A 144179-nucleotide genomic window follows, 5' to 3' on the forward strand; every position below is an offset into this window, starting at 1 on the left:
GTCTGTGGTAATGCTGATGAAAACAAACCTACTATGCTGCTGTTTTTATAAAAGTATAGCACATACAATTATGTATAGTACATTATACTGAATAATACACAACTATGTTACTGATTTATGTACTTATTATGCTGTACTTTTTATTATTTTAGAATGTACTCCTTCTACTCATTTTTTTTAAGTTAAGTGTAAAATGCCTCAGGCAAGTCTTTCAAGAAATATTCCAGAAGAAGAGGTTGTTACAGGAGATAACAGTTCCATGTGTGTTACTGTTCCTGAAGACCTTCCCTCGAGACAAGATGTGGAGACTGAAGAGAGTGATACTGATGATTCTGATTCTGTTGTAGGCCTAGGCTAACGTGTGTATTTGTGTCTTTGTTTTCTAAACTTTTAACAACAACAACAATAAAAAAGTTTAAAAAGTAAAAACAATTTTAAAAATAGAAAAAAGCTTATAAAAGAATATTTAAAAAGAATATTTTTTAAAAGATGTACAATGTGTGATTTAAGTCAAGTGCTATTACAAGAGTCAAAAAGTTTTTCAAAGTTAAAAATTTTAATATAAAAGAAATAATATGCTAAGAATAATTTATTATTGAAGAAAAAAATTTTTTTAGAAATTTAGTGAGCCTAAATCTGTAGTGTTTATAAAGTCTATAGTCATATGTAGTCATATCCTAGGCATTTATATTCACTTACCCAGTGAATGTAAACTGACTCATCCAGAGCAACCTCCAATCCTGCAAGCTCCATTCATGGGAAGTGCCCCTATACCCTACTTTAATCTTTTATATCATATTTCTATGATATACCTTTTCTGTGTTTAGGTATGTTTAGATACACAAATACCATTGCGTTACAATTGCCTACAGTATTCAGTGCAGTAATATGCTGTACAGCCCTCACACACACACAGGCTGGACAAGCGGCCACTTCTCGGTGCAACCGTGAGGGGCGGGAAGATGGCGGAGGTGGTTGTGGGCAAAGAAAAGCACCAGCAGCAGCGGCTCCTCTGGCTGCTCCTGTCCCGCATCCGGGTTATCATGAAGAGCTTCCGCAGGTGCCCTGAAGCCGCTCCACTGCAGCCCCTTTAGTGTCTTCACTTCTTCACAGACTTCCAGTGCCTGGTATTCTTTCCAGGACAAGATTGAGGTCCTCATCCACCTGTGCCACAAACAGCCAGAGGGAAAGTGGCCCAAACAGCAGCTCCGCTTTGACAGGCCCGCTCTGCAGCTCAGGCACCAAGAAAGCAGAGGATACCGGCAGCCATTGCGCTGATCTGCTGTGGCTACAAACTGCAGGGACAATTTTTTCTTTCCTTTCCTTCCCTTTCCTTCCCTTCCCTTCCCTTCCCTTCCCCTTCCCTTCCCCTCCCCTTCCCCTCCCCTCCCCTTCCTTTCCCTTCCCTTCCCTTCCCTTCCCCTCCCTTTCCTTTTCCTTTTCCTTTTCTTTTCTCCCTCCCCTCCCTTCCCCTCCCCTCCTCTCTTCTCTTTTCTTTTTTTGAGATGGAGTCTTGCCCTGTCGCCCAGGCTGGAGTGCAGTGGCACCATCTTGGCTCACTGCAACCTCCGCCTCCTGGGTTCAAGCAATTCTCCCGTCCCTCTAATTTTCGTATTTTTAGTAGAGAAGGGGTGTTACCATGTTTGCCAGGCTATTCTCGAAATCCTGACCTGGTGGCCTCCCAAAGTGCTGGGATTACAGGCGTGGGCCACTGTGTCAGGCCACAAGGGCAATTTTAACTTTTAAATGTACAATAGATTTTGAAGAGCTTGTACAGACCAGTTATGTACATTCATATATGTATATTTTGGAATCAGTTCTTATAAACAGCTTGATTCAATTTTAGCTAAATAGTTTATAAGTAGTATGTTACATTTGAACTTTTGTCTTTTAAGAAAAGTTAACTGTTCAATATTATTTTTCTACTGTAAAGAAATATACTTTTAAAAATCTGTACACACTTTTATGGTAAGATGCTTTATAGAACTAGTTTTAGAGCCTTCTATGGCTCTTAAGACCTTGCTTACTGCCTGCAAATTTTGTGAAATTAAAAAATAAACATTCTAACACTTTTAAATAATTCCTACAGAAAAATTGCAAGTCAAATTATCAAATCAAATGCAAAAATAAGTCTTACCTCTGCTATAAGCATATTGTTCTAAAACAAAAAACAACAACAAAAAAAAAAACACATTTTGAAACATTTCTTTATTGAAGATCTCTCTCTTAACTGTTCTTTGCTTTAAATCCCTGGTACTTGTTTTTACTGTCTGTAAGAGAAAAACGGACAGGCGCTGTGGCTCATGTCCATAATCCCAGCACCCAGGGAGTCCGAGGTGGGTGGATAACCTGAGGTCAGGAGTTCGAGACCAGCCTGACCAACAAGGTGAAACCCCATCTCTACTAAAAATACAAAAAATTAACCAGTCATGGTGGCAGATGACTGCAATCCCAGCTACTCAGGAGGCTGAGGCAGGAGAATCACTTGAATCTGGAAGGCGGAGGTAGCAATGAGTCAAGATCACACCAATGCACTCCACCTGGGGCAACAACAGCAGAAACTTCTTCTCAACAAAAAAGAGAAAACCTATCATAAGACTTTTTTCCCCCACATAGGCCAAATGTTTGGCTCCTCTCTCACTCTTTTTTCTTTTTTAAGAAAAGGTTTATAATTTACATTCAGTAAAATCATCCTTTTTAGTGTCTAGTCTGTGAATTTTGACAAATGCATAGTTTCGTAACCAGTCAATAGGCAGGACAGATCCATCACCCACAACATTCCCCTCTGCCCCCTTGTATTCAGTCTTTTCTGCCCCCTGGCAATCACTGATGTTTTCTGTTCCTCTTGTTTATTAACATTTATTTTAAAATAAAATATTTTAAAATCAAAAATTGGATATACCGTACAGATTTCGTAGACTGACAGCCAGAAACTATACCACATGGCCTAAGTGTGTAGTAGGCTATAACATCTAGGTTCATGTAAGTACACTCCAGGATGTTTGCACAATGAGGACATCACCATTAATGACACGCTTCTCAGAATGTAGCTTCATTGTTAAGTGACATGTGACTATAATACTTGGATAAAATTATGCTAATGCCTGTGATATTTGGTCAAATGAAATTCCCTCATATACTGAATTTTTATTTGTATTGGTCTGTTGCATTTTCATTGATTCCACAAATATTTATTGATTACTTATGTGCTGCAAAGAGATAAATTAATGTTGATATGATAGTTTGCCTTCCCAGAGTTCATTTTCTAGTGAGAGAGATAGACAATTGCATTGAAGGGCTGTGTATAAAGTTACTTCTGTTCTAAAGAGAAGAGGCATGATTCAAATAACACAGAAAACGAATTCCACTTTCCACTGAGACTTATGGAAGAGCAAAATAAGGAAGATGTCAATCGCAGAGCCTTCACCAGGTTTGAGCTACTGAAGGACAGCACTCACCTTGGCTAACCTGTTGTTTAATAGAGCATTTTAAGGAGTCCTTAGAAGTACAAAGGTGGATCTATAGCTAAAAAGAGGCAGAAAGAGCTAAGTTGTACTTACTGTTTTTTTAATAAAAGGAGGAGACTGGAATTTGGAGAAGACACCCAGTACAAGTGGCCTAGAAAACAGAAGCAAAGAAACACCGCATAGTAGGAAGCTAGATCTCACAGAGAAGGTTGTCAGAAATTCACAGGAAGGAGGACATAAACTACTTATTTTAAAAATAGAGTCTGATATTCGAAGTTGTATTGCTAGGACATAGCCCCCATCCTTGTCTAAACCTTCAGTGCAACTTTGCTTTGTAGGTTGAGTTCCACTTCTGCAAGAGTCGAAAGCAGTTACTACTGTGCTCGTTTTGACAGCACACATACTAAAATTGGAAAGACACAGAGAAGATTAGCAGAGACCCTGTGCAAGGGTGACATGCAAATTCATGAACCATTCCATATTTTTGTGAGAATTTAACAATGAGATCACTTGGTCACAAGGCGGGGAATATCACACACCGGGGCCTGTTGTGGGGTGGGGGACTGGGGGAGGGATAGCATTAGGAGAAATACTTAATGTAAATGATGAGTTGATGGGTGCAGCAAACCAACATGGCACATGTATACCTATGTATCAAACCTGCACGTTGTGCACATGTACCCTAGAACTTGAAGTATAATTAAAAATAAATAAATAATATAAATAAAGCACTTCCTACATTTTGGATACTCAGGGCAATGCCTACAACCTGTCACACATTTTAGCAAATCTGTTTTCAAAGGGGAAAATAAATAATGGTATAACTATTGGAGACTGAAGCCTGAGGAAAAATTCAGTCATTTTTATAATGGCAATACAGAAGTCTTTATACTTGGATAAGGCAGGAAGGAATAAATGTTTCCTTTCCTAAAAAGGATAATTTGGTTGCTAAGTCTGTGAAGTTTTATGCAAATAGCAAGAGAAATTGCAGCTCCAATTGCCTTAACAATAACATAAATGTGTTAACTGATATAACTAGAATTCCAGAGTTATAGCAGAATTTGACTGATCCAATTCACCCCGATCACTCTGATTTTTTAAAATAAGTTTTAGTCTAAGGTTAACATTAATTTCTCTTACGGTTGTAGCAACTGGTGTTTACACCAGTTGGAGAGAAAGCACTCTGGCTACAGTATTCCAACTACATGTCCTAAGGTATATCTAGCTGGCTTGCATAGTTTACATGGCTAGTCCTAACCCAATACTTACAATAGGGCAAAAGAAGTGCAGTGATTATATGTGGAACCTACCACTACAGCTAGGAGTTAGTGAAATGTGTCAGTATTGTTTCAAAATGAGGAGGAAGAAGAAAGGGATGCTAAACAGAAAAACAAGTACGTCCATTAGAGTAGATAAAAAAAGGGGGTGGGGATAAGGCTAAATCTAATAAGGAAGAAATTCTATGACTTCATACAGCAACACCTTTTCTCTAGACTGAGAAGACTTTAAGTGGACTTGATCACTTATTATCGTTTGCTATGAATATAGCATTCATAAACTATTTACTTTTAAAATGGAGGTCTGATATTCAAGGTTGTATTACTAGGACATAAACCTCTCCCTTATCCAAACCTTCAGCGTAACTTTGCTATGTAGATTGAATATAGCATTCATAGGAAATTATATCGAGTGATCCAATTCATTGAAAGGCTTCTCAGTCACATTTCAAAGGTGTTACACATTGTATAAACTCTGTGAACTCACATGGGATAGCATCCTCTGCTACCACACAGACAACCTGGGAAAATTTCAAGGTCATAAAAGTAGTTTCAGGTCCAAATAAACCCTGAACTATACAGAATGTCTTCTTTTGCCAGCAGTTTTATAACATCATAAATATTTTTGTGTCTGATACTGCTAATGAGTTCCATAAAAGAATTTTATCCCACAAACATCATTGTTCAGCATTCTCCTTTTGGCAACAGTAATTAGGTTTTTTTATGCAACTATGCTAAAATATATCATGGTTAGATAGCCATTTTTTAAAAAATCAGACTGAGCAAAATTTGATTATGTTATCACAAAATGACCACAAAGTTTGTTTTTCTTGTCCTGTTGTTTTTTGTTTGCCTACTTTTTTCGGAACTTAAATAGCAGTGTACTGACTGGTATGCTACCAATAAAACATTGTTGCACTTTATATCATGTATGAAGAATGTGTTAAAGTTGCAACCAAAAGATATTTTTCAGATGGTAACATGAAAGCAAAACTTCTAGTTAGAGCACATTGTACTGCATGCAAGGATCAAAGCTACTTACAGAAATAAAGAAAGGAAACCTGAAATAAGTCTCACAAATTACCCAAGGTTTTAAAAATTTATCATAAATGTATACAATCTTACAACTCATTGTTAATTTTAGAACAATACCCCTGTCTGATATTACACACAAGTGTAAATCAGGTGCACGATAAACACTGCTCTCCACTGGAATGCGTTACAGAACATATTTTTAGTGGCGAGAAGTCCTGGTACCATTAGCGCTTAGATCATTTATAGATTCAAATAGTATGTTTTGATCCTGCTCTTATAAATAATTTTAAAGAATGAGAACTATTTTCCTTCTCACATTGAACCCTTTTGAAATGTTTTGCTGGGCTTTGAGTCCTAGAGGCAGAAGGATTCCCTTTTTCTAGGATCAGATATAAGAGGCTTTAAATTAAATTGTCGTAAATGAAACAGTGTGGTTCTGAAGTTAACAGAATGTTAAAGCTAAAAGAGCTTCAACTTCTGGAAAATTTCTTTGAGGTGAAGAATAGAGATGGGTGTTTTCTTTACTTTGGTTTTGATTTTTTCTTTTTCCTTCAGAGTAGTGGGGGATGTGGTTCTTCATAACACATGGAGAAATATGGACTTGACAGCCACTGGGACCTAAGATGGGGTGGCACGTGGATGTTTGGAGAGATGGAGAATGCCAGCAACCATGGTATGGTTAGGATTCTGCTCACGTGTCTCATGGAAGGACTGAGCTGTTCACATCTGAATAACCACATGGCTCAGAAAATGAGCATCTTGTCAAGAACTTGATGCTCTGCAGAATGTAGTTCTTCCTGTATTCTAGGCATTACACAGTTCTCTAGTTTGTCATGTGACCCTAAGAAGGAGAATGATTCCTCAAAATATGACCAAATTGAATTTCTCTCCACCCTGGGAAAGTGAGGGCATAGAGTCAGATTGAATTTCATTTAGCAAAATGAGGGTACCGTGACCTTCCTTACAACTGAGGGTGGAAATCATATTCTCTATTTGTTATTATACCTTCAATCAATATTACAATCCAACTGACACCAATAATTAAAATTCCCCCTCAGTTGGCATATTTCAAAATACTAAAATAATGTCCTTCTTTAAATTCCAAATAGTAAAGACAGAGAACAAAACATTACTTAGCCAAAATGCTCTGTAAAAACACGAAAGCCTTCTTTAATGTAGAAACAAATAAGAGGAAAAAAATAAATGTTATTATATTAGGATGAAAACAATCCTGGCCTCAAGCAAAGGCAACCTTTAAGAACACCTGGCTTTTGTCCAGGTGCAGTGGTTCACACCTATAATCCAAGAACTTTGAGAGGCCCAGGTGGGTGGATCATCTGAGGCCAGGAGTTTGAGACCAGCCTGGCCAACATGGTGAAAACCCGTTTCCACTAAAACTGCAAAAATTAGCCGGGCTGGAACCTGGGAGGCAGAGGTTGCAGTGAGCCGAGATCATGCCACTGCTCTCCAGCCTGAGTGACAGAGCCAGACTCTGTCTCAAAAACAAACAACAAACAAACAAAAAACAAAACAAACAATCAAAAAGAAAACACTTGGCTTTTAAGCAATCTTTAGAGTTAATGAAAAAGCAAATAGATAGGGAATTAATGAAAGGCCAAAAAGGTAGGGGTATTACTAAAAAGTCCAAACTTCTCAAACAGCATTTTCTGCAAATGCAGACATAGTTTAAAAAACAGTTATACTACCTATTTTCCAATCATGATCCAGGCAAGGCGTGAAGAGAAGGCCAAGATTAGCTGGAATAACATTTATGCAGCTCAGTTTCTCCATAGATTAGCAAAATAATTTGGTTTTGAAGGAGCTACTCACATCACAGGACATCCCACCTCTGGCATTCTTTAAATGGTATTTTCCATTTATCATCTATTTACGTTTGACCATTAAAATTTTAAAGCAGCTTTTCAAATTCAGTATGTTTTAAAATTATTGTACAGGAAAGGAGTCTAAGGAATATGAACAGCAAGTCTTGATCATCACCCTTGAAATTGTCTAGGAGAATGGTGGACAAGAAGATATCCAATTTTAATGTCTCATATTAGAGCCAAAATTTCATTCTTCATGTAAGTTATGTGTTCCCATAAGTGAGTATAATCGTGTTATATATGGGAGTAATAATACTTTGCTCCATTTATCCTCATAATATATAAAGGAAAACATATTGCATTTTGAAAGTTCTGGAATACTGTCTCTGCTAAATACCTACTATGTTCCAGACGCTAGATGTTTTAAAAATTCACCTCATTTTATCTTCATGGCAACTCTCTTAGGCATAACATTGTTTTATAGATTAACAAACTTGAGTCCTGATATTTTAAGCAACTCTGAATTAGTAGGTGATAGACGAGGATATAAAAGTAAATTGCATCTAACTCCTAAAACCATATGTGATCCACTGTTCTAGAATATAAATGCATAATAAAATCATAGTAATGAGAAAGAAGATGTGATCCTCAATTTCTGACTCACATGTACCATCTACCTCACAGATCGTCCCTCATACAGGCCTCTTTCTATTCTTTGATTCATTGTTAAATTGTTCATCACATATTTATTGAATTCCTCCTATTAGCAAGGCAAGGGACTGCTGGAGATACAGTGTTAAACAAGTCAGACTATGGTCCTTGTTCTTATGAAACTATTATTTAATATATTTTACCTTATAACTAGAGACACCAATAATAAGTTAATTTATAACCTAACAAAATAGTTACAAACTATGATAAGAAACAAGAACAACTAAACAGAGACATGATGACAAAAAAGACATGATGACATGTCCTTTAAAGAATTGTTGTCAGAGAAATCAATTTGAAGCTGTTACTGTTTCTGGGAACAGAAGGAAAAAAATCCACATCTTTTAATACACTTACTTTCAGACTTGAGGGAGAGACACGCTTCAAGTAAACCCACGACTATTCCAAGATAACTCCAATATGATCCGTACAACAAAATATTATGCTCTTAGTCTCTGACTACATGGCTGGAGCATTCCTTTAAAACTCATTACTGGTGAATAAAATGTCGGTGTATACTCACTTATAAGTAAGAATATGGCATAGATTTAATCTGATTTATACATGAAATTCTCTACATCACTAAGAGTGGGAGACTGAGTGATTAAAAGTGCTATTACTATTTGTTGTTATTGTTTTTATATTGAGGTTTAGAAGTTAAAACATTTAAGGATGATCTGTAACTTTTTGGAGAACATTGTAGAGCACTCTGAAGCCATGTGTGAGCTCAGCAGGAACAGTGCCAGCATATGTGCAATGCACCTAATAAGGGGCAGCAGTGGGAGTGGGGGAAGCCTGATAGCGAAATGTCACCTATTTGCCATTTTTCTTCTAAGACATAAATGTTACTCAGAAAGATAACAGCAGTTGGAGATTACTAACCAAGTATCTTAAGCCAGACTCTCCTACAAGCAGAACCTGAGCCAAAGATTCAAATGCAAATGATTTATAAAGTACCCCTGGCAGAAACCAGTTAAGGAGTGACAGAAGCTGGCTACAGAAGGGGAGTGAGCCAAGGAAGGGTGTTACTTCAGGGGAAGTACCAGATTCAACCTGATCCCTGTGGAGCACAAGCTGAAGCTTCCCTGCTCAAAACAGTTAGACTTACTGGGGACCAGGTTGGTCCTCTGTTAAGTCCCAAGGTTGAAAATGGGAGTATACGGAGACTCTTAGTGAAGGAAAACAAGGTATGGATGAAACTACAAACTGGAAATTGAGGCTGGACAGATTCTTCTTTGGCCTCCTTGTCTTTAACTACATGCATAACTGGATCAGATATTATGTGTGAATGAGTAAAAGGTATGTTTTTCACAAGGAGTATAAACTAAGCCTACCGTCGGCCCAATTTAAATTGGCCACAGTAAATGGGAACTTTGGAGAGCCTGAGCTCTCCCCAGTAGAAAACGTTAAGCAATATAAAAATCCAGAAGGGTGATGAGATATCACTGTTCTGATTAAGGAAATGAGAGAAGTGATTCCCACTAACTCGTCTTTTATTGATCCTGTCTAGATAGTATATTAGGCAGATAGTTCCTGAAGGTTAACAGTAGACAATTTAGAATTACATATAGTGAACCCTTTGATTCATTCAGTATACCTGATATGCCAAGGCTATGCAGGAAGTACAACAGGAAAAGGGAGGTTCGTATGCTCCCATGTACCTGGCCAGAACCTAATTTTCCAATCTCAATTTTGAAGTCCAGCCAGAATAGTTTGCATTCTCCTGGGACAGAGTATACACTTTCAGTTTTGCTATAGGAATATTTTAATTTACCAGCAAAATACAATTGTGTAATGAAGAATCTGAAAACCTTCACAAATAAGTTAAACTACTAAACTAAACTCCTAAACTATAGTTGTTTCCTCAGATGGGAAATCAAGGGCTAAACAAATAGAGGCTGGCTGATGAATTCAGATTTAGCCTGGTCTGTGGAATTTTTGGGGATTTCTGAAACCAAAAGAAATCCATTATTAATTCTCACAGATCTTGCCAATAAACAAGAAGCTCAGTAATTAGCAGGACTATTTGGGTTTTAGCAAAATCAACCTCATCTAATAATTCTGTGGGCTCCTACTCACAAAATCACCAGAAAGAAATCTAAATGGGAATTGACCTCTGAGCAGAAACAACGATTAAAAGAGTTACAGAGAGTGGTGTGACAAGCGGCCCTACTGAGCTCTGAAGACCTAACTGCTCAAATTACACTAGAAATGTCTGTAACCAGAATACACACAGACTGAACAAGTTAGAAAATTTGAATACATCTACCCAACAAAAGTTTCTTAGGTTCTGGATCTGAGAGCAGCCTAAGACAGCTGTTGATTCTAGTCTACTTGAAAGACAATTGTTGGCTTGTTATTGGATGTTAATCAAAATGTCACTCACCACAAAAGGGGTCAGATAACGCTAAGGCCAGAAATACCAATTAGGACTTAGGTGATGTCACAGAAGTATTCCAACAGAGAAAGAGCTATACAGCAAAGATTACTCCTAAAATGGAAGTGATATATTTAAGAACAGCAAGAAGACAAGGAATGGGTGAGAGAGTTCAATGGAGTATATCACATGTACATGAATAGATTGCTTCACTGCACATAGACCTTGTGACCTCAGAGGAACTCCTTGCTTCCAATGCTATGTAGGCAGAACCTCATACTCTCCCAGCTGAGGAAAAGTGGGCTTTCTGGTCACTTGGTGGGAGTTCCCAATTTTAGAGCCATGTTGCTATTTGGAAAGCAGCCACAATATGCCCAGTGGGTGGTAAAACTTTGATGAAAGAAAGGAAGGGCAAGTTCACAAGGGAAAATTGCTGAGAGCAGTTAATTAAAAGTGGAAGAGGAATTAGGCTGAGACCCTCTAAAGGGTGTTTGCATATTTATAGACTTGAGCTGTAGCCAAAGGGCTTGCTATACAATCAGGCAAATGGGCTGTAGATGACTGCATGATAAAAAAAAAAAAAGTGCTATGTATACAGCATTCGGATATGGAATTCTCTACAGGAATTTAGAGGAAGAATTAAACTGGTTCATATAGATGCCCACTAATAAAATACTGTTGTCAGATAAGAGAGGGATTGGAAAATAAAGGTAGATGCCTAGTTAGCTCATGAGTTCATAAATAAGTGGACATGCGTGTGTTCAGGACATGTACTCACGGCCTGAGAGAGGTCATGTGCCTCTCTTCTAGGACCTGATGAAATGGCTATTGAGATAAAAACTGCCTACTGTCGATAGGAATGGAATCAACACCTCCAAAGCTGATTACACTGGACTTCAACCAATGGCCCCAAGAGCATAAACAGGTTTAACTGGGATTGACACAGATTTCATTCTAGGCTTTTCTTATTCTACACGAAAAACAACCTTAGAGAAAACAACTAAAATTTTAGAACAGCAAATTTTCTACCATTTCAGGCCACCAGGATATATTTCTTTTGAAAAAAATTATGTACTTTCCTGCTGCCGATAACCAAAAAATGGGAAAGAAACATAATAGTACATGGACCTACAACATTTTAAAATTTTCTTTGGAATAGGCAATATGAATATTTGTTATTCAATATAGGCAATGGGGACATCTTGAACAAATGGCTTGGATGTTTAAATGATTTGGTCCTCACAGTGTCTGTGAAAAGAAGTAAGGCAAGAACTCTACTGGAGAGACTTCTTGGATCAAGAGATGGGAGTGTGTGAGGTGGTGAAGAATTAGGGCTAGCTATGAATGTACTATCATTACCAAATGGCAGCAACAATGCCATCATCCTTTATATGTCGTTTTCTGCAAGATCTGCTTACAGATAGGGTAAATGGGGAAATTAGCAAGGCTGCTACTATGTCCAGCCCTATAGGTGAATAGCACATTTGGGTCAGAAAGTCCACCAGGAGGCACAATAAATGAAAACAAGGAGAAATAATAGTAAGTGGAATAGGAACTCATAAATGATTCACAATCCCAGAAAGGAGCGCAATCATAATATTTCCAAAAGAGTAACTAAAAGCAAGAGAATAATATCTTACCAAATGCTCTCATATCTGGCACTGACAAATGGCTGATTTTGTGGACAATGGGGTAAGACTCTGAACTTACCTTCCCTGGAGAAGTAGAATTGAATGCTTGTCAATACATGAGCTCTGCTTAACAACTCCACCAGTACGATATGGGAAAAGGAGCATCCTGACTACTCAAAATACCTGTAGGTTGCTCCAACTATTATTCAGTTTATTGTGTTTAGATTATAATAGCATGAATAATTGAATAATTACTCTAATGAAACTCCGTACCTCTCAACAATGATGACAAAGAACTGATACCATCACCCAGGAAAGACTTTTAATTACAATGGAATTTGATGTATTTAAAGTTTAGTTCTAGAAGAAGTGATTGAGGGCTAGGGTAAATTATGCTGAGATGTTACAGGACTGTTGGCCCTTATTGTTCTCTAATGGTCCAGTTCTGTGAATAAAAAAGGATATTGGCATTGCTATGATGCAGTTAGTTAGGATTGAAGAGAGAAATAAACAATACAATACACTATGAACCGTGGCATCAGGCTCTGTGAAAATCTGTACTGTAATATGTGAACATGGTTATGTCCACAGACCAGATAGAATCCACAATTTACTGAATAAAGGCCTCTAAATACCACCCCAGTTGCTCTGAGTGTATGCGCTATATAAAACATGGTTTCTGTTAGGAATGGATGGAAACTGATACCATCATTTTACTGATGGCTAGTGTGCCATATATCCTTTTTATTTATCTGCAGCAGCACTACAGGTAATACAGTATGTGTAGGTCTATAGGTAGAATTAAGTACATAATGATGATCTCCAGGATGAGAGAAACATTTGAGAGGCAAATTCAAAAGCCCAAGTGATATAAAAACTTTTATAACAGGTTTTCTAGAAAAATAATTGTAAGTTTACCCCTAAAACATTTGAAATGCCTTCACCAACACGTGCTTTTAAAAAAGTTTAAATAACTCCTGATGCTGGAGTTAAAAGAGTGAGTTAGAAAAAAAAATCAAAGAACCGTGAAAGGATATGGTTACAGTTAGCATGCTTTATAGAGCAAATTCCTTCTACACACTAAATTGTTCAAATGCTGGTTGTTAAGGGGCTTAGGAGCTTTATTTTTTATATAAAATAGTCCATAAAATTAAAAAAGAAAAATTATAAAGAGTTCCTGATAAGTATGCATCAAAGAGATGTCAAATGAGGTCAGAAGGTGGATTGGTAAGGAAAATGTTAGTAGCAAGCCTACAGTAGATTACATCCCTTTATGGTGAATGTGCAGGAAAAAAAAAAGGAGATAAAATCTTCTGGTAAACATGCTAGTGGAAGACTTCCTGGCAAACACTTTGGCAGCAAGTGTCCTTATCTTTAGAATGTTGTTAGGAGGATATACCTAGTCTGTCTAGAATTAATCATCATAAACAAACATCAAGTATATGAATTTCATGACTCCCTGGAAAATGTAATGCAAGCCATGCAACTGTTATAATATAAAAGGAAAATGTTTCATGACCAGGTAAGCTTCTGTCTGGTAAATTATAAGATCATGTACTTCAGTTAGAGGTCTGATGTGTAAAAGTGAGTCCACTGTACACCCTAATGCATCAAGAAAGGAATACTGTTGGCAGTTCTGAACCTCTGCTTCTGTGTGCTTTGTTATTATTGGTATCATAGAAATTATTACTAAAGATTGATACTGGGTAATTTTTAAAGTGAAGAGATTAAGAGGATTGTAGGAGTTTCAGAAAGAGAGGATAGATAAAATGATGGTGAAGTTATAATTTAAAAGACAATAACTAAAAATGTTCCCCTATCTAAGAAAAACAAAATCCTTCAGATTTAAAAATCTACAGAGGGTTGACATGGACTGACTAAAATAAATCTATCTAATCAAAGTTTAGCCTATCATGTAAAAAGATTTTCCTTAAAACTACTGAGAGAAAGGACAGATTGCCTACACACAAAAAAAGACCTAGACTGATATCATACATTTCATCTGAAACAAGAAGGAAAATAACTTTAAATTTAAAATACTATGCTCAGTTAAACAGTCATTTAAGAGAGAAACAGACATTTCCAGATGTGCATGAACTCATAAAATTTACCCCAGTACATAGTGCCCTACTGAACAAAACAACTTCTAAGCTGGAGAAATAAGTCAAGAGAAAGAAATAAAAGGCATCCAAACTGGAAAGGAAGAAGTTAAATTGTCCCTGTTTGTAGATGACATCTGTAATATAGAAAACCCTAAAGACGCCACCAAAAAGTGTTAAAACTAAAAACTTTACTGAATTTGCAGGATACACAATTGACATACAAGTATCAATAGTATTTCTATACACTAACAAGCAGTGATCTAAAAAAGAAATCAATAAAACATCCCATTAATTCTAGCTATCAAAATATAAAAATAAAATAAAATATGTAGAAATATATTCGGTCAAGGAGGTGGAAGACTTGTACATTGAAAATGATAAAACATTGATGAAAGAAATTGAAGAAGACACAAATAAATGAAAAAAATATTCTGTGTTCATGAATTAGATGAATTAATATTGTTACAATGTCCATACCAGCCAAAACTATTTACAGGTTCAATACAATCCTTATCAAAATTCCAATGACATTTTTCACAGAAATAGAAAAGAGAATTCTAAATGGAACTACAAAAGACCCTGAATAACCAAAGCAATCTTGAGCAAAATACACCACCAAACTATCAATCAAAACATCATGGTACTACATAAAAACAGACACAGACACCAAAGGGAAACAACAGAGATCCCAGAAATAAACCCATACATTATGGCAAATTGACTTCTTACAGGAATGCCAAGGTCACACATGATAAAGGACAGTCTCTTCAATAAGTGGTGTTGGGAAAACTGGGTATCTACATGCAGAAGAATAAAATTAAACCCCTATTTCATATCATATTAAAAAAATGGAAAATTCATTCAAAACTTAAATGTAAGAACTGAAACTGTAAAACTACTAGAAGAAAACATAGGAGAAAAACTCTAGTACAGTGAATTGGGAAATAATTTTGTGGTTATTACATCCAAAACACAAGGAACAAAAGCAAAAACAGACAAATGGGAGTATATCAAACGAAAAATCTCTGCACAGCAAAATAAAACATCAACAGGACTAGGAAAAGGTTAGTAGCACATCTACCGTAAATTATTTCCCTTTATGGCGAATGTGCAGGAAAAAAAGGAGATCAAATAAGATCAAAGGAGACAGCTGCAGAAATAGAAAACATATTTACAATATATCTGATAAGTGATTAAGATCCAAAATATAAGAAACTCAATAGAAAGAAAAAAAAAAAACCCAATTTAAAAATGGGTCCGAATAGACATTTCTCAAAAGAAAATATACAAATGGCCAAAGGTATGCAACAAGTGCTCAACATCACTAATCAGAGAAATACAAACTAAAACCTCAATCAGATATCATCTAATGTCTGTTAGAATAGTTATTATCACAAAGATTAAATATAACAAGTGCTGGTGAAGATGTGGAAGAAAGAGAACCTTTTGTTCACTGTTGGTGGGAATATAAATTAATATAGTCATTGTGTATAGCAGTCTCGTTACAATGTGTAATGGCAAAGTTCTTTTTGTTTTGTGTTTTCTTCAGGATCTCCTAGGCTCCTGTATCTGAAAGTCTATATCTCTTGCTTGACTTGAAAAAGTTTCGGCCAAGCATGGTGGCTCATGCCTGTAATCCCAGCACTTTGGGAGGCTGAGGAGGGCAGATCACCTGAGGTCAGGAGTTTGAGACCAGCTGGCCAACATGGTGAAACCCCATCTCTACTAAAAATACAAAAATTAGCCAGGTGTGGTGGTAAATGCCTGTAGTCCCGGTTACTAGGAGGCTGAGGCAGGAGAATCACTTGAACCAGGGGGGCGGAGGTTGCAGTGAGCCAATACTGTACCACTGAACTCCAGACTGAGTGACAGAGCAAGACTCTGTCTCAAAAAGACGGTGGTGGGGAGGACTTCATGTATTATTTCATTAAATACATTTTCTAAACCTTTTGTTCTCACTTCACCTTCTGGGACATCAGTAATTTGAACATTTGGTTGCATTTTTGTGTCCTCTATATCAAAGAGGCTTTGCTTATTCTCTTTTTGTTATTTTTTTCTTTATTTTTGTCTGTCTGTATTACTTCAAAAGATCTGTCTTCAAGATCTGATTTTCTGTCTTCTCCTTGATCTAGTCAATTGCTGAAACATTCAAATATATTTTATATTTCATTCCATAAATTCTTTAGTTCCAGAATTTCTCTTTGATAAATTGTTCATTTCTATCCTGAATTGTTTTCCTCATTGGTTTTTGTTTTTGTTTTCAAAATTCTCTTATATCTCACTAAGCTTCTTTAGTATCAACATTTAGAATTTTTTCTTTTTTAGGATTTCATGAATTTCTTTTTGATTGGGATCTATTGCCAAGAAATTGTTGTGTTTCTTTGGAGGTGTCATATTGTCTTCCTTTTTCGTGTTTCTTGTGTCCTTACATTGATATTGACGCATCTAGTATAAATGCTGCTTCTTCCAATATTTCGAATTTGCTTTTGGAAGGAGGGACATTTTTCTGAAGATGTTCCTATGGTGTTGGTTGAGCAGGGCACTTTGGATAGTGTCATCTTTGACTATAAACAGCGTCAGTTGTGTCTGTGTGTGTGTGGTTTTTTTTTTTTTTTTTGGTGGCTTACAGTGCAGTTGTTAGTGGAGGCTGTGGTGAAGTTTTATTGGGGACTGAGAGGCTGGATGGGCCTGTCTTCAGTCCTCAGTGATGGTAGTAGTGGACTGAAGGTGCCTGTTCTTGTGCCCTGGGGTGGTATATGCTGGCACCAGTGTTAGCATGTCCAAGCAGGCTAAGTCTTGAACCTTCTGATGGCTTGCACAGGTACTGGGAACATTAGCAGTGGCCACATCAAAGGAAACAACCAACAGAGTGAAGAGACAAACTACAGAATGGGAAAAAATATTACAAACACTGTATCTGATAAGTGGTAAATATCCAAAATATATAAGAAACGTCATAACAAGAAAACAAACAACCCAATTTAAAATATGGGCACAGGACCTGAATAGATATTTTTCAAAACAAGGTGTAGAAATAGCCAAATATATGCAAATACCACTAGCTGTGGTATGCAGGGACCAAGCTGCTGGTGGAAGGCTCAGGTGCAGATGGCAGCAGCTGCAATGTAACAATGTTACTGGGAAGGGTGGGTTTGCTTTCTTTAGGATCAACCTTAGGTAGGCAGTGGGAGAAGGTGGGACATGGGCTTCACCTGCACCTTAGCCCACAGGATTCTGCAGCTCTGGCAGTTGCAGGCAGTGAAATTGGTTCTCAGGATGCATGAAAATTCAAGATCACCTCTCTTCATGGAGGACTGGGTTTGCTACCTGTGGCTGTCCCCTCAGCCTTGGTTGCAGAGTCGGATGCAGTCCACTGTGGTCTGGGCTTTTAAAATAGTGTCATGCTACTGTTGTTTAGGATTTGGGGTTTGTGAAATCCAATGTGAGCTCTAGCTCTGGAGCAATGCCTTTAGGCAGTTTCTGGGAAGCTCTCTACGTTAGACTCAAGGCCCCATGATTGTCCAAGGTCAAGGAGCTCTCCTGTGGCTAGGATTGTAGAAATCCAAGGCAAGGCGAGAATGTAGACCTCTGAGAGTCTCTCACTCACCCTTTCCCTGTACTGGGGAGCCTCTCCTGGCTGCCAGTCAGTCCTGGCCTATGAGGCTGCCTGGCTTCCCTCTTCTTCCTTGCTTTGGGGTTTCCTGACACCTCTCTGTTGAATTCCAGTGTTCTTTCTTGGATGATCTATTTGAAGTGTGACTATCGACTCACTATTTTGGTTCTTCTTAGTGGAGGAGGCAAGTAGAAAATACTTCTACACAGCCATCTCGAAGCCCTTCCCAGGTCCTTTTTTCTTAAACTTTTTAAAAATTGCTGATGTGTGTGCCTTTTGATAGATTCTACTTCTAGTTACTACACAAAATCACTCAGACATAAATACTGGGAGATAGACACAAAGCTGTTTATTGAAGCTTTGTTTAAAATAATGAAAAATGTTTGAACAGGTAAAGATTCTTAAATAAAATGATACATGCATATGAGAGAATAGAGTACGTATTTACACGATTAGTTGTAAGAACACTGTGAGTACTACATATAGTTTATCATTTATGTAAATTTAAAAATGCTAATATTTGTATATATTTTTTCTTTCAAATATTTTAATTTTTTTAAAATACAAGCAAACTAATCATGGATGACTCTAGGTGTGATTGCAGAGGACCAAGATAAATGATTGCAGGTGATCACAGCCTCAGATATACCTGAGACAACGTATATATTTTCAATTGCTTATTGAAAAAAATAAGCAAAGTTTAAATTAAATATAACAAAAAGTTAAAGTGATTTGATTCTCATTGTTTAAATATGGGTAATTCTTATCTTTACAATTTTTCTTATTTCCCTCTCATCTCTTCCTAGCTCTCTTTTTTTCTCTTTCATACACACAGGTACTTACACAGAATGTTTCAAAGTATAATAAAAAGGTAGATCAATCATCAAAAGAAAGGAGTTTGCCTAAGCAGAGAAATAACCTGGGAACATTATTAGGTAGCAGGAAAAATGTGAATTTAAGACCCATATCCCACATATGGTGAGAGAAAATAAGCAGGGACTGCTTGAAATAGACACAGTTTCATATCTATTTCACAGTTTGATATCTATCTTGAACAATTCTTTGGAGAGTTCTGATTAAGTACAGACCAGGCAAAGGAAAGAATGGAATACATAAAGCTTAGGGATGGGAAGCTTTATACTGACATAGGCATTCCAGAGGAAAACATACAGATAGACGGGAACTAGAGAAGAAGTGGGCCACAAACGTGGAAAAAGAGTTGTGATTTGGACTGTAATCAAAAGTGGCAACTCATGAATATTTGCCAGGACAGGACATCCTAACAAGACGGGATATTCTGCATGTCCCCAAGCCTCCCGGAGAACAGGAGTAATGTGGCCTATGCGGAAGGAGTTAGACTTTAGCCCGAATTTTGTATAAATCTAAAAGAACCAGACTAGGTGAGTAGGGAGGCAACAGGCTATGCTTCCTTCCAGAACCATTTGGCACATAGCAAACAGGAATTGTTCTCGATCTATGAAATGAAGGGGAATGTGGGGGAGGGTGTAGGTCATTTTATGAGGTGGAGAAGAATGAGCCTGGGATATATACAAGAATGAGAGTGTTTTTAAATGCATAAACACACAAATAAATAAATGGAACAATCTGTTGAGACTAAGATTTTTTCTGCGTGGGCCATCTGGTTCATATCAATTAGCACACTCTTATTTTATTTGATCTTTAACTAGGCATTCTCTCAAAGAGCTCCTAATGTAACCTTAATGTGAAACTGTTCCATATATACATTAAATAGATACCCTGCAAGACTTCAAAAAGGGCAAAAACATAGTATGCCTTAGTTGCAAATAGAATACCAATCAATGATGTTGTACTATGTGTATATATACATCTATATAATATACAAATATATACACACATGAACATATATGTTCACTTACACCACTCTAATCTAATTTGTTATTCTGTAGGTAGAATACACACCAAAGCAGGCAAATAAATGTATTCTAATTATATGTTAAAAAAATACTCACTGACTTCTCCCTAAAATTTAAGAGGTTAACATACTTTAGGTCAAATTTCAATGACATTTTCTATAGCACAGGTAAAATGATCTGTCTTGGTTAATTTTTGATGCTCTTTACATAAAGTAATTAAATTACACCTAACAAATGTGTGTATGTGTATGTGTGTGTTTCTGTGACAGGGTTTTGCTCCCCCTCCCAGCCTCAAATGATCCTCCTCCCTCAGCCTCCTGAGTGACTGGGACCACAGGTGTGCACCACCACACTCAGCTAACTTTTGAAATTTTTTGTAAAGATGGGGGTCTCCCTATGTTGCCCAGGATGGTCTCAAACTCCTAGGCTCAAGCTCTCCTGCAGCCTCCCAAAGTGTAGCAAATATGTTTTTAATGAAATCCTTCATTAACAATTCTTCCATATCTTTTGGGGCTTGTCTCAGTTTTGATTAATTGTCTTATACAGGACATACAAACCTTCCCTTTCCCTTTGATTAAAAAAATGAAGTTTCCCTTTAATTAAAAAAAAAAAAATCAGTGGCTTCAGAAGGCCTTGTAAAGACCCTAAATATTCTAGTAATGAGACAAAGTTTTGCAGTATTTTCAAGCTACTCATTCCTCTTCTTTTCTAGAAGTTATGATACCCTCTTCCCATGTCTCCTCTATCAAAATGTATCTGTAGTTGAAACTTCCTAATTTAGTAGTTTAATTTTACTTTAGTGTCTATTTAGCATTATACTTGTAAAGTGTTTAACAACTGTTTCGTCAATAAATAGATAAATATTGTGGCTATAATATAAAATATATTGCTTTAAGGAGAATTTAACAGGATTCTATCAGTTAGAATTTAACCTCATTCATTTTAAGTATGAGTTCAGAATGTAACACATTATCGTTTATACTAAGTGGTGTTAATTGGATAGTTTGATTAATTGGGAATGCCATTAAGTTTAGTAGTTAGATTATCAAACTTCAAAGAATTAGAATACAATAAAGTATATTAACACCTCAATTCTGTTTAATATAACAAAATATTCCCACTATGTTTTAGAAAAAAAATCAGAATCATGGAGTTTTTAGGCTAATTATTATGAGCATTAATTATTTTTATTAGTGTCATACATGCATTAATTAATGAGATTAAGCTCCATTTTTACTGCATGGTTAACATATCCAGGAAATTTTTATTTTTATTCTTTCTTTCAAAAGTTCAGAAATATTCTCATTAATTTTTATTTTTCTAACATGTAAAATATGACCCTTGAATATGTGGAGTCTGAATTTCTAGATTATTATATTGCATTACCCACATTGCATTACTAACATTTAATTGTAGACTCTAAGTAAATATTTCAATGGCTCCTTTACTCAACCAAGAATATCGTCATATGTATTTTCTAGTTCCTTCTACTGTACCCATCCTTAAGTTATTTTATATTCTGAATTGATATCAATGATTATGCATGCTAAAATGCCTTATGAGTAGAGGTAATATGTATCTGTTGTCAAAATGTCAGTGTGTTTTATAGCCTAACACTCATTATTTTAATAAATAAATTTTAGAAAAAAAAAGAAGTATCATTAGTAGCAGATTTGGTGCTAGAAATTATAGTAGCAGTAAGAGGGAAAACTAGATAATAACCATACTAGGAACTCTGTTGTACACTTTACATATGATAATACATTACATTTTCACAATCATGTGATCAGGTAGTCATCATTACATATTTTCATAAGTGAGAAAACTGAGGCTCACAGATCTTAAATAATTTGCCACGGTTTATAAAACTAGTGAAGACTTTAGCCTAGGCTGTTTCTAAGTCCTTGCTTTAATCACTATAAAAGACTCACACATTGTAATCCATTATTTTTATATTACATTAATAATATATTATTATCAATAATTGTTTATATCATTCCCTTTTAAAAAATAGGATAACTGAAGATAAGAAATATTCTTTGACAAAGTTTGCAAGGAGGTTTAAATGGCAAACCCCAAACTGTAGCTCCGGTACTATCACTTCCAATCCAAGAGTCTTTCTACTGCCTTCTCCTGCCTCCTTACCTGTTTACGTGTAATACTGGCTTTGGGCTTAGCTTAGATTTGTAGTTTATTTTGCAATGGTGCATGCTTCACAAATATTTCTTAGAAAAATTTACATAAATATTTGGATATTTAAATTAATTCATCTAAAAATTTGAAAGCTTCTAAGATGCCAGTGGACAGAGTGGAGCCTAGTTATTTTTGAAAGAAAGAGCTTTTGAGCCTACAAATGAATGAACCAGAAAACTGCAGCTGTGTTTAGAAAGAGGTTTTATAATGGTCCAAGGCAGAATTTATTAGGTATTCCCTCTTAATGAGTTCCATATAATATTCTCTCAGTTAATAAATTAAAGAGCATCTTTGTAGCTGACGAGCCTGCAGATTCTAACTTAGACTTACAAAAAAATGCTGGAGATTGTTACTAAAGCAATCAGACATGATGCTGCCATTGTATGCCAAATTCATGTTCCTTAGAACATTAATTTCCAGGAGTTGTACAATTTGAGGTTGTAGTCTTCAAATAGAAACAGATAAGTATTTACTATTGTTAAATGCCATTTTCCTTCTGCCACATTTACATCTCTAACACTTAAAACAACATCCCATGGGAATATCCAATAAACTGAGTTGAGCTTTTCAAGGACTAAAATCTTTTGCTTCTTTATCTTGTTTACCATTTCACAAAAAGGGGTTTCTGTTACGTGTCATCAGTGGGATAGGGTGAGGCAATGCTAATTGACTAATAAAATCTCTATTCAGTGAGGTAATTGTTAAAGGACCTGTAGTTTGAATGCAATTCTTGCTAACCCATGGGGGTTCTACCCTCCTTTTGGCCACATCACTGTCAATGATATTAATTGAACTGCAATTGCTGCAGGCTGCAAATTGGGATTTACTGAAAATTGTTTCAAGTTATAGGATTACAATCAGATGTTAGTTTTAGTTAAGAAACAAACATTAGCTAAAGTACATTACCTCATCAGCTAAGGAAAACTTGCTTTGCTGCTCATTATTTTCTCAACAATGTTAACTAGGAAATAAAATTCAAATAACACTTTAAGATTTTTCATTTGCAATGTTTCTGCATTTCACAGTCCATATTTTTATTTACTTTTAGTAAATTTCTAGCTTCAAAATCCTATGATGGATTGTAAAATTGCCTTTAGACATATTACAATATTTTTATTCTTTTTTTAAAACAGGTTTTGTTCTTTTAGACAAACAGCTTTGTTTCTTCTTATGTTTTTAAAATAATATGTATTATATTCTGATTTGCATTATAGCGATTTGTATATTTACTGTATCTTTCTTCTCACATGATTCACTATATATCATTTAAAAGCAGAAGCTAGGTTCTATTCATCTTTTCAGTTTTTAGCTAACACACACCTTTAACATATGAAGTAGCCAATAAATATTAACTAATTTACAATTTTCTTGTTTTGTATTCTCTTAGACGATTTAGAAATAACTGCTTTGGGTATGAGTTGAGACATTTGGAGTGACATTTTTAGAATACAGAAAATCCAACAAATAGAATTCATAAGCTTTCTCATTGTTCTTGTTAATTAAGGATGCATTAAAATGATGTAAATGCATATATAATACATATCTGTATGCATACGTAGAAAGAATGCAAAGTGTATCAATGTATAAAAGATCAAGTTTATGCATATAAGGTACATACACAGAGTATAACCCATTTTAATTATGGCATCTATATTTTCCATTAATGTTAATCACATGAAAGTCTTCAAGCATTACTCCAGTGATGTGGCTGATGCTTTGAAAGAACTTGACCCTAACCTCTTAAATGGCTAAGATTAGCTTCACTAAAAATTGGGAGTGAATGCTAAATTATTAATGTATTGCACAAACATATGGAATTATTTAAAAAATAATTTGAATAAATCTGCTATTCTAAAGCAAGGTAATAATAGTCTATCGAGTAAGCATTGAGTAAAGGCTATAAAGTACTTCAAATTATTTCTCATTTTAGGCTTTATATTTTAAAATTTTATACTTATTTATAGAAATGGAAATTTTCAGTAGTATAAATAATAACTGAGGTGTTTTTAAAGAAGCTTAATTTGAAGACTGCATATGTAATGGAAAATATTTTCACTTCATTTTTCACTAGAGATGAAACCATAAGATTAAAAAAATTACATATTTTCACTCATATGTTGGAGCCAAAATGGTGGATGTCATGAAGATAGAGAGTAGGTTGCTAGTTACCAGAAGCCAGGAAGCGTAGCAGGGAGGAGTGGGTGCAGAAAGGTTAATTAATGGGAACAAACATACAGTTAGAAGAAATAAGACTTGGTATTCAATAGATCAATAGGGTGTCTAGAGTTAACATTAATCTATTTTACATTTCAAAATAGCTGAAAGAGAACAATTCTAATGTTCTTAGCATAAAGAAAAGATAAATATTTAAGGTGATGAATATCCTAATTACCCTGAATTGATTTTATGAAAATGTATCAAATTATCACGTGTCCTTAAAATATGCACATCTATTATATGTCAATAAAAAAGTAAAAATACCGAATGTTGAATAAATACATGTTAGTTAAAATAATTATCTGAAGACCCTTAACAGTCAAACTTGGTTCACTTGAAAGAAATTGTGAAATGTAAAATTAACCACTTACTTCAAAGATAAGGAAGTGGCTCAACTTAGTACTCCAATCACTACTACTAAATGTGATATAAAACAGTCAAAATCAGTTTGAGTAGAGTTTAGGATATGAGAAGAGTAGTAGTGTCAGAAACATCTGCAAAGGTAAGCTAAACATTTAATAGGGATAATTTCATACGAGAGAGGATATTTTACTTAGTTCGTGTGACAAAAGACACTAAAGACATTTGAGCAGAAAGCCACGATCACAGCTGTATTTTACAGAAATTAATATCAGATAATTAAACATGATCTTGTAATGAATCCTGAACAACAGCCAAAAACAGTGGAACAATTGGGAAATTCGAATTAATTCTCTAGATTCTAGCATTTTATCAATGTTAACTTCCTGATATTGATATCTTGTTCTACAATGGTTATGAAAGAAAATGCCCTTATATTTTGGGGAACACTAATACGTGTAGAGGTAAAGAAACATCATATCTGCAATTTTAAACATTTCAGAATAAAATATCTCATGCACACAGAGTAGAGGGAGAAAATAAAGCAAGTATGAGAAAGTATTTACATTTGGGAAATTTAGGTGAAGAGTACACAGAAATTCTTTACAAGATTTTTTTCCAATATTTTTGAAAGTCTGAAACAATGTCAAAAAAGATTTTTTTAAAAAAGAAAAGTAATGTATCCACAACTTTAGACTAAGAGATTACTACTCTGAGAATTTGGGCATATCATGGTGAAAAGCTACATTAGCAGCTTTTTACAGAGAAAATGACAGAGTTTATCAGAATTTAATAGTTATTTATCTTTCAATTTAGCAACTCCTCTTTCGGCATCAGCCTCATGGAAATATACGTATTTGTGCACAAAGATATTTATTGCAACTCTGTTTTGTGTTTAGAGGAAAAACGAACTAAATTTTTACTTAAAAAGAAATTAAATTAAGACACATTCATCCTATTGAATAATAGCAGAAGCTTGATTTATGAATACCTAATATGTCCCATGTAAGGACCTGGAAAAAACTCTAGGACATATTAAATTTTAAAAATTGCAAAACCCTACATAAAGTAAAATCCCATTTAGGTAGTATCTTATTATGTTACATTATCTTTTATATTTAAAAATTAGATAGATGTTGAAAATGCCTAGAATGAGTTCTGAATAGATACAAAACAACGATGACTTCTGGGTAAGAGACAGAATAGTTTGAAGGAAAAAGGCTATGGACGGCAACTTTACGTACTGACTCTAAATACATGTTTGTTTTATAATACTCAACATATTCAGGTATTACCTACGCAGCTAAAAAGTAAAAGTTACAAAGTTAGTTTAAAAATAGAGTTATACTAGAGTGAGACTGTAGACTGCTGAAAGAGTCTGATTACATAGAATGAGAAACTGAATTAGGATGGTGTCAGCCAGAATGGAGAGGAGGTGAAAGGTATAAGAGGGAGAATTTATAGGACTTGATACTTAAGGGGACAGACCGTGTGAGAAAGGAAGATGAATTTAACAAGGGCAACTGGAATAGCAATAGCTTTAACAGAAATAAAAAATGAGAGAGCCTACTGATTTTTGAAAAGATGATAATTTTGACTTTAAAGACATTGAATTTGAGGTATCAGCAGATGCTCCAGGTAGATATTCTGCAAATCTCCCAGAAATATATAATACTGAAAGTACACAGATCAGAACTACTCTGGAGTTCCGTGACTAAATCTTTCAGAAGAATTATAAAACAACTGTCAGCAAACACTCATTGTATTTCTTTGTCATGATCTTTTTCTAGTGTTCCATTTGTAGTTACACATACACACTTAATCCTGGGATAGCTATTCATATATACTTGGGCATTAAAATTGGTCTTAAGAGGCTACAATATTATATTACAGAAAAGTAATTCATTTATACCATTTTCCACAAATAAATTTCTATATAATGAGATCTGTCTTCAATATGGTACATCTTCCACTTAAAACTCTATATCTAGATCACATTCCCTAATATGAATGAAACTTGCCAAAATAAAGGAAACAGATTATAAGCAAATATAATTACAGGTAAATATTTTAAGTGATTTAAATCATACTCATTTTTTTTTCTTACCACAGTTCCATTAAAATGCTCTTGCCCTGGGTCTTAGAAGATATTAAGTCCATCAACAGGGTTACCTGTAGCACTGTAAAATTATTCGGATGTCACCTTTACAACTAGAGGGTGCTGAAGGACTACAAAGGATTCGATTATATCCCATTAAAAATAATGTCATCAGTGAGAATCTTTTAAAAATTCAAAGCTTCAATAAATTGAATAGCACTGAATTACATATGGCAATTTGCATAAATAATACTTTATTATTGAATTTGCCACACAAACTCATAGCTGCAACAAAACTCTTCAGATAATGTAAATATACTTCTTTAGTCTTATGTTTATCTATGTGAATTAACGGTAGTTCTATTTCAGATATAGCAGAAAGACAAAGGTGCACTGGATGTGATATTAAGAAATGGTGGTCTCATAAAATGAGACTTAGTGCTTGCTTTTGGGTTGGAACAAGTTCAAAGTAAGTAAATCTCAGTTGTCTAGACTTTTAACAAGAAAGAAAATACAAGTAGAAGTGAAGTCTAATACAAACAAAGCTATTATTTACTTAATCTCTAAATATTTTGTGACTAATCCCAAAATATTCAAATAAAAAAATAAATTCAGAAAACATTTTTAATTTTACTTAAAATATGCAAACATTTTAATAAAATAAAAAAGTTAAAATCTTATAAGAATTATGGATTTCTTTTTCAACTTATTACTTCCCTTGGTTTCTCAAAAATGATGTAAAATCATGTATCTATTACTGCATTCCAATGTAAAATATGTACGACTCATTTTAAGGCACAATGTTTTATGTAATACGTACCAACAAATGAAATCCATGAAAATACATTTAGGTTTTCAGGTGGATTAAATAGAATTTTGTTTATGCTAAATATTTCATCAATAAGGTATCTTTAATTTTTTATTTTGTCAGAATTCATTATACAGTTACATAAATATAGGTTTCCCTTTGTTTAAAAATGCTTACTGTGTATTACTATCTGATATTTTGACAACACAAGCACACTTTAAAATGAGCTGATTTTACAAATTAGTATTTTGTGAACTTTATTTCTCCATAGAGCCCGCATAATTATAATTGATACATTTCTACTTACAAAGTTTAAACAATATGTAATACAACCTTTTAAAATCTGTTATAATACCATCTAAAATTTTACAAGAATAAGATGGCTTTCTTTGAAAGTTACAAGGAAGGAAATTTGAAATACTACGTAGGGTAGAATGGTAAACATAGCAGGATTCAGCGTGCGTATTATTTTATTATCAGAATTATCTGTAGTATTTGCAGTTTACACTAACTGAAGAGAATTGTTTGGGTTATATTATGTAGTATGCTTGTCCTTCATTTATTACTAAGCAATATGTTCACTATACATATATACATCGTTATTAGAGCACAGACATTACATGATCATGCTGCCATTCAAAATTAAGGTGCCACATTTTTATTACAATCAAATGGCATCCAAAATGCAAAGTTGCTATGAAAATTCAAAAGTTCTCACAGATTGGCATTTATGAATGGAGTAGGTCACAATTAAATTGAATTTTATTTTATACAAATGGAAAAGATTTATCATAAATATATAGACCAATATATAACATTGAAGAACAAGAAGCAGAAAGGAAACAATGCTCTTGCATAAAGATCAATTCGCTTTGCTGCTGTTGGAATAACAGGTTTTGCAGGGGGAGGCTTCTTGTTGTTCTTAGCCTGAGATTTCCCAAGTCCATTGTTAACTTCAATGGGTTTTCCATAGCAGTCATAATTGGATAATTCAAAATCTCTTGGTAAGCTTCCAACAATGCTGAAGTCATTAGATCTCAGATCAGACTTAGAAGTACAAACTTTTTTGCATCTGGTCTCACCAACCTAAGAATAAATATTGAAGACAATGTATTTAGAATCTTTCTACTTATGAAATACATCACTTCAAAGGATATTTTTAAAATTGCTAGTTTCCACAAGAGGTATTTGCTTATGTCACAAAGAACTAACAGAGAGAATGGTTATCTGATTAAACAATCAGATAGCCTGAGCATTTAGGGCTCTAAAATGTTGCCTAAATAATAAGGCTTATGTCATGGAATGAACTTTTGATTGGTTATTTTATGCTAAGGAATCAAAGCTCAGATTGATTTTAGGTGCTACCAGGCTTGTGAAAGTTATCAATTGTAAGACTAATAAATAAAAATCCATCCTTGCTCCAATATTTAACCATGAAAGAGACAATATTCTACAATGTATGGATTATAAAAATGCTCTGGTATTACTAGCTTTTGACTTCCCTATAGATCTTGTTTCCAAGTAGAGTGGCTTATAAATGCTAAGGAATTTATCTCTCCAATGAGATAGACTCTAAGTCACATTCACAAACAAGAACTGAAAAATGGTCACAATTACCATGAACCAAATATTTACTAGTGATAGACATTCCCAAATTGTTGGCTGAACTTAACCAAACATGCTCAGACAATACAGAGGAATGATGTGTTCTTAAGATAGACCATATGCTACAGAGATTATTATTTAGTCACTAATTTCTGAATTATGAAATTTGAATAAATTCCCTATAATATACAAAATAATTACTGTTACAACATGGGTTTGAACTGCAAGGGTCCACTTATACATGGGCTTTTTTTTCAATAAATACAGTTGCCCCTTCGTATCTGCAGGTTCTGAATCTACATCCAAATGCAGATCAAAAATATAGTGTTCACAAAATCCGTGGATATAGAGGGTCAACTTTTTGTATCCACAGGTTCCACAGGGCAGACTGCGGGGACTTGAGTATGCATAGATTTTGATATCTGCAGGGGATACTGGAACCAATCCCCCGCAGATACAAAAGGACAATTATATTTTATGCTGAACTCTCTCTAGTAATCAAAATGCTCTTAGATTAGAGGAAAAGGCTAACACCAATGTTTGAGAATAGCACTGATATATCACAAAAGTCCACAAAAAGGTAAGTTCTTGGCTAAATTGCTTCATTTTCTCACTATTCTTACCACTGTGTTTTGCTATTCACCCTTAGAATCTTCACTCTTGACATTTACTCAATTTTTATTGAACATGGAAATCATTTAATTGTATATTATTAGTATATCACAGTTACTCTAGTTATTGCTTTTTAAATACAATTAATATTTTGACTAGTTCTATAGACTATTTACATTTACTAAATTATAGCTGGGTTAAAAACTCTATACCTCATATAATAAGTAAAACAAATATTTCCTCAACAGTACTTTAGGTACCAGGAGACTATCTTTTACCTGAATAAACATATATTTATATATATATAGTTACTAGACAAGAGCCAGATGGCAGTGTTCAAAGGTGGATAGCAAAAATGCCCAAGATAAACTGACTAACAAAGCAAGTTAAATGTATTTATACATCCTTGTGTGATTATACATTTAAGTTATTTCCATTTCTCCTCCAATTATGAGCATATATTGATGTTATATTTTTTAAGTTAGCTTACAAATGTTGGCTTTGTTATTATATACTTTATGCCATATGTATATTTGTAAAATGCCAGTGGGTAAGAAACTTTAAGAAAAAATATTTATGTAAATATGTTTGCAGAAAAATACACAAAAAATGTTGATAAGGAGGAATGGGGATTGAGGAACTAGAAGTTCACCTTTCTGTACATTTGATATTTGAAAAAAAAAAAGATGTAAACCACCAATATATTGACTTATTTAGAAATTGTTCATTATAAAATAGCGCAAACGGAAACACAGTCCCATCGTGGTTCAGTAGGACTTTAATTGAGGTAGTTTTTAATAGCATCATCTTTTATTCTAGACAGTTTCATTATCACACTACCTCATTTTTGTCACCAGTAATTTTCAGAAATGAGAGAAGTTTATATGACAAAAGCAAATAAGACATATATTCATAAGGAACAATTGAGAAATTATTAATTGTCAGTTAATATAGCCAAATTCGCTTTTAAGAATACGTGTCAAGAAGTAGGCCACTGTGAAAAAAGAGGATTCTTGTCCCCACCCCCACTCCACTTTTTTAATGTGTAGTTACAATTTACCAATCGTGAGAGCTCAACTGTGCGTGAAAGAGCAGTGCCTACATCTGCACGGCATCAAGAAGTATGGACAGGCTTTAGTCCCTATCAATTTAGACTCTATGTCTAGCAAAATGTCTGATTAAAAAAAAAAAAAAATGATGAAATGTGACTCCCAGTGTTGGTGGTGGGGCCTAGCGTGAGGTGTTTGGGTCACGGGGCCGGATCCCTCATGACTGGCTTGGTGTCCTCCCTGTGGTAATGAATGAGTTGTCTCTCTATTAGTTCAAGTGAAATCTGACTGTTAGAAAGGGCCTAGCACCTGCCTTCCCTCTCACTGCCCCTCTTGCCATCTGACATGCCGGCTCCCCTGCACCTTCCACCATAATTGTAAGCTTCCCGAGGCCCTCACTGGAAGTAGATTCTGATGCCATGCTTCTAGTACAGCTTGCAGAACCATGAACCAAATACACCTATTTTCTTATAAATTATACAGCCTCAGGTATTTCCTTTATAGTAGCACAAAATGGACTATACACTAGTCGAAAGAGTGAAAGAGAGAAAAAGCAGCAACTAAAATCTAAACTCTTTAAATATGACTTCAGGAAATGCACACACACACATAAACATATACAAATACACATCTATTTTTTGCCCCATTTATCTAAATTGAATTTTTAAAAGACTACTTCCATCAATTTGACCACCACCCAACCTCCAATAGTACGTGTACAGGCAGGAATGGGTGTGCACACACGCATGGACTTGCACACTCACATCTGCCCTATTATTGTTCCAGACAGAACATCAGACAGAAGACCACATTTAATCTTCAGTTTTCCAATGCAGTTAGAGGAATGTGTGAGTCTCCGCATATATCAGTGACCTTTTGTAAAGAGTAACTCACTATCTTGATCGGAATAGAAGTGGAGAACAGACTCTACATATCAAATCTTTGCATTACTCTAAGACTTTCGAGCAATCTTTAAAATCAAGGACTCTGTGGGTATCACAGTTGCTCTTTCTCCCTTTAGAATTCCCCATTCCAAAGGCTTTAGGTGTACTCATTAGGCTTTTGAAGCTACTTATCATAGCAAAGGAGTACTCCAGACTCTGCCTATAGACTTAACAGCTTAACACCAAGTATATGTAGAATATACTATAGAAATGCATTTGCTATAAATCATATTTTTATATCATTTTAGGTGTGATTGTAGTATCTGTAAATAACTAAACAAATGGCCAAATTTATATAATATTATAACCTAGGCCACAAATAAATATTTCCAATTTTCTAATCTATTTTATTTATATAACCATATAAATTCTGCCAGCAATTTATATAATATTAGGATTTGATCCATACAGTTTATTCAAACTATAGATATAGAATATTATGCTTATTCACAGAGATTACTTAAATATAGTAAACATGTCAGTAAGAGAATAATTTTTTCAGAGTTGAAGCTGTAACATTACAAAGCATTCCAAAAAAGCTGCACATTGGTTATATTAAGTTTCTAGCAATTTAATTCCTTAAAAAGTCTCTCGGAGACATATTTGAAGATTCTTGTATTCAAGAATAAGTAGAGGTGCACGTGTGGGGTGGACAGAACCTTACTACAGATGTAATTTTTAATGATAATGACATAACTGAATAAAGAACAAGATTAGGTTCCCTAATAAGAAGTACTCAGAGCTTCTTAAATAGGTCATGATTCATAAAGTAGTTGGCTAGTCTCCTTGCCCCATTCATCACAGATTTTACACGAAGAAAATTTTTTTTCAGTTAATACTCCCTACACCTTATTATCATATCAAATATATACATGAAAGTACAAAAGAATTTACAGTATAAATACTATTTTAAACAGTTATGACATCACATGAAAAGAGATGAAATAAATTGCTTATAAATAAGGCATTAACCCTACTTAACACATATTCTTAAAAGCGAATTTGGCTTTATTAACCTACAATTAATAATTTCTCAATTGCTCCTTATTACGAATATGTGTCTCATCTACTTTCATCATACAAACTTCTGTCACTTCTGAAAATTACTGGTAACAAAAATGAGGTAGTGTGATAATGAAACTGTCAAGAATAAAAAACGATGCTATTAAAAACTTTCTAATGCTTCCAACTTTAGCCTCTAAGATTTTATTTGTGGTTCTTTCAAGTTTCATTCCACACAAATTTAAAAGCAAATAACTTTATGCAGTATTTCTTGACCAGAATACTTAGGCATGATTTCATGTTAATAATGGTATCCTCTACAGACAATAAAATATGTTCAGAGGGAACAATTTGTATATATTTTGCTAAATTTAAATCCATTAAATCATTATCATTAAAAGTCTCCTTTAACTATAAACAGCAGCTTTTATTTTTTAATTTATATAAACTTGCAGACATAGGTACTATTTTCTTTGTCTTTTATTCATAAAACCTTTGTGTATGGCACATACTATGCATTAGAAATAGGGTGACATTAGCAACAGTAGGTTCTTAACTGTTTTGTTGAATAAAAATAGTAATACGTGAATGAACAAACAAAAGTAACCAAGATATTGGAATGACTGAAAAAGCACTATTTTTACTGGGAAAAAAAATGCTCCAGATAATTATATAAGCATGGTAACATATTTTTGTATATAGAACACAAATTATAAAAAATCTTATAGTAAAAACTACAAATTATCATTTTATTCTACTTTTTAAATCTTTCATTTCCTTAGGAAGCACAATATTATTTTATACATCAGCTTCAAACATTTCCTACAATCCAAATTATATTATGCTTCCATTAATTATTATTGTTATTTTGCTGAATAATAATATTGAAATCATTTGGCAAGTTTGCATTTAGAAAAGCAAAGTACATTAGAACAAATGCATTTTGAAACTAAAAGTTTAATTACATTTTTCACTCCAAAACCATTGAATTAAAAGGATAACAATTTATACATTTCTACTTTTATATCTTCTTTCATATGTCAATATGCAACAATCTTATGACTCATCAAGTTACACACTTCATATAAGTTATTTTTAGACTCATGTTATCATTTCGAAGCCTGTCTCAGGAAACAAATATTCCATAGGTACAAAGTTTAGTCTAGAAAGTGCATTTTTGTCCTGTAAAGAATAAGAGTAATTTACATTTATTTCTAAAGATTAAAATTTCTGGTCAATTCTTAACTCTCTATGCATCTCTCCTTGCCTTTTGAAGTAAAATGTCATAGCAGTTTCAGAATTCAAACAAGTGTGTTTCTATGAGCAGCTAAAAACATAGAGAATTAAAATATAAAAGTTCTTAAATGTGTTGAATTTTTATTTATTGGGTAATTATTTTAATTACTATTTTTAATTTTACTGCTTTAAAGATAAACTTAAAATAACATAACTGGGTTTACTACTTCATGGATCCTCTCATCCTTCCTACCCATGTTCATAAATAATCTGAATATATTCTACAATGCTCTAGAAAGCTGGCTCTAGTTAGCCTCCTTCCATCAGTACCCCTACCTGATGGAATATATTAAGGTATCAGGATCGTTGCACATTAGTATTCTGTTACTACATTTAATTTAATGTAGTAGCATAATTTAATTGAATTGCACATGAGTATTCTGTTACTACATTTAATTTCTGTGCTTATTGAGGACCTATAATAAACCAGCCAATGGAGCAGATCATAGGGATTACTAGGAATCAGGTACCTGTTCTACAGAGCATCCTTGCTTTCTCTATCCAAGTCTCTTAACCAGTGGTCAAGTTAGAGGGGTTGGTGGGCTGGAAATGGGAGGAAGTGGTAAAAGATAGGGAGATGTAAATCAAGGAGTACATGGCAAGTGTCAAAAAATCAGGTAGAGAACACTTCCACATAACATAAGGTTCTCAGGTATTCTTCCTTTCATTTTTGACTTGGAGAAATAAGTATATGCATTAGAAAGGGAAGCTCAGTTTCTCACAAACAGTATGCTTCCAGTACCATTTCTCTGTCGTGCCAAAGCCTGCCCTTAAGCAATCCCTTAGTTCTTCTAGATATTACGTTACTTCTTACATGGGTGGTAACAGAGAAAAAAATAAAATATTGGTAAAGGGAATAAAAATTACTCCAAATGTTTGTTTTCCTGGTGTAGGATTGCAGTAAGTCTGAAACGACCCAGACCCAGTAGACAGAACAGCAACAACAATGAAAGTGTTAAGAGTAGCCCACTGACAAACCTATTTAATTATTAGAGTGTGGTAAGCAGGGTCCAGGTATGATGAGGATGCTGAGGGCCTTGAAAAGCATAGAGGACTTCTACATCCAGGAAGATAGAGTAGACATACCTTTCCTATTCCTCCTGCTAAGTTCAATAAAAAATCCTGGACATTACATTAAAACACACACATACACGCACCCACAGAGACAGACAGACAGAGAGAGAGAGAGAGACTGTGAAAGGGAGAGAAGAGGAAGCAGATCAACCCGGGGACTCAGGACCCAAGGAACCATGCAATGGTGAGTTCCTGCATTCCCTTTCGGTCTCATATAATCCCAGATTTGGGGCTAACGAAGCCAGCAAGTGGAAATGCCAACAGGTGAAGACAAAAAAAGCCCCAACGGCCTGCTCTGTTTAGCCAAAGAACAAAGAAAGGGGCAGCCCAGCAACACAGAACACTTCTAGATATTAACCTCTCTATTCTTGGCAAATAGTACAGAAGAAAATGTGCTCCCACCCCACCGCAAAAGACATGCCAGCAACATCCAAGAGGTGAGGGGGCCGAGGCTTGGACTTTAAAAAGGCTGTGATGAGGCAGTTGATCTCCACTGAAGTAGTGTCAAGTGGTGATCCAGGGCTTCCATCACCGTAGACCAGGAGCAAGGCCCTGATCCCTGCCACAGTGTCTATGGAAACTATGTAGGGAGTATGGACTTACACCCACACCCAGCAGTAACTAGATGCTCCTCCTCTTCCACACTGAGGTGATGTCACAGGAGGCCATGGAGGGTCAGGTCTTCCACCATCACCAATTGGTCATGAAGGCAACCCCTGCTGCTGTGTTGGTAGAGACGGCATGGGGAACTGGTGACCCCCGATCCCACCCAGCAGTAACAAGGAGCTCTACCCTGACCAAGTGGGACACCTGGACTTGTACCTTTGCTTGGAAGTAATGAGGCAGCACCCATCTTTCCCCTGACAGAACAGAGTCAGAGAAAGCCAGTTAAAAGATAAGGCTTAAACACGATTCAGAGTCTCATAATATAATATCAAAATGTCCAAGTTTTAATACAAAATCACTCATCATACAAAAAACTGGAAAAGATCTCAAACTGTACAACAAAAGACAAAAAAAATTCTGAGAAATCTGAGAAAGATATTACAACATTCACGATAAAAATAATTCAGTGACCAATCATGACCATAGTTGGAACAAATGAAAAAATACATACATACCAAATGGAAACTATAAAGCTCATAGATTAGATCAACAGGAAAATATAAAGGGCAGAGAAAAAAAATCAGTGTACTGGGAGATTACAGAAGACATTATCAAAGAAGTTCCAGCCAGGCCAACCAGGTAAGAGAAAGAAATAAAGGGCATCCATATTAGAAAAGAGGAAGTCAGACTATTGCGGTTCAACAATTATGTGACTGTGCACTTAGAAAACCCTAGAGACTCCTCCAAAAGACTCCTAGATTTGATAAACAAAATCAGTAAAGTCTCTAGTTACAAAATCAATGTACACAAATCAATAGTATTGCTATACACCAACAATAACCAAGCTGAGAATCAAAATAAGAACTCAATTTCTCTTCCAATGTAGCAAAAAATAAAAATAAAAATAAAATGAAAATAACCTTGCACAAACAAATGGAAACACATCCCATACTCATGGATTGGAATAATCAATATCGTGAAAATGACCATACTGCCCAAAGCAATCTATAGATTCAGTGTAATTCTTATCAAAATACCAATATCATTTTTCACAGAATTAGAGAAAACAATCCTAAAACTTATATGGAACTAAAAAAAGAGCCTGAGTAGCCAAAGCAATCCTAAGCAAAAATAATAAATGTCCAAGTTTCACATTTTATACAACGGACTTGAGCATTTGCAGACCTTGGTATCTGAGAAGAGTCCTAAAACCAGTTCCCTACAGTACCCAGGGACAATTGTATCACAAATCTAGCATTTGTGTTATCGGAGTCTTGAAAAGAGAAGAGAGAGGGCAAGTCAGAAAAAGTACACAAAGAAATAATAGCTGAAAACTTTCCAAATTTGGCAAGAAACATACACCTACATTTTCAACAAGCTAAAAAAATCCCAAACAAGATCAACTCAAAGAAATCCACACAGAGACATGTCATAATTAAACTTCTGATCACTACTCGACCAAAAGACCGAACAATTTTTTTGAAAGCATCCAGAGATAAGTGACACTTTACCTACAGGTGAAAAACAATCAGAACAACTAGTTTTCATCAGAAGCCATGGAGGCCAGAAGAATACTTTTCAGGTGCTAAAAGAAATGCATATAGAATTGTAACCTCACAATCCTACACCTAGAGAAAATATCCTTCAACAATGAAGGAGAAATCAAGACATTCTCAGATAAAGGGAAAGTAAACAAATGTGTCACCCACAGACCTATCCACAAATGGGTAAAGGAAATTCCTGAAAAGGCGTGGTGGCTCATGCCTATAATCCCAGCATTTTTGGGAGCCTGAGGCAGGCGGATCACTTGAGGCCAGGAATCTGAGACTAGTCTGGCCAACGTGAGGAAACCCTGTCTCTACCAAAATATAAAACTTAGCCAGGTGTGGTGTGGCACATACCTCTGGTCCCAACTACATGGGAGGCTTAGGTGGGAGGATTGCTTGAACCTAGGAGGCGGAGGTTGCATTAACTGAGATCACGCCACTGCACCCCCCAGCCTGGGCAACAGAGTAAAACTCTGTCTCAAAAAAACAAAACAAAACAAAACAAAAACAAAAACAAAAACAAAACAAAACAGGAAATGCTCTAAACAGAAAATAATAAAAGAGATATAACCTTGGAATATATGAAGATGAAAGAAAAACACAGTGAGCGAAAATATACAATAAGATTTTCTTCTCCTCGAGTTTTCTAAATTAGATTTGAAGGTGATGCAAAAACTATAATGTGATTCTAAATGTATGCAGAAGTATTTAAGACAACTGTAAACATCAGCTTAAGGGAGAAAAGAGGTAACGTTTTCAAACATCACAAAAACTAGCAAAATAATGACACCAATAGATTGTGATGTTATGCATGCATATCTTATCCAGACCAACCACTAAAGAAGTTAAACAAAGAGATACACTTAAAAACAACACAGAAAGCTCAAAATGAAATTAAAAAAAATGTTCAAGTAACCTACATTGAAAAGGGTAAAAGAGGGCCAGGCGCGGGGGCTCATGCCTGTAATCTCAGCACTTTGGGAGGCCGAGGTGGGTGGATCAGTTGAGGTCAGGAGTTCAAGACCAGCCTGACCAACATGGAGAAACACTGTATCTACTGAAAACACAAAATTAGCCAGATGTGGTGGTGGGTGCCTGTAATCCCAGCTACTCAGGAGGCTGAGGCAAGAGAATCGCTTGAACCTAGGAGGTAGAGGTTGTTGTGAGCCAAGATTACACCATTGCACTCCAGCCTGGGCAACAAGAGTAAAATTCCGCCTCAAAAAATAAATAAAAAAAAAAAAAAAAAAAAAAGAAGAAGAGAAAAAATGAAAAAGAAAATAGAGAAACAAAAACCAAAATAAACAAAACAAAGAAAAACGAAACACAGAGTAAAGCCTTGTTGTATCAATAATTACGTTCTGGAAATGATCTAAACATACCAATTCAAACATAAGAGAACGGCAGAGCAGTTTAAATACCAAATGCCAACTATATGTTCTCTGCAAGAAACTCATTTCAAATATAATGAAATAGAAATACTGGAGGTAGAAGTATGAAAAAGATATATTAAGGACATCTTTAAGGCCAAGATAGCATTAGACTAATGTGAATTTTCTCCTTATTCTTCATGAAAGGCATAAAGGAGTTATAAGGCCTCAAGAAGCCTCCCTGAAGGTTTCAGCTAAGTATTTGCAGAGGGTCTTGGCTTTAGGCTCAGAAAATGAGTATAAATGACTTAAACAGTTTTTTAAAGGCCACAGGCAGCACCATAAAAGCATGGTTCCTTTGCTTCTGCACCTAAAAGCCACATGTGGTATACTCGTCTAGCATTCTAGGTAAGGTGAGTAGTGGTGATTAACAAACTGATAGAGTAATTGTCAGACCAGAGGAAAAGCATGGAAGGTAAGATTTTCAAGGCTGTAGGATGGAATGGACCTATTGGTCTTCTGTGGAGTTTACTGGTCTTAGCTCAATGGAAATGGTCTTCTGGTTGACTGGTCCACCCATCCAGAGGGCATCTATGAAGGGCACACTGGGGTAAATGGACAGCTAACCTCAATCCTTTACACAGCCTAGTTATCATTGTCCACTATTCTTAGACCCATAATCAATTGACAAGACAGCGTTATGGGGTAAAATCTTAAATATTCCTTCTCCTGCCACTCACTGCTGGGCAGAACAGATTCCTAAGTGAGGGCATCGTTTCCCTGAGACAGACATCCAATAACAAGTAGCCTTCCTGACATGCTCCAAGTGAAGTTCTGTAACTTAATGGGGAATGGTGGGTGATTTAATCATGAGCATGGGATTCTCCAAGCCTTTTTATGTAAGGCAGATGATCAGTGATGCCCCATAGTCCTCTGGCCTTTCACTAAGATATATTGAATGAGAAACAATAGGAAGCTCTGTGCTCCAGCAAGGTCTCCATATTCAATGGTGACCATCAAAGCAGAGTTGAATCCTTAAACTCAGTGCAAAGTTCTCAAAAAATTTAATAAGGCATTAATTTTTTTCTTAAGTGGTATTTGACCTAAATGTTCTGAATGTTTTCTAAAAAGCATGTTTCCCAAAAAGTGTGTTGTGCTCAGTTTCTTTTCAGCTGCGAGAGAAAAACAAGCAAATGCCAATTTCATCGAAACTTGTCACATACACAAAAGTATCTCTCTCAACACTATGAAGAGGTTGGGGGAAATGATTTCATGGGATAATTTTATCCTTACCTGCAAAGTGCTAATATGAACAGGAGTCCCTGTTCCATTCACAGTATTCTTTTTAGCCGTATTTCCACCTTTTCCATCTGCTTGCTCAGCCTTAGCAATTCTGGCTTTTTCTGCTTCAACCCTTTTGGGGTTGTTCAGCATCACCTGGACAACCGCATACTCCACCAGGGAAGCAAACCCAAAGAGAAGGCAAGCAATGAGCCAAACATCAAGAGCCTTCACATAGGAAACTTTGGGAAGTTCAGCAGCAAGGGTTGTACACTCAGAGGCCAAGCTGAGGACTGAGAAGATACCTACAGAAACAGAAAGAGGAATGAAAGTTGCTTTTTATCCCTATGAGGTGTTCTGCGGTCATTACTCTTTGACGAAATCCACCTCCAGCACCTTCCAATGAACCATGAACAATTCGTCAGGTCCCCTTAAAGCTCAAAGACTAGGAGAAATAATAGGTACATGCCTTTTATGTAAGGATTATTGACTATGGTTGAGGATTTTGTAAATACTTAGGATTTTAAAAAATAAATAGAAATTTAAATCAGAGTATAAAAATATAATTTGGACCTGTTTTCAATATTAAAGATGTCTAAAACTACTGTATAGTATGTCTGAGGAAGACACAGAGATCTCTTATTAGACAGATTATGTATGTTATTTTTCAGCTTTGTTTGAGAAAGATTTCAGTTATGGAGCTGAGTTATGTCCCCATGAGCAACTAAATCAGAGCAAGAATAGAACATACAAAGTAATTTTTTGATAAGGTTCATAATAAGAAAAATTAATAGAAAAGACACAATAGGAAATACTTCTGTTTAGGGAGAACATATGGTTCCAGATTTCCAAAGAAAGGAATAAAGGTCTGCTCCATGTAATGGTAACCTTTCAATGAAAGCTAACACATTATATTTTAATTTAAGTAAAGTAATTGTCAGACTCCAAAGAAGAATTGCAATAATTTATTGCTCTTTCTCTTCCCAATTGCCACCCTCTCTCCCATTCCGCTCTCTTTTTCTTTTCCTTCGTATTTTCAAGAGAGGAGATGATGAAATGTATTTTGTAGTTATAACCTGTTGGCATGGGCTATCAGGAACATGCTGAGTCAGAAAAGAAAACTCAGTCAATGTCAAGGGAGATTCACTTTACTTGAAGGAGAAAACAGATCTGACTTGACTCTGTGAGTCCATCTCACACACTGGGTTGAGCATAATTTTTTCTTCTTAGATTTGGCCACTTATGAGAATTAATGTATATATCACCATAATAATTAAATGTCTGCTTGACTCTCTTTTCCCTTTCCATGAAATTATAAGCACTATATTAGTATTAATAATCAGTAAAACATCGAAAAATATACCAATTGCATCATTTCAGAAGCTTCTAAAAAGTGTATTTTGCATTCAAGAACCTAAGATACTCTCTATTAGAAAGAAACATGTTAAGCAAATATAATTTCTGTGGATGAAAACAATATTCAATATACAACAACTTGATAAGCTCCTAGTTTACTTTTACTATAATTATCCTTGGCCCTGAGGAAAACTAAGAACTAATTAATAGAACTGTATTTTAAAAGTTAATGTAGGTCTTAATGTTTTCTAGCCTGGAAGTGGAAAGCAACATAAAAATCCAATACTTTATCAATTACTGTCCTAAACTACAGTTGATTACAGCCATGGGAATTAACTTCTTGGCAACCTATCATTCTAAGTTAATTTTTTTATTCTTTGTCAAATTCTGTGAGTCAAATCACCATTCAAAAACAAGCCTAACTTATTTCCTTGAGATAAACTATTTTGACACTATCTTCTGTGTTTCCATAGCATTTCATGCTGATCAATAACCTAGAAGATATTAAATTTTAGTAAGCTAAGTTGTATACCTGAATATTTATCCTGATAGATTAGAAACTTTATGATGAAATAGAGAATAATTTCAGATTATAGAAGACCTTTAGAGTTCTGTAATGGCTTTTTATACCATGTTTGGTAGAGAATATTCAGAAATTTGAAATTAAGGAAAGAGAAATGACATTATCAAAAGAATGTTTAAGTAGCATTACTTTGGTGTGGATATACAAAAGAGACTGAGAAAGAAAAATAGTAGTTGGGGAAATAAAGTATCAGGAAATGAAGACCTAGGTTATGGGACAGATGTGAAAGAATTTTAGAGAAAACATTTGAAAAGAGTTACTGATTCAAGGAAGAAGAAAAAAATTGAGACAAAGTTATGAACAAAATGACTGGAAGAGTTTCCATATAAAGATGGGAAGGGCCTATAGAAAAGAAGATGACTTTGTCAGGAAAACATTGAAAGATTAGATAAAGGTCAAGAAACAAGAACCGATGATCATGACACAGCACAGTGCACCTGGGAATCTGAAAGAACTTTTTGAAAAGATTAGCCAATATCATTCAGATAGATGTCTGAAAAGAGAGAGGACTTTGTGAGGTAAAGATGCTTTGGTGTCAGAAAAGGGGGATTGACTGAAGAAACAGATGAAAGGGTTGTCTTTAAAAGGAGTGACAGAATATTTATAGATTTTGGAGGGAAAAGGAGAGTATTCATAATTCCACAAATTCAGTTAGAAACAATGGTAGTGAATCCAAGACTTTTATCATATCAGATTTAAGAAGGAAAATTGAAGAAGAAGAAGGTGAACATACACTATGTGCCTTATCCTGGGAAAATCATATTATAATAGAAACCACCTATTAGCATTTTCAATCCAAAAATAAGAAATCTGAGAAAATAATGCTACCTTGTGAAAATATTTTAGCATTATCATAATATAGCCTTCAAATGGGATTACTTCATTGTTAAATGGTACATAGTGAAATTATCTAAATCTTAATAAATTATAAACAGAAATAAATGTAAAGCCATTACCCATAAAAGTGTGGAATTTGGTCAGGTGCAGTGGCTCATGCTTGTAATCCTAGCACTCTGGCAGACCGAGGTGGGTGGATCACCTTAGGTCAGGAGTTCGAGGCCAGCCTAACCAATATAGTGAAATCCAGTCTCTACTAAAAATACAAAAAACAAATCAGCTGGGTGGTGTGGTGGCACATGCCTGTAATCTCAGCTACACTGGAGGCTGAGGCAGGAGAATCACTTGAACCTGGGAGACGAAGTTTGCAGTGAGTTGAGATTGCGTCACTGTACTGCAGTATGGGCAATAGAGCGAGACTTCATCTCAAAAAAAAAAAAAAAAGATTTTTATAGTGTTAATATTATGTTCTTAATAAATTATTGTGATGTTCCTCTTTAATAAATTCTAGGACTCTTTGGTAAAATATTTCTAAAACATGTTTAAACTATATAGACCTTATTTGTCACATTGTTTCCTCCAAAATCAAATCTAGATTTCAAATCTGGGAAAATGTCATGAAATTGATACTAACTCTTAGAAATAGATGTAGAGTCTTCATCTATGAAAAGTTAAAGCCAACAAATGATATAAACTAAATTATTAATCAATAAGCTATATAAGGAGGTTGAATTGAACAAAATCTTCCATAAACAAGTCAGGGTTTGAAGTTATTTAGCTCATCAAAATGGAGACAGAATTGCATAATGATAAAATCATCTCAATTTTTCAAGATGTATACAGTAACCTCTATGACTGTCTATGGAATGTCCACAGATTTCTTGTCCAGCCAATCACAGAGGAAGAATCTGAAAAATAATTCCCTAACAGCATATATACTAGGAATGTATTGGTGCAAAGAGAAAAATTGAAAACTAGAAAAAGAAAAGAGAAGAAAAAATAAGGAAAGAAAAGAGAGGAAGAAACAAAGGAAAAGAGACTTTAAAAAAGGAAAAGAAAAGAAATGGAAAGCAGATACAGTATGGCATTTGCTATTCATAACCAATGCCATGAATCAACAGAGCAGGTCAAGGAGCAATTGCAATTGCACACATGCCAACTCCCATCTAAGCTCCAAATAATTTATCTCATACTGTGATAATCACCAAATTTGTACATTTGAAATTGCTGTTAATAAAATGAAAATGCATGTAAAAGTACTACTATTAATACATTATATTAGCATATTATCATTTCATAATTTTTAGTTAAAGAATACTAAAAGGAAAGGAAACTTTGACCCAAATTATTAATCTTTTTGTATTTATAATTGAAAGTTATTTGTTAAAAAAATGTATTCCCTTTAGCAGCAACTAAAGTATTTTATGTAACAGGAAAAAATATAGTATAGTTTACTTAGTTAAGAGTATTACAAAACATTACTTCAATAGTTCCATGCATAGTTACTTCCATACTTGGAGAAATAGCTTAAGACAAAAGTCATTACCTAAAATTCACTAGGGAATCTTTGATGTTTGTTAACAATGGGGAAAGTTAATCACAAAAAGGCTGGGTGAAAAATAAAAGTAGAACACAAAACTGATTTTTAAAAAAAGCAAAATGAATCTAGGTCAATTTAAAGTATTACTTTATTCTCTAGGTTGTCTGCTAACTTCCAGAAAATAAAAACTATAGGCCATAACAAAAGAGACTGGTAAACTTATTTATTTAATCCTTTGGGAGAATGTAGGGGGGAAATAGTAGAGTAAGGAAAGATATGCAGAATCAAAACAGCTATATTAACTGGATATCCTGAAATTTAGTCTGAGTCAGTATTACTTCCTTTTCTTTTTAGATAAAATTATAATTTGGGGTCTAATAACAGACCTTCCAAATACCTACAGCATAATTCCATAATTATAATTGGAGATCTTAACATCTCTCACCAATAACAATAACTACGCAAAAGAGATAAAAGATTTCAACAGAGTTACTAACCAACTTGACTGTAATGATACTTACAGAACACAACAGCAAACAATGACTAATACATTGCACGTGCACGTGGTGTTTATCAGGAGGCATAGGCTAGAATGGGCTGCTTAAAAAAAGTCTCAATACACATAAAAGAATTGACGTCAGTGAGTATATTCTCTGACAAAAACGGAATTAAGTTAGAAAGCAATCATATTCAGGTACCCAGAGAAACTCTAAATACCTTTCTAAAGAATTCATGGGCCAAAGAAGAAATCACAAGATAAGTTATGAAATATTTCAACTGAAAGATGAAAATATAATATACCAAAATTTGTGCACTGAAGTTAAAGCAATGCTTACAGGGAAATTTACAACTGTAAATGTTCATGTTAGAAAAGAAGAAAGTTCCAAAACCAAATATCTGAGTCCTACTTTCAGCAATTACAGAGAGATCAAATCAAATGCAAAGTAAGTAGAAAGGAAATAATAAACACAGCTAAAAATCAATAAAAAGGAAATAAACATACAGAGAAAATTAATGAGATAAAAGTGGTGTTTTGAAAATATCAATAAAATAGAAAAGCCTTTAGCTTGAGTGATCAAGAAAATAAACAGAAAATTCACGATGTAATAATAACAGGAATGAAAGATGCAATATTACTACTACAGCCTGACATTAAAAGGAAAAGGGAGTACTATGAATACTTTTTGTTCTAGTAATTCACAACTCATCTAACATTTAGAAATCAATTGGTATAATTCACCAAACAAGAGGAGGTAGCCCACACAACTGTTTAAATATCTACCCATCTACTTCCCTTTGTGTCCATATACTCTGCTTTCTCTTCTGATACTATGAACCACGGATCAGTAAACTATGACCTGTAGGCCAATCTGACCCATCTATTTTACAAATAAAGTTTTGTTAGAACACATCCATACTTGTTCAGTTATATATTGTCTGTGGCTGCTTTACATAGAACACATAAGAGCAGAGTTGAATGGAGTGACGGAAACTATATGGCCCACAAACCTCAAATGTCTACTCTCTGGCCTCTTACAGGAGTTTGCTTACCTTTGGGACAAACGCATTTTGCTCCTAGCAAAGGGCAATAGCTCCATTTCCTGGATCTAATCCCCTCTTCCTTTCTCAAGGTCACTGCTCCTGCACTTTGTCCATCTCTCAATGTTTCCTTCACTACTGGTCGTCCTTCATCAAAAATAAACTAAACATACTATGAATTCATCTACCTTTAAAAAATGAAAAACCCTCTCTTGACTTCTATTCTTACCCTAGCTATTTTCTTATTCTTTTTCTTTTTACGGCTAACAACCTCCAGTGAGTTATTTATACTAAATATCTCCAATCCCCCCTTCATCTTCTTTCCTGAAGCCAGTCCAATCAGGCTTTCTTCTCACTTCAAAGAAACTGTCCACGGACACCAGTGACCTCTCCAGCTTCTTTAACCTAATGGTAACCTTTAGCTCTAAACGTCATTGATCCATGAACTGTTGGTTGATCACTTTCTTGACCTAGAAATACTTTCTCCAATTGACTTTTAGGAAACCCCATCATACTGGTTGTTCTTCATTTTCTCAGTCCCTCTTAGAAGTAGACAGCTCCACCTACACCCACTCCACTGTGGTTCCAACCAGAGATTGAAAACCATCTATATTTTGACAAAGTTTACATTCCTACTCCAGTTCTGAAATGTCCAATTAAACCGAGACTTGCATATCCAACTGCCTATCTGATATCTCCACCTAACTGACACTGGAACCTTAACAGGCCTAAAGCAAAGCTCCTGGCCTGCCCATCTTCTCAAACCCACTGTGTTTACTTGCACCTTTGCCCATCTCGGCTAATGTCAATTTCATCATTCTAGTTTTTCATCCAAAATAATCTTGAAGTCAACCCTAATTCTACTTTCTTTAATCTCACATTCAACATACCTACAAATACCTCTTGTCTCAACCTTCACTACCATCCATCATCTAATTTTTTTTGGGGGGGGGGGTGGGGGATGGAGTCTCACTCTGTTGCCCAGGCTGGAGTGCAGTGGTGCAATCTCAGCTCACTGCAACTTCTGCGTCCCAGGTTGAAGCAATTCTCAGAGCTCAGACTCCCGAGTAGCTGGGGTTATAGGCGTCCACTACTACGCCAGGCTGATTTTTTGTGTTTTTGGTAGAGACGGGGTTTCGTCATGTTGGCCAGACTGGCCTCCAACTCCTGACCTCAGGTGATTCGCCCACCTCTGCCTCCCAAAGTGCTGGGATTACAGGGGTGAGCCACTGCTCTGGTTCCCATCATCAAATATTTATCAGTACCTGCACTACTACTCACTAGCCCAAACCATGATTATTTACCTGAATTATTCCAATTGTTTCCTAACTGCTTTCCTTGCTTCTGCCCTTGCCCCAGGTCATTCTGTTCTCAACAAAGTAGGCAAAGATATCTGGTTAAAATTTAAGACAGATCGTGTGTAAAAGCCTTTAGCGACTTTGTATTTCACGCTGAATAAAAACTAAAATCAGTGTGGTGGCTCATGACACCAGTGCAGAGTGAGCCGAGATTGCACCATTGCGCTCCAGCTTGGGAAACAGAGCCAGACTCCGTCAAAAAACAAAAACAGAAACAAAAAACAAAAAGCTCAAAATCATCAGGATGTCTTAGCAGATGCTACGTAGTCCACCCCTCATCGCTGTTATCTTTCTGACCTTTCACACTACTCTCCCTTTGACTTGCTCTGCTCCAGCCACACTGGCCTCCTTGTCTCTGCAATGCCCAAGCATGCTCCTGCTTCAGGAATGCGACCCAAATGATCCCTGTCTGGCCCACTTTGTCCTAGAAATGACTCATTTCTTCACCTCCTTCATGTCTCTATCCGGTATCACCCTCTCACTGAGGCCTTTCTAACAAGCAGTTTGCTACCTCCAAACTTGCTATCTTACATCACTATCTTACACATGATCTATTATATTTATTTGTTGTCTGTTTCTTCCCAATAACATATATACTCATTGAAGCTAAGACGTGTTTTAATGCATTTCATTAACTATTTATTAGCTATCTATTTTGTTAACAACACCCCCATCTTCTTGAATAGTACCTAGCACATAGCACAAAACAAATATTTGCTGAAGGAATCAAAATATGTAGAAGTGCTTTGCAAACTGTAAAGCAATATAAAAATGTAGCTCATTATTAACTCCTGAATGTTAATATAGGCTTTCACTCATTTTCTTAATACTCTCTGGAGCTTCTTGGGTATTTTTATCATCCCCGCTGATATTTCAGCAGTTATTTTTAAAGAAGTTAAATCTGTTGTCCAGCCTGTCACAGCTAATAAATTCAGAACTGGCTTTCAAACCCAGGTTAACTCTAGAGATGGACTTTCAGCCACTGAACACTTCTCCACATAATATGTCTCCTGGATATTAAGTCACAGCTCAGGGACCTGGTATCGGAAGTCCCGCAATGAATGCAGATGAAAAATTCTTACAGGATATGTCAGAAATTGGGATGTCTCCAAAGTGCTCTTGAAAGCCTGACATTTATATCACTGCATGAACATAAGAAACTCTAATAACAACAACAAAAATTATTTGAGAGAAATATATATTTTTGACAAGTCTAAGAATTTAAATTCAGGTTTTTTGGTTATTTTCCCAGTAAATATAATAAATATAATACATAGTTTTTATCCATGATGAAATTTCCCACATTTTTGGTTATAGATTTGGTCTGTGTGATCTCTGTTAGGTGTAAAAATACAAATTTTTCTTCAGATTACATTACCATTTTCATGGTTTCTTTCCTAGTTTCCTACTCTTTAAAATCTGTATTTCATTTAATTCCTCCGATAAGTCAGGAGAGAGATTTGCATAAGGCCTTTTCGATGGAAGAAAATTTAAATGAAGCAACTACGTACTCACTGAGGAGGTCAGACATATCACAGTCTTACCTGTGTGAGTTCCAGCTGATATTCAGAAAAACACATAGACACACAGTAATAAAGAATTTTGAAACACTCCAATCAATCAAAATTTGTTGACACAATGTACATATTTTGAAGTTTATTCAGTTTATCCATAGGAAGAGCTCTTGCTTATTTCCTTAAGCAAAGGCTTTCTAGCCATTATATAGACACGATTTTCAAAAGACTGGCTGGTGGCATTTCTATGTCACAAAGCATTAAAAATAAGCTGGAGAGCAATGGCCTTCAAGGGACAGCCAACCAGCCCTGATATAGCACAAAGTAACCAATGGTTGGGAAAATGATGGCTATATAATTTTTCATAATTTTTTTAAAAAACAAAATATATTACTATTTCCTGACTAAGAGTATGTGATAATACACACTATTTTTCAGGAAGGTTTCCTTCAAAATAGTTATTCATTTTTAAGTTTGGCACTACTGAAAGTTTTAGACATAGTTATCTGTGAAAATCACTTCTAAATAATTATTTCATGACAGAAAAATAGATTAACTGCTTATAATACTCCAAGGACATGAAAAGAGAAACTTAGCTTAATTATAGAGTGCATAAACATTGAGAAAATCTAGTTCAGTATCAAGTTTTCAAGAAAGTCTTTAAACAGTGAAATTGGTTGCTAACAATTATAAAACTCATTGTTTCAAAGTATTTGATTATATGGTAAGTTAGATAAAGATATAATCTGTTCCTAATGTGACAAAAAAGCATGGAACACCTTACCCAGGGGCACTCTGGCAGCACTTGCATCCGGGTTGATCCAGAAGGAAAGCCAGGAGAGAACCACGATGAGCAGGGTTGGGGCATAGACCCCCATCATGTAAAAGCCGACCTGCCTCCTCAGAGTGAAGATGACTTCCACACATGTGTAGTAGCCTTTCAGAAGTAAACACATTCAAGGCATGAGGTTTTCACCCACACAGAATCGCAAACATCAATGACAGACCTGGAAATGGTAAGTCACTTCTATTTGAGGCAATTTCATAGAGTAAACGCCTCAAAAAAAAGTTTTTCTTTGCAGATGTATAATTTATGTGATCTAAAAGGGTGACATTATGTAACTAGTTTCAGCTGACCTTTCGCAACTTCATTATGACATTGAGAAATAGATCCCACATGTTGCTCCACTGTGTCAGTGTCTAGCCTTTTAGGTCATTGTTCAGAGAACTGGCAATAGAGTTGAACTTTTCCTTACCCGTGGGTCCTCTCAGGGCAATGATCTAAAGGAGTCACACAGGCAGTAGTAAATCAAAGCAGAAAAAGTCTTAAAGAAAAAAAAACAAAACAAAAAAAAAACACTCCGGGACTACACATTATCTGTATAATTTTTCAGCCACATGTACCACTTCTTATGTAGGGTGGATGGCAGTCTACACTGACTCTCATGTATAGATAAACCTTAAAAATTAAGAAAGTATTGGAAGTAAACATTAGCAAGTATAAGAAATCGGTGTTTTCAATCCATATACATGAAAGATGTATATGCTGCAAACATTGGATATGCCTCTCACAACTTTGCCCACCTCTGCTTCAGGCTCTCAAAGGGACTCCAATTGAAGGAAAGAACTTTCATTTTCAAATGCCCAGGCAAACTGCAGAAATTGTTTTACAACCTAACTCTAGAGTGGCCATGACATCAACTAGTCTCCCAAATTAATCACCAATTATAGGCAGCCTCACAATAGCCTTTGCTGCCTTGAGAAAGAAAATAGTAACACGAATATGCTCACAGTACTGCATTCAAATAGAAAAGGTATTTCCAGATGTTCGAGATTATTTCTTAAATGTTTGGTCTTTTCAGTTAGCTATTTAAATATAATATGTAGCGCCAAAAGTGCTTAATTTAGATAAGAATGTCATTTGCCATTTTACAAATATAAGATTATGCATAAATAGCAAAATAAAATATCTATAATCATTTTCTGTTTAAACTATATAATTTTTTTAAATGGTGAGACAAACTAATGAACAATAAATAGATGAAACAATTATGGGGGAAAGAATAATGTTACTTTTTCCTATTTTATAGTTTAAAAATAATATTTACCTGGTCTTCCTAATTGGGAAGAATATACATATATCTGACACAAGAATAATCTACATATTTATTCATTAATAGCACCTACAGCAGTACTTGCACAGAATAGGACCTTAACAAACATGGACTAAAAGAATGGTTATTTATATCCTCAACAAATAGATTAGAAATCTTTTCTTTTCCCAGTGTGATTTAGAATCATTGCCACCTCTGAGAGGTTACACAGACGGTACAGTTAATATGTAACAAAAATTGCTGCTTTTGACTGAAGTAAATTCTATTTATGCCAAATGCTTCCATATTACATTAAAGACAAGAAATGCAAGTATTTCTTTTTTACAGTTGAATTTCATTAAAATTAGGCAATATATCAAGTTATTCACAGATTTTAAAAGGATGTAAAAAACATAACAGTGAAAAATCTCTCTTTCTTTTCTTTTCCCACCATTCACCTTAACTCCCTGCCTGGACAAATAAGAACATATGTTTCTAACTAACAACCATGTGCAGTATTTAAAAAATAGAATCTTTCATAAGTACAATTGCTACAATTAAGAAGGCTCAAAGTACTTCCTAAAACTGATTCTAAAGTACATCACTTTGTAATAGCATCACGAAGTCAAATTAGTTTTCTGTTCACCTAGTGCCATGAAATGTTTCTCAACAAATTATATATTTTTAGGTAGTCTCAGTTGTCACAAATATTGTAACGATTTACTACAAAGTAGCACAGCTTAAAATAAAATTTTCCATTCCATCCCATTATGTTTAAATGATAGCCCATTAACATGAGTCCTGCGATTTGAAGCAAGTTTCCATCATGTCCCTTTTATGAAGGTACCCACTAGGGGAGCTTCATAAGACTTGGATGCATTTAGCAGTAAAATACATGCTTGGATATTATAATGATTTGCTCATAAAACTTTATGAGAAACATTTCTTGATCTTTTTTTGATCTTTTCCTAGTATTGTTACATTTATGACAGGCAGGTGGGCAGCTAATTGATATAAATGTTCACTGGGCAAATTCAATTTACTTTCTATTTCCTGTGAAGTTTTATTCCATTATTCACTCAGGCTTCCAATTTGAGTGCTTTTGTATACTTGCTTTCCCACATATTTCTCCACTTTTGTTATTTTTATAATCATAAAAAGCATAATTTTAATAAAGTTGAAGCTGCATTATTATTTCCATACAAATTAAACACTGGCCATCATTTTTAAGTAATGCTCATATATATATTTATACTTTCTCATTTTTCTACACTGTTAACTATTGCATGTATTTTCAATGTCTATTTTTCTAAATAGATTTCTAATTATCCAAACGTTAACATATATTTTACTTATATTCATATGATAATTCATAAAAGTACTGATCAAGTCCCTGAAACATACTAAGTGCCAAAAAATACTGTTAGGCATAAGTTGTTTTGTTGTTGTTTTCTGTGGCTAATTAGATTTCAGTGAATTATTTATGACTCAAAAAATTCCACAAAAAAACTTATAACTCTTGAGTAAGCCCCTAAATTCTGTCTACCACAGCAAACCTTCTAATTTTATTCTAAGAACTAAAATGAATTATATTTTACTTTGTTTACTTGTTTACCACATTGAAATATGGCTCTCTAAAGGGCAGGGACCTTTCTTTCATTCACTACTGAGTCCCCAAATGGAGACTTTTTTAAAAGTACAGCTTAAAAATGAAAAAAAGGAACACTCCTAGGACTTTCAACGCTATTATATAATCATATGCTATTGCACAAAATTACAAATAAAATCGCTAGTGTCATTTTCATCTCTAAGCAATTTAAAACTCTGATAGGCTCTCCTTCAAATTTCTCAAAACAATTTAGACACTACGCTTTTTGAAATGTCAAGCATATAATCTGGATGTGGGTAACAATTTTCAAAGTATAATAGGACTCCACAGGTATTAATCATATAACAGTATCAGACTCCCTCTCCCACAGAATCACTGTAACTGTATGACCTTGGGCAAGTGTCTGCTTCATTAGCCTAATGTGTACAATGAGGATAATAAAAGTACTGAATTCATAGAATTATTGGGATGATCAAGTTAAATAATTACCGCAATGAACTAAAAACAATGCCTAGTATATAGCAAGAGATCAAAAACCTATCCACTAAGCACGTGTTCTTATACGACAGTCTCAAAAATCTCTAACAATTATAGTCTTCTTAATTTGAAGTACAAATGGGAGATGGAATACTACTCTTGGTCCCATGGCTGACAGTAATTTGCCTGGTGACATTTGATAAGTAATAAGCCACCAGCAATAACTAATTTAATAAGTAGTTTATTCACTCTGCTCTTCAGTTATTTTATGTGCTGGTTAAAAGAGCTGGTTCAGAATTATCAATTAGATCACTTCCATATCTAACTATCTATGACTTCTTCATTGAATACTTTGATGGTCAAATTTTTAATAGCTCTCCATTTTTTACTTTTAAAAACCTCAATAATTATTTAGCAATATATTTGACTATTATCTCTGTTTTCCTGATGTACTATAGGCTCTAAGAAGAAGGAATGCTTACATATTAAAGTTATATCATTTGCTAACATATCTTGAAGTCAACAACAGATGTTTAACTGTATCCTCAAACGGCCTAGTATTGTCTTTATCACAACACTGCAAATATGTAAATGTTGTCTCCATCTTTTAATGTCAACAGGAATATTTGAAATTATATGTTGCCTTGATGATGTCATGAGAACAGCATTCTAGCTCATTCTATCAGCACTCTAGAAACATCTGATCTCTCTCAGTTTTACACAATTATACTATATACATTTTATTACTTCAAGTCAACATGCATTTTACAATAAAGCTTTAATTATATCTATTTCTGAATATTTTTGTTATGATTTACTTCCAAAAGCAGAATTAGAATTGTGCAATAATTTACATGTTGAACTGATTATTATTACTAATGTAATAATCAAAATTGAATAATCTTCTTCATGTTGCTAAGTGAAATAACACTATATTCAATATCTAAAACCCTCACTAACTTAGAACTACCAGCAGATAATAAAAGGTTGAACACTAATCATATTATGACAGTATTGAGTAGTGAGTACTGCACTTTCTGCAAAAACTCATGTAATTTAAAGAATGAGATTAATTTGTTTTCCTTTTCATAAGGCTGTTCTGTGACCTAGCTCAAGAAGACTGTACAGGGAATATTTACTGATATCCAATTATTTCACACTCTTATTGCTTCCTGCATAGCATAAGGATAAATGGTTTTTAAAATTAAGAATATGGGTCAACCACCATCTAAAAACTACCCAAAAACAATGGGTGAACATAAATAGATTATATTGTTTATATCTAAAATGTTCAGCCCCAAATGGAATCCTGCCAGAAGTAGAATTTCTTGACAACATCTGAAAACTACTACCTGAAAGAGTTTTCATTACTAACATAAACAATTAAAAATCTCTCGCTATGAAAATTACATAAAGAAAAATCAAGCATGTCTATCTAATAATTAAAAGTTCAAAAAACTTTAGTGAATAAAATTCTGTGAAAGACTTAAACATATGAATGTAAAGATAAACTACTTGCTAATTTAATTTTAAGTTTTGGTCAATTCTTTTCCACTCTCCCCTTGGCTATGTATTAATTAAAATGTATCTTTGAAATAGAACTTAGTTTTATTTAAAGAATATTACTTACCAGTGCCTTTATAGTATTTTGTACAGTTACCATATTCAATATCTTCCTTTTTGATATCAAATTGAGGCAAGGCAATTTTTTCTAATTGCACAGGATCTCCTGACTGCCAGATAAATCTTAAATCATCAGTTGTGTAACCAACTATAAACAAAAGTAAATAAATATGTTAGTTTAAAATATAATGAACTATGCTTTTTAAATATTTTAATAATTCAAATCTTAAATATACCAAAGGAAAGAAAATAAGACCTTCTTATATGAAATTGTAGTTTAAAATGTAAAGAGGTAAAATCCATGGCACTAATGGAAATAACAGTACAAGAGTTAAAGATATTCATCTTAAAGAAATAACAAGTTTAAATAATAAGCATATTGCACAGAGTTAAAATCCTAGAACATCACATACAATAACTTATTTCTCTATGTCAGAATTATTTTTTAATGGTCATCAATAAAAAGGTAATAAATAAGTGATGCAAGCTTTCTGAACGTATGCATTTACAGTCATGTAATACGTTCCCTGGATTTTTTTTTTTTTTTTTTTTTTTTTTTTTGAGACGGAGTCTCGCTCTGTCACCCAGACTGGAGTGCAGTGGTGCCATCTTGGTTCACTGCAAGCTCCGCCTCCCCGGTTCACGCCATTCTCCTGCCTCAGCCTCCCGAGTAGCTGGGTCTACAGGCGCCAGCCACCACGCCCAGCTAATTTTTTGTATTTTTAGTAGAGACGGGGTTTCACTGTGTTAGCCAGGAGAGTCTCGATCTTCTGACCTCGTGATCCGCCCACCTTGGCCTCCCAAAGTGCTGGGATTACCGGCGTGAGCCACGGCGCCTGGGCCCGCTCTCTGGAATTTTTAAAAGAAATGTAATCATGGAAACATCTAAATTTTTTTTAAAAATCGGCCGGGCGCAGAGGCTCACACCTGTAATCCCAGCACCTTGGGAGGCCGAGGCAGGTGGACCACGAGGTCGGGAGTTTGAGACTAGCCTGAGCAAGATGGTGAAACCCCATCTCTACTAAAAATACACACACACACACACACACACACACAAAATTAACCAGGCGCGGTGGTGGGCACATGTAATCCCAGTTACTCGGGAGGCTGAGGCAGGAGAATCACTTGAACCCACGACGTGGGTGTTGCAGTGAGCCGAGATCGCACCACTGCACTCTAACCTGGGTGACAGAGCAAGACTCTGTCTCAAAAAATAATCATAATGATAATAATAATAATAATCACTGCAAAATTCCCTAAAGGAGTTGCATCACCATAGAAGGCTAATACAATAATCCCTCAAAGGGCCATAATTACAGCATCATTTCAGCATCCTGAAGCACACACATTTTGGGCTTAGGTATGTGGCTACAATTTAAAGAATTTTACAGCATACACTAGTCTACTATCGAACTCTAAAGGGCATGTATTTTTAGAAGTAATACTTCAGTGCATCCAGTAATGGTATCAAAATGTAAATGCACTGTTGGAAGTTTTATACAAGTACATCCTGACATGCAGGTACTCATATACAATACATACATAAACATAGACATGTGCAAACATACAAACACATACACTTATATGTGCAAAATCTCATTTTATAGTTAGAAAAAGTACTGCTCAAATTTAGGATCCATTTCAATACATTATTCAAAAAACAACCACAAAGTAACTTTAGACATATAACCTAGAACATATATGCAACATATTTTGCCCGGTAATTATTCTTTACTCTGAAGAAATAGACGACCTTATTATAAGATGATCCATATATTCATGCTAAACATTCCTTGCATTTGTGTTAATTTTTCAAGGCTTATGTCTTACTTTTATTTTCAAAAGATAAGCATCATGAGAAATTAATTAGTACATTGCATAAATAATAATTTAAATTAATATACCTAGTGTACCTTTTAATAACTGAAAAAATATATGATCAAATAAACATAAAAAATACAATTTTGTAAAAAAAATTTTACATTTCTTTACGTTCATAGAAAATGAATGCTTAGTTGGATTTACAGAATATTTTTCAATGTTTTCCAAATTTTCTGCTAAGAAAATCTGGTTTTAACATCAGAAATGCTATTGAAAATAGGACGTCATTTTCTCTTTTACATTGCCTATATTACTAACTCAAATAACAATGGCAATTGGAATGTTAGAAATATATACCTACATCAGTGAACTGAAATAAGACTAGTACAAAAATGATTTATCTTAATACAACTTAATATAGTATTAATAAAAGAGTAACTATAATTTCCCTAAATATTTTAATGACTATTTATAATCAAAGCACTAGTTTTACCACTGTTATTTAAGATGTCAGTAGGATGTATTAAGCAGACATTTTAAACACTTTATTTTCATAATCAATTATGTTCTCAATTACATACAGCTCTCCAGTTGCATCTTGCAACGTTGTGTATCCATGGGAAACAAGGTCAAGTCCAAAGGGCATGAAAGAGTAATAGATAACCTGAAAGCAGAAATGGGTCTTAGAAATAATTTAATATACTTCTCTGTCATCTATTGATTTTAGAAGGAAAATATAAATGCACAAATATTAAATATGAAAGAGTACCTCATGCTGACAAGGACATCTCCATCACGAAAAATAAAGAGGAGGATATTTTCCTGGGTTACATCATGAAAATTGGCACTTTTTTCATTTGCAAAAAATAAATCAGGTTTCCATAAACACTTGTACATCGTTGGATCCACTGTCAGTGCATCTGAACCCCTAAAATCACTGGGGAGCTTCAGCCTGGGGTCATTCCATTTTTGTCTCAGGAAGATGTTAACTCTATAGTCCTGAAGAAAAAGTACATGCGTGCACATGTATATGTTTATTGCTTTTTTTAAAGAACTTATTCAGTCCCAATACAAAAGGAGTTACAATGATTAGTGGCACAAATATTTTTGTTCTTCCACCATCAACCAGGATCACAACTGCATCACTAAAGGAGAGCTCCATTAGCAGTATAAAGACACTTGTCTCTATGTAATTCCTCTCTGCAGACGTTCTGTAGCACTTGCTAGCTCAAACATCAGAATATAACCTTATCGATAATTCCTTTACCTCTATACAAACACAAATTATTACAGTTGATTAGAAGGTAGTACCATAAAAGCATGATAATCACTAAATATTACTATCATTCTTCCCCAAAATTTTTTGTCCAAGTATACACATATCTTAAAATTAAAATGCATAATGAAATTTAGATTATTACTTAATATCTGATGATCTTTGTGACACCTACAAAAATTAATTCAATAATGTCCAAGACTAAAACCTTCACTCATGGAGTGAAGGCTTTCAACAGATACAATGTGGCAAAAGTTTTTATCCATTGCAGGAAGACATGCATGGCCCTCCACTTTAGAGGGAACACACACTAGTTTCAAGCATTTTCTAATAAAATATGAATTATACTACCTTAGCCAAAGCATGTGGCTGATAGCCACTTAACATCATTTTGAACACCCAATAGAATTCATTTCAAATTATTTGCTAAAAAACTTCCTTGAAATATACATACTGAAAATTATTCTATTACATTCTGTATTAGTCTGTTCTTATGCTACCAATAAAGACATACCTAAGACTGGGTAATTAATAAAGGAAAGGGGCTTAATTGACTCACAGTTCACATGGCATGTGAGGCCTCACAGTCATGGCGGAAGGTGAAGGAGGAGCAAAGGCATGATTTACATGGTGGCAGGCAAGACAGCATGTACAGGGGACCTCTCCTTTGTAAAACCATGAGATCTCATTAGGCTTATTCATTATCACAAGAACAAAAGGGAAAAGACCTGCCCTCATGATTCAATTATCTCCCACCAGGTCCCTCCCACAACATGTGAGAATTGTGGGAGCTACAATTCAAGATGCCATTTGGGTGGGGACATGGCCTAAACATAGCACCGCCTTTAGGTGCTGTGTTTTATCAAGGTAAATCACCAAAACCCTATAACTTTGAATTGCTATATTTAAAATATGTATTCATAATATGATAAAATATTATGTCCTTAATGTGATATTAAGGTTCAGTGTAAGAAATAACCAGATGAAGCTGTGTATGTACATTTTACATACTTGTTGTTAAAGCTGTGATCCTTTATTGTGATCAATGACCCTGATATGAAAGTACACAGGATGAATTCCTTATTTAATTTTTAAGTTGTTAGAAATATATCACTATCATACCATTATACAGGTATTTACCATGTGCTAAGTATGCCTAATGTTAAGTGCTTTACAAAAATCACATTTAATCCTCAGAGTTTACACTATCAAAATGCTCTCCTGATGCTTTTATATGCTTCATATGACTGGAAAATAAGATTTAATTGTGTTTTTCTTTTAGTCTTGTAGCTGGTAAGCTGAACATTAACTCTACTACCAATTGCATTAACAATTTCTCTCTCATATCCTGATTCAATTATCATTGTATGTCTCTTACACATTTAGTTCTTTCTCAATTACTTCATTGTATTTTTTGTTATCATATACCTCAACTATTTCTGAAATAGGGATGGATAGAAAAATAAATAAAATAACAGTTGAGATATTGCCTTATTCTTGACAAGAGTATTTCAGTATTATTTGGATATAGCTGCCAAGAAACATTGCCAATGTGGCTTCCAGAGTTAGAATGCTTTATTTCAGTCTAATATTAGTTTATCTCCTTTTAATATAATATTATATATATGTATAGGGATATAAGAGTATTAAAACTTTATAGGTATTCTTTATTTATTTACTTTAGTTTTTTATTTTTAGTTTTTGAGACAGGGTCTTGCTCTGTTGCCCAGGTTGAAGTGCAGTGAAACTATCACAGCTCACTGTAGTCTCAACCTCCGGGGCTCATGCGATCCTCCTCCCTCAGGCTTGGGTAATTTAAAAAAAAAAATTATATAGAGATGATATCACATTATGTTGGCCAGGCTGGTCTCGAAAACCTGGGCTCAAGCAAACTTCCCTCCTTGGTCTCACAAAGTGCTAGGATTATAGACATGAGCCACCATACTTGGCCACTCATTGGTATTCTTTATCCAGAGCAAAACAAATATCTTTTGGAATGTATGCTGGTTGGCCTCTCAGTAATTAATTTCTAAAGATTTTATAGCAGTATTTTATAATAATATTCATGATATTATCTGACAGAAATTAAAGAAATGCTAGTATTGAACTTCAGCATATTTTGCATAACTAAAAAAGAAGTCATTCTATATTCTTGGGGTGAAAGTTCATAAATTAAGCCTATATTATACAATATTCCCCTTAAAATGTCCATTCATGCACACATGTTTTGGAAGCATAATTCCATGTTCTACCTATTTTCAAAATGGTATGGTTAACTAATCTAAAATTACATAGCAAAATAAGCTTTGTTTTAAAATTTCTATAGGAATTTTAATAGTGTTTCTCCATGTGAAGTTTACTATTCTAAATCCTTCTTGAAATCTTATGAATGTTTCTACACAACTCAACAATACATTTGTATTTTTTATCAGTATATTAAGTCCAAGCATTTTAATCAGCAGAAAGCCGTGCAGGAGAGAGAAAAGCCCTACATAGCCTTGCCAAAATAAAAATCATCTATGGGAAAATTAGAAATGATGTAAGAACACTTTATTTATAGTCAACCCCCATGTTTAGTGTTTATACGATCATAAATAACTTTTTTAAAAATTATAATAACCTAATTTATAAAGGCTTGTATAATGGAGACAGCATGGGCTTAGAAATATAAGAGGCCTGATTAAGAGCGCTCCTCTAAGTCTTAAAAGCTTTGGCCCTAAGCAAGTTTCTTAACCATTCTAAACTAAGTTTCTTAATATAGTATATACCTACACATATATATCCTAATGTGAGGATTAAATAAATACTCAGTGTAAAGTATTAACATAGAACTTGCTATATAACTAAGCAAGTTTCCTTCATTTTCTTCCCATTTTGCATCCTTGGGAATCCAGCCACAGATTAGATCATAGACTTTCAGAAAACATTTATTTAAATTCCATCTAAATCCCTAGGCAATTGACTGGTTGGTTCATTCATTCAAAATTACTTATTAATGATATATTCATTTTCATGATCTGGTTAGCAAGGATACAGCTGTGAGCTCTCCTTGCTTTTGAAAAAACAACTATAAGGGATATTGAACATCAGTCAAACATAACTTGAAAAAGGCTATGTAAAAATAAAACAAAAATCAGTTCACAATGGGACATCTAATTTTGACTCTGAAGATGAATTTAAGCTAACTAATGAATTGACACCTATACTGAGACCTGTAGTTAGAGAAATCTAGGTCTAACTTCTGTGCTAAATAATTTGCTGTATGGGTTTAAGTCAAGTTATTTCACTTCTCTGAGCCTCAAATTCTTTGTCAGTAAAATTAGTCCACAGTTATTCTTAAGAATTAAAGGAGATACTCTATCTAAAGCGTGAAACCTGGCCTCAAGTGAGTACTCTCAAAAGTTAATTAATTTTATTATATGTATTATTAACATTATTATCATTATGTCTATTATCACCATTTTGAATATGCAGGCATTACTATTGATGGCATTCCTTTTCTATTGTTGTAAAGATGATACCTAGAAGTTTTAGTTGGTTCCTAAACATTATTAAAGCTAACATTTTACTAATTCTTCAAAAGCTTTTAGAAGGCATTTTTTGTATGTACTAAAACTCAAGCACTACATTCGGTGCTAGCCATATGGAGATCAACACAAAATGGTACCAGAAAACAAATCTGAGATTTTCAGACTATTATTCAGATTTCACTGACTAGAGATACATGAAGTAACCTGTCAAACTTCTTGTGTGGACTACTTGTTGTTATGTTCCAGACTAAATTCAGTGATTAAAGAGGCTCATTTAAAAACTGGTTTTGCCGGACTATGTTAAACAATCATTCCTTCCTTCGTTTGTTCATGAATTCAACAGTTATTTATTAATAAGGACTTCCCCGTTTCAAAGGTCTGAGCTATCAGTCTGAGAGGGATAAGAACATAGGGTCCATATCCTCAGGAAGTGATGATTCAACAAGTCATGAAACAATTGGTAAAGACCCTAAGGGATGTAAGAACAAAGTAATACTTGTTGAGAGAATAAATGATCACATCAGACACCAGGGATCAGGAAAGGCTGTAGAACATAAATCTGGTGAGGTTCCCAAAGAGTAAAACTTTGATAGGTGTTGGGTGACATGTGGGAAAAGCAGAATAAAGACAGAGGCAAAAAGATACCACTTCATAATCAGTTTCATCAACAATACAAAAGAATGATTAAATATCAAGATAGAGAAAATGGCCCAAACAATTCAAGATCATCACTAAACAGGGACCAAGCAAGAGACAGTGGAAAGGTAGAAGTTAAAACCAAGCCCAAGAAATATACAAAGAACTCTTGAAACTCAACCATCAGAAAACAAACAACTCAATTTAAAAATGCCCAAAAGATCTGAACAGATACTACCCAAAGAATATAAACAGATGGCAAATAAGCATATGAAAAGATGTTCAACATCCTATGACATCAGAGAAATGCAAATTAAAACAACAATCAGATACCACTACACGTCTTTTTGAATGGCCAAAATCCAGAACGGTGACAATAACAAACGCTGGCAAGGATGTGGAGAAAGTGGAAAAAACTCATTCACTGTTGATAAAAATGAAAAACTGTTCAGCCACTTTGGAGACAGTTAGTGAGTTAGTGGTTTCTTTTCTTTTTTTTTTTTTTTTTTTTTTTTTTTTTTTTTTTGAGAAGGAGTCTCGCTCTGTCACCCAGGCTGGAGTGCAGTGAGCTGAGGCCGCCACCATGCCTGGCTAGGTTTTTGTATTTTTTTTAGTAGAGACGGGGTTTCACCGTGTTAGCCAGGATGGTCTCGATCTCCTGACCTCGTGATCCGCCCGTCTCGGCCTCCCAAAGTGCTGGGATTACAGGTTTGAGCCACCGCGCCCGGCCAGTTAGTGGTTTCTTACAAAACGAAATATGATCCAGCACTTTTACCATATGATCCAGCAATCACACACTTGGTATTCGCCCAAAGGAGCTGAAAACATGTCAGCACAAAACCCTTCACTTGGATGTTTACTGTAGCTTTATTCATAATTGATGAAAATGTCATTCGGTAGATAAATGGGTAAGTAAACTGTGGTACATTCAGACAATGGAATATTATTTAGTGCTAAAAAGAACTGAACTATCAAGCATGAAAAGATACTGTGAAACATTAAATGCATATCACTGAGTGAAAGAAGCCAATCTGAAAAGGCTACATAATGTACGATTCCAATTATCTGACATTCTGGAAAAGGCAAAACTATGGAGACAGTAAAAAGATTAGTGATGCCAGAATTTAGAGAGGAGAAAGGGATCAACAGGCAAAGCACAGATGATTTTTAGGGCAGTGAAACTCTTCTGCATGATACTATAATGGTGAATCTTTATCATTATACATTTGGCAAAATCCACAGAATGTTCTAAACTAGGGATGAAACCTAATATCAAAGATAAACTTTGGAGGATAATGTCTAATTATGTTTTATAACAAATGTAGCAATTTGGTGTGTTTATCCATTCATTTACTAAATGACATTTTTGTCAATTACCAATAAAGCTACAATAAAGTCTACAGTGAGTCTACTTTTAAAAAGTGAATGAAAAAAATACCATAAACAAAATCAAAGTCAAGAAATACAAGATTAAGAAAAAAAATCCAAAATTTTAAGATGAGGCAAAAATATTGTTTGTTCTTTCAATATCACACTAAAACAATGTCTAACAAGCCCACCTTAATGCATGTGATTCTCCAGGACAATGTAACTTTGAATTGCTACTTTCTATTGATTAGGGTTATGACTGTAAAATTAGATAACTTCTTAAAAATTGATGTTACTAATGATTTCTGTCTTGTAGAAAAAAATTCCCCACGACTATGCCTATACGTCTCTTTCAGCATTATTTCTTTCACAGCAGTCTCTTGAATTCTTCCTTGAATCAGCTTCACATGCTGTTGGTTCCTTTATCAGTGTATCATATAAATCACTGATATGTCTTCACTATAAGTCTGTCTTAAACTTTTAAAAATTACTTTCCTCAAAGAGCTAAACACAGAATTTCTGTGATTCAGCAATTCCAATCCTAGGTATATACTCCCAAAAATTGAAAGCAGACACTCCAAAGAATACATTTGTACACTCATGTTCATAGCAACATTATTTACAGTAGCCAAAAGGTGAAAATAACCCATTTCCATTAACAGATATGTACATGCACACACAACAGAATATTATTTGGCCACAAAAAAGGAATGAAATTCCGATACATGTTACAACATGCATGAACCTTCAAAACATTACCAAAAAATATCAAGACTAAGAATAGGTTTGTTCAAAATTATTAGTTAGAGCAGGAATACACAACAAAAACAAAAACAAGAAACACAAAAATACCTGGGAGGGTAAGCACTTAAAGGACTGGCTAGAAGACCAAAAAAGAAAAAAAAATCCTAAGAATGTGATTTCGCAAAACCAAAAGAACAAAAGCTTTGTGATGGTCAACAGCAGTAAGTACCACTGAAGGTCAAGTACCAAAACAAACAACCAACCAAAAAAAAAAAAAAAACACTGACTACTTTCAGCAAATGAGGAAGCCACTGAAGATTGTAGCAAAAACATTTTTGGTACAGTGGTATATCAAAAACAAAATTGCAGGGGATTAAGGAGTGAATGGAAGACAAACTTCTCTTCTATATAAGATGGGGATAAAAATCATACACTCACAACATAGAGTTTTAGGAAGAATTCAGTGAGATGCTGTATGCAGAGTACATGAACTGCACCTGGAGATACTAGGTGCTAAAAAACTTTTTCATTTTGTTAGGAAATATCCTTTATGTTGTTGTTATTCCTTTGTAATGCTTGTAGAGTGCTTAATATGCTTTTTTTGCTTCAAAAAATTCTGCATATAGTGTAACATATTTGGATTTCTCTATACTGAGATGATCTACCTACAATTAATATGAACAGTCATTCACCTCTAGATCTCAAATCTCAACACAGTGCTAACATACATTTTTTAGCATCCCCTAAACTCTTCTTCTTGCTTTAAGCTGCACCATTGTAACCTCAATACACCACAAAAAAAAGCTCAAATGGGTCTCTACTTACTCCAATTATTATTTTTTTTAAATAGAATTGCATCAGAGTCGTATTCCAATGAGCATCACCAAAACTGGAAATTGCCTATTTCATTGGTTCATTCAATGTATCGTCCTGATTATTATGTCTTATTTCATTTTGAAGCTGCTTCAAAGATGCTTTTCTATTCGTTATGAGGTCATATAATATTATGATTCAACACAAGTTCCAACAAGGTTATGTATCTTTAAGAATATTTCAAATCTTTACAATTTAATAGTTTGGGTTGAGTATTCATTAAAAGATAAAAGCTCATTAGTTATATGCTTTGGTTAGTGTTTTATGAGTATTTTCAAATAATTACTAGTTATTGGCATTTCAAATGCTTTATATTAAGATAACCATCTTTGAAAACTATTTTCATTTTCAATTATTCAATCACAGTAATTATAGCTCTATCATTTATTTTGCAAGAAACAAATTCCCATCAGAAACAGACTTCTTTTATGAGTGGGAAATTACTTAATTGCTTTTAAAGTACTTGGTGACAAATGCTATTCTTTGTTCATTCCAAATAGCACACTATTAATCATTATCTGGAAAAATGGATGGTCTCCAAAAACTTTTAGAACCAATTAACACCCAAATTAAACTATTTCTTCAAGTCAATACAACATTTCACAACAAGACGCTATAATCAGTTAAGTTTCATAAATGATATTTTAATATTAAGAACTGTTTATATTTTGTAATGTTGTTAGAATAGTTCACATATGGAATCTTTAATTCATTTGTTTTATTTTCATTACGGCAAAAATTAGCATTCAAATAAATAAAAGAGATCAGCTCTTATAGCATCTGGCAGCATTATAATTAAAGTTCTGTCAATAGGACTATTAAAAGACTGGTTTGAAAAGGATTTAAAATTTAGCCTCTAGTCAGGTTAAAATTTCATATAAGAATTGCAAGTTAAGAGAATGCCTGTAAAAGCTCTTAGGTTATATATTAGAGATTTTTCTCAATATATCATTTTCCAAGGTTTTTAGTTAAAGATTCTTCAGTAACACCTTATGGATAATTAATTTTTCTAGATCTATACCCATGGTTCATTTCTATTAGGAGTGCCTGCTAGGTGGTGGCATGGTGCCACACTACACAGGAAACCCCGTAAAGAATAGCAATCTGCTGAGTCTGGGTATAAGAAGCATCCAATACACTTCTATTAAATACAGGAATGATGAAATGCCTTCTGTATCATGTTGACAGTTCAGTTCAGCAAGTTTTCTAGCATTCTTCATACCATTAGTTTAATTTTTTTCATATCCATTAATAAAAATAACCAAATTACTGGAAAGAGAAAACAAAACTTGGACATTTTTCATCTTTCCTTAATGCCTAATACAGTACTCTTACTTGTGAAATTTAATCGCCAATGCTTCCAAATAATATAGCTTGAAGAAAAAAGGTAATGTTGAAAGTATTCATAATAAATTGTTTGGTTTCATGTACATACACTAAAAAGGGGTAACTTTGACATAGAGAAAGGAATAAAGTATATTTTAACTACTAAAAACATATATATATATATTTAAAAAGTACATCCTTAATAGAATTAACCTTAATGAGTGAGAGGTTTAAGTAATTACTCAATAAAATACAACTGATTAGTATGGCATTTTCATATATGGAAAAAGTTATGTTATAATCAGATAATCCTTCAGCTGGACTTGGGAGGAAGTTATATACAATCAGATAAATCTCTAGAAGAATTCAGAAGAAAAAAAATACTAAAAAATACTCATCAGCATATGTACTAGCTTCCAATTGCCACTGTCACGAAATTAACAAAAACAGTGGCTTAAAGCACCACAAATTTAGTATCTTACAGTTCTGTAGCTTAGAAGACCAAAATCATGTTCACTGAGCTGAAGTCAAGTGTTCCGTCTGAAGGGCTGGTTCCTTTGAAGCGTCTGAGGAAAGAACCTGTTTCCTCAGCTTCTTCAGCTTCTGGAGGTCACCTGCATTCCTTGAGTCATGGCCCCTTCCTTGCATGACTACCGCTTCATGCTTCCTGTGTCACAGCTACTACCACTGACCCTAATCTTGCTGTCTCTGTCTTACAAGAATGCTAGCAATTACACTGGCTCAACTTGAAGAAACTGGGATACTTGCCCCCGATCTCCAAATATTTAATTTAATCACATCTGAAATGTCCCTTTTATCATATAAAACAGCATATCCACAGATTTGAAAAGGATATAAAATTTAGCCTCTAGTGAGATTAGAAATTTCATATAAGGATTGTGATTACCGGTGATTAGGACATCTTTAGGGGCTTATTATTCAGCCAACAACATTCAGCTATTATTCATCCTGAAGATGAATAACATGAGAAAAATAAATATGAAATCAGTTTAATCTTTATGATTTTACATCTAAGATGTAAAATCTACTAAGATGTGAAACAAAAAATGGGATAAATATGTCTAATATTATTCTACAACAAATTCCATTATTCTATAATACATGCTTTAGAACAACAAAAACAAAATATAAAGAATAGTAAACTAAGGCAAGTTTTAAGGAAAGCATTTTAAATCTAAATATAGAAATATATAAAATAAAATTGTTTTAAAACAACAAAGATGAGTAATTACCAAGAACTAGAATCAAGCATTTTTAGTGGATCCCAAATATGATTTTTTTTTTCTTGACAGTCACAGCTGTGTTTCCCAAAAGGAGTTGCAATCTATTATTAAAATAAACAAAAAGTCATGGAACAAAAAGGCATAGAAAGTCTGGCAGGATCATGAATTATAGTGCAATAATAATTCAATATAATTACAAAGCATGCCTAAACTAAAGAAAGAAAATGGATTGTATAAACAGGCTTTCATTTCCATGAAAGAGCTCTTATGTATTTCTGATAAGACAAAGTGTCAGTGTATAGATTATGACAATACACCATCCCAGTTTTCCCCATATAAGTTCAATAGTTCACATTTTCAATTATGAAAATCTTGCTGATTAAAGTCAAAGTTAGGAACTGAATGGAAACTCAACAAATATTGTAAGGATAACTGTAGAACAGATGTCACCTAGCCCCTGACAAATCATTCTTCTCACTGTTTTGAATGCTCTTATTTCAGCTGTTACAAGCAGTAGTACATAAACTGATGGAACTAGAACTGACTGTTCCAGGAACTTCAAATTGGGATGATAACATTTATTTGACGATTTTGGTGACGCTAGTGTTTATGTTGGTAAATACCACTTATAGTATTGATAAGTATACCTTACAAAAATGTAAGGTAGCAAAATACAAATGAGCACACAGACATAAGAAATAGGAACTATAAAGCTTCCCAATGAGGCCATAAAACAGGCTGAAGAAGCATACAACCACAGAGATATGGAAGAGCTTAAGGTTTATTAATATGGCTGTAATTTTTCCTCCACCACACAGTTATAGTTTATTAATAATGTGAGATGACTTCTAGTTTAGCCAGCAACATTCAGCATCTAAATTTAGAGAAAACAAAAAGCAGAAAGAATTTTTTTTCGAGTAGAATTGGTTAAACTTTCCTGACAATAACATTAATGCCAATAACCTTGCTTGTTTCTTTCTTTGATAATCAACATTATCCACTGATGAAATGGGCTGCCCCTCTTCCTTTAAAAGTTGCCCTCCATCTTTCTGACACCTGACTTGTGGCTATTCATGTTATATCTACTCCCAGGCTCTGTGTTTTGCATTGTGCTTTCTTTAATAAGCACTACCGGCTGAAGCAGAATGGTTTGAACTTCAGAGGAAAGTACAGGGCAATACTGAAGCTTTTTAAATGTTAAGACTTCCTTTGGCACGATCTCAGCTCACTGCAACCTCCACCTCCTGGATTCAAGTGATTCTCCAGCCTCAGCCTCCCAAGTTGGCACGATCTCAGCTCACTGCAACCTCCACTTCCTGGATTCAAGTGATTCTCCAGCCTCAGCCTCTCAAGTAGCTGGGATTACTGGTGCACATCACCATGCCTGGCTAATTTTTTTTGTTTGTTTTTTGTATTTTTAGTACAGACGGGGTTCACAGTGTTGGCTAGGCTGGTCTTGCACTCCTGACCTCAAGTGATCCACCTGCCTAGGCTTCCCAAGTTGCTGGGATTACAGGCATGAGCCACTGTGCCCAGCCAAGACTTCCTTTATTTTTGTTAGTTTTGAAGGAGTATCCTCTCATGATATAACTCCTGTCCAGACATGAATACCCTTTTGGGTTACACTTTTGAGTCATCACTATTATTTTCTGATCACTGTTTATAACAAATTATGAAAAATAAGTGTTGCCTATTTCTTTTTCCTTTGGAAGATATTTTAATGTTACTCATATAATAACTTATGCTTTCCTAACTATTAAGCAACAAGGTAATAGAGCATTTGCCTTGAGAAGACTGAGCAAATATATAAAATACGACCGTAAAATGATGTATGTGTACAATTCTACTTTATAAGGGTATATAAAATAAATATTGCTGGAAGCAAAAAAGAATAATTATGAAAAAATGGAATATTTACATCTATTTAATTAGTATAGTTCTGATCTTAAACGTTTAGGCTATGTCTGGTCAATATAAAGTGAAGGGCAGACTGGTTTTTATCCAGGCTATATGATCAAAGAAATAATAAATATAAATAATTTGACTCTTTTAGATAAAGGTTTCCAAAGTTTTCAAAATTACACTCTGTAGTAATGACATTATTCAGTCTGTTATTAAGACATCTAAATGCTCAACATTAGTCTACTGTTTAAATTTGTTCCACCAACCATTTTACTTAACTAAGCAAATAGCAAATTTATTTGTTCATTTATTCATTCACTATTAGCTAATATAAAAAATATTTATTTATGTGTTTATTATTTATTGAGTGACTAATGTCTTCTGTATTTTATGGAAAATGAAGAAGTAGAATACATTATTGCTAACTTTATGAGTTTTATAGTCGATTAGAATAAAAGAAATACATACAAAAATAATTTAATTACAGTATAGAAGCTATTAAACAGGCAAATAATAGAGATGAAAAACCTAGATTGAAAAGAGTGCACAAAGTGAGTGAGAACAGCCATAAAAATGTCTATTTAGAAGACAAGAGAAGAGGATCAAGAACAAAAAGCAAGGGCAAAGACTCCACGGTGAGAATGTATCGAATATGGTGCCAAGGGTAAGTTCTTCTTGGCTAACTACTGGGATGGGTCTGTGCACAAGAGTGAGAGGATATAATATTAGAAATGATGAAATATTTTATCATAATCATCAAAACTCTGTAAAGAATTATTTAAATATTGCATGTTCCCTGGTATTTTCAACTCAATATAATCAAGTAACTACTAATGAGACCTACCAGAATTCCTTCCTGATATTTGGAAGGAATTCAGTATTTATTACAAAATAGATACATTAATGATACCTATTGAGCTATGACACATGCAAAAGAGAAAAAAGATCCTTGCATTAGCTGACCTAACACTCTCTTGGATCTGATCAGAGAGGCATGCAAGATAAAGAGTGGGGGTGTTTCCTATAGGATATCTTGATAGCTGTGTTTCAGTATTAGTGTAGTGGTGTCATGCTAGATAACCAGGGTGCATAACAGGGTGTGGAGTCAAATAGATTCCTGCAAAGTTTTACCTTGAGAAAATGATATACCTTACTCTTGGAAAGTGAAGTACATAGATAGATTAACCACATTTTCAGTTAATGAGTGCTATACTGTCTCGAGTCATATATAGTAGTTTATATTTTATTTCAGAAAGGTCTCCTAGTGATTTATAATGCATGTCTATGTTATTTAAATGATATAAAAAGTCACTGGAAGTGAATTTTGGACATAATCCCCAAATCTTTTAAATAATTATCTAAAATATCTACACGTTGTCCATTATCCAGCTTAACTATATACTTCTACAAATAAATAATACTCGCATCACAATTAAAATATAAAAGAGGTGTCATTAATTAAATGTAATATACAATTGCTTTTATACTATGCTATGCTGCTGCTACTAGGAATAATGGAGTAAATATTTGAAGTAATTCTTTTACTAGTCTGAGATGGTCTCAGGAAAATTAGACTGTACTCTTGCCATTCTTACTAGGCTTGCAAAGTCTTATATTATTATTTAATAAAATATAAGTATCTCCCAAAAATACAGGAAAAAAATCCTTAGGTCTTCTTTCTTCCACCTGAAGTATTATTTCACTGTGTGGTTTGTCAAAAATAACACAAATTTAATATTCTAAAACCTTAACAAGCAAACAGACTTTATCGAACGGCTTTTAAGAGGCTTAGGAAATCTACTATTACTTTATCAAAAACTTTGTCCCAAAAGTCCAACTTATCATGGACAACAGCCAAACCTCTCTTGAACCTCTTTGCTATTCCTTTCAAGACACGAGTCTGCTTGTCACTCCTTCCTAGTCTTCTCCTGCCTTTCCCCGCCCTTTTCATCTTGCTGAGCCATCCTTTCAAGACGTTCACATTGCCCTATCTTATGAAAATCAATTTTCTTATTTGCTTCTTACAATTCTCTGCTCTACATATCACAAAATGAACATAACAGATAAAACAAGGATTCTCCACAGGAAACTGGAAGAAAAAAACTTGAATACTTAAAACATTTTTTAATGTTCCAACATATAAGCATATTGGAAAACAAAAACTGCTGCCCAAGAGTCTTCATGGCATAAATCCTTTCTCCAGGTTGTATGCAATCACAGCTTTTCAGGGGGAATACATCAACTCTTTTAAGTCTGTAAGTTTAAATGTAACATTAAAACTAAATTTGAATTGCAAAATTATGTGGGTAACTGAAATCACTGACTTAACAAAATCTAGAAATGTGGATATTTTATACCAGGAAATGGCAGGCATGTTTTGAGTTGCTCTTTATTTTTCAGTTTTTATGTTACTTCACTATCTCCTCTATTGGAATATTTGACAAAATATTAAATTAATTACAATCTTACCATTGTTGTTTCTTGAATGGATCCAAAACTGTTAATAAAAATGTTGACTACTACATCAACGGGAATGCCTATGAATAAAAATTAAGAATATGTTTACTAGCTGTAAAAAGCTTGGTCAGAGTTATCATAGGTTTTCGGTTTATACATTTAATTATCATATTTTTTCCAATTCATATGGAATGCAAAATCTATGGTCTCAGTATAACATGTTCATAATTACTATTAACTTATTTTTCTAAATAGGAATCATAATACAAATAAAAAATGAGTTCAATTGTATTTTATAATGTTCTTTTTTTTCAGGAAGAATTATGTCTTAAATTGTAGAGACTCTGCAAAATACATTTACCTTTAAATCTTTTTTTAAATTGCCCTAATACATGTACTTTAAGGAACTAAAAATTATTTTTTAAAAATAATTTTGAAAACAGGGTTTAATTTTTTTCCATTTTTCCAATTAGTTCAAATTCTTACTTTAATAGGTAGAACAGTATTCAATAAATTTTACTTATAATTATTACATTTTAATTTTTAATTCATGAAAATGTAAAGCTAATTGGACACATAGCAGACTCATTATAAAGATTTTTACCTGACCTTTTGAAAAATAATTAGAAAGTTCATGGAGTGAGAACTAAGGTATAACATTGCAAATTTATTTCTATTTTTTTTTCAACTCATTGTGGCTGCTGGTTGGGCTAACAAAGGGAAAATGTGAATTTAGCCTTTTAGCCACATAACCACTAACTGATGAAAAACAGGTGGTGAATCAATATGTGGTAGACATGTGACAACCATGGCTGTCGTTGAAAGTAACTGAATAGGTCCCGGTAATGAACAAAAACCCATTTTTACAACATAGTTGTATAACTTCAGTTGACTAGAAGCAGCTGCAGACTTGTTTTTTTCTAAAGGCAAAAAAAAAAAAAAAAAAAAAAAAAAAAAAAATCAAACCTTATAATGTTAATCTGATCTACATTAATACCTGTCCTTAACCAGCAGCAAGGATTATAGTTTTCCAGAGGAGATTTTGCTCATATAGCTTTTTTCTAATTCATCAAAAGTACAAAAAAGGTCTATACAACTGTACAATCTGCTCTTGGCTTATTTTATTGTAAGCATGGTCTTGGTTTTTAAAAGGTGTGATAAATGGTAATATCTAATTGGAATAAAAATAATCTATGTTGTAGAATACATCGTCATTTTTATTCACAAAACCAACATGCTTTTAAAAATCACACAGCCATCATTTTTTCAGCAAAAGAATAGAGAGAATTTTCTATTAATGTGAAATACTAACAAAATGTAAGAAAGACTCTAAATATACATCAGAACTGTTCTCTTTCCCTAAATAAGAAAATCATCATTCTGCACATTATAACTCTGGTGTCTGTGAATGAAAGCCAAGTCTATTTCCAGAGTCTAAATTTTAAAGCACTAAGGTTAAGAATAGTACTTAGCAAACTCATTACAGAGGTTAGCCTATTAATTCACAGTATATCCTTTTCTGAATTTTTAAAAACAGGTAACCCATAAAGCAATGAGAATTCATATTTTACTTATCTTTGGATATTTTAGGCATTGAATTGCTCTGAACTTAAGGACATTTTTGTTACATATCACTTTAAAATCTTACTGTTTTGAATATCACAACGCATATACATATAAAATATCACAAAGTTCTATACATATAAAATTAAGTTTTAAACAATAAAAATGAAAATTTATATGGGGGAGACAAACCTTTGAAGTTTGGTCTTATCCTGGGATCATAACTGACCAATAACCTGTTCAAGATATTGCTAGTGGAGTTGGCAGGTACTCGGGCAAGGTCCTCTGCTGACTGCTGGCTATAAGAGAGAGAAAGATCCTGATAAGTAGTTATAAGTAGCAAACAACAGAAATGGGTAATTCTCATTGGGAGAAAAGACTGCCTTTTTGAGACAAATCCACAACTATAGTATGGCTTTTTCAAATAGAAATAGAGACTAGTAAACATTGTTAAAAACCCAAAAGGCATCGTTATTAAAATACATATATATATATATAATTTTTAACAATTAACTTTACTAAATGTATGAAACATTGCTCTAAATACTCCATGTTACCTTCTATAAAATAAAATTCAGGAGACAGCTTACTTTTCTGAAGCAACCTACCATCAAAATCTAGGTAAGTAAAAACGAAGTGCACACAATGAGAAAAAAAAACAGCAAAGAACATTTTTTGAAAAATGTGTAATATTAACCTGCCAACACAAAAACAATCTGACCAGAGAGATGGTCTAAGAATTCATTAGACAATCATGCTGACATTTATAAAATGATATACCCCAAGAAATACAGTGAACATTTTCCTCACTCAGTAAAATATGGCAGCCTGGGAGGCGGAAGGGAATTGGTAAAAGACGTTTCACTATTATCAGATAAATGAAACAAGTAAAATACTCTATATTATACAGAGCTGTAAGAGATAACTACCTATTGCTTTTCTGTATATATTTGTCATCAACTCTTTATTAAGAAGAGGAAAGTCTGCATTGTTTTGCTTTTTAAATTAACTTTGAATAATGATAAGTGACAAAATCGGTGGTTGCTTAAGAGCCCTTTTTTAGAAAGGCACTTTCTTGGAAGCCAAGGAAAAGGTTTTGTTGTTTTTGTTTGGGTTTGGTTTATTTTACCCCTCATAAAGTCTTATGCATAATTTTTCTCATTACCTACACACACACAAAATCCATGACAATCACAAGGAAGAGTAAAACTCTACTTGGAGCACCTAGCACAGCATTTTCTGTATTGATATGATAAGAAGTCTCAATTTCATAAATTACATTAATGTATATGAAGGAAACTTAGATGCAACAGGCTTGGCTTTGTATTGAAACCAAAACTCTATCTATTAGGCATTTCTGAGTTAATTTTCATACAATCTGCCAATAAGAGACAACTATTGTAGGTGACATATAACAGAAAAAAAAGTATGAAATAATCTAATAATACTATGAATTGATACAGACAACTCTTTCAAACAGAAATTCAATCCGAGTGCAAAGCGTTTTAAAAAATGAAAATCAATCAGTTAAACCTCCCAAAAGCGCAGAGATCATACGGATTTTTAGAAACTGCTTCTCGTGGCTTTATTGGCTCCAGTGTCACAGCTTCATAAACTTGAGGGCTGGTAATTAGATTTTCCATTTCATTGCAGGTAAAACTATAACTTCCTTACAGCCAGTTGTCATTCTCTATCAAAAGAGGGAAAACTCTAAAGAGAATGAGGGTATGTGGGAAAATTGGATATTAGGATGCAAATTAGTGTTCAAACCTATCTACAAGTTTTCTCATTCAAAGGAAGAAAAAGAATTGATTGATTACAAAATACACTTGGATCAATTCAGAACTGCTATTATTGTGTCACTTCATATAAAATCCTTTACAAGTATATTCCTTCTAAACAATGAAAAGACAACATGAAGACAATTAACACTAAATTTTGTAGTTTAGAACTTTCCAGCCGATTTTTCCGCTTCTAGCTGTAGGCTGTGTCAGTAAAATTCATTCTTTAGCCCTTTATCTCACTATCAAATTTTGTCCTTCTTCCACAGAATCAGTTTCTCTTCCTGGAGTATTGCAACTTCCATTCTTTATTGTACTAATCTAAACCAAACCTGTCCTTTTAAACTTCATCTTCTTTGTAAAATCTTGCCTCAATCTTCAACCTTATGCTAATGAACATGAACTAATAAATATATTGCTTGGCAATGATTTTGTAGCTTTTCTTTTCTTATCTATGGGTTTATTACCAACTAGACAAAATGAAAACAGTATGATTATTGAGGGACTCATGGTTTCTATATATTTGTAGTTCCCTACTCTGTTTTTATAGTAGTAAATACACATTGGTTCAAGTACTTCCAATCTGCCATCTCTTCTAGGTATATTTCAGCCTCATGTTGCCTGTGCCGTAAGGGATAAGCAGTTCCACTCATTATTTCCAGAGGAAGAAGAGCATTTTGTCCTGGGGCACTCTCTTAGGAGAAATGACTTCCCCCACCCTCAGAATCTTCCCAGCATTGACCATTGCTGAACTAATTACTGGCAAGGAGGAAGAAACATTCATGATTGGCTCAGATTAATATTCTGATGCGGAATGAATATTGGAGAATCAACCATTATGTCCATTACATTCTTTCATTTGATAGTCATGTTCATGCTATTAAACAGAAGAGATATTAACCACACAGAAAGCTGTTATTTCGAGGGAGAGAATGGTAGAAAAAAAATGGTACAAGAGTAAGAGGTAAGTAAATGGACCTGTAGAGTACATGGTATATAAAGAAACTAAGACACAGCAGGGTTAAGAGATTTTTCTAAGGTGGTAGAGCCAAGAATGAAACCTGCTCCATGGTAAGCCTGCCATAGTGTAAGTGAAATATTATCTGTCTTCTTATTACCATCCATACACATATTGCTTTAGGGCATATATATTTTACCTTGGGTTCTATTCATCTTACTAGGCATTGTTAAAAATCATTAGTACTGAAAATATAAATTGGCCCTTTCTATCAGTTCACTCTTCTACCATCTCCAAATGTTTTTGCAACTCTCCACAGTTAAAAGCAAATTCTTGTTTGTTAACAACAAAAACTCAACATTGCTTGACAAAAATCTTTTGAAAATCAAACAAGCAAACCAAAAAACAAAACAGAAAAAAAACAAACACAAAAACCCAGGGAATATACCAAATATTGTATGGCCCCTTTTCTTCTATTCTTATTTGTGTCAATATATATTTTCATGTTTCAGCTGCAGGTAACTTGGCATGAATGTTTAATCAATAGTTCACATTTATTTGTATTAGAAATGAAGAGATGTTTTAAAATTTAAATAAAATCCCATGTAGTTTATATTCACATGCATGAACTCAGTGTTTTCCCACCTAAAAAAAGTAAAAATCATATTTTTCGCTTATCAATAATAAAATAACATTAAAATTATCTCTACAGACTAAAATACGTTTAAGAGATTAAATGGATATAGTCACTTCCTTCTAAAGAGTTAAAACAATTTGCATGCAACATATTTTCTTTTGTCTGTATGTTACTATACATATCCTTATAATTTAGAAAGTAAGTTAGTATTACTTACACAAAATAAACAGGAAAAAGGAGAGTTAAGTGATTTTAATTAGGTCACACACTTAATGCCTGCTTTGTTATTAAAGTCTTCATATTCTGAATCTCAGCCCAATGTTTTATGCATGTGACTAGGCTATTTTGTTTTATTTCAAGAAATCTATCAACAATTCCAATATATTAAAAAGCGGGATTTATTTCTTGGAAATATGACATTAATTTAAGAAAATAAAATATTCTACTTGGGCAAAGTGATCAAATGACTAGAGAAAATAGAGTTGCATATCAAAAGCCTTTTACAACCAGTTCTCTTTTGTTCACTTGCCTAAACTTGAACCAATGTCATTACTAATATGTAAAGTTATGCAAGGAATGTGTCAGACTGTATAGCTGTATGATGTAATATTTTCCAGCACTGAAGGAAAAATCCAGAAAATTATTTCCAAAGGAGGAAACTCAATTTTCTATTAACTGTAGAACATTCTTCTTTTTTTACATGACCCTCCAGTGACCACAGTGCACAGTTTCATTTCAAAACAGGTGTGGATGAGTATGTTGTCTTAATCTTCTTGCTAAAACCAGAAATCTGAGTCTAAAGGAATTGTTTTATTTCTCCATAGAGCTATAAATTCAGTGACAATTGTCAGAGGCCTTCTCAGACCTGAATGTAGTGTGGCGCTGCATGGTTTTCAGCTGGACATGAACTTAAACAAACACAAAGCCACAGACACAATGGTAGAACAAGGCACGTAATATGTGTTGGTTGTATCATTTCTCACGCTCTAAGGCAGTGATTCTTTGCCTCTTTGTTAGACAACAGAGGTCTCTGAAAATCTGATAAAAACTCTATACTTCCCTAAACAGCGTACACAAAGTTTGCGTTTCTGAGGGTCCTGGACCAGTAGACCACAGGTCAAGAAATTTTTCATGGAAACAGATCAATCATCCTCCCTTCTACAGCAAGCAATTCTGACTCTGTGGGATGTTTTGCTTACTGTTAATTCTGCTTTTCAGACACAGCAAGATACAAGAAAACACAAGGTATTATTGTTGGAGGAGGTTTTAGATGGAAGATTCCCTTTCTGAATACTTCACTAAAAGGACTCAGAAAGGAATTATATCAAAGTAAACAATATAACCATAAATAGTGGCAACTGTGATGTTATTAGTCATTATTTTAAAGCTGGTAACATCATATAAAGTGAAATGAGAAGACAATTTTTTTAAAGAGCAGGTATCTTACAGTAACAGAAATTAAACAAGTGTTCAGACAAAAAAAAAAAAAAAAAAAGCACCGTAATGGAAATATGTCAACAGAGGGACATTGGAACCAAAACTGAGAGGGTTCCCAGTGGCCAAAGCTGTCATGATTTGAGCAACAAAATAAAGTAGTATTGTATTATAGTACAAAATAGAAATCTCAGAGTCTGTACAGATAAAAATAAGAATTGAATAAATGGGGAAATATTAACAAATCACTCATGAAGAATTCCAAATAACTGCTGTAGATCTTCTGCTTTTTAATTGGTGGAAAATAACTCACCAGTCCTTAGTGTGGGCTGTGCATAGTGACTCCCTTCCAAAGAGTTCAGTCTGCAAAGTGCGGGGGGAAAGAGTAACTTCACGGCAGAGAAACTCCACAGGCACTCTCCTCAGCAGGTAATCAAGTTAACCTTAATCGTGATAAGCCATGTTGATAATATGGACCCTTGATACGATGTGATGAGAATCACATTTTAACCCTGTGGTCTTCCTCTCAAAACGACATAACCCAGTCTAGTCATGAGAAAAACATCAGATAAATCTCATTTGAAGGACATTCCACAAAATATTTGACAGGTACTCAGGTACTTTACAAAACTCTCACAGTCATCAAAAGTAAGTTAATGTCTGAGTGACTGTCACAGCCAAGAGGAGCCCAAGAAGGCATGATGACTATGTAACATAGTACCCTGGAAGGGATCCTGTGACGGAAAAAGGACTTAAGATAAAGACCAAAGAGATGTGAGTAAAGAATGGATTTTATTTATTAATATTCTATTAGTGTTAGTTCTTTAATTGCAAATAAATAAATAAGTAAAATAAAAATTACAAAAATAAAAGTACCATACTAAAGAAAAAGAAAAATAGAGAAAATTAGGTGCAGGGTATTTGGGAACTCTCTGTACTACCTTGGAAATTTTCCTACAAATCTAAAGCTATTCTAAAATAAAATGCTTATTTGAAAAAAGAAAAAAAGAGAGAGAGACCAGGAAAGGCACTGAAAGAGTCAGGAGAGTCAATTGTGAGCTCTCCTTTCAAAATCCACAGCCTTAAATGGAAGCACACTATGTATATAATAATCATATAGAAGTGAAACCTTGATCATGTGTTAAGACTGAGGCTTATGAAAAAACACTGCTACTGGTCTGTAAATGTAAATGTATTAAAAGTTCAGCATTACACTTCCATCTGTATACAACTATTTTTAGATAATCAGATAGATAAATAGATATACAAAGACAAACACTTTATGTATCCAGCTAATAAGTTAAATTGGTAGTTATTCATGAATACACATAACTGTGTAATTATTGTGGAGTGTTTTTTATTTTTGTGTTTTCCTACTTATCCTATAGTTTACTATCACCTCTCTTGACAGTTTCTGGATTTATTTTCCATTCTGTTTTCACAGATTAAACTGTGAACAGTTTTATGAATGCAGACAGTGAGTGATACCTTTTACAAGATTAGTCTAAACTTATTTGAAAAGAATGTGTTTATGAGTAGATGTGTATGTGTGTGGCAAAGTCTGTCATGTTATTATGGGCCAAGAGTCATAATTAAGAAGAGTGTTCTGCAACATTCATGTTATTTATCCCCTCAACTGGGTTTCAGGAACTGTTGTAGCCTGTGGAAACATTTTCAAATCTTCTCTAGCTCCAATTATACAATTACATCATTCATGGCTCAAAGAAAAAATATTCTGCATGAAGTAGAAGCGTGTATTTGGAAAGATGCTGGATTTTGAATACCAGCAATTTGCAAATCTCATTGAAGGCTATCTGTTGGTCACTTTTAACTTCATATCACATGTGAGATTACTTATTCTATGAAAACCATGATAGGAGTATTTTCTACTTCTATCATATATTGCTCAACTGTAAAACATTATACATTCTCACCACTTCTAATGGGTTTGCTATGCGCTCCAAAGCTCATGACATAAAGAATTAAACATCAATCTAAACACAATGTGTACTGTGCCATTACTTTCCATACTAAACAGAATAAAATTACATCCTGGCCCAGCAAGTACAAATCCATAGTTAAGACTTCTAACTCTGCAACCAACTGCAATGATACTTAGCTTTTCTCAATTTTCCATATATAGCAACAACTTAAAAATATTGCCCTCCTGGCCCAACGAAAATATCTATACAAAAAGTTACACACACACATATGCATACACACTAAAGTTGAATAAAATGTGGGTATAATTGAAAAACATGTCTCTTAGAGTCAAGAGATTAGTGTTCTAACTCCAGATGGACTGCAAGATTGCCACATGATGCTGGGCAAAGCACTGACCCTCTGTGGGCTTCAGTATACTCACCTTTAAACCAAAGGTTAAATCAGGTGAGGTCTCAGAGCTCATTCCGTTGACAATCTGATTCCACCTGTAGTACATGCTGCTGTGCCCCACCATCAAGGCCACACCTCCATAAATGAGCTTGCTACTGGGAATGTTGGGTGCCTACAGTTCAGAGCTGAGTGTCTTCTGGAATAGCCTCCAGCTGAAGTAAGGTGTCTTGTCCTAGAGGCAGCCTATACCCAGTGACTTTGATAGGGGTATGTAAAGGTGGCTGGGTCCCTTTCTACTAATTGAGACACTCTGAAGGGCCATCCCATCTTCAGAGTTCCCAATGGCATGGACTGAACACTCAGTTGCAACCCCACTGTTCCTGTGTTTAAGCCTGCTTTACTCCCTCTTAAGACATGTTCTCAAAAGTAATCCCTTTTTTCATGCAAATTTCCATCTCAATGTCTCTGTCTCTAAAAGAATTTAACCTACAAACATCAACTAAATACCAAGTTTCCTTAAGGAGCTTTACCAGTTATGCAACCACCAATATGCTAAATTTCTCTCTCACTTTAGTCTTTCCTTAATTCATTTAACAGTTTCTGAGAGTTTCCTATGTGCCATGCACTTGCTATGTAATGGTTATGTGCTTGAGAATCAAACACACATGATCCTTATTCTGATACAAAAAATGATATTTAAAGCTGTGAGTTTAGATAAATTTGGTTATGGATTCTCAGGCTTGAAAATAGATTAGATTCAGCTGAGGAGTTCTAGAAACTACTGATACCTCACCCCATCGCCCATATCTAGATTTAATTAGTTTTGGATGTGGCCCAGGCATCAGAGTTTTTAAAAAGTTCTTCAGATGATGTTAATGATCAGAAGAATCACTTGTTTGAAGAGAGAGTTTATAGTTAAAAAAAAAAAGACATGGAATTGAAATGTGAGGAACTGCAACATTTAATGAGCAGATAGGAAAAGATAAGCCAATAATTCAAAGAACAAATAGCCAGGAAGAAGGGGTAAATCCAGCAGTGTGTGGTATCAACAGAACTCAAAAGAATATTTCATGGAAGAGTTGGCTAACAGGGCCAAAAGTTGCTGAGAGGTTGAGATGAGGACTGACAGCTTTCTATGGGAGTTAGCAAAAGTAAGAACTGTTTTTCAGTTGAGAAAGAGGCGGAAGCTAGATTGGAGTTGATAGAATAGTGATAGGTGAAGAAATGAATGAGAGAGTGCATATGGCTCTATTGAAAAGTCTGTTTCACTAGGAGTGATGTCCCCAAGACAGTGAAAAAGGAAGCCCTGAACTCTTCCTCCCCTCAAGGACATAACAATGCAACAACAAATGGATCAATCTTCTTTGTGAGAAATTCTAAAACTAGTTGAGAGTCTTCTGTACCTCAGTTGAGTATGAAATCAGTGACATTGAACTCGTAGGAAAATAAGCCATCCTCCAGCCCTAATCTCCACCCTTAAAACCCCAACACAGCATAATATAATCATGAAGGAGTCCTCAGCTTACAGTTTCTTCTTCTGGAGTGAAGCAGTTGGACCATACACCTAGAATCTCAGCTTTTGCATGTACCACCAGAGAGACTGTTTTCTATCTCTCCTGTCTTGGAAAGCTGATAAAGCACAGCATACACTAGTACACTAAGCCCCTGAGGACTACAGAGAAAAAAGTAACAGTTTGCACTAGCATGAAGACAGGCCACAGCTCCTCCCCAAAGCTCAGTGCACAACAAGGAAGGGGAGTAAACCCTAGCTCCCAGCTTCTCTCTGAGAACACTTGAACCACATGTCTACCAGCCCAACTTTTTCTGGTGCTACTCAAGGGACTGGCTTTTCTCTCATCTGTCTCGCAGCACTGATAGGGCCCAGTATACACTAGATCACTGAAGGCTACAAAGAACAAAGTGGTACTTTGAACAGGTGTGCAGAACTCATCACAGATGCTACCCCAGCTCAACACAGAGTGAGCACGTAAAAAACACCAGAGCTCAGATTATTCCTGGGGAAGGAAAAGAGCTGGATCACAGTTCTGGCATTCCAACTCCTCCAAGAGCTACCAGAGGAATTTACTTCTACCCACCTTTCTTGGAGAATAGACAGGGCCTAACATACTCTGGACACCTGGGAGCCACTAAAAAAAAAAAAAAAAAGACAATGATTTAGACTACCAAGAAGGTTTGAGAGACCCAGAAACTGGCCAGGTTGAATGGTGAAGGTCTTCTCTAGCACAGGATCAATCTGTGGAGACTGGGAGATGTAGAGGTTTTTCTGCTGCATAGATAACAGCACAAAGACTCAAGAAAAATGAAGAAACAGGCAAACATGATCCAAACAAAGGAGTAAAACATAACTCCAAAAACCAACCCCAACAAAATGGAAATATATGAATTATTTGACAGAAAATTTAAAATAAACAGTCATATCTTTATAAATAATAGAAAGTTCAACATGCTCAGGAGAACAATGCACAAAGTACGAATTTCAACGAAGAGAGAAAATTTTAAAATGAAGCAGGCAGAAACCTTGAAGCTGAATAATATAATAAACTAAAAAATTCAATAGAAAAATTCAGTGGCACATTAGAACAAGCAGAAGAAAGAATGAACAAACATAAAGACAGGTCATTTAAAATTATCCAGAGCAACAAAAGAAAAAAAAAGAGTGAAGAAAACTTAAGGGTCTTATAAAACACTGTGATATTGTAATTTATAATAAGATATATATATATATTTGATCTTCATTCTTGTTTCCTAGAACCTGTAAATTCCTAAAACCTGTAAACACTCTGGTGTGTTGAGTGTCTTCCGTATGCTAATAAGATGACTGGCAGTTCATGGCCCCTAGAATGCCCCAGGATGGGGACTGATCACCAGAAAGATGAAACATGATTAGAGAGTTGAGATTTTCAGCCTTACTCCCACCCTCCGACCTTCAGGAAGGGGAGAAAGGTTGAAGGTTGAGTTGATCACCAACGGCCGAAGATTTCATCAATCATGGCCATATAATGATGCCTCTATAAAAAACCCAAAAGACTGGGTTTAGAGAGCTTCCAAAAAGCTGGAGACATACAGGACTGTAAAAGATGGTGTACCCAGAGAGGGCATGGAAGCTTTATGCCCCTTCTCACATGCCTCGTTCTATGCATATTCTCCATTTGCCTGTTCAGCTGTATCCTTTGTATAATTCCTTCACAATAAATGGGTAAAAATAAGTGAAGTGAAGTGTTTTCCTGAGCTCTGTGAGCTGCTCTAGCATATTAATCAAACCCAAGGACATGATCAGGGGAATCCAGATTTACGGTCAGTTAGTCAGAAGTACAGGACACAACCTGGGACTTGTTATTGGCATCTGAAGTGCAGGGCAGTCTTCTTGGACTGAGCCTTCAAGCTGTGTGATCCAACACTATCTCCAGGAAAATAGAATTTAAAAATAAATTAAAGGGCAAACAATTGGTATTCACTGGAGAACTGACTGGTTGTCAGCTGAAGCAAAATGCCAGACACACATCTGGTGTCAGAAGTATTCTACTGGAAAGTATAGTGTAAAAAAGACACTTAGGCTTTTACTACAGATTCCATCAAGCAGACCAAGATAGGCATTATGGGAATAACAGAAGAAGAAAAAAGGGAGAAATAATGAGGAAACTAATACTAAGAAATAATGGCTAAAATCTTCCCAAATCTGAGGAAGGAAATGAACATCCAGATTCAGAAATCCCAGAAAGCCCCCAAAAAGATAAAGCTAAAGTAACACACACAAATTGTATTAGTCCAGTTTCTCCAGAAAGACAGAACCAATAGGAAATACAGCCATACCTCAGACATATTTAGGGATCAGTTCCAAACCACTACAACAAAGTGAATATTGCCATAAAGTTAGTCACACAAATGTTTTGGTTTCCCAGTGCATATAAGAAACTAAACTGTAGTCTGCTAAATGCATAAAATAATAAACATATCTTAATTTTAAAATATCACTAAAAAATGCTAACAGTCATCTTAGCTTTAAACAAGATTTCTTCTTTTTTGCTGATAAGAGGGTCTTGCCTTGATGATGACTGCTGACTGATCAAAGTGGTGAGTGCTGAAGGTTGCGGTGGCTGTGGCAATTTCTTAAAATAAGACAAAAGTGAAGTTTGCTGGATCAATGGACCCTTCCTTGTATGGCAGATGTGTCTCTAACATGCAGGGCTGTTTGATAGCCTTTTATCTATGGAACATCTTTCAAAATTGGAGTCAATCCTCTCAAACTTCTGCTGCTTTATAAACTAAGTCCATGTAATAATCAAAATCCTGTGTTGTCATTTTGACACTCTTCTCAGTATCTTCACCAGAAGATCTGAGTAGAATCCATTTTAGGAAACCACTTCTTTGCTCATCCATAGGAATCAACGCCTCTTCTGTTCAAGCTTTATCATGAAATTGCAACAATTCAGTCACGTCTTCAGGTTCCAGTTTTAATTTAAGTTTTCTTGCTATTTCCACCATCTCTGCAGTTAATTCCTCCACTGAAGTCTTGTACTACTCAAAGTCATCCAAAAAAGTTATAATCCTGTTAATGTTGATACTTTGACTTCCTTTCATAAATCACAAATGTTCTTAATGGTATCCAGAATAGTGAATCCTTTCCAGGTTTTCAATGTATTTGGCCCAGATCCATCAGGGGAATTACTATCTATGACAGCTATAACCTTACTAAATGTATTTCTTAGATAATAAAACTTGAAAGTCAAAATGACTCCTTGATTCATGGTCTGAAGAATGGATGTTGTGTTAGCAGGCATGAAAAGAACTCCTTGTACAATACATCTCTGTCAAAGCTCTTGGGTGACCAGGTGCATTGTCAATGAGCAGTAATGTTTGAAAATGAGTCTTTTTTCATGAGTAGTAGGTCTTAATAGTATGTTTAAAATCTTCAGTAAACCATGTTGTAAACAGATGTGCTGTTACCCAGGCTTTGTTGTTCCATTTCTGGAGCACAGACAGAGAAGATCTTGCAAAATTCGTAAAGGCCCTAGGATTTTAGGAATGATAAACGGACATTGACTTCAACTTCAAGTCACCAGCTGCATTAGCCCTTAACAAGAGAGTTAGCCTGTTCTTTAACTAGACATTGACTTCTCTCTAGCTATGAAAGATGGCATCTTCTTCCAGTATAAGGCTGTTTCATCTACATTGAACATCTGCTGTTTGGTATACTCACCTTCATCAATGATCTTAGCTAGATCTTCTCAATACCTTGCTGTGGCTTCAACATCAATACTTGCTGTGCCACCTCACACTTCTGTGTTATGCAAATGGCTTATTTCCTTCAACCTCACGAACCAACCTCTGCTAGCTTCCAAATTTTCTTCTGCAGCTTCCTCACTTCTCTTAGCCTTCACAGAATTAAAAAGAGTTAGGGCCTTGCTTAGGATTAGGCTTTGGCTTAAGGGAATGTCATGGGTCATTTGGTTTTCTATCTAGACCACTCAAACTTTCTCCAACTCAGCAATAAGACTGTTTCACTTCCTTATCATTAATGTGCTATGAGAATGGCACTTTTAATTTCCTTCTAGAACCTTTCCTTAGCATTCACAACCTGGCCGTTTGACAAAGGGGCCTAGCTTTCAGCCTGTTTTGGCTTTTGACATACCTTCCTCACTAAGCTTAATCATTTCTAACTTCTGATTTAAAGTGAGAGACATGCAGCCCTTCTTTTCACCTGAAAACTTAGAGACAATTGTAGAGGTATTAATTGGCCTAATTTCAATGTTGTTGTATCTCAGAGAATAAGAAGGCTTGACGAGAGGGAGATGAAAAGACAGACTCCCAGTTGTTCATACACCACATTTAGTAAGTTTGCACTCTTATATGGGCATGATTTGTGGCACCCCGAAACAATTACAACAGTAATACCAAAGTTCATTTATCACAAATCACTCTAACAGATATAATACTAATCAAAAGACTGAAATATTGTGAGAATTACCAAAACATGACACAGAGACACAATGGGAACACAGGCTGTTGGAAAAATGATGCCAATAGACTAGCTCAATGCAGGGTTGCCACAAACCTTTAATTTGTATTTTTTAAAAAGGCAGTATATAGAAGATGAGATTTAATAGTGGTATTGGCTCATTCAATTAAAGAGGCTGAGAAGTCTTAGGACAGGCTATCTGCAAGCTGGACACCCTGCAATGCCAGTAGCATGGTTCAGTCCAAGTCCAAAAATCTCAGAACCAGGGAAGGTGATGGTGTAATTCTCAGTTTGATATTGAAAGCCTGAGAACATAGATGGTGCTGGTATAAGTTCCAGGATCCAAAGACCAGGGAGCCTCAAGTTCTGATGTCCAAGGGAAAGAGAAAAGATTGTCCTAGCTCCAGGAAAAAAAGAGAAAGAGAGAAAGAATTCACCTATCTTCTGCTGTTTTATTATATTCAGGCCCCCATCCAATTGGGTAGTGTTCACCCACATAGAAGGCAGATCTTCCCTACTCAGTCCACCAACTCGCATGCCTATCTACTCTGAAAACACCCTTACAGACACACCCAAAGGTAACGCTTTACCAGCTCTCAAGGTATTCCTTGTTGTAGTCCAGTTGATATCTAATCAACATGCACATTCTAATGACATTGTCAAAAGCAAAGACAGAGAGAATTAGGAAAGCATCAGGCTAAAAGCCACTTGTCAAGTACATGTGAACCTCCATAAGACTATCAGTGGATTTTTCTGCAAAAAAATCATACATTCTCAAAAGGCAGTGGGATGATACATTCAAAGAGCTGAAAGAAAGAAAAAAGAAAAGAAACTCAACCACGAGTACTCTACATGGCAAACTTGCCCATCAAAAACGAAGGAACAACTTTCCCAAGACAGACAATAGCTGAGGGAATTCATCACCACTAGATATGCCTTATAAGAAATGCTAAAGGGAGTTCTTCAACTTAAAATGAAAGGATGCTAAAATGTAAAACTTGTTGGTAAAGTTACATATAGTCTAATAAAGAGTATCATATTACTATAATGGGTGATGGTTAAATTATTTTAATTTTGGTATAATTTTTTTTAAAAAAGAGATCTACTTTTGATTTAAGGGCACACATAGGCTGAAAGAAAAGAGATGAAGAAAGACGCAAATGTTAACCAAACTAGAGCATGGGTGGCTATACCTAGACAAAATAGACTTTAAGTCAATTGTTATCATAGAAGACAAAGAAAAACATTACATAATGATAAAAGGATAAATCCACCAGGAAGATGTAACAATAATAAGTATGCATGCATCCAGCATGAGGCCACAGAAATTTAAAAGGAAACATTGATAGAACTGATGAGAGTACTAGATTGCAATACAGTAATAGCAGGAGACTTCAATACCCTACTTACAGTAATAGACGGAACAACCAGACAGAAAATCAACAAAGAAACAATGAATTTTAACAATATTACAGACCAAATATAAAAAACAGATACAGAACGTGTCATCCAACAGCAGAAGAATCTCAAGAACACATGGAACATCCTACAAAATAGATCACATCTTAGGTTCCAAAACAAGTCTTAAAGAGTTTAAGAAGACTGAAATTACATAAAGTATCTTTTTCAAACACAACGGAATGAAACTGGAAATCAACATCAAAAGGAAAGCTGAAAAATTCACACACATTGAAATTAACACATTTTGAACAACCAGTAGGCTAATGAAAAATATTAAAATTAGAAAATACTTTGAGACAAAAAAAACACAACATACTAAAACATGGGATGCAAAAAAAAGAAGTACTAAGAGGGAAGTTTATAATATAAATATCTATATTAGACAAAAGAAGATATAACTCAAATATACAACCTAACTTTATATTAATACCTCAAATAACTAGAAAAAGAAAAAAAATAAGCCCAAAGTTAGCAGAAGGTAGAATATAATAAAGACTAGAACAGGAAAATAAATAATAGATAATTTAAAAATTTTTAAATAAAAAAGTTGGCTTTTCATAAATATTAACAAAATTTACAGCTAGAATAACAAAGAAGAAAGAAGATGCAAATAAATAAAACCAAAGTGAAAGAAGAGGCATTACAACTGATGCCACAGACACACAAATGATTGTAAGAGACCACTCTGAACAACTGTGTACCAACAAACTGGATAACCTAGAAGAAATGAATAAAATCCTTGGCACAATTCACTAAGACTGAATCATAAAGACATAGAAAAGCTGAACAGACTTGTAACTAGTAAAGGGATTGAATCAGTAATCAAAACCTCCCAACAAAGAAAAGCCCAGGACCAGATGGTTTCACTGGCAAATTCAACCAAACATTTAAAGAATAAAAGCCAGTCCTTCTCAAAATCTTCCAAAAAATTAAAGAGGAAGGAACATTTCCAACATCCTTATGAGGCCAGTATTTCCCTGATACAAAACCAGAGGGAAAAAAAAAGAACACATCAAAAGAAAACTACAGGCCAATATTCCTGATGAACAAAGATGCAAAGCTCCTAAACAAAATACTGACAAACTAATTGAAAAGCACATTAAAATGATCATACACCATGACCAAGTGGGATATAAAACCAGGATACAAGGACAGTTCGACATACAGAAATCAATTAATGTCATAAACCACCCAAATCAACAGAATGAAGGATAAAAATCACATAATCATAATGGATGTATAAAAGGCATTTGATAACATTTAACATCCTCTCATGATTAAAAAATGCTCAATCAACTAGGAATAGAAGGAAATTACTTCACATTATAAAGGTACTATATGAAAAGCTCACAGCTAAAATCATTCCCAACGGTGAAAACTGAAAGCTTTTATACTAAGATCAAGAATAAGACAAGGATGCCCATTCTTGCCACTTCCGTTCATCATTGTACCTAGTACATGGAATAATTAGATAAGAAAAATAAAAGGAAGACATCCAAGTCAGAAATGAAGAAGCAAATTGTCTCTGTATGCCAATAGCATAATCTCTATAAAGGAACCTGTAAAGACTACACACACACAGAGTTAAAACTGATAAACAAATTCAGTAAAGTTGCAGGACACAACATAAAAACATCAATTGCTTTTCTATATACCAATAACGAACTATCTAAAAAGGAAGTTAGGAAAATATTCCATTTGTAATACCATCAAAAATAGTAAAATATTTAGGAATAACCTTAACTAAGGTAATCAAAGACTTGTCCACTGAAAACTATAAACACTGATGAAAGAAATTAAAAACACAAACAAATGGAAGGACAGCCCGTGTTCATGGGTTGGAAGGCTTAATATTGTTTTTTTTTTTTTTTATTATACTTTAAGTTCTAGGGTACATGTGCATAACGTGCAGGTTTGTTACATATGTATACTTGTGCCATGTTGGTGTGCTGCACCCATCAACTCGTCAGCACCCATCAATTCATCATTTATATCATGTATATCTCCCCAGTGCAATCCCTCCCCTCTCCCCCCTCCCCATGATAGGCCCCAGTGTGTGATGTTCCCCTTCCCGAGTCCAAGTGATCTCATTGTTCAGTTCCCACCTATGAGTGAGAACATGCGGTGTTTGGTTTTCTCTTCTTGTGATAGTTTGCTAAGAATGATGGTTTCCAGCTGCATCCATGTCCCTACAAAGGAGGCAAACTCATCCTTTTTTATGGCTGCATAGTATTCCATGGTGTATATGTGCCACATTTTCTTAATCCAGTCTGTCACAGATGGACATTTGGGTTGATTCCAAGACTTTGCTATTGTGAATAGTGCCACAATAAACATACGTGTGCATGTGTCTTTGTAGTAGAATAATTTATAATCCTTTGGGTATATACCCAGTAGTGGGATGGCTGGGTCATATGGTACATCTAGTTCTAGATCCTTGAGGAATTGCCATACTGTTTTCCATATGGTTGAACTAGTTTACAATCCCACCAACAGTGTAAAAGTGTTCCTATTTCTCCACATCCTCTCCAACACCTGTTGTTTCCTGATTTTTTAATGATTGCCATTCTAACTGGTGTGAGATGGTATCTCATTGTGGTTTTGATTTGCATTTCTCTGATGGCCAGTGATGATGAGCATTTTTTCATGTGTCTGTTGGCTGTATGAATGTCTTCTTTTGAGAAATGTCTGTTCATATCCTTTCCCCACTTTTTGATGGGGTTGTTTGTTTTTTTCTTGTAAATTTGTTTGAGTTCTTTGTAGATTCTGGATATTAGCCCTTTGTCAGATGAGTAGATTGCAAAAATTTTCTCCCATTCTGTGGGTTGCCTGTTCACTCTGATGGTAGTTTCTTTTGCTGTGCAGAAGCTCTTTAGTTTAATTAGATCCCATTTGGCTTAATATTGTTAAAATGCCCATAGTACCCAAAAGGATCAGCAGATTCAATTTGATCGCTATCAAACCACCATTGGAAATTCACATAGAAAATTTTTACAAAACAATTCTAGAATTCATGTGAAACCACACAGTATCCCAAACAGTCAAACAATCTTGAGAAAGAACAATGCAAGAGTTAAGTAATGTAGAACTATGCTTAAAGTATAAACTATGTTCTAACTGCCACAAGATTTTAATTTTTCTTTAGCAGCTAAACAAGCACTGGCCTCTCGGTAAGCACTATTAAAGCAACTGCAGCTCACCACCAGACACTGACTAACTGACCTCCTGTTCCACAAGCCATAACTACAGCTGTGATTGGATGAGAAACTGATTTCAGCAACTTTCTCCTGATAAGAAGACCACTGGCCATGGACTGGTTCTGGGCAGTTTCACAGAGGCAGTGCATTTGAGTGCCTTCATGTCCCTATTGTCCCTACTTCACTTTTTTTCTTTCTTTCTTTCTTTCTTTCCTCCCTCCCTCCCTCCCTCCCTTTCTTTCTTTCTTTCTTTCTTTCTTTCTTTCTTTCTTTCTTTCTTTTCTTTCTTTTCTTTCTTTTCTTTCATGAAGTCTCTCTTTTTTTGCCCAGGCTGGAGTGCTGTGGTGCAATCTCTGCTCACCACAACCTTGTCTCCCGGGTTCCAGGGATTCTCCTGTCATAGCCTCCTGAGTAGCCGGGACTACAGGTATGCGCCCCCATGCCCGAGTAATTTTTGTATTTTCAGTAGAGACGGGTTTTCACTATGTTGGCCAGGCTGGTCTCGAACTCCTGACCTTATGATCCGCCCGCCTCGGCCTCCCAAAGTGCTGGGAATACAGGCATGAGCCACCGCCCCCAGCCCCTACTCCACCTTTTGACACAGAGAGCCTAACTGTAATACATTTAAATGCCAAGTCTCCACCCCAAGGTGAACATGGGATGCATGTAACATGTTTGCTTGCATACAACCTCCTTTCATGAATATTCAGAGTTCCTCCCACAACCTGCTAAATATATATACTTGGCCAACCTGTTCAGCATAAATTCCTGTCTCGATTTTCTCTCCATCAAAAGTACTTGCTTTTGTTTTTTTCAGCTGGAGGCTGTGCTTCCTGCCTGCAGGTTGTAATCTCCTTCTTAAAATAAAGGTCTCCTTTCTAAATTTATAAATTGTGTGATTTTTAAGTTTATAATAGAAGAAAATAATATTTAGCCTTTAAAAAGAAGGAAATCTTACTGTATGCAACAAGACAGATAAACCTTGAGGATATAATGTTAAGTGAAATAAGCCAATCACAGAACGACAAATACCATATGATTCTAATTACATGGGATACCTAAAAGTCAAACCCAAAGAAGCAGAGAGCAGAATGGTGGTTTCAAAAGACTATGGGTAGGGGAAAATGGGGAGTTGCCATTGAAGAGGTGTAATGTTTTAATTATACAAGATGAATAAATTCTAGATATGTGCCTATACTTAACAATACTGTAATGTACACTTTAAAAATCTGTTAAGAAAGCAGATCTCATATTAAGTGTTATTGTCACAATAAAACTTAAAACAACCTCTAGTGATAATCCTCCCAAAACAATCCACACTGTATGTATACATATAACATGATGACTTTTTGAGCTATTGCTCAAGTTAGCACAGAAAAAAATCCATCAAAAATTAGATAGCATCTTTTTACTGAACCAATTGGGTTATTATTATTTAAACTGTTTGCTTAGTGCTTACTTGAAAACACAATTTAAATTCTTGGCTTTCTGTTAAGGAGAATCTGGCCCATGACAAGATAAAAAGTGAATAGTACCAGGATGAAATGTCAATGAATGTAGTTCCCAAATATTTCAACTTTAAAAATTAATAAAATAAATCTAGTTTTTCAACAACCACCCCCCCCCCCCCGGGCCCAAACCTAAACCAAAAAAAAAAAAAAAAAAAAAAGTTGACTCGATGGACTCTAGAAAAGGAGAAAGACAGAGTGAAAACTAGAGATGGGTGTAGGGTTAAGAAATGTGTTGGCATTTCTCTTTTGATTAGACTGTAATGGAAAACCTAAGTATATTACAGAAAATTCAGTTGACGGAAAAATTGAAAAAGTTAAAACCAATTTCAGATCCCCTCACCACCAAACAGTATGCAATGCGATCTAAATCTCATCTGAGTTAGCCTTAGATGAAACAAAGGAGAACTTTCTCATTGTAAGCAGGGGAGAGATGGGGTGAAATGGCAATATAGAGGAAATTGTGTGTCTGTTAGTGGAAGATTGAGTCAGATAGATTAAGTTTCCTCCTTACAAGTTTCAAGTTAAAAATTGAGAACAATGTTCTCATATATCTGCCAGAAAATAAGAGGTCTTGCATGAACACCTAGAAGATAAAATATGGAATATACTACATTGTATTTTAGAACAATTCAGAACATTATAGGTCACCAAAAATATATTATTTATATTTTATGTTATATATTAATGTGGCTGCTTTTAAAATTTATTTTAAATATATTATGATACAGTATTCAGTACCGTTAGTAAATGATTAATACCATGAATGATTAGTATCATCTATCACCTGTAATTTTCTGCATTTTTCTAACACTGCTTTTGGGGGAACACATTCTTTGAATGCAAATTTTCAAGTGTCGAAATTATTTGTCCCTTGTAGAATTCATACTTAGATAGAACTACACAGTCTGAAGATTGCCACATGTAGATACCTTAATTCATTCAATAAATATTTAGTAAGTGTCTACTACCACCAGGCATTTCTCTCAGTCATGGAAAAATACTAGTAAACAAAACACACAAAAACAGTTGACAAAAACACACAAAAACAATTCATGGAATTTAACCCCAAATTCATAACAGTAATTGGCCACAGCATAGGCACCAACATTTTCTGAGTTCTCATTTTCCAAAGTGTACTACTCAGTGTCATAGTTTGTATTTGCTAAGGTTCACATAACCGTTATCCCAGGTCTAGCCACATTTATGAAAAGGTGATTATTCCAATCTGAAGGTAAATGTCTTCATTCCCAATTGATTTCGGTTTGCTTTGCCTTCATTTTTTTTTTTAATTTAATGCTTGAATACAAATTAGAAACAATTGAGTCCATACTATGTCAGTGAAAATTCCAGCATTTTGTCTCTGTATTAAAATGGAAACGCTAACTGTAAAATATACATCAAAATACAAACGACTTAAAACAGCCAAGATAACACTGGAGAAGAACAAGACTAGAACAGGATACACCCTACTAGGCATTCAACCTTAGTAATAGTGGTGTGTGTTACTGGCACAAGACTAAACTAATATACCAGTGAGACAGAAAAGAGAAGCAAATAACTGATTTACAATAAAGGTACAACTGCAATTTACTAATATTGCACAAGGATTTTTCAATAAATGTGCTGTATTAATTGGATTTATGCCTATTTTAAAAATGAGTCTTAACACTGTCCCATATCATACAGAAAACTAAGTTGAAACAGATTACAGATCTAAATGTAAAATATAAAGTAATAAAGCTTATTTCCAAAATAATCAAAATAAACTGATGTTCATTACCTTGAAGTAGAGAAAGATTTCTTAAGAGACGAAAGAATTAAAAATGAGTAACAAATCAGATTTTATTAAAAATAAGTTCTTCGATTCATCAAAATATACTGTTAAGAAAGTGAAAATGCATAAAAAAGAATGGAGATTTGTAGTACCTATATCTGACAAATGATTTGTGCTAAAATATATAAAAAATGCCTACATATTAATAAGAAAATTAACATTGTCTAAAGTAGGCAAACACTTGAAAAGTCCTTTTGAAAAATAAATCTACAGGTGAAAAGGTCTTCAATAACATCAGTCAACAAGGAAATGCACATTAAAACTACACCGAAATATAATTATACCCACAGAAAACGGCTAAAATTAAAATGATTACCAATAATATCAAGTTTTTATGAGGAAGTGGAGCAACTGAGACTCGATGATGGGAATATAATTGGAAAACTGTCCATATCTTCTAAAGTTCAATAAACATATATCCTGATACAAAAAATTTTACTCTTGTATGCCCAACAGATATGAATGTTTATGTTCAACAAAACATGTATAAAAGTGTTCATAACAGGCTGGGCAAAGTGGCTCACGTCTGTAATCCCAACACTTTGGGAGGCCGAGGAGGGCAGATCACTTGAGGTCAGGAGTTCGAGACAGCCTGGCCAACATGGTGAAACCCTGTCTCTACTAAAAAGACAAAAATTAGCCAGGTGTGCTGGCTCATGCCTGTGATCCCAGCTACTCGTCAGGCTGAGGCAGGAGAATCGCTTGAACCCAGGAAGTAGAAGTTGCAATGAGCTGAGATTGTTTCACTGTATTCCAGCCTGGGTAACACAGTGAGACTCTGTCTCAAAAAAAAAAAGAAAAAGAAAAAAAGAAAAAGTTAATAACACCTTCAATCATAATGACCCCAGACTGAAAACATTATGAATATTCAATAGTAACAGCTGAACTTCACCTGAACTCCTAGAACACTGAATGGTTAAAAAAAAACCCCAATCTTCATGTTACAGGAAGCACCTTACTGCAAATAACTACCCTGCCCCATATGACCTAGACAAGACCCGCAGATGACCCCTTGTTTGCCTATGATAAGACCAGAAACAGACCTTCCAAACTTCCCATCTTTGTCTCATAAACAAGTAGCTGAGATGTTTGCCCTCACTGACCAATCTGAACTAAATGTTCACTAACTCAACTTGATCAAACTTTAGTTAGGTTTCTCCCTTCCCTATATGTCCCTCAATTTTCTTCTGCCCCTGAGGTTAAGCAGTCACTAGAACACATTCTCCTTTTATGAAAAAAGTGATTTTCGACTGGACACGGTGGCTCATGTCTGTAATCCCAGCACTTTGGGAGACCAAGGCATGTGGATCACCTGAGGTCAGGAGTTCAAGACCAGTCTGGCCAATATGGTAAAACCCCATCTCTATTAAAAATACAAAAAAAAAAAAAATTAGCCGGCATGGTGGTCCACACCTGTAATCCCAGCTGCCTGGGAGGCTGAGGCAGGGGAACTGCTTGAACCAGGGAGGTGGAGATTGCAGTGAGCCGAGATCACGCCACTGCCCTCTAGCCTGGGTGACAGAGTGAGACTCCATCTCAAAAAAAAAAAGAAAAGAAAAGAAAGAAAAAAAAAAAGAAAAAAGTGATTTTCTAGGATTATCATCCTTATTTGCAAAGGGCTAACTCTCCTTAATGACCCTTCCTAAGAATCAGCTTACAGCAAAGAAAAACTGTCTCATCATGGCACCTGCTCATCCCACTCCCCAGCAGTTGGTTCCTTCCAGCCCCATTTATTGCTATAAAAGAGAAGCCCTTTCTGACCTTGGAGAGGCTAACAGATCTTACAATCAGAGCATTCTCCCATTGTAAAAGTCATTTTAAATAATGTCTCCTTACCTAAGTTTGGATTTGTCTTTTCATTTGACAGTAAAATAGATTAATATAATATATTTGTAACAATTAAATACTACACAGCAATGAAAAGAGAGGAACTACTCCTATACCAACAAGCATGGATGAAATCTCACACATATGATATTGAAGAAAGGAATCTAGATACAACAGTATAAATTGTTATCACTCCATTCATATTATGGTCAAGAAGAGGCAAGAACAATCTAAGGTAATAAAAATGAGAACAGTAATTAATACTTGGAAGGAGGTATTGACTAGGATAGGCCATATGGGATATTTCTTGACTACTAGTAATGCTCTATTTGTTTGTCTGAGTGGTGGATTCATGAGCTGTGTGTAAAAAGTCATTAACCATATCATTAAGATTTATATACTTTGCTGAATGGTGGAACTCAACTTTTTAAAACATGGAAAAAAATTAGGTGGACTAATTTGGGTGCCCTAGTACACAGCCCATCAAAGTCTTCTATTAAATAAAGCAATTGAAACAAATTTTGTAATTTATAAGCAAACATTTTTTCTATATTTGTATCTCTCATAGTTAAAATTACGAGAATAATCACAGTTCAATTCTTAGGCTGGGGGGTGGATACATAGGTGTTTATTATCATTCTTTGAACTGTACATTATCATCATTCTATACACTTTTTCTATATGGTTTTATAATTTTTTAATTGTCAGCATACCATTTTGAGACTTCCTAAAGCACATACCAAAGATTCCTTACCATTAAATAGAAAAAAAATAGTAACCCCCAGACATGTGAGGCACTGTGAGTGATTAAGCACACCAATTCTGGAGCCAAGCTACCCGAATTTAAATCCTGGTTTCTTTTTTTTTTTTTTTTTTTTTTTTTGAGACGGAGTCTCGCTCTGTCGCCCAGGCTGGAGTGCAGTGGCCGGATCTCAGCTCACTGCAAGCTCCGCCTCCCGGGTTTACCCCATTCTCCTGCTTCAGCCTCCCAAGTAGCTGGGACTACAGGCGCCCGCCACCTCGCCCGGCTAGTTTTTTGTATTTTTTTAGTAGAGACGGGGTTTCACCATGTTAGCCAGGATGGTCTCGATCTCCTGACCTCGTGATCCGCCCGCCTCGGCCTCCCAAAGTGCTGGGATTACAGGCTTGAGCCACCGCGCCCGGCCTTTTAAATCCTGGTTTACCAGTAACAAAGCAGTGTGGCTTTGGATGCTTAATCTCTTTACCTCAGTTAGCTCATTGTAAATAGGGATAATAATTCTAGAAAATCACTTCTTCAAAAAACATCTGTTTTCAGATTTAAATTAGGTGATAAAAGTAACAAACATAAAGTAGCATCTAACACTTTGTGTGATAACCAATTCACAGTAACCTATTTTATGTCACATGTAGAGCAAGAAAAATCAATGTTACAAAAGTATTAATAAGAAAACTAGTCAGAAAAAAATCTAATTGAGTTCAAACCAGTTGAAAGTTATCAATATGTGGTTTGGCTAAGCAAATACACACAGTATCCTGAGTTATTATATATATTCACACACTGTAAATTCATCTATCTTATTTGCCAAATCATTACTTTAACTTTAATGTTCTAGAAATTTATGGCACCAAGTTTACGAAAGGAGGGGAGTTTCTTGCTACTACAAACTAAAACTTAAAATCAAGGAATTAAGCAAAGAAAAGTCAGAGCAAAAATTGAGAACTGAAACAAACAATTTAAGCATCATAGCTCTTTGAGTAAATTACTTTGAAGGACACTACAATGCCTTGGGATAAAACAGCTTTTGCTATTGTCAGGAAACCGAATAAACTGAGTGAAAAGTCCTCAAAGGCCACCCCTACTATGTAACCTGTTTCTGCTTTAACTACTTTTTGCAGCTTCTCTTTATATAATACCTTATGTGTAAAATGATTTGTAATACAGAGATAAGACTATCTATCTCTTTTGAATTTGAATGATATCTTCATTGAAATATTCACAGGCCAATATATCTGAACAATGGTACGTGTCCTGGATGCAAATCCCACTCAGGATACAGGAGGCAACAAACATGAATGCTATTCTGAGGGATAAATGACCTCCTTGCAATATAAATGTGGTGGCATCTGGACATGAAAAGATAAACCCTTCTTGTTCCTCTTGACCATTGTTTAGAAACCAATGTAATTTTTTATTGAATAAGCTAGAATCTGGAGGCCTTGATTATAAAGAAATTCTATGTTTTCCTCCCACAACACTCATCCAAACTGGCTCTGTGAGGTAAGACTTCCCAATATACCTGGATAAAATCTCCAGCAAATCTCGTAACAATTTCTGTCACTCTCAGATAATGAAAAGTACCCCTGGCACCTTCAGTCTCACTAAAATTGGCACTTCCTTAAGTAAGATGTTCAATAATCAAAATCTGAGCTTGATTTAAAAACGATATCCCTTCCTTTCCCAGGCGGGCCTTCCCAAGACACAGAAGCCTGCCGAGGGATGGGGGCATGATTGGCTGTTGCACTGCTCCCCTGACTGGCTAGCTTATAATATCCTTGTGGCTTTCTCAAAATGCCCTCTTTGAGCTCCTCTAATTTCAATTCCCAGGAAAGGACTGTGGCTTTTCTCCAACTGGCCACTTCCAATTCCAGCCATCAGCCCCAGGCATTCTGCAGTCCACACTGTGGGCTTCCATTACCCTCTTAGGCCCCTTTAGGCAAAGTTCCTATGTTTGAGCTCCAAGCCAGTGCTTCCACTTGTCCTTGCCCTCATGCTCTCTGGTTGTCTCTTGTGTGACTACATCTGAGGCACAGTAAATATTCGAGCATGACTTTTCCTCCTCAGATAGAAACCACTCCCATTCCACGGCAGCCGTGGAATAGAAATTGTTCTCCTCTCTGATCTGTTTGCTCCATCCTACAGCCACAGTCAGCTTTGACTTCTCCAGTGTGAGTTTATATCAGTCCACAGAGAGCCCTCGATATGCAAGAGACAGACACTATCCTAGCTTTATGCCTTTTCTAAAAAAAATTTTGTAGAGATAGGGTCTCACCATGTCCTCATTCTCCTTCACCTGTTCTTCCATTTCTTCAACCTCATTCCCAGTCATTTCTCAGATATCTTTACTTTTACTTTTCTAGCTAAGTCACTTTTTAAGTGACCTCATCTAGTTTCATAATTTACAACTCTTTAAATGTATACCTCCAGCCTAGACCATTCCCTGGAATTACAGACTCTATATTCAACAGCTTATTGGACATTTTCTCTTGATGTCTAATGGATACCTCAAACTTAACACATCAAGAACCAAACTCTTGTTTTCCCCTCATTTCCTATCTACTTTTCCTGTAGTCTTTAACAGATAACTCAGTAAATAAAAATCATTCCTTTTTTTTTTTTTTGGTCAGGCCCAAAACGTGGGAATCGTTCTTACGATGACCTACCAAGCCACATATGATTCAGCCATTACAACCTTTCTGATCTCATATTTATCACTCTTTCCATCGTTCACCCTCTTCCTAATCTACATGCTGCGGTTTGAACACATAAAGCCTGCCATAGAAATTTTGTATTTGATGCCTGTTTCCCTGAAATACCACTCCTCTATAAATCTCCATGGCCTTCCTGTAGCCCACTCAATGTAGATCAGCACTACCAAAGTTCTAGTTCTCCAACCTATGTGGTGCTGAATATTATTTTAGTGTGAAAATTTTTGACTCTTTTGAATCAATAAAGCACTTCCAAGTGCTGACAAAATAAATATTTTTCATAATTACAGATAGTACTTCTGTAAACATTCTTATACATATTTTTGGTAAACGTGTACACGTTTCTGCTGAGTACTGTATACACTAGAAATAGAATGGCTGGGTCATAGAGTATATGGATTTTCAGTTTTGGCAAATGCTTACAAATGGTTTACCAAATGCTTATGCCATTTTGAACTTTCACCAGCAGGATTTGAGCATTGTGGTTCTTCACATTCTCTTCTTCTTTCATTTAGCCATTCTGATGGATGTGTATTGGTATACCATTATGATTTTAACCTGCACTCCCTTGATGACAAATGAAGTTGACCACCTTTACATATTTTTGTTGGCCTTTAGGCTACCCTCTTTTGACATTTAGGCTACTCTCTTTTCAATTAGGTTGTCTGCTTTTTTCTTAATAAGTTCTAAAAGTCATGTGTATATTCTCAACAAGTTTTTATTGGTATGTGTGTATAGCTGTATTTGGAAACAACCCAAATGTTTATGAAGGGCAGAACAGAAAAATAAACTGTGGTGATTCATATAATGGAATACTAGGCAGCAAGACAATGAATGAACTGATGTTACATCTAACACTGTGAATGAATCTTACAGAGTTAGTGAGCAAAAGAAGCCAGTTATAAAAGACATATACTGAATTATTCTATTTACATACAGTTTGAAACTAGGCAAAATTAATCTACTGAATGGTAGTCACTGGAGTTGGCAATGAGTAATTTGGAAAGAAAGTGACTTCTAAGGTTTTGGACGTGTTCTGTTTCTAGATCTGTGTGCTGGTTACCAATGTCAACATTTATTAAAGCTTATGATTGGTGTACTTTTTTATATGCATATTATACATACTTTAAAAAGGTTTAAAAATAAATGCCCCAAAACAACTTGTGTTTAATTATTTGTGTGTCACATATACAGAGAACAAACACATGCATAGACAGATTGAGGCAGAAAGACACAGATTGCATAAAGCAATTAAAAATATGTATTATAATCTTTGATCAGTTAAAACTAAGTCTCTATGTAATATCCTATATGAGAAAGTAAATGCCTGTATCTAAAGTTTTCATGGCGGTTTAAAAGATAACTCACTTTTCTCTCTCTGAAGAATTAGTCTATCGCTTTTTATACCTTGAAAGCAGAGCCAGGGGGAACCATGTATTTTTTTAATTTAATTTTTTTATTTATTAATTTTTTTGAGACAGAGTCTCACTCTGTTGCCAGGTTGGAGGACAGTGTTGCAATCTCGGCTCACTGCAACCTCTGCCTCCCGGGTTCAAGCGATTCTCCTGCCTCAGCCTCCCAAGTAGCTGAGACTAAAGGCATGTGCCACCACGCCCAGCTAATTTTTGTATTTTTGTACAGACAGGGTTTTGCCATCTTGGCCAGAATGGTCTCAATCTCTTGACCTCATGATCAACCCACCTCAGCCTCCCAAAGCGCTGGGATTCCAGGCGTGAGTCACTGCGCCCGGCCAGAACCATGTATTTTATTTATACTTTGCTTCTTTTTAAGTATGTTTTTGTGATCTTATTATATGCATATATATGCATACAAGCAGCATGGAAAGGAAATAAATCATATATTGTTTCCTGACCACAGTAGCTTAGGTATGGTTTCTTATTTACAAAATTTCCACTGATAGCTAACATCAAAATTATATACTATTAATCAAACTAATGACTAGTTTTTAGGTGGTGGAACACACATCTATAAAAAGGAAGATTGTCAGATTTTGTGCTCAGAAAGTAGCATTCTATTATTTAGAAAGAACTTCAATAAACTTTAAATGTATGTAAAAGACCATAAGTAAACCCAATATGTTGCTTGAAAATGACAAAGATATGCAAAGGCTAAGTCACAATCAAGAAGAAAAATGTGTTCCCACTGGTGAGGGTAATAACTAAACATAAATATAGTGGTAAGAAAAAACTTGGAATGGGAATCAGAAGACCTAAGTTTAACTGCCATATCTGCCACTAGCCAGCAGTAGGCCATTAGGAAAACCATTTTACTACCTTTTGTGACTACAGTTTTCCAATCTTCCAAATAAACAAGAAGGACTCTGATAGGTACAGTATGACTAAAGAGTTAGCTTTAACCACCTGACTACTACTGACTGATTTTATGACCTTAAGAAAGCTATACAAACATTCTCCACATCCTACGTTCTTTATATATGAAGGCTGAATGATGCTGCTTGCAGTACAGATTCATTGTGAAAAGTCGATGGCTCCCATGTGACAAGCATAACTCTCACATAAAGAAGTCATGCCACAGATGTTGTACCTATCTCAGCCCTAACACTCTGAGTTTGTGAGGAAAGCTATGTGTAATAAGGTGACCCAGATATTTCCCCCATGATTAGGTTTTCTATCTTTAACTATTAGCTTAAGTAATGGTAAAAATAAATGAATAAATAAATAAATATTTAAAAAAAAAGAGTAACAGGAAACATGCAAAACCACTTTGAACTCTTTAAAAGAAACTCTATTCAATAGTAAATAGTTACTATCACACACATAGGTAATCCAACTTGTAGAATATTACAGTTAGAAAGTGCTTTTACATATAATTCCAAATTATACTATCAGAGAAGCTCTGTGAAATAGGTAGAGATTCTTATTTCCCTTTTACAGATAAGAAAAAGTCTTGGAAAAGCAAAGTGATCACTTATTGTAGGTCACAAATGTATTAAGTGATCTATTCTAAAGTAGAACCTATGTTTTTTACTCAAAAAATACCATTTCTACCTACTAAAACTCCAGAATAAACTTTTATCTCAATTACCCTAAGAAATCATATTGTTAATGAGTTTATTTTAAAGATCAGGACACTTACCCCAAACAGAATTATCTGAGGATGCACAATTGGTCAGTAACAGAGTCAACTAGAACCCAAGTCTCCTAAATTTTCAATCCTATACTTTCTCCTCCATATTAATTCAACCAATTTCACCTTAAATGTATTCATGATTGAATTTTTATAGCATTTGATTTTGTGTAATGTTAATGGCAGGGAGTTCACAGAGTAGCTGACTTAGCTGGGACTGGAAGGATAAGGAGGGATGTAACAGATGAAGGGGGAAAATGATAGGACAAACCCCAGGAAGAAGTTAAAGAATAGAGAACAGAATAGTGTCACGAAGAGATCAGGCTGCCCAGGAGCACCAAGAGGTGCAGCACGGCAGGAGAAGATACTGGAAGTGCACAGCAGAATTGAAAAGAGAAAAGGTGGGCCACAAGCAACGAAGTAAGTGATTGGATATACAATGAGCATCACTCAAGTTGACGCTATAGAGTAACAGTCCTCAAAGTGTGGTCCACAACCACAGGCTCCTCAAGGTACCCAAAACACTTGCAGGCAGTCTGTGGACAACACTTTGAGGAGCATTACCCAGTGTTACACACTCTGTTACTGTCCACAGAGTCAAAACTATTTTTATTACAGTAACCATAAAATGTTACTTTTTTCCACTATGTTGACATGTGCACTGATGGTACAAAAAGCAATGGTGGGTAACACTATTGGTATTTTAGCGGGAATCAAGAAAGTAATACTTAAATGTACTAACAGCCATTGCATTCTTCAACATCATACACTAGCAGAAAAAAAAAATGAGAATTTTTAAAGACAGTTTCCTAAGCAATATTCCTTAAGATTTTTAAAAAATATTAATTTTATTAAATGTTGAAACTTAACATCTTTTTAACGTTGTGCGACAAAATGGAGAGTACCCATAAATCATTGTGCTGCACGCCAAACTATTATAATTGTTTCAAAAACATTACTTGAAAATTACAAGTGTAGTTACATGTAGAGATAGAGTGATTGTCTGACTTACTAGATAGACTGAGCTTAACAGATTTAATAGATAAATTGAACTAGATAGACACTTTCCATGAAAAGCCATTTTCATGCAACACCATAGAAAAACTGTGGTAACTCAGATTTGAATATTTGGGAAAATATTTTTCAAAAGTGAATGAAGAGAACCTGTAACTTTGAGAAACACTACTCTATTTGTTGCCAGTGAAAAAATGTGAACTTCCAAACAAAAATTGGAATCTTAAAATTAATATTAGCCACCATGAGTTTGACAGTTTTCCAACACTCACAGACATTCCAATGAGATCATAGTGATATTAAATAGACGTGATTTTTTGATGTTGTATAATAAAATATGTCAACATTTGGAAAATCTGCCAAACCCAGAGAATCAATATTTTCCAAATGATGTTATAAAATCACGACTAGACAAAAGAACCATTCAAAGTGCAAGACAGACTAGCTGATTTTAATGCAACAGAGGACAAAATGTTCACTGATCTGATTTCAGATTTCACATTGCAACTCTTGTAAGAAACTAGCACTGGTTACATTTTGGCATGACATTAAAGAATAATATTCACAGTTACAAGGGCATTAAAATACTCTTCCCTTTTTCAATTTTATGTCTGCATGAAGTCATAATGTCTTCACGTACTTCAACCAAAACAATACGTCACAACAAACTAAATGCCGAAGCAGATATGAGAATCCTGCTGTCTTCCATTAAACCAGTCATTAAACTGATTTGCTACAGTAAAACAATGCCCCACTTCTCATTTTTTCTTTTTGAAAATGTAGTTAATTTTCATAAAAATAAGTTATTCATGTTAATATCAGTACAGTTATTTTAAGTGATTTAATCTTTTAAATTTCTGCTTCCATTTGCAATAATGTAATGTCAATAGTATAAGTCACATAAACTAAAGCTCTTTGTATCCCTAAACATGCTCCAGGTTGTAGAGGGGACCTTAGACCAACAATTCGAGATCCACTGTTGTAGAGGATGAGCCAAGTAGAGAGGACAGGATCAGGTTCAGAAATCTAGGAAAGTACTGCAATAACAGATTCAAAGTGACATGATTATGACCTGACAGAGACCATAGAAGTAGAGATGAGGAGAAGTAGCTAGATACAAGAATCATTTCTGATCCATAAACAGAATGAGTAATTGATGAGATGATGAAAGTGAAAGGGCATGAAGGATTTGAAGATGCTTTTGTCATTTCTCATAAAAGGCTGGGTGTAGAGATGGGGAATACAGCTGGGAAAGGCAGTTTAGTATGTTCGGTATGTTAATTTTGAGGTCCAGTAAGAAGCTGAAAATAATTACTTGGAAATCAAGAGTGAAGTTACATATAGACGTAAAGATATAGAAGCAATCATAGATACCAATAGATATTACCCAGGGGAAAATTGATAAGCAAGAAGCTAAAAGAACTAAAGATGAATATCTGGAAAACCCAATATGTCAGGAAGGACAGAAAGAAATAGCCAGTGAAGGTGGTTAATCAGCTGTAGTCAGAGAGGTGGCTAAAAGGAGCCAGGAGTGAGTAGTTCAGGAAGCCAAATGTGGGATGGGTGAAATTGGAGATTGTTTCCGTTTACAGAAGAGAGCTAGCCCTTAGTGAGTAGTAACTCAGGACTCAGGTGATTCTCCCACCTCAGCCTCCCAAGCAGCTGAGATTACAGGTGTGCCCACTCCCCACGCTTGGCTAATTTTTTTAATGTTTTGTAGAGATGAGGTCTCACTATGTTGCCCATGCTTGTCCCGAACTCCTGGGTTCAAGTGATCCTCCCACTTTGGCCTCTCGAAGTACTGAGATTACAAGTGTGAGCCATGGCACCCAGTCCAAATCTTTAGTAAAAGTAGAATTGTGTCAGGAGTCAGTCTTAATAGAATGATTAAGTGGTACATATTGTTTCATTTGTTGCAATAATGTTGCATGCCTTTTGTAATTTAAGGAAATTCAAGGTAAGTGAAGAAAAGAACTAGTGAATTAGAGCTCAAAAAGTATAGGCCATTTTATTCTACTAGTTGAAGAAACATGGTAATTAACAAAGGGGAAAACCAAGGTTAATAAAATAGGAATATAAAAACTATATATATTTTTTCCAGGTGGGTGACCCTTTAATAAGTTTGTAAGCACTTAGGAAAAATGAGCCAAAGAAAAGAAGAAACTTTAAAACATAGGAGAGCAGAGTAAGCTAAGAGATATGTCTCAGAAGACAGTGGATGAGATGGTATCCAAACAAACAAACAAAAAAACCATTTTTTTGCAAAATCAAGAGAAAAAGATAAAAGGAAGGATGATGCCTCAGGTAGCTTTAGAATGAAAATCAAGAAAGAATGAGGGGGTTCCCATCCAAGGACCTGTACTGTTTTCCTTTAAAATAAAAGTTAAAATTTTATGGTAACACTGAAAGGAACAAGATAAAAGACAGAAACAATGTGGAGAGAGAAATTTAGAGGCTCTGAGGGGTAAGGAAAAGAATTTGGAACCAAAATGAAGACTTAGCCAAGATTAGATCAAAATAAATCAACCAAGATTCTAGATCACTGAAAACATCTACATTTGTACCATTAAGTCAAAAATATTATAGAGATTCCAGACACACAAAAATAGAGTGGATAGAGAATATTAAAGAATGTTGCAATAAGACCTTTAGATTATTTTGTTAGCCATGCCCATGGTGTCAATGAGAGTTGAACATTGATACAAAGAACACCACACATCCACTCATTAATAGGTAAGCCTTTTCTATTAGGTTATTCTCAGCAATCAGTCCAGGAGCAGTAAACTCCTACTATTGTTTGCTTACATGAGGACTAATAAATATCAAATGTCTCAAAGTATCCAACATATTTAATTAGCAATTTAATAAGTGTTTCACTGTTATTCCAATCAGAGCTCTAGAAATATTATTTCATATTTACATCATTCCTCAGAGGAGCCATTTGTGTGTACATAAATTTGAATAATTGGCTTCATGAATTCTAAGTGTAAATTTCCATAAAATACCCATGGTAAAGGAATTCATTTATAAAGGGACCTTCAGCTCTCTTTACAGAGCAATGATATATCATTTCAGGTAGTAGCATGAGAAAAATATGGGAGACTTTTGCAAATATACTTTTTTTTACTGTATTACAGAAATTATTTGCCTTATTTCAGTAAGTCAAATTCCTTAATCTGTGAAAATTTGGTAGGCTAAGAATGCAGACAATTCACCTTCCTCACACCTTACTCTTCTACTCTGCAGTTCAGTTAAATACCTACGTTTTGATAAATCAACTCTGAAATTAGGTTCCCTTTGGATTTAACTTCTTTAAGAAATAGAATTTTGTGTATTATTTTTCCACTGGTCAGGCTTGACTGGTTAAACATTGGGAAACAAAAAGCACCAACAAAACACTAAAGTAGTTAACCCTGAATATAAAATTACCAAAGCAATCGTAAACAAAACCGTATTGTATCATAAAAGATATGGCTGCCATAAATGAATGAATGAATAAAATTAGGAGATACTGAGATCAAACTTTTCACTATACAAATGAGAAAAGTGAGACTCAGATTAAGTGGCTTATTGAAAGTTATACAACCAATTAGCAAAAGTGCTAAAGGAGACACAGTGGTGTTCTTTCTGCATCTTATTATATAATGCCTTTGTCATCATGATTTAGTAGACATTTTAAAAGTAAATTTTAAATTTAAAAGTAAACTTTAAACAATACATGTTTCACCTCTAAACATCTAAACACAGTCCCAGTGAACCACTGACCCATCAAAAGATTAATTTAGGATTTGTCTATATCATCAACTATCCACTTAATTTCCTTTGAAATAGCAAGCATAAATGGAGCTCTTATGCAAACAATTTGGAAGTAGGGGAGGATATAAAAGTATATATAACCATTTCATCTCAAGTACTTACAATTTAGTTAAAGAGTTAAAACTACACAATAGAGTTCAACTAGAAAATAAAAGACATCATTGTATAAAGAACTAATTCTAACCAAGTGTCAAAACATCCAGTATGCACAGAAAGGATTCTGAGATATCAAGAACAGGGAATTTAATTTCAGTTTTAATCATAGGCCCATGAGATCTTGGGCGCAAAACGAATTTTTAAATACTCGTAACTTCCCATTGATGTTATTTGGATTGTGTCCCTACCCAAGCTATGCTCAGTCACTCCAGCAACAAAGAAGCTCCTAAAGAAAACCATTTTCTCTTTGAACAGTTCTATATCTTCCTTTCATTGAATTTATCTTCCTCTGTTTCTGTCTTTGGTCTTAATTCTGTAACTCGGAGTCAGACAGTGAAAGTCTAGTTCATTTTATACGACAACATCTCAAATAGAAGTTAATTACTCTTCTATTCTTCAGAGAAAATAATGCACATTACAATTAATCGAACAACACAACAGACTTTCACATTCGTGCAAATACCGATCGTGATTCTCCAAACAAACTCACATGTAATTCTAACTCTCATAAATTATGGCAACCAGAATTCAACACAATGCTTCAGGTAATATACTCACCATGAGATTAATACTTTTCTCTTTCTAAACATTGTCTTTCTATCAATATCCAAGATATCAAAGCATTAAGTCACAACACTATTAATTCAGATTAATCATATACTCAGCTAAAACTTATTTTTAATGTTTTATAAAGCAAAGTAATATCTAAGATGTGCTCTGAGGGACTAGTAAATCCTAGATATATTAAGCAAGAAGTTGTCATTCCAAACATAAACATGTCCAAACATACCTAATAGCAAGGGAAGATTAGGAACAAGGGCAGATAAGTCTTCCCAAAATAAGAGAGTAGGCTTGGGTATGGCTGACAACTGTAACCCCAAGACTTTGGGAGGCCAAGGCAGGAGGATCACTTGACGCCAGGAGTTTGAGGTTGCAATGAGTTATGATTACACCACTGGACTCCATCCTGGGCAACAGAGTAAGACCCTGTCTCTAAAAACATACATGCATATATACATATCTACACAAAAAATATAAGAGAGTTGTTTCACATACATTTAGAAACATAAGTTAGGGAGGCCCTTGAAAATCAAGGTAAGAAGTATGTATTGGAGTTCAAGAACCATTCAGTAATAAGATATTGTAAGTTCTTAAACATAAGAATAACAAGATGAAAATACAGGCTGGGCACAGTGGCTCATGACTGTAATCCCAGCACTCTGAGAGGCCGAGGTGGGTGGATCACAAGGTCAGGAGATCAAGACCATCCTGGCTAACACAGTGAAATTCCATCTCTATTAAAAATACAAAAAATTAGCCAGGTGTGGTGGCACACGCCTGTAGTCCCAGCTACTCGGGAGGCTGAGGCAGGAGAATCACTTGAACCAGGGAGACAGAGGTTGCAGTGAGCCGAGATCACGCCATTGATTACTCCAAGCCGAGATTATTCCAACCTGGGTAACAGAGCAAGACTCCATCTCAAAAAAAAAAAAAGATGAAAATACAGACAGCATGTTAAGATGGATAGTAACGATAGAAAGCTAGGGTGAATAACTAGGAAGATATAGTAACATATATATTAAAAATAAAGTTGGCTGGGCGTAGTGGCTCATGCCTGGAATCTCTGTACTTCAGGAGGCCAAGGCAGGAGCATTGCTGGAGCCCATGAGTTGGAGGCTGCAATGAGCTATGATTACAACACCGCACTCCAGCCTGGGTGACAGAATTAGATCCTGTCTCCAAAGAGGAAAATAAAATAATGGTAAGAGCAGATGCAGTGAAAAAATAATTGAACATGGCAGATACAGGCAATCATTTTAAGAGAATGTTAGATTCCATTTACGCTTCATGCCTGGGTAACTGGAATAATAAGGATGCTGATTTCCTTTTGGAAAAAGAAGACCAATTCAATTGGTTGCAAAATAACAGCAAATGCCATTAAAATTGAATTGTTCAATAGGTAATAAGAAAATACATAACTAAACATCAGTGAAAAATTCAATCTAGCTATATAACAGTAATAACAGGCAATTTTCAATAGTATCCATTTTATGGATTATGCATATCCTTTTCCAATCAGCCTTTCATCTTTTGGCCAATGTCTTTGTCTTGAATATTTCCACTAGGAAGTAAGAAACTGGAATTATACTAAAATCTATTTTGTCTATTAACAAATAGAAGATAAAGGAGATAAAAGAGTCAGAATAGGAAGATGGCTAATATAACACCCAGTCAGCATATGGTGGCACTGAATTATCAATGAATAATCAACAGTAATCTACCCTTCTTAGTACATGCAGACTGAAGTACAAAAATGCTATCATTCAATGGTACAATCTCTTTCTGAAGGAGACAAAAAATCTCATAACAGCATCAAACCATTTACATATGCACACATAATTTTTAGTTTATGAAAAAACTAACAGAAAGAAATCACATTTTCTCAATATACACACAGAACGAGAATAAAAACTAAAAGTTATTTATGCAATTATTTTAAAGCTAGAGTGCCAACAGCTTGAAGGAAAGATAATTTAGAAGGTAGGATAATACATACTAACACTACTATAAATAATAGTAGCCCTCAACACTTAAGGACTTATTATTAAGCTTTCCAGATCTAAGATATAAGTATGGACCAAAATGGGAGAAAAGAGGTGATATTTCAAATGCCACTTTCAAACATATTAGTTTCACTTATTGTAAGCTATCAAATGTTTGAAATTCAAACAGTCTTCAACAAAAGATAGAAGTTTCCCTAACAGTGGTGGCAAAAATAAATGTAGTATGTCACAAGGAGTTGTATAGCTTGGCCAAGTTAATTGTTAAAAAGTGCTTATCATGTCTGCTATGAGCAAAAATAGAAATGGCAAACAATATTCAGTTTCATTTTTAGTTGAGGGAGTTCTGGTTTTTAATTACTGTTATTCAATCAAAAAATCTGAAAGTTTATTTTAGTATGTTCTAGTTCCATATATGATGTATCTACAAATATAAAACCATAAAACTAGGCCTTATAAATTATGGCAGGCATTTATTAGATCATTATATTTGTTATCCTGTGATCATAATTTCTTGAAAATTATAGTAGCTTGATATATTTCTTCTTACTATTACAGCTAAGGTCAGAAAAGAGAAAAGTTTTTCTGTGTTTGAAAGAAATGTTTTAAAAAATATTATTCATGAAATGTCAAAACTTAATAATAAGGTTTTTAAATCCTTATTATTAACACACACCAACATATATTTATCTTATGTACTAGAGCTTTCTAAGTGAATTCCCCTAAAATAAAGATATACGTATATAGATAGATCAAGATTAAATTTTTAAAACATAATTCTCTATGGGTCACTTTGCTATTAGATAATGATAAAGCTGTATTCAAATATGATATATTAGAATCACTGAATCTTAAAAATCGCACAAGTTGAAATCAGATTATTTCAGTCTCTGGTCTAACCGCCTGTCTAATGCTCAAACTTTCTCTCAAACATGCCCACCAAGTAATTATCCCACGTGCCTGCGTACCTCCACTTATCATGAACTTCACTACATCCCTTCCCAATCAATTACATCTAGGCAGAACTCTTAGAAAGTTCTTAACTTGGAGTCAAAAATATCCCTCCCTGTAGCTTCTATTCACTAGTACTGGTTTTAATTATTGGTGCCAAGCAACAAAGTCTACTTTCTCATCACCATCACAGTTTTTTAAAACTTTAGAGACAATTTTCAAGTATCTCAGTTCATTCATCTCTTCCTAATATGACATGATTTTAATTACTTCTATTATTATTATTTCTCTCTCCTGAAAATATTTCTGCACTAGCACAGAGCAGAAATCTCTGTAAACCTTGTTTTAAATACTTCCATTAAGTAACATACTTAACATAAAATTAGTAAAATAGTTTTACTACTAAAATAAATAGTTTTTATTTTAATAATTTTATATTAAGAATGTTAATTTTAAGAATGTCTTTCTTAAAATACTAAATTGTATGTATGTGTGTGTGTGTGTGTGTGTATATATATGTGAAACACTATTCATTTGCCTGATGATTCTTACGTAATATTTTTCCCAAATGTGCTCTGCCAAGCTATGTTTTTCCTCATCCTATACTTACCCAAGTGGCTTCTAGACCAAAGTGCAATTTATTCTTCGACAGGGTTAGACCAATCTCATTTAGCCCTTCAAGATCATATTGGATCCTAATTCTGTCTCACATATTCACTACATGTCTGAATATCACATAACCTCAGTTTGGATTTTTTTCTCTGTATAGTTTTATTTCAGTCATTGACAAATAATTGATTATGATGAGGCCAAAACTGAACCAGGTAACATAATCCAGGATGAAGATACTCCACTAATTACCTAGCTGCTAACTCACCTAGTTATCCTTAAATTGAGACCTTATATCTAAATTTTCCATAGGGATCATATCAGTCAATTTCAGGTAACTTAACAAAATCCAGATATAATGACTTAATAAGAGATAGTCAAAGATCTTTAGGTTTTTATTCACTTCATTAAATAAATTTGTATTATATGTATATTTTGCACCAGGAGCTATGTCACTCTCTGGTGATGAAGTTAATCAAGACACTGCTCTCAAGGAGCTTACAATCTAGTGGGGAAAGCCAACAATTACAATAATTATCATACTGTATCATAAACGTGAGTGGCAACTGGGGAACTGTGGGGGCACAGAACATGATTATCTAAATCTCATTGTCAGGATTAGGAAAGGTTTCCCAAAGAAGACAATAGGGTTTGAGTCTGAGTTAAGTTTGAGGTCATTATGGAACAATCAGATTAAAATGTTGGATATATGAGTGTGGTGCTCTTCAGAGAGGTAAGGGCTGTATGTACAGACATAGAAATCAACAGTAAGTGGCAGTTATAGCCATGAATTTGGATGAGACCCACTGACACAGGTTAACTAAAAAGAAGAAAAGCATTGGCATTTCAGGGAAAGGGAAGAACACTTGCAGAGATGTGAAAGAGCACGGGTGTATGAGAGTTGATGTGTGTGAGGCTTAGGCAGGGGCAGGGGTCGGGATGGGGAAGATACTGCTGGAGGTATCAGAGGCCAGTTCATCAGAAACCTTGTGCGTGGAGCCAAAAAATGTCCACCTTATCTAGAACACTGTGGTGTCCCTTAAAGTGCTCTCAATATTGACACGACCTGACTAGACTCAGGACACTATTGGGAAAATACCCAGTGTGGTACATGAATTGATGGAGGAAGGTAAGAAGCAGGAAGGCTGAAAAGGGGTCAATGAAGAGGGTGGGAAAGAGTAGCTAAAGCAATGTCCCACATGGGAATGAAAATGTAAGATGTATTCCAGAGATAGTAATTGATGAATTCTGGTGACTACTGAATTTGAGAAGCTAAGGTAGAAAGGGATGGTCTAAGGTGATCCCTAGGATTGTAGTATGAATGAAAAGGTGGAAATGGTGTGATCTGGTGAGAAGAGGAGTTCACCACTCTATACAGTGATTATTCATTGTATTATCCACATGATTCTGAGTTCAGGTTTTATCATTCCAAGCTAAATTTGAGTTTCATAATGGGATGGTCAAGTTGAAACGGTGGATGTATGAGTGTGGCACTCTTTAGAGAGATCTGAGCTGTACATAAAGACTCAGGAGGATGGTAACTACAACCATGGATTTCTACAAAATCACTCGGCTAGAATGAAAAGTCAGAGGAAAGACCAAGAGATTAAAGGTAATGTCAAATGTAAGCTGTAAAATAAGAAGGTAACTGTCCAAGGACTTATCTAAAATATTTTTATGAATTTAAAGTTTATTTCTTATTTGTTAATACATATTAAATTTCTAAAGTTTTTGGAAGCAAATTTATCAGATACTTTGTCAATCTGGTACTAGTAATTCACTTACATATCAAAAAAACAACAGGTTAGAGAAAAGAAACAGCAAAGAGTCCAAGAAAAGTTTATGATCTGACTCAAGCTCAGCATCAATATTAAATCCTAGAATATCAAGGAACTCAAGTCCTTATTTCTCCTACATTTTAAAACATGTTTCTTCTTTTTACACTCTTGGGGGGAAACGTAGTAACAGTAAAACTGGAAGATTTCACTCTAGATTGCTGCACATGAACTGCTTATGTCTGTGCACCCACATTGCTTCATCCACTCTACACACACACAAAAAAACAAAAGTGTAAACAAATGAAAACATCACTGGGCAAGAATTTCACCATCCCGAGGAGTATTAGGGTAGTCTGTACTTGATTTCTGGGTTTTGTAATTTTAAATATTTCTCTTAGTCAAGATGTTTAATAAACAAGCAACTTACACAGGCTAAACAAACTGGATCATTCTCTAAGATACACACAATTTGCATATTATTTCATGGCTCATTATTATAGCTCAAATTCTTAATCAAGACTTCTGAAAGAAATTTGATATGATAGATCCAATCATGGTCAGGGTCAACCCTAGTCTTCTGAAGTTCTTAATTCAGTGATAATCAAATCAGAATTCTTAACAAAACGTGCAAATGAAAAATACACAACTCTAGCTCTCCAAGGTACATCCACCTTTTAACAAGCCAGACTTCTGGCAGCATCACATCACAACTGTTAATAAAGCTTGATCTAGTCTCATAATTATTAAAAATAAAACCTATAATGTAAAAATTCAAAGATAAAATTTCTCAATTGTATCTCAACATATCTAAATTACTCAACATATCTAAAATGCTGAGATATGGGCTTAACAGGAATATGTTGGGTCTTCCACTTGAAGACGTCATATTCATAAGGAGAACTCTTACTGTTGTACTCTTTACTAAATTTCACTTTGAAAATCTGTCTTAAATAACTATACACACCATAAGCATATACGGTCTACACATAAAGCTATTTAATAATGTAGTTGTGAAAAGAGAATGTCCTCTAAAATACTCTCATAATATATATGGTAGTTATAAGATTTGCTGTTGCCATCTTCAGAATAATTTGATTATGACATTTGATGTAGGACGGGGGGGTGGGTGTACTGGCAGAACAAGAGCCTTATCAGCTTCCTCATACAGAGAAACCCAAGATGGCTTGATTCCATACATAGAATTACGGTGACTATACGACACAGACAACAGTTTGTGTTAATGTGCCAACATTCATCAAAGAAAAAGTAATAGAAAGAATATCTAAAACATGAAGAAGTGTCCTTTTGCTTGGGAAGACTAAGGCTTGACAATGTCTGGTTCCCTAAAATACTAATCTCCAGCTTGTGGCACAAAAACTGTAACAGTGAAGAGTTGAGATGATTGTAGATTGTGGTTATTCCTGAACCTGCCTCCATTGTTCCCAGTTGATACCCAGCTAGGCAGATGGCCAAGGAGGGAAACACAAACATAATTCAGGGCCATTGTGTCACATATACCCAGAAATTTGGCCCTGACATCAGATTGTGCTGCAGCACTAGAATAAGCAGGACTATTAAGGGTGAACATCAGGAACTATCCCTTCAAATGGAGCTTAATTTAATGCTAGACATTATGTGAATCATGATACTGTCTCCAGAATTTTACTCTCACAAATTCATACAAACACCTATTACAAAATACCAATTCTAGTGTCCTTTCTTTACAAAATATACTTCCTAAAATGTACCTTATCTCTTATGGAACATCTGTAAAACCATAATAATCTCTTTTTAAATAATAATGATGCTGGAATAAAATGTTATCTATGATCAACATTACGTGTGATAAATATTATTTGAAGATGACCTGTAATAGAAAGTTAACTTTTGTTCCAAATCACTGCATATATTGCATTATTACCTAAAAGCACATTATATTTTGAGAAAGTTGTTTACTTATATACTGTACAATTGCTCTATTTTACTTTCATTGACCAGTCATGTTAATCTTTCCTATTAAAAAAAATACTTGGCCAGGTGTGCTGACCCCTGCCTGTAATCCCAGCACTTTAGGAGGCCAAGGCGTGCAGATCACCTGGGGTCAGGAGTTCAACACCAGCTGGGTCAACATGGCAAAACCCCGTCTCTACTAAAAAATACAAAAATTTTCTGGGCATGGTGGTAGGAGTCTGTAATCCCAGCTACTTGGGAGGCTGAGGCAGGAGAATTGCTTGAACCTGGGAGGTGGAGGTTGCAGTGAGCAGATATTGTGCCACTGCACTCCAGCCTGGGTGACAGAACAAGACTTCATCTAAAAAAAAAAAAAAAAAAGACTCCACACCACAAAACTGTCTTTTGTAGTGGATGTGTTGGATTTAGAATTTGTGTTTTCAAGCAATTTCAAATTTAATGACCTGCTTTCTGCAAAATATCCTAATTTCCTAATATAACTTATTTACAATTACTAAAATTGATCTATCATATGAATCTCCTTTTGCCTTGCATACATATAAACTGACCTTAAGTTCACAGTTATCTATCTGACTTTTAAATAAAATATTGTTAAATATTTTAGGGTTTTTTTTTAATAAAAATTTTTGAACTGGTATTTGCCCAAAACACAGTATATCAGTATCCAATTAAAGCTGCACAGCACATTTAGTATAAGAAAAAAAGTGACTTTTTCTACTTTTGCAAACAATGTATAAAAATTATATAAACCCATGGCATGATAAAAAAAAAAAGAAAGAAAACTATAAAACCACCTTGAACACTGGGAATTAATCCTCACATTCTAAACCTGTCTTCACCCTATCATTTTCTGTCTCTGCAACAGATGGATATCTATTGTGATACGAAAAGTTCTGTTGATGTGTGTCTTCATAAATCACCTTACTTTTACAAAACACGCAATAACATTTCTCCATATAAGAATATAAGACATGAAGAACATACGATGGGCACAGATATTGCTTCTTTTTCCCCTTCCCTTTCTTTGAAGACTTTTCCTTAGAATAGGCTTCTTCCACCCACAAGGAAATTAAAATTAAAAAGGCAGTTGTCAATAAAAACTTCATCTTGAAAACTTAAATTTCAGAAGATCGATCTACAAGAGAGAACAAGAAAATGTTTACACTTACGAAGCAAACGATAACTATATGACTCTCCCTTTAAGAAATATAATCATTACTACCCAAAGGGCAAGTACATTTGTACATCAAATCCTCATTGCTCAGTCCTGCGTGGTAATATTTCACAACATATTTAGTATTTTTCATGTAGTATTGTAAAGTCTCTTTTATATAGCAATAAAAGTCAATTTAAATAATGGCACATAGAAAACAAGACCACCAATGAGATATTATAGGTTACTGTATAAAATTTCTGATTCTACAGCTACACAAAATTATAAATTGATATTGAATTGCACAGTATATCAAAAATATGTTTAGAAAGATACCTGGAAGTATGCTTTAACATAGCGTTAAAATTATTATCTTGGGCTAGTACACTGGAAGTATCTTTTTCTTTTTAAATTTTTATTTTGTTTGAAGTTCCTACGTATAGTTTTTCAAAAACAATGTATTTTAAAGAAAAAGACAATTCTAAGTATTAAAAACCTGACAAATAAAAGAAAAAATTAATATCAAAGAGTTTCACATTCAAAATTCATTGCTTTATTACTTAAACACATTAAATTGGCAAGCTACCTTTTTGACCCAAAAAGGTGCCTCTTAAGTTAGCTTTAAAGCTTTCCTACTTATTTGCTACTAACATTTACCATCAGAAAGATTACTTCAGAAATTCTAGGTAACATTATATGAAATAAAACAAGTGTTGTTACATTTTTTCAAATTATCGTCCTAGCTATATTTTGATAATATTTTTTATGCTCAAATCAGAATTATATCCTTGCCAGAGTCTGATGAATAAAAAATAATTAAGCCTCTACTGACACTAGAAAAGTTCAACTTCTTCTGCATCCTTCATTTCCAAACTATAAATTGTTTCTCTTCCATTGTTTTCTGCAGAGTAAAAGATCTGTCATATTCTTCAACGCTAACTTAATTCCCATCTCACCCTCATAAATTTGCTTCTCCTTATGGCATGTTTTTCATCTTTTTTTCCCTCAGGATTCTTCCCCCCATATTTATCTTTAACACACACTTGAGGCAAGCCAGAGGGGCTTCTCCCTGGGTACTTTAAATTGAAGACAACAGGGGGGCTCATCAGACCAACAGCAACAACACAAGGTTCTCCTCTGGCAACTTTACAGAATTGGACGCTCCCTTCCCCCATCTGACAGCGGCACCTGCCTCCAGACACCTTTGCCCACAGCAGCAGGTACTTCTCCCACTTTCACATCCTTGCCTCCCAAAAACGGAGGGCCGGGCCCTCCTAACGGTTCGAAGGGGGCGACAGAGAAATTCAACACTCTGCTCTGTCCTCACCCCCAATCTTTTCAAGGGGGACAGCTGCATAGACTGGAGGATCGTCATAAACAAAACAACGCAAGGAGCCCTCCTGGCCAACCTTGCGTTCCCTAATTACCCCCGGCCCTCTGCATTCCTCCACCACGAGCGTCTCCGCGGACGCCACCGCAGCGGGGACCTGGCTGCCGCGGCCAGGCGCCCCGCTCCCCTCTCCCGCGCAGGGCAGCGCGCCTCCTCCCCTGCACGCCGCAGTGCTCCTCGCGCTCCGCCGCCCCGGGCTTGACCCGCTCTTTCTGCAGAGGCGTCTATTCCCGTCCCCAGACCACCGTCGCCGCCCCACCCTGCGTCCCCTCCTCCTAAGTGGAGCTCCTGGCACTTACCCGGAGGCTCCCCTGCCCACAACCGCCGGGCGAGATCGTGGAGGCTCCGGGCCGAGGTGGCAGTGGCTGCTGGGGGTGCAGCGGGCGCCGAGCGGGGGCAGCTGCGTCCCAGCCGCCCGCGCCACCGCCGAGCTCGGCTGACGCGCCTGCTCGGGCCGCGGAGCCTGCGCCGTGGCGCGCCGCGGTCGGGGCCGCTGCGGGGACAGCGCGGGCCGCGCGGGAACCTGGCGACCGCCGGCGTGGGAGGGAAGAGGTGTCCCGACAGAGCAACGTCACGGCATCGTCCCCTTCAGGCATTGGAGGGGTTACGGAGCAGAAATGTGCCCCCCTCACTCCTTAGGGGACTGAAGGAGTTAGGGACGAAGGGCGGGAATGATAGTGTCGGTACAAAAAGAAAAAAACCTTTCAAGGAGCTGGGATTGATTAAGGTCAGCTTTTGACCACTAGCAACAAACAACAACAGAACAACAAATGACCTTCTTGGGTCAAAGCGAACAAAACACATTTTCTGTCATTTCATCATTTGCCTGGAATCCAGATATCCAGCTTAATCTCCGGGTCTTCCAATTTCTAAAAGCCTTACCTTTCTGAGCAAGCTTAAATTGGTCAAAATTACTGACAGTATAGTCATACAGGTAATACTATTTTTAACGTTGTTTACATAATTAACATGGGTATAGAACTTGACAGTTTCAAAAAAGCTTTCACTGGCCTTATCTCCTGTGGACCTCACCACATTCCTGGGCAAGTTTTGTCATCCTTCCACTTCTGTAGATGAAGAATCTGAAACTCAGTTATATTAAGAGATTTACTTAGAGTTACAGATCTTGAAAGAAATTTACCAGAGATTCAAAGTTAGTGATTTTTACGTATCTGAGCCAGATGAGAGCAAAATGCTGTTGCCCTCATCCTTGTAAAGAAGTAGCCATTACTTGGATATGCAGCCCTTAGACAACAGATAAGGTTATCCTATTACCTCTTGAATGTATGCCTGATTGATTTTTTAATTTTTACTTTTTAAGTAACAGGATCTCACTTTGTTGCCCAGGCTGAAGTGCAGTGGCACAATCATAGCTCACCGCAACCTTGAACTTCTGGGCAATCAAGAGATCCTCTTGTCTCAGTCTCCCTGGTAGAGTAGCTGGAACAACAGGCACAAGCCATTGCGCTCCACTAATTTTTCTTTTCTTTTTTTTTTTTTAAGAGACAGCCTCTCTGACTTTGTTGTCCAGGATGGTCTCCAACTCTGGCTTCAAGCCATCCGCCTGCCTCAGCCTCCCAAACTGGTAGGATTACAGGCTTGAGCCACCCCACCCCACTGTGTCAGGCCCTGATGGATTTTTTTTTTTTATTAAAAAAGCATTGTCTCAAGTGAGCATCACTTAGCATTGTATTGTGGACCTACAGATGTATCCACTAATAAATTTTTCCACCCACAGCATATGGAGGAAAGGAACATTTCCTGCATATAATCGTGTTCCATAAGCTTCATGAGATATTCTGCTGCCTAAGAGTAGTGATCATTAATAAGTGATCATTACCTTATTGACATTACAAAATGATCATTATTCAAAGAGCTGTACTGTTTGGAGCCCCCCACCCCCAAAGTGGATCAGGATATAACTTTGGATTTTAAAGCTTTATTTGAAAGAACTATATTGGTAATACACATTTCATAAGATATAACTTTAGGTGAATAGATCATATGAAGAATGATAAAGGAATTAGTTTTTGTGCAACCAGGGGAGTTTAGAGGTTGAAGAAAAGCTTACACTTAGTTTTCAAGTAATCAAGAAATTATTAAGAGTTTAGAATAATAGGATATTCAGATTCCTGTAGTAAAATGAACGACTTTTATTTACAAACTCTAATGTCCACATTTGGAAGAACTATGCTGAAAACACCAACAATTGACTTGCTCACCTTCCCTAGTATTGTTTCTATGCCATCCATGGATGTTGTATTGGAGAATTAGGTTATTTAGAAGAAAAGTATGTCCAGCAGTTTGGATGGGTTTGTGGGTTTTTTGCCCAAAGGTTAAGAAATATAGTTGATGTCCTAAAAGCACTTCTTCTAGGCCTGTAAAATGGGCAAGTTCAGAATTTTGAAAATTTTTTCTATGAAGGTGATCTGCTTACCTATATTTCTATAACTTTTATATCATAGTGTGAAAAGGGATGCTTCTAAATAATGTCATGAAATAACCTATTTTCCCCAATTCTGTCGAGTGTTCTACTTTTCTCTATTTATTTCTATCAACATTCACTCCTTTAGTAATTTCATCTGGTCACATGGTTTTAAACACGGTGTTGATAGCTCCCAAATGTACTTCTCCTGACTAGACATCTCTCCAGAACTCCAGACTCATCTATCTAACTGCCTTTTCGACATCTCAACTTGCATATTTAATAAACACGTCAAACTCAGTGTGTCCCAAACTGAACTATTGTTCTCCCTAAAATCTGCGCCACATTCAGCCTTCTCCTTCTCAGTTGATGGCAACCTCATCCTTAGGGTTGCTCAGGCCAAAAATCATGAAGTTGTTCTTGAATCCTCTCGTTTTTCTCACAACCAAAATCTCTGAAGAAATCCTGTTTACTCTCAAATGACAACAGGAATTCAGCTACTTCTTATGAAATTTTACTGCAGCCAACCTAGACTGAGTGACCTTCATCTTTACATTAGATTACTGTAATAGCATTTTAGCTACTCTCCCTGACTCTATCATTGTCCTCTCCCTTCCCTGAGTAATCTCAAAACAGCAGCCAGAGTGATTTTGATCCCTTTAAAACATGTCATATGTCATTTTATGTCATTCCTCAGCTCAACACCAGCAATTAGTTCCCGTTTTACTCTCATTATAAACCAAAGTGTTTACAATGGTCTACAAACCTTCAATTGTTATGCATCTCCTCCCCCTAACTCTGATTTCTTCTCTCCTAATGGCTGTCTCTCTTTCAGCCCCACTGATCTTGCTGCTTCTCCAACACGCCAATGCCAGGTCTAGTCCCATCTTAGGTTACTGGCTCCTCTGTCTAAAATGCTTTCCCCCCAGACCACAACACACGTAACTCCCTCATATCTTCAACATCAGGAACCAGATGACCCAGATGTCATCGTCTCACAGAGATTTATCCAATGTTATTTAAAAGTGCAAACCCTCTCCCATCCAAAGATTTCCAATCCCCCTTTGCCTGCTTTTCTTTTTGTTTTCATAGTACTTATTGCCTCCCAATTCATCATACAGTGTATTTATCGTTTGTGACCTCTGTTTCCTTGCTAAAATGTAAGCTTCATGAAGGCAGAGATTTGTATCTATTTTTGTCCATTGATGTTGCCCACACACCTAGAATAGTGTTGAATGAATGTATAAATCTTGGCCTCATTTCTTAACTTCTTCAAATTTCATGTTTCCTTATTAGCAAAATGAAAATGACAATGCATAATTTGCAGGATTATTCTAAGAAATAAACAGGTTAATTGACGTTAAAAATCTGCTGCAGAGAAGAAAAGTCAGCAATAATTGCCCACCCCTATTTTCACTTGTTTTCATTTGCTTAATGGAATGATAGAATTTTGTTGTGACTGTTTTTTTTTTAATTATTTTTACTTTTTGTGGGTACATGGATTTTTCACTTACTGGGACCTTGTTTTCCATTTCTTTCTGTCCATCTATACTGAAAACATTTTGTAGGTCTACATCTAAACACTAAAAACCTTCTAACCTTCTCTTCTTTTTTTTTTTTTTTTTTTGAAACAGGGTCTGTCTCTGTCACCCAGGCTGGAGCACAGTGGCGTGATCTTGGCTCACTGCAACCTCCTCCTCTCGTGCTCAAGCAAACTTTCTACCTCAGCCTTCTGAGTAGCTAAGGACCCTATTTTCTATGCATCCATCTTCACCTGGCCTATAATATATTTATTTGATTTGATTTGATCATAAAACCTAAATACAGCCCTAAATATCTTGTGTTATACTAAGAAATCAAACTTTGGATACAGAGAGAGTATTCTCACCAAATCATTTTTTGTGTGTGATGTAAATACTCATCACTGTTGCCACTGTCTAAATAGCCTTACAACATGGTTTAAAGATATAAATTATTTTTTTCTGTATTCTCTCTACATGACTCATACTTCCTCTTTAATGACAGCCTGCAGTGTAATAGTCATTCATGAGATTTTTTCATCAAACTTTCAGTCCATTTACCAGTATAATAATCAGATATTTTCAAGAAAAGTATGTCCAGCTGTTTTAGATGTGGTTCTCCTCCAAATCTTTAAACATTTATCAAAATAGATAATGGGAGAATAAATATAAATAAAGAGAAGATTACAGCAGGAGATGATGAGAATAGTGGTGCAGTTATTCAGCATCTTGCAAACACTATTTATAAAACTTAAAAGACAGTAAAACTTACATTAGGAAATGTTGATGTGTAGCCAGTCTTATTAGAATAATAAAAACATTATTTGATATTTGATAAAAATCACTTCCATATGTTTTCTTCAAATAGCATATTATCCTTAAAATGTTCTCCAATCTCTTATTTTTAAACTAACTTTTAAACAATAGTAGCCATCTCTCATGGATTACCTATTAATTGCAAAAAAAAAAGTTTTCTACATTATGGTTTTAAAACTTCAAAATGTACTTGCAAGTTATTTTCATATCCGTATTTTTGATGAGAAACCAGAGGAGAGGCTCAGAAAGGGAATTTAACTTATTCAGAGTATTAGAGTTGGAAGAAGAAGAGATAGGATTATTTCATCTTGCATGTCCTTTACAATATTAAGACTCTGACTCCAATTGCACATAGGCAAGTGAAAGAAGCTTAGTTTTTAGACATAGATGTCTTTGTACAGAATACTGAATGCAAATTAAAAAATCGAAGTCAAAGGGATTACTCTTACCTCCAACTCCAGATTGGCCTTAAAGATGAACTAATATGTGAGTCATGTTTTACTTAACATTTTTTTCTGTTCATCATATTAATAATAGCAAAAATAATAATGACCATCATGATTGTCACACATGATTGTCAAAATACAGCAAAGTACTTTGAATGTATTATCTCCTCAATACCTTCATGAGGTTAATACTATTCTTGTTGCAGTTTACAGATAAAGATACCCAAGCATTGTATAATTTTTCCAAAGTCAGTTTACTAGTAAGTGATTGAGAGAGGTATGTATCTAAATATGTCTGATTCTGGAAACTGGCCTTTAAAATATTTTTGTGTGACTATAAATTGTATATTCAATAACATCTTATGATACACAGAATAACAATACTCTTCAACCAAAATACCACACTAATTGTGATAATATGAGAAGACAGAAGAAGCATGAATAAGGTATTTCTATTTATAAATTTGAGCATCACACTATCTTTCATCTAGTTGAGGAAACAGTCCAAAACAATTAAATGGCCCACATTAGTATCTACCAATCTGCCATCAGTGCTTACCCCCATGGGGAAGAATCATGTGTGCCTTGATGTGTGTGGACTTAAAACAGATATCAAAATTGTAATGCATTGTCAAAGTATTCACTACTCTAACACAGCTTTTTAGATAAATTAGACATATATCCTAAGTCCTTAGCAAAAACAAAAAATCACCTTCCTCTATGAAAATGACATGTTATTATTAGTGTGTTTCAAGAATATGTCTTAAAAACAAATAAATCTATTGATTATTCAGAGTTCTATTATTAAGGCAAGGCCAATATTCATAATACAGAACCATGAATTTTAGCCAAAATTCTTTACATCCAAGTAGGTACTACCAAGCAACTGTCAACCACAGATCAGTTTGTGTGAGTTATTTATTCTTCTTATTTTGTGGTCAACATATGATAGGCAGTTTATTCGGGGCTGCTCCAAGCCAAACATTGCTTCGAAGCAATGATGACAGTTATTGTGACAGGAACAGATGACTAGTAACTCAGCCCACAAATTTCCCAAACAGAATCTCTTCCAAAAGCAGTTTTTACCAAGTCTGAGCAAAGTTATTGTTGACTCTTCTGAATCTGCCCGTCAGCATTCCTGCAGATCTGAGAAGAGGTCATGCTATCCTCCACAAGCCAGAATTTCAAGTCTTAAATATTCATGGCAACATGTCCTCTTCCCTTGGAATCTAAAATAGATATGTAATCTCAGTTTAATAAGCTATCTAAAAATCTGTGTTTTAGAAACTTGTCAATAATGTCAATCTTGATTTTTTTTTTTTTTGTTTTCTCCTTCCTTTAAGACCTAGGTAAACAGTTAATATTGCAGAAGCATTACATGAGGATCATGTAAAGAATTTATTCTTCCAGATTTTCTAATACCAACACAGTTCCACTGAAAACTCCAAACATGCAGATTATGAATTCTAAATCTGGTCTTGTGGGAAATGTTTTATATTAACCGTACCAGTAAAATCTATTTATAATTTTTATATATATGGTATGAGATAAGATGAACAAGAACCAGCTCTTTAATAACTTTTTTAGAATAAGCAAGTGGATAGGCAACAGTCATACAAATAGTACAAATTAGCTATAGAAAGAAAACCACTGCATTTATCAAAGTATTAAAGTTTTAAAATAAGACTTTAAAAATAGCCTCCCTGCGCCAGACCCTGTGGCTCACACCTGTAATCCTAGCCAAAGTGAGTGGATTGCTTGAGTTTAGGAGTTCAAGAGTAGCCTGGGCAACATGACGAAACCCCATCCCTACAAAACATACAAAAATTAGCCAGTCACAGTGGTGTGCAAATGTGATCCGAGCTACTTGGGAGGCTGATGTAGGAGGATCTCCCGAGCTTGGGAGGTTGAGGTTACAATGAGCTGAAATCACGCCACTGCACTCCAGCCAAGGCAACAGAGTGAGATCCTGTATCAAAAGAAAAAAAAAAAAAGAATGAAAGAAAAATTAGGCTCACCAGGCAAGCTCTCGACATGTCATCATCATTAAGTATGTACGTACTTAAGTTTGTCAGGGATTTTTGAGATTATATCTTTCTAGTTAAATTTAAAAAATTATCAATAGAATTTATATGTAGTACTGATGCAGAGGTAGAAGAAAATTTGTTCTAGGGTAATAGCATCAGCAGAGAGGTAAAAATACAGTTCTTAGGCTGGCTTGGCTGGGAAATGTGCCAAAACAAAAGTTTCTTACCCATTAGGTTGGGTTAGAAAAAAAAAAGGGACCAGAATAAAATGTTTGGAGTAAATTCTGCAGGTTAGCATTTTTTAAAGCATGTTCTATTCAACATTAGCCCTCAGGATGCTACATAGTGGGGGAAGAGAAAAAGAAAGAAAGAGAGAAATCAATGAAAAATGTTGTCTTTCTCTTAAGATTTATAAAGTATTTCTGAGATTTAAAAGTATTTTAGCATATTAATTTTTGTTGTTGCTTTTTAAACATTACTTCTTTTTTTTAATAGAGATAACGTCTCACTATGTTGTCCAGGCTGGTCTCGATCTCCTGAGCTGAAGGGAACCTCTGGCCTCGGCCTCCCAAAGTGCTAGGTGCTTACTGCCATAGCAACCACACCCGGCCTCTTATATTATAAATTAAAAAAAAAAAATTGTCAATATTGTTTCACTCGCTACAATGGACTGAATGTTTTTGTACCCTAAAAGCTCCTCTGTTGAAGTCCTTTCCCCCAGTGTGACGGTATCAGGAGGCAGAGCCTTTGTGTGGTAATTAGGTCATGAATGTAGACCCTTATGAATGGAATTAGTGCCCTTATAGAAGGGACCCCAGAGAGCTCTCTAGTCCCCTTCCACCATGTGAAGACACAGCAAGACTGCTATCTATGAACCAGAAAGTGAACTCCTACCAGACACTGAATTGGCAGACACCTTGATCTTTGAACTCCCAGCTCAAGTGGCAGGGAAGGGAATGTAAATTGTGGTTAGACAATTTCAGGAAAAACTTTCTTATAGATAGCCTGAACTACTTCATTGTCCTTCTGCTACATTTCCTTGACAAAATTCCAATAGAGGGTAAAGCCTACTACCTGCTTTCTCCAAATTGAGTCAACAGATTAATCATGCAGTAGAATACAGATGGTCTTTAATTTAAAGTGGTGGACTTAATAATAGGTTTCTCAGGATATAACCCCATCAGAGCACAAGAAGCTTCTTATGAACAACAAGGTTTCTACTGAATATGTATCACTTTTGCACCATAATAAAGTTGAAAAATCGTTAGTAGAAACACTGTAAGTCAGAGACCATCTGCTCTGTTCCCAGCATTAAATGCATTTTAACTTATACTACTTTTGGACGTAAGATGTGTTTATTAGGACATAACCTGATGTAAGTGGAGATGCATCTGTAGTTTAAAATGACATGTATAATAGAGAAGCCCTTTACATGCTCAGAAATTTTATTAAAGTTGCTTTTGTTTTCCATGGTTATTTCATGCATTCTCCACTCTCCTCAAACCCCCAAGCATATTTTTCCTCCTCAGTCTCAAGCGATGAGAAAATGGAAGCCATCAAAATGGAAATGCCTTCAAGTTCATTCAACAAATCTACTTATGCTATGAATTTTTCTTTTCTCCTTCTCTTCTGTTAAAATAAAACATTTCTTCTGTGTTTCTTCTGTCCAGAATCAATTCCTCCACCTGCACTTTGAATTTTATCCTCCTCTCATGAATTCAGGAATTCTGATACATCAGTTCTCTTCTCCCTTCTCTTTACCTTCATCTTCGCCCTTTCCACTGACTCTATCATTCAACAGACCAAAGTTTCCAGCATTTAAAATAAAAACCTTGTTCTGCCCCAGCCTAAATATGAAGCACATTCAACTTCCACACCTGACCCACAAGAGCTAGACCTTCAAGAGCAAACACTTGCAAACCCTCTGTCTTTATTTTCTTACACGTCTCTCAAATGTATTGTAATCCAGTGTCTTCCACTGCATGTGCCCTACTCAAACCAGCATCACCAATGATTTGAACATTCTAGAATCTTTACCTTGTTTGACCTCTCTTCATCCCTTGATGTAGCAAATGGTTCTCTCTTACATGGAAATTGCTCTTCCCATGACTCTCTTCTCTGCTTCCTTTGGCTATTTATTGTTCATCTCATTTATAGGTTTTTATTACTCTACCCATTTCTTAAAAACTGATGGTCCTCAAATTTCCTTCTCAGGCCCTCTGGTCTTCTCACTCCACATAGTCTCTCTGTTCATTTCATCTACTTCTATCACTTCAAGTACCATCTCTATTTGTGAATATCTGAGTCAGTTCAAGCTGCTATAATAGACTACCATAGACTGAGCATGTTAAACAATAACCATTCCTTTCTCACACTTTTGGAGGCTGGGAAGTCCAAGATCAGGCACCAGCAGATATTATGTCTGATGAGGGGCTGCTTTCTGTTTAGCAGACATCTGTCTTTTCATTGTATTCACGCATGGCTGAGAGAGAGATCATCTCTGGTGTCTCTTTTATAAAGGCACCAATCCCATTCATAAGAATTGCACCCTCATGACCTAATTACTTCCCAAAAGTCTCACTTCCTAATATGCCATCACACTGAGGGTATTTTAACATACAAATTTGAGGGGGACACAAACATTCAGTCTATAATAATTAATGACCTAAAAATATATTTTAGCCCAGAATTCTCTGGGGGTTTCAGAACTATAAAACAACTGCTTCCTAGACATCTCTATGAGAGGATCTTGCCAGAATTCCAAATTAGAAATATACAATCCTCTGCAGATCTTTCCAAACTTCTCATACTCCAGGGCTTAACATTTCAGTAAAAACCACTATTATGTATCCAGTTTCCCCAGTCAGCTTGTACCATGTACAACTTCATACATTATACTTCAGTCCATTCACCTCTTTCTCTTCTTCCAATAAGCCAAACCTATCTCCACCGGAAGGCCTTTACAATTGTGCATTTTATGAGGAATGCTCGTTTACCAATTCTTCCTACAGCTAGAATGTTCTCCTTTATCATTACCTGAAATGTGTTCTTAGCATTTCCTGTCCCCCTAATTAGCATCACATGTCACTTTGCACCTCATTATGCTATTTGGTCTCCTTACAGCCTTTATCACAGCCTGCAATTATCTTGTGTGTTTGTTTACTTGTTTGTCTCCTCCACTAAAATATCAGGTCTCTTAGAGATTACGCCTGTCTGAATCACCACTGTATCATCTGCATTTAGCACTGTCATGGTGACATAATAGAAACTTAATAATTTATTTTTAATAAACTTATTAGATATTTCCCTAGGCTGAAATGCAGAAGGCTACACAGGTAACCCAGGAAAGGCTACTCAAAGTTATAAATAGAAACATGTCTACAGCTAATAATCCTTGACAGTAAATATACCATTGGACAACACAGTAAGATCTCATGGCTACAAAAAATAAACAAAATTATCTGGATATGGTGGCACGTGCCTAATTCTAGCTACTCAGGAGGTTGAGGTGGGAGGATCACTTAAGCCAGGGAGGTAGAAGGTGCAATGAGCTGAGATCGTGACACTGTGCTCCAGCCTGAGAAACAGAGTGAGACCCTGTCTCAAAAAAAAAAAATATATATATATATATATATACACACACACACACACACACACACACACACAAACCACTGGAATATTGTATTGTGCAGTGAGATCTTTTACTAATTTATTTAATTAAATCAATTAAATTACCTTTTGCTGAAAGGAAAAATAAGTAAATTGGGTTATTTAATTTTATTTTGCATACACATGGGGATAATCCCGAAAGTCAAGAAGAGGAAATAAAATGGATACTTCTACGCCTCACTTCATTTTATAAACTTGATGCTTCACTTGAATTTTGTTGAGCGCTGTAGGGATAAACTGACAGACTAAGTAATCTACATTTAATTTTATAATTAAAAATAAAGGAGTGGGTTAAAAATGTTCTAATTCTGAAACTCTACATCTACATTTATGCTCACCGTTTGGTAGCACTTTCTTTTTTCCTGATTACATAATCAACTGTCTTTATTATGTTTAGGAAGAACAAATTAAGATTATCAAGTTATATTATAAATTTAAAAAAAACTCTTTACATAGCATTTGCTTTATATTAGTTATCATAAATAATCTATTTTTAAATTTGTATTTTAAAAAATTTAGGTTAGTTAAATTTTCTCCAGCAATGGGACTGGAGAAGGAACAAAGAAAACTGCAACTGGTTGTGATCAATTAGTTACAAATGCTACTGCACTTGGACCAGACTATTATAAGTAATCTAGAGATAATTTAAAGGATACAGGAGGATGTGCATAGGTTATATGAAAATACCTCATCTTTTATATCAGGGACTTGAGCATCTACAGATTTCGATACAATCCCCCACAGATGTTAGAGGAACAACTGTACCACAGACGGGGAAGCTTAAACAACAGAAATTTATTTTGTCACATATCTGGAGGCTAGAAATCGAAGATCAAGGTGCTGGCAAAGTTGGTTGCCTCTGAGGCCTCACTCTCCTTGGTTTGCAGGAGACGGTCCTCTTGTTGCTTCTTCTCAGGATTATCTTCTGTGTATAGGAGTCATTAGTGTCTCTTTCTCATCTTATAAGGACACCAGTCATATTGGATTAGAACTCCACCCTAATGGAATCATTTTAGTTTAACCACCTCTTTAAAGGCATTATCTCCAAAAACGGTTGCATTCTGAGGTATTGAGGTTTTGGGACTTCAGCATATCAATTCTGGAGGGACATGATTCAGTCATGATAAATACTACAAGCAAATGTAAAAGGAAGGATAGTGAAGACTCTTACAACTTTATTGGCTACTTAGATATTAGCATATTAATTTATTCCCTATTCTGAAAGTAGAGGCAAAAGTTGTGGACCTATTATTATAATTAGGTTTTGGATATAGCACCTGAAGTAGATACAAGATATGTGGATAGGACTTTGAAGAAGAAGCTGAAACGGAGAAGAAAGTGGTGAAGGAAATTTCAAAAGAAGGATCCTTGCACCTTAGAAACTGATTGTTTGTGAATTATGGTAAAAACCACTCAAAGACAACTTGTAGTTTTTGAATTCACATAACTAGGTGCTTAATGGGATATTTATAGAATTATGAAATAAGTGAAGAAGTACAGCTGTGGGGAGAAAGATATTCTATTTCAGACAAATTCAGATTGAGGCACCAAATGATGATTTCTAATAGTCTATTAGAAATGAAAGACCTGGCTGGGTGCAGTGGCTCACGCCTGTAATCTCAGCACTTTGGGAGGCTGAGGTGGGTGAATCACTTGAGGTCAGAAGTTCGAGACCAGCCTGGCCAACATGGTGAAACCCCATCTGTACTAAAAGTACAAAAAATTATCCGGGCATGGTGGTGCACACATGTAATCCCAGCTGCTTGGGAGGTTGAGACAGGAGAATCACTTGAACTGGGGAGGTGGAGGTCGCAGTGAGCCAGGGCTGTTGTTCTCCAGCCTGGGCAACAGAGTAAGACAGGAAGGAAGGAAGGAAGGAAGGAAGGAAGGAAGGAAGGAAGGAAGGAAGGAAGGAAGGGAGGGAGGGAGGGAGGGAGGGAGGGAGGGAGGGAGGGAGGGAGGGAGGCCCTTATACTCAGGAGAGTGTCAGGGATAGAGGTGTAATACAACATATAATACCAACTGATACCCCAAGGGAAAATGAAAATACAGGAGAGAAAGTCCAGTTGTATCTTTGGGGATGCCTACACTTAGAGGAAGAAAGATAGAGGAATCATGGAAGTGAAGAAATGACAGAGTTTGCAGAAGTGTAATTACCAGATCCAAAGGCTACAATTCATCATCTTCAATGAGTATGATGGGGTTCACAGGAAAATGAGGTATGGATGCAGTAAAGGACTAAAGGCAAGCATGTATCAGTTACCTTGTAGCAGAAACTTTATGTACAATATCTCTCATTCTGAAGGTAGATATATTTCTTTTTTTCTGTGCATTAGGGTCAGGATTAAAATGTAGCCCTTTTATCTTTTCATATCCTGCTATATGTAAATAATTTATAGCAAATTATCTAGATAGAACTTAAAAATATGGAAGTCAAAACAGTACTGAAGGGAAAATAGAATTGGTAACAAATAAATAGGTAGACAATTGGACAGATAGATCAATCTACTGTGAAAACAAAATCTTACATTTGTCAACATCACATACGGGCAATCAATAGGAGAAGATTTCCATAATCATTCATGGAATTCATGATTACTCAAAATTGATTGTCCCAAGTGAAAACTTTTTATCCCAGGACAAAATAGTCAACTATACTTTTGATAAGGATTTACCTCTTATTCTTGTGTTCCATTTATTTTATTTATTCATTCCAATTAATTCATTTTAGTGCCCTGTACTTTCCTTGTAATTAACCTAGGGTCTCCCTATCACAAGTTTGTGAAGGTAGGATAGAGAGCTAGAATGATAATCAGACAGCAATATGTTTTTCTTCAACTTTTATTTTACGTTCTGAGTACATGTGCAGGATGTGCAGGTTTGTTACATAGGTAAACATGTGTCATAGTGGTTTGTTACACAGATCAACCCATCACCTAGGTATTAAGCCCAGCATCCATTAGCTATTCTTCATGATGCTCTCTCCCCACCCCACCACAGGCCCCAGTGTGTGACAACTGTGTTTAAAAAAAAAAAAAGTAAAAAAATTACTCATTAAGAATACCACATAGCTCATTTTAATTGGATATTTCTTTTTTATTTTTACTTTTTTCTTTTTTTGAGACAGAGTCTCACTCTGTCACCCAGGCTGGAATGCATTGGCACAATCTTGGCTCACTGCAACCTCTACCTCCCAGGTTCAAGCGATTCTCGTGCCTCAGCCTACCAAGTAGCTGGGATCACAGGGGCCAGTCACCATGCCTAGCTAATTTTTGTATTTTCAGTATAGACAAGGTTTCACCATGTTGGCCAGACTGAACACCATGTTGTCCAGACTGAACTCCTTACCTCAAGCTATCTGCCTGCCTCAGCCTCCCAAAGTGCTAGGATTACAGGTGTGAGCTGCCACGCCTGGCCTAATTTTATATTTCTTTTAATAAAAACAGTTTTTTGCTATTTACTATGGAATAAACATTAGGTTGAAAGCTATAATATGAAAATTAGTAAGAAATGGAGCCTCCTGTAAAATGGTCTGAAGTGGGAGAAACAGACCGATGGTCATAAACAGTGTGGTAAGAGTTGTTCTGCAGGCAAGCACAGAGAAGTCTGGAAGCAGGGAGCCCACTCGGGTGAATCAAAGGTTTCTTGAAGGAGATGACTTGGATGATCCTTGTAAAATAATTAGGAGTTCACTGGATTAAAGTCCTTTTGGTGCAAAGATTTTGATCCCAAACAGTTAGACCACAATGGATATGAACATTTGAATTAGGCATGAGCCAAATAGGCATTAGTCAGACCATCGGTATTGCTGGAACATTGTAGGAAAGTGGGAAGAGATAAAGCCAAGGAGGTAAAAGTGATCAGATAATGAAGAACATCAAGCACCATGCTGAAGAGTTTATTTTTACCTTATTCTGAAGATTAGGCAAGCCATTGAAGAATTTTAAGTAGGAGATAAAACATGACCAGATTTATATTTAAGAAGTATGATTAGCAAAAGAACATGTTGATTTTGAATTGTTTCCAAGTATTAAAGAATTTCATTAAAATAGATTAAGCAAACAATGTAATGAATTTGCTCTGAGTAAATCTTTTTAAAGTAACATTGTGATTCTAAAATCACACACCATTGTTATTTCAGTTTTGTGCTATATTAATTCCCTTTTGGTATTTTTATTAAAATAGTTGTATGACACATTTAAGGAGTTTTTATGAAACTTTAAAGAACTTTATATCTCTCCATTAATAAATTCTGTAAGAAACTTGCATGACAATCGATCAATATCCTCAATTGATAATTGGCTCTATTTCAGTGAATTTGTTAAATAATTTTGTATCTAAATAAATTCATAAAAATGGCACTGGCAAGAATGGCTGCTGTAACACAAACCAGTGTTATCCAAGGAACTTCCACCTCTACTGCTATAACTGTAACCTGGGGTCCCTGGACCACCAGAAGCTTGATGTCAGATGGGAGGCAGACATGTGCAAAAAAAGAGTTTACTTGCATGCAACAGACAGGCTTATATTGTAAATATTTAAAGAGGAGGAAGACATTTATATCTCACACTGGGAATTAGAGCATTCCTGGGGAATCTTTTTAACTAGATTAATGAATCAAAGAACACTTCATCTACCACATTTTAGAAAAAAATCTTTAACAATGAAGACAGAATTCCTATCTATTGAATACAAATCTCTGCTCATGGATTTTGGAAATTTCCAGATGAATATTTAGATGTTATAAGGACAACATATTTATCTTTTTTCTCATGTGGAATATAATGGTCTATGTTTAGGAAAACAAATAAATAGAAAAGAGTTGTGTCTATGCTCCTTTAGAAAGTTACAGTTTTTAATTTTTGCTTTGGCATGTTATCAAAAGAAACGTAGGAATTTCCAGAAGTAATTGTTCATTTATCACCGTTCCATTTTGGTTAGTGTAAGTCCTGGGGAAAATATGTGCAATTGATTGAGTTAATTGTTTCCATTTGAAAACCAAGACAGGATGTCTCAGCCAGATGCCAGTTCAGGTACAGTGTTACTGATGGAACGGCTAAATGTAATAGTGGCTTTATTAGGCTAGTGAAAGAATAAGTTTTAAATTTTACTATAAATGACAGTGCAGTTTCACTGATTTTATTATGAACAGTTAAATCTGCTTTGAACAAATGTGTAGCTCCAATTGGTGATGGGTCTGGAAGAGGATGAGAAAAGCCAGCAAGAAAGAGGGAGTAGGCTAAAATTTAAGAAGGTCCAAAGAAACTAGAATGTTAATATGTGAATAAAGCTCACTAAATTTGATAACATTTCCACTGTTTTTGAAGTAATACATTTCATTATTTCCATATTGACAAGTAGACGAAAATACATTTCAAGAAATAGGTCTCTTCATTTCCACAATTTTTCAGGATAACATTATCTTGTAAATAAATAGGACAGTATCGGCTTGAGGGCTTTAGTTTAGCCAGATACAAAGTAATAATAGAAGAACTCTTTTTTTTTTTTTTAGACATAGTCTCCTTCCTTGTGGCAGAATCTGGAGTACAGTGGCTTGATCTCACTGCAGCCTCCACCTCCCAGGTTCAAGCGATTCTCCTGCCTCAGTCTCCCGAGTAGCTGGAATTACAGGTGCCCACCACCACATCTGGCTAATTTTTGTATTTCTTTTAGTAGAGAGAGGGTTTCACCATGTTGCCCAGGCTGGCCTCAAACTCCTGACTGCAAGTGATCCACTCACCTCAGTCTCCCAAAGTGCTAGGATTACAGGCATGAAGCCATTGTGCCTGGCCTGAAGAGCTCTCCTAATACATAGATAAAGATATATTTCTATACTTTAGCTAATTCAAATGTGAGGATCGTGTTTACTTACAAAAGCCAAAATATAAAAATTCTTCCATCTTTTTTAGGCATACATTACTGTGTTTAAACAGACTTCAGTACAAAGAAGTTACTTTTAAACACTTTTGTTATTTGAGAAGATGGAAAAAATAATAACCAGCAAGAGAATCTATAAAGATGATTTTTTTTTTTTTTTTTTTTTTTTTTTTTTTTGAGACAGAGTCTTGCTCTGTCACCAGGCTGGAGTGCAGTGGCGTGATCTCGGCTCACTGCAACCTCTGCCTCCCGGGTTGAAGCGATTCTCCTGCCTCAGCCTGCTGAGTAGCTAGGACTACAGGTGCATGCCACCATGCCCAGCTAATTTTTGTATTTTTAGTAGAGGCGTGGTTTCACCATGTTGGCCAGGATGGTCTTGATCTCTTGACCTCATGATCCGCCCACCTCAGCCTCCCAAATTGGCAAAGATGACTTTCTATGTTACTAATGAATACTTCTTTTTAAAAATTATCTCTTTGTTGATTACTCTCTATGTATGTTTTGAGGAGCTGTAACTGGGTTAAGAAAATATAGGGGAATCTGGGGCCAAGGGCTACAGTTTAGGGAGAAGTGGAGAATCCCACAGTAATTTAAATGTCCCCTTTTACAAGGAGGCTCCACAAGGAGTAGGTTTCATGAAATGTGTTTTCCTGTCACAGAAGACCAGGCAGTCTGAAAGGAGAACCTGCATGAGAAAATAAGGGTGATGACATCCCATGCCGTACCTTTCATGGAATAACTGTTTCTACCCACTTTATAATCATAGCACAGGGAAAAACAGAATACTCTTAGTTCATATGTCTTCCTAGGTAAAGAACTGTGGCAGGAGAATCGGAAGCCAGGAGAAGAATGCAACTTACTGCTCTACTCCATGAGGAGCTCACAAACCTGGAGGCTTCCAAGCACAGCCACTAGATCTATGGATTATAGCAGACCAGAACATTGTCTCCTAGCCAGCAGGTGATAGAATTCATTTTTAACCTTTCACCACCTGGGTAAAACGTTACCCAGCTATGAGTAAGGAAATAAAAATAAATTCTTAGGTGATCTAAGAACACATTTAAAGGAAATTATCAAATAACAAAGAAGAGGTTTTAAAACTTAAAAACAACAACATGATTTTTGTATATTAAAAAAAGGTTAACAGAGGAAGTAAAAAAAAAAGATTGCTAAAAACAAGTGATCAATTTGGAAAACCAAACGTCAGAATCCGCAAATGACAAAGAAAAGAGATAGCTGGAAGGTGCAACAACAGTATGGCAGTAGTGGGTTGAATTAGCCTATTAAAATACCAGATTGCATTCAAACAAGAAACAAAATTTAGCTATGTGCTTTTCACAAAGAGTGAAACAAAAACTAAATTACATAGACAGACAGTTCAACATAATAAAATGACTACACAGGAGATGGCTAAACATAATAAGATGACTACACATGTTTTAAGCAAACGATAATTTAAAAATCAGATAAGTGAGATATAATACTAAAACCATTAAATGAGCCCCCCCACAATGTATATTTATCATGATAAAGACTGGATTCAGGACTTCCAGTTTTAGCTCCAAGGTATAAAGAGCTTGGAAGTTGTCACTCCTGTCCTTCAACAAGAAAAAGTTGGATGAAATTAAAATCAGTGACTTTTTAAGCCCTATCAAAGAACTAAGTTTGCCATGCAAACCTCTACCATGGAATCTGGAGAGACAGGAAAATTCAGTCTGAGCTGAGATCTGCTTATCTAGAGTGGAGCTATTCAAAATATAAACTGCTAAGGACACTTAAATGGTAATTTTGACAATTTACTAGAGACTGAGTAGACTAACATGACAAAGTGATATTGCTGGGGGCTCCATACTTCATGAGCTTTTCTTCCCTGAACTCTACCAGGTTCTTGCAATGAAGACTGGAGGAAGATCCTCCTTGCTCTTGCAAGGGGAGGGGAAAAGTGATCATTGTGGAATATGGGTTTCTCCATAACAAAGACCTACTCTCCAGGGAAAAGACCTTGTTCCTGAGCTGTAGAGGAAGAGCATTCCTCTTACTCCAGCCTCCTCTAGCTTTTCTGTCTTAGCTAAGAAGGAAAGTTATACAAGAAGAAATCCTTGGGAAGCTCACAAGCCAGAGACACAGGCCCCAATAAAAGACTAAGATTTAATTAGGAGATTATAGAATGCTTTTATTTACCTACCTTACCACTGCACCCAAAGAAGTCTTGTATCATAGTGAATTATGGCTGAGAAACAGACTCTAAGGAAGGGTACAGTAGTTCCCCTTTATCTACAGGGGATTCCTTCCCAGACCCCCAGTGGATGCTTGAAATCATGCATGATACTGAACCCTATCCATACTGTTTTTCCCTATACGTACATGCGTATGAGAAAAATTAATTTAAAAATTAAGCAAAGTAGAAGGTTAATGACTATTATAATAAAACAGTAATTCAAACAATATAATGTCATAAAAGTTATGTAAATGTGGCCTCTCACTCTCTCAAAATATCTTATTCTACTATATTCCCCTATTTTTGGACTATAGTTGATGGCAGGTAAATGAAACTGCAGAAAACAAAACTGTGCATTGCAAGGGACTGCTATAAGCCCAAAGTCAAGAAGGAAGTCAAAAGTGAAAACACTCAAGCCAAGCTTTGGCACCTATAGCTACAGCAAATATAAATCAAGCCCAGCTCCTAACCAGATTAACATGAAACTTTATTCTAAAGACCTACTTGCCTCTGTTCCTATAACCAATAAAACATGTCCAGCATTTGACAAAAAATTACAAGGTACAACCAAAAGCAAGAAAAAATAACAATCTCAGATATAATACACATGTCACAATCACCAAACAGGGAATTTAAAGTAACTATGATTACTGTAGTAAGGGCTCTAACAGGAAAAGTAGCAACATGCAACATCAAACGGGTAACGTGAGTGAAAGATGACAATTCTCAGGAAGGCTAAAAAGAAAATGTGGAAATTTGACAATGTTTTAATAAAAATGAAGAATGTCTTTGATAAGCTTATTAGTAGATTGGACAAATAGATTACATAAAATAATTAAAACAATCACAAATGTTTATGCATCACACACTATAACTAATGTATAATAAAAAGTTCTATAAGGAAAGAAAGAAGTACGCAATTCAACAAAAGTAGTAAAAGATTTTACCATGCTTCTTTCAAATCAAGCAGACAATAAAAAGTGAAAGATACAGAATTTTAATGACACAAGTAACATGACATATAATAATTGAGATAATTTTATATTTGGTTAAAAAGAAAATAAATTTTAAAAAGCATAAAATAATCCATTGATAATCTTATCAAAACCTTCAATTATTTTCCCCTACCATAGGTGATAGTGGCTATTTATAAGTCCACAATGAATAATTCAACTACTTCTATGCAAGGGAATCCATATAGCCCTGATTTTTAAGCCAAAATGCAGTAACTAGAAGTTGACTATAAATAACTGGAAACATAACACAAACACATAAACTCCTCTACTTGCAAAATTAAAACATACTTCCAAATGAATTCGAGTTAAAGAGCTTATTAAAACTAGAAACATAAACTTTAGAAAGTAATCATGAATATTTATATTTCAAAAGTATTGGACTTAATCCAAAGCAGTATTGAAAAGAAAATTTATAACTATAAATGCCTTTATTATAACACAATAATATTTTAAATAAATGGTTTAAGCATTCAATCAAATATATGATTTTTAAAAGGTTATTTCCTTTTAAATACAAAAGGAAACAAAATCAAAAGCAAAAATTAATTAAAATAATAACAAATTATGCAAAACAATTAAAATAACTTCTGGTCAAGTCTAATCAAAACAAAAAGTATTAGAAACATTATTAGTAAAAAGAAAAGAAACACAAAAGTGTAAAGATAAAGAATAAGTTTAAAAGCAATAGGATGACATTCAAGGAGGTATGTAAATGATCAAAATTGACTCAAGAATACATAAAAAAACACAAAATACCAATACTCATAGAATGTATACTAGATTTTCTATTGCAAAGGTTGAGAAACTTTTTTCTGTAAATGGTAGATAATGAATATTTGAGACTTTGCCAGCAGTGCTGTCTCTGTGGCAAATACTCACCTCCAACATTGCAGCATGAAACCAGTCAGGGGCAATTCATGGGTATGACTGTAATCCAAAAATACAGGTGGCAGAATGGAATCGGCCTGAGGGTGCTAGGTTACCCACCTGTATCTAATGTCAACTCAGATCCTTGCCACTCTTTCCTAAGGTCTCCTCTGCATTTCAGAAGAGAATCCTGAAATGACGTTTTCTGGAATCCATTTACCAGCGTGGTTGTGGGTTAGCGACTACCAGTGAAAGAAACTCACATGTGACATAAACAGTGAAGCACAAGCAGAAGTCATAGTTGTTGAGGGTAAACTGCAGGCAGTCTATCAGTGCTTGTGACTGGATGGGTTGTTTGCCCAATTCTGGAATTCAGTTAGGAAGCCCATTTGGCTCTTACAACAAGCTACATCCTGTAACTTAGATACTTCCAGTAAAAATAGGTATCTTGACCTCCACTTCCATTCCTTTGTTTTCTTTGTTAATTTGTTTAGAACTCATGAAAAGAATGGTCCAGTTGGGAGAACACCTCAAGATATAACAGTTTAAAAAAAAAAAAATGTTCATCATTGGCTAGCCATAAGTAGAAAGCTGAAACTGGATCCTTTCCTAACTCTTTATATGAAAATTAATTCAAGATGGATTAGATACTTAAATGTTAGACCTAAAACCATGAAAATCCTAGAAGAAAACCTAGGTAATACCATTCAGGACATAGGCATGGGCAAGGATTTCATGTCTAAAACACCAAAAGCAACGGCAACAAAAGCCAAAATTGACAAATAGGATCTAATTAAACTAAAGAGCTTCTGCACAGCAAAAGAAACTACCATCAGTGTGAACAGGCAACCTACAGAATGGGAGAAAATTTTTGCAATCTACTCATCTGACAAAGGGCTAATATCCAGAACCTACAAAGAACTCAATCAAATTTACAAGAAAAAAACAAACCACCTCATCAAAAAGTGGGCAAAGGATATGAACAGACACTTCTCAAAAGAAGACACTCATACAGCCAACAAACACATGAAAATATGCTCATCATCACTCACCATCAGAGAAATGCAAATCAAAACCACAATGAGATACCATCTCACACCAGTGAGAATGGCAATCATTAAAAAATCAGGAAACAATAGGTGCTGGAGAGGATGTGGAGAAATAGGAACACTTTTACACTGTTGGTGGGACTGTAAACTAGTTCAACCATTGTGGAAAACAGTGTGGTAATTCCTCAAGGATCGAGAACTAGAAATACCATTTGACCCAGCCATCCCTTTACTGGGGATATACCCAAAAGATTATAAGATATGCTGCTACAAAGACACACGCACACATATGTTTATTGCAGCACTATTCACAATAGCAAAGACTTGGAATCAACCCAAATGTCCATCAGTGACAGACTGGATTAAGAAAGTGTGGCACATATACACCATGGAATACCATGCAGCCATAAAAAAGGATGAGTTCATGTCCTTTGTAGGGACATGGATGCAACTGGAAACCATCATTCTCAGCAAACTATGGCAAGAACAGAAAACCAAATACCGCATGTTCTCAGTCATAGGTGGGAATTGAACAATGAGATCACTTGGACACAGGAAGGGGAACATCAAACACTGGATCCTATTGTGGGGGGGAGGAATAGCATTAGGAGGTATACCTAATGTAAATGATGAGTTAATGGGTGCAGCACACCAACATGGCACATGTATACATATGTAACAAACCTGCACATTGTGCACATGTACCCTAGAATTTAAAGTAAAATAATAATAATAATAAAGATCTCTACAAGGAGAACTACAAAACACTGTGGAAAAAAATTAGAAATGACACCAATAAATTGAAAAATATTCCATGCTCATGGATTAGAAGAATGAATATAGTTAAATGGCCATACTGCCCAAAGCTATGTATATTTTCAGTGCTAACCCTATCAAAACACCAGCATCATTTTTCACAGATTAGGAAAATCTATTCTGAATTTCAGTTGGAACCAAAAAAGAGCCTGAATAGCCAAAGCAATCCTAAGCAAAAAGAACAAAGCCAGAGGCATCACATTACCTGACTTCAAACAATACTATAAGGCTACCGTAACTGGAACAACATGGTACTGGTACAAAAACAGACACATAGACCAGTGGAACAGAATAGAGAACCCCAAAATAAACCCTGCACACCTAAAACCATTGAATCTTTGATAAAATCAATAAAAATAAGCAATGGGGAAAGAACTGTTTAATAAATGGCACTACAATAACCGGCTAGCCATATGCAGAAGAAAGACACTATTTCAACTGGGGAAGTAATAGGTGGCTTGAAGTTTTGTGTCTTGAGAATCATCCCTTTCTTTCTATAGGCAGTTGAAATCATCAGGGCTGTCTCCCTGCAGTTTCATTTTCCATGACTTCCCATGATTGTTAAAATTCTCTAGTTCCCTGAATTAAATCCCTTTGTGCAAAAAAAAAAAAAACAAAAACAACAAAAAAAAACCTTCAATAACTGATAATATTTACAGTGAATACAACATATGAGAATGTTGTATTTACCATAGATATTTTAAAATAGGTTCTGTATTTCAAAAGGCAGAAAGTTTTCAGTGCAGATAAAATGAGAAAATGTAACTTTAAAAAATTATATTTATAAGAGGAACAAGAAAAATAAAAATTAGGAATAAAACCTAGTATAAATAAGCAAAATCTACATCAGTAAACCTGTAAAACTCTATTGAAGAATGTAAAGAAAGACCAAAGTAAATAAAGAGTCATATCATAATCCTAAAGGGAAATGATCAATATTATGAGGATGTTAACACTTTCCAAATTAATCTATAAAGCCATGAAATTATCAATATCATAAAATGTTCATACTTTCCAAATTGATCTAAAAAGTCAATGACATCCTCAAACACACCCAAACAAGATTTCTTTGTGGAACTCAAATTTATTATTAGAACACCTGGAAGAGAATACCGTAAGAATACGCATAAAAATATTACTTAAAATCATATTTTTGAAACCATTATACAAGGATATCTTGACCTCAGCACAGTGGAAATTTGGGGCCAGGTAATTCCTCGTTGTGGAAGGATGTTCTGTGTATTTTGGATGTTAGCAGTATTTCCTACCTCCACCAAGTAAATGACAGTGGGATCCCATGCCTCAGTTTTAACAACCAAAAATGGATCCAGACATTACGAATTCTCCTGGTGCAGTGAATGCTCTGTTCCCCTAGCTGAAGTCACTGCCGTATAGATACAAAAGGTCAATGAAACAGGAGAAGGGTCCGGAAATGGTTTCATGTATATATGGGAGTTTCATTTATGATAAAGGTGGCATTTCAAATTAGCATGGAAAAGATGAACTTATCAATAAATGAGCTTGAAATAATCAACTCTACATTTGGAAAAAAAATCGTTAGATCATTTTTCACACCAGCACCCAAATAAAATCCATGTGGATTAGAATCTAACTGTTAAACAACAACTACAACAAACAACTCTTGGGCCTGCAAATTTGCAGAGGCAGAAAAAGTAAAGTGTGTTGTGAATGTGATCCCGCCACCAGGGAAAGCGCACTCCTCAATTCTCAGTTTAGAAACAGTCATGGAGGGTAACGGACAAGGAATAACTTTCAAGAAAGCCAGCCAGGAACCATAAAGAACCTGTTGGACGAACGGAGGCAAGATGGTGCACTTCGGGGTTCTTCTTCACCACCAACTCTTCCCGCACACGCGAAAATGCAGCCGGCGCCTGGGAAGGTGCAGATCAACTGGGCATGCGCCAGGTGACGTCAATCCGAAGAGACCAAGATTTACCTGGTCGCACCTGCGGAACGCCCCCCACACGCCCATGCCCCGCCTATTGCCCTCCCACTCCTAGAAAAGCCGCTCTCGGCCAGTGAGCCACGCAGACTTCCCACCCCCACTCCTGTCAGGATGTTGGGACTGCCGGAACTCCGTCGGAGAGCCCCACCGGGGGACTCTGCCGGCCTTCTTTGCCAGAGTCCGACAGACCTCTTCCCAACACCTTAGGTTACCAAAAATAAATTTGCAGTTTTGCTCCTACACTTGCCTACCCGCTGGTTCTTCTGCGCTCGCTCGGCTGGTCTTAGAAAAACAAATCAGAACCTGGACAAGAAAGTGTGTCCCAGAAAGCAGAATCAGCGATTCATCAAAAAAGTTCTCCCAAAGTCAGACAAGAGAGATCTGGAAATGCAGACCGCTAGAATTTCAGCATTGCTAAAAACTGGCATTTACCATGTGTTTTCTAATTTTTCTTTTTCCAAATGGGAGTGTTTATTATGGTATTCTGCTCCAATATATTGTAGGTTTTTGTGTGGGGAAGGGGTGGGATAGGGATGAGCAGATAACTTGTTTTTTAAGTTCATGGGTAACTAGATCACAAGGAGCCACATCTGGATTTCATGGAGAGACAGCACATGACCCAGACATCCTGGCACTTTGAACTTGAAGGACTTTTCTTGTCTCCCTTGGGGAGGAGATGTGGTAAATTTGTACTGTGCCAGTCTAGCAAACCACAAAATTCTGAGAATCCCCTTTCCTGCAAAGTTTCAGGTTAGCTTGTGCCACAAGAGGCATTTTGTATGAGATTTGGAAGGGAACAGGAAGCAGCAGCCCGATTCTTTGCATGCTCAGGTCCGCTCTGGAGGTCCAGCGCTGCTGCAGCTCACACATGCAGGGATCCATCTGCTCCCCTTGTTGGTTTGAGGCGGTAGCCAGCCGGCAGCTTCTTCCCCTCCCAACAGATCTCCTTCAGCTTCTCTGGTTGTGGGCTAGGTGTGTGTGTGGCTCCATGACAAAGGACTCCAGCTTCTGACAGAGCTCACACTCAGTGTCATAGCTGGTGTCTTCAAGACGTTGAGAAAACAACGCAGGGTTCACCTTGTCCTTGGAGGGTCCAGTTTTGTCTTATTCATTCCCATTTCGTTTTCTTCTGTCTTCCTCTACTATTTGTCCTGCTGACCTCAGGCCCAGCCTCAGGTACCGAAGTAATCGCTGTCTAGCAGCTGCTTAATATAGAAAGCGAATTGCCTATAATAAATCCTATGGTTTATAATGTTTCCTGTGGCTCTGCTCCTCTGAT

At 35.3% G+C, this 144179-nt stretch overlaps 1 protein-coding gene and 1 non-coding gene across 3 annotated transcripts; one reads left to right on the top strand and one right to left on the bottom strand.

The window, feature by feature from the left end:
• The first annotated feature begins 3846 nt into the window (after nucleotides 1–3846).
• On the top strand, nucleotides 3847–3953 carry LOC111554180. Its single transcript, XR_002735172.1, has one exon. It is a non-coding gene; the product is annotated as a U6 spliceosomal RNA (small nuclear RNA).
• A 23079-nt stretch (nucleotides 3954–27032) lies between these two features.
• Nucleotides 27033–118727, bottom strand: GLRB (glycine receptor beta). Of its 2 annotated transcripts, XM_023226409.2 has the most exons (10): nucleotides 118488–118727; nucleotides 116630–116780; nucleotides 73455–73561; nucleotides 71712–71779; nucleotides 57113–57342; nucleotides 56925–57007; nucleotides 54530–54670; nucleotides 49505–49657; nucleotides 40006–40298; nucleotides 27033–28693 (listed from the first exon to the last, which is right to left on the bottom strand). In XM_023226409.2, the coding sequence occupies exons 2-10, from the start codon at nucleotides 116749–116751 to the stop codon at nucleotides 28397–28399; spliced, it is 1494 nt and encodes a 497-aa protein (XP_023082177.1). In that variant the 5' UTR covers nucleotides 116752–116780; nucleotides 118488–118727; the 3' UTR covers nucleotides 27033–28396. The 2 variants fall into 2 exon arrangements, with proteins under 2 accessions (XP_023082177.1, XP_023082180.1); XM_023226412.2 differs by lacking the exon at nucleotides 40006–40298.
• Between the last annotated feature and the right edge of the window lie 25452 nt (nucleotides 118728–144179).

Source organism: Piliocolobus tephrosceles, chromosome 3 (assembly GCF_002776525.5).
Source record: "Piliocolobus tephrosceles isolate RC106 chromosome 3, ASM277652v3, whole genome shotgun sequence".
NCBI classification, from domain to species: Eukaryota; Metazoa; Chordata; class Mammalia; order Primates; family Cercopithecidae; genus Piliocolobus; species Piliocolobus tephrosceles.

Coding starts and splice junctions, on each gene's coding strand:
- GLRB (XM_023226409.2), bottom strand. CDS start 116,751: ATGAAGTTTTTATTGACAACTGCCTTTTTAATTTTAATTTCCTTGTGG. Junction 71,780..73,454: donor GATAAGACCAAACTTCAAAG/GTTTGTCTCCCC, acceptor TTTTATTCATAG/GCATTCCCGTTGATGTAGTA. Junction 40,299..49,504: donor TGCTGCCAGAGTGCCCCTGG/GTAAGGTGTTCC, acceptor CTGTTTCTGTAG/GTATCTTCTCAGTCCTCAGC.